Below are 144,179 nucleotides of genomic sequence, written 5' to 3' on the forward strand. Positions count from 1 at the left end.
CTAGGTTGTCCAATGAAATGTGTGGCATCACACAGTACCCACATCATCTCAGCGCCATGGGATGTAAAAAGGCTTGACCTGAGCTCCTCACAGCTGATGTGCATTACATAAGACATTCATACACCCCTCTCTCCACTCCCTAGCAGGTTCATGAGCACTCGAGTACAGCTCCAGAGCCACTCCTCTGAGCAACCTGCATGTAGCAATGAGCCAACGACTGTGAAATTACTAAGGGCAGAAGCCCATGTCACACAGGGACTCCATCAGCTCTGGAGCAACAGCAACAACTGCAAACTGATGCCATCACCAATCTGCAATGGGGAGAACAAGACAGTCCTTTTCTGCAAAGCCTGGTTGCTCAGGGCTTCCAGATTTGGGCATCTGAGCCAAGAAATCCACTGGGAAGAGCTCAGCTGCAACCTGTGTTTTTGCACAAGTGAGAGTGGAATTTGCATTGGGCATATGAGTGCTCAGTACACTGGCTGCCTGACTGCTCTTACTGTTTGTTGTGCCCTTAAAATTGAATTTCTGGTTGCTTAAGGTCTTTCTAAAATCCGCCCTTTACTGCTCAGATAATATCTTTCATTACCAAGTAAAGGCTGAGATCACCCCACAGAGCCTCCTGAATGTGAGCGGAAAGGGACTGGGGTGCTACCCCCGTGTGCCAGCACACTGCAGGGATGGGGAGCCCCTGTGAGCTGAGAGGCAGCCTCCCCCTCTGAAGAGACAGAAGCGCTTGGGCATCTTTGCTGTGCTGCTGAATGGAAGGGTGTAAAGGAGTCCTTGTGCTGAAATCCCTGTGCTCAGTGATCGCCGCTTGCTGGAGGCTCCAGCCTGATCCCAAGCAAAGGGATTCATCTCAGTGCATTACTGCTCCAGCTGTACATGAGCACAGTAACATAGTGACCCTGTACCTCTGCACTCGATAATAAACTCTTTGGGGAAGGACAGAACCCCCTTCCTGGCTGGTTTTGCCTGGCACCTAATGTTTTGGGACCTGTCTTTACTGGGGCTTCCTGGGGTCAGTGTGAAACAATTGGCTTATGCAGAGTTTCTGCTTCTCCACAAGAAGTGACGGCTCTGTGATCTCTCTGTCCATCTCTGCCTCCTGTCCTACACCGGCCTGGAGGGGTCTGGTTGGGGTTTGTTTGGGTGGATTTCCCTTCTGGGCATGGGATTACCACACAGTGCTGCTCACACTAAGGCGTAAACCCTGAGCAGTGGTACCTTCCATCACTCTTTGGGCTGCTACTCTTTACAGTCCCGGTTTGAGTCGACTTCAGCAGCAAGACTGTGCTACCAGCAACTACTGAGCACTCAGACTCCTCTGGAGATAGGGGTAAAACACCTGCTTCAAATATTTTATTTAGAAAATAAACATTTTAAAGGGTATGTAAATTATGTTATGTATTTAATACGCTAACATGAATTTAATAAGATTTCTAATCTTTTGTGTTCTAATGTTATCACAGACTGAGAGCAGAAGAGGAGCTCTTGAGGCAGCCAGTTTGGACATTCCAATCTCTTATCTTCCTCAAATTCTTTCACCATGCAACAAAAGGCCAACAGCTTTCTACTCCTTCCTCTAACTACCCAAACTTAAACAGCTGTGCCCAAAGCCCGTTATCTGGCAAGCAGATAAGACACTGCCAGGCTAATAAACCTCACAAGCAGTTCAGGCTGCAGACTTCAGTTCTGGGCTGTGAACCTCTCCTGATGTTTACAGCTCGGCCAGATCCCTGGTCCCTGACATGCTGCCAGCAGCTACAACCACAAGTGCAGTTACACCACAGAGACGTGAAGTTATCAATACCAGTGGGTGTCACAGCAGAGGACAAAAAGCACTCTGGCAAGGTACCAGAGAACAGGGTAACTGGAAGCCAGGAGGAGCATGGTGGGGTCACCTGGTCCCGCTGTGCCTCCCCAAAGCAAAGTCAGCAGCTGCAGCTCACCCTGCAGTGAGCTCCAAAGCTCCTTTCATCTATTCCTTTCTCTCTAATTGCTTATACCCTAAAGCAGCCGAACGTACCTCCCAGGCTGGGGATCTGTAGTGGCTGCTGCAGGCAGAGAGGGCAGAAATGCCTAATTAACGTTTTGTTTCCTGAAAGACATGGCTTTTGCTCACAAAGTTGTGGCAGATTTGGTTAGGTCTTTAGCTAAAAAATAAAAGAATGAAAGTCAAGTTTTAAACTGAATTGGGATTGAATTTCATTTCAAAGTTGGCACACTTTAGAGACTGCATAGAAGGACAAAGGTTAATGAAAGATTATAGTAGATTAAATTTATATGTAGCTTTGGGTTTACTGTAAAACTGATTTTTCCTTCTAAAGTCAGCTGCAGGCTATAACTCTCACCCAGCCTCCTGTTCAATGCAGACACCAGGATTTCAGCCAGCTCCTGGTATATTCAATCCAACGCCTGCACACAGCAGTAGCTGCACCCCACTGACATCACCTCCCACCTGTATCCAAAAATTAACAAGTGATGGTGAGTTGGTCTGCACCTCAGCCAACACCCTTCCCATTCAAACCAAACACCCTCTTCCTCCTCCAAACTTGCCTACTTCAATCTCTAAATTTTAGGTTCACTTACTCTCCACTAGCACAGAAAAGGCTCTTTTCCCATGACTACCAACCTGCTCTGTGTGCGAATGATTGGAGACCACAGCCAAGTTTTCCAGGAGCTTCACCTACAGCACATAAACCAGACCCCCACCCCTTCACCATAAGGCCAACTATCCACACTCAAGCCATTTTGTGACATTTTTTTCAACACTGTAATTTATGAGAATTATTGGTAAAGATGAGACCTCAGAAAAAAGAGACTTCCAACTAATGGCAGAGTTGCATCTCAGGCAGGAAGAGATATCCTCCTGACTCCCTACCCAGTATTTCTGCTTCTGGACCCCAAAAAGGTCTTGACAACTGATATTCATGCTTTCATCTTCCTTGAAAATGCACAGGTATAGAAAACCTACAGTACATTTTCCTCAGCTTCAGCAAATTCATAAGATTCCTGAGGTTATTAAAACACATCCTACTTCTGGGTTTTGCAAGTGCACCTACCACCATGTGCCAAGGCTATTTTCTTGGGATTCACATGCAACATTACCTAAGACAAATACTAAGAGATTCCTATTACGTTTGAGATTTATTCCTTCCTGTTTGTCTGAGATTTCTCTGTGGGCAGCTTGAGATTTAATTTAGGTAATGGTGCACCTGTTCTGAAAGACTTGCTTATTTGTTGATCAGCATTACTGATACTCGTTTTTATTATTCAGTAAAAAATTGGCAGCAGGACAAGAAGCATTTTTGTAATATGTTTTTACAGTTTCTAACACAAAACAGCCTTAGTCCACCTCTGGGCACCTTAGATGCAGTGATACAAGTGACACCTGAGCACAAAGGGGGTTTTTTTTGCGTAACCCAAGACAGAATATTGATGCTATCTACTCTTATCTTCCCCACGGGGCTCGCTGCTAACATCATTTTAATATGAAGAAAGCTTTGGCAGGAGAGGGATGTAATTTGTCTTTGGGGTGTCTTTGTTCCAATTAAATGAATACTCTCTAAAGCAAATTATGCTGTAGGTATTATTAAATTTACTTCTGCATTTCCTAACATTTGGGCTGTTCTGTGGGACCATACAGCCTTAGCATACATACAGCTTTTATAGGCACACAACCACATTTCTGTGATGGGCTTCTGCATTACCTCCCTTGATTTACGTCCCTGCCCCTGACCTGGTTCCTGCATAGGAAACTGAGAGGGGGCTGGGAGCCTCAGTGGGCAACAGAAGCCACTAAACACAGATGGATCCAGGTCTGCAACTGCACGTGCATCCCAAAGCCCCACCACATCCCAGCTTTTGTGAGCCGTCAGGTTCCCCCTGCGCCTTCCCCCTGCTCCCGCAGATGCTGATTGCAGCACTCTCGGGGCTGGGGGGGGTGGTGAATCCGGCTGCAGTGCCTGTCTTTAAAGTACGACTGAGAGCATCTGCCTGCGAGAGCCCGAGTGAAGCGAGACCTCTGCCCGCAGTCCAGAACGCCGCCCGACTCTGAAAGCGAAGGCAGTGCCTTCGGGGGCAGCCTCACCTCACCCCCCGGCCCTGCCTGGCTGGGCAGGATGCTAATTTTGGCTCTTCTGGACCCAGCCATGCATTAGTCATCAGGTCATTTATCTTATTATGAATTTCATCTGAATCCTGATAATACTCCAAATCCAGAAAAAGATCAGATGGCAACAAAAGGGAAGGGTACCTGAGGCAGGAGTGTTTCCTGGTTGAATTTGGGTAAAGGTATCTCACACAGAGACATTGAATCGTTTCAAGAAAAAACTGCTGCTGGTAATTATTTTACAGTTGTAGGGGTACAACTGCCTCTACAAATGACTGTCAGCAATCAATTTACAAAATTATTCTTCAGTGATCCCCTGATTTCATCTCCCATCATGGGCCAGAAGCCTTTTTCTAATGGGATGGTTGGCAAGAGATCTCATCCCCTTGTTCTTGAGAGGCAGATCACGCAGCCTCGAACGCTGAGTTCTAGCTATGAATTATTGGAACACTGTGACCCGAGTCGTGATGCACTCGCTTCCTGATTAATGGTCTTCAGACACCTTAAAAAATAAACGGGGGGGAGGGGGAGGTAACACCAAGTATCATGGGGGGAGGGGGCATTTATTATAATCATTTCTGCCCTTGACTGCTAATTCCAGTGAAAGGATCCATCCCCAGCTGCTCAGAGAGACCGAAGAGGTAGGAGGGACACAAAGGAGTCAGCGCAGCTGAGTAATGAGGCTTTGTGCTGTTTCCCTTCCACACCACTTCAATTTAATAAAATCCCAGAGGCTGTGAGCCACAGAGCACTTTGCCCAGGGGAAGCATAAATGTGGGGTGTTAATGTATGGGCTGAAAGAGGCAGAATTTGGAGGGGGAATCCGAAGGGGAAGGGGGCAGGACGCCCGTGAACAGAGAAATCACAAAAGCAGCAGGGAAGAGGAGAGGCAGGCACAGCTTGGAGCAGGAGGAGGAGGGAGGAGAATGAGGGTGACTGGATGCCTTTGCCACCCAGGGCCAAGGGGGAGGGAAGGATGATTAGGCGGGATCCTGCCTGTAGAGGAGATGACAGGGACATGGTGACGATTCCCACCAAAGAGGGGACGAAGAGACACATATCTAATTTTCCCCACCCTGAAATTCAAGCCATGGGTCAAGTCAACGCCACTGGTCATGGGGTAAAAGATGCTGATTATTTTGGGGACTGAGTGGTTGAAGGAAAGTAAGCTTGGTGCAAGGTGGGACAGGGCTGCGATGGGGCTGAGTGTCATGTTGAAGAGTAGCAGAGAAGCCTGGAGGCAGGGAAGGCAGGTCTGACCCAGCCCTCCTGCACTACAGACAGCTGTGGGAGCAATGAACTAACCAGAGACCCACAGCTCTTGGTGTTCTCCACCTACACAGCCCAGACGCACTCTCTGAAAATACAAGTGGTTCAGGGCAGGAGCAACATCAGTCGAGCAGCACATCCTCACAGAGGCAGCCTCTACCTGTGCCTGGCTGGGAAGGTTTCTTAGACACAATTCGATGGCACAGGTCTCAATGCTTCATTTTATTCCAAAAACATATTTTCTTGCCTGTTTGGGGAATCAGCTCCCAAATGATACACAATGAAAGAAACCTGAACTATGTCTGTTCAGATCTCACAGTCGCTGGGCACTGGCTGAGGGAAGGTGGGCTGCCGGCCGGGGATGGCAAAAGGAGCACAGTCCTACCTTGTGCTGCTGCTGCTCCTGAGAGCCAGGCGTGGGGGAGGGACCTAGTTCGGTAAAGGACCAGCTGACATGTGCTCCCCAGCACAAAGACAACCACGGAAGAGCAAACAAAATCTCCCGTATCTCTGCACAATTCTGCTCCAATTCCTAACTCTCCTAGGCTACAAGAATAACTGTTCTGGAGGTAAGTTACAGATAAGAACGGGCATATATGTTTCATGGGCTTTACCACAGGTTTACCCTAAACTGCCTGTAAAAGGGACCACGTGATACACCCTAAGGCTTATTTTAATCAAAGACAACAGCAGCAAAGACTATTTCCCCCCGCTGCCCAAGGAAAATTATTACTGTCCTGTTAAGCCTTAAACTGCATTTTCACTTCCATCCATAACGCAGGTGCACAGCAAGTAAAGGAGAAACAAAGGGAGTACATGTCCCATGAAGAGGAGAAACTACTCTGCTAGGTCTCACCTGAGCATCACTATCACCGCAGCCTCTTTAGCGGCACCGCCACTTAAGGGTGCTGAGCGAAAGCTTTCCATCCCTCGGGACTCTTCTCGGGAGACCTCTTCTCTCTGCAAACGCCCAGCACAGCTCCACAAATCAGCCTGCACGGACGTGCCGACAGGCAAAGGGGCGGGTGACGCCATCCCGCAGCAGCCCAGCTCGGCCGCTTCCCGCAGACCCGGCCCAGCACATAACGAGGTGGGGTGGGAGGAGCCGGGAGCTGAAATGAAGCCTGAGCTGCAATGGGAAGAGCAGGAGAAGAGGCGGTGCCCGCCCTTGGCTTTCTCTGGCCACGCCGTCGCTGTGCTTGTAAACACAGAATGCACACACACGAAGAGCAACGGGTCGGGATTTAGGCTTCCAAGTCCAAGACTATGATTTACCTGTGCCCGCCTCATCCCTAACCTGCTCCGGGCTTGCAAACAAACCCTCTTGCCCGAGGCTCCAAAGCCCGCAGAGCAACAGGCATAACGGCTGCGCACACCTCCTCTCATCACCCCAAATTCCACACAGCACCCACAGCAACTTCCCTCGGGGGACACTGAAGGGACCTCATTGCACACATGCACCAATTTCAATTTTGTATTAATACTGGGCTGTGCCAGATGCTTTTAGTCTCTGGCAGGAGAAGCAAGAGATTCAAACCACATCTCCACACAACACTCTGGAGCAGTCACCAGCTGCACCAGCAGTAAGGTTGCTTTGCTTACAGCACTTTCACTGTTCCTTACAAGCCTGTCCTCCATTTTTCATCTTTGTCTCTAGTTAAATAGAGGTGAGGCACAAAAATTCCCATTACAAAAGAGCAAAGAGAATTCCTAGCCCTTCCAAGGACTTCTGCTGCTCCAGACTGTCTGTAGGACAGGTGCTCTCCTGTGGAAATCAAACCCCTCCTAGGAGTAACGTAAGGCAATGTTATTTATCAGCTACAAATTACAAGAAGCCTGTATTTCAATGAGTCCTCTCCTCCATCTTCTTGCTCTCTCTCTTTCTTACCCTCTCACCCATTTTTCAACAGAAGGACTAACAAGGAATAATTTGAGAATGATGTACGATTGCTTTTATTTGCCAAATCTTTTTATACTCAGATAGTCAATCTGTTGCTTCCAGTAATAGCAGGGCAGGGAGTATCTGTTCTCCCGCTCTCCACAAAGGACAACAAAGAAGGAATTAGCCATTGATTCAGATACATCGTGGTGTGTGCTACGTGTGAGCCGGCTGCCTCACAGCCAGATGCTGCAAAACTACTTAGCATCGCTCCAGACTCCAGACTGCGCTTTAACGATGACATATCGGGAAAGCCTGCAGCAAGTTAAAGAGACAAGAACCATGCTCAGCAGCAGACACAACATTTCTTCACTCCACTCGCTGGATGTGACGATATGCCAGGTGCCACCCGCAGTGACGGTACCCGCTGGATGGACAATTAATGAGGTTCAGATTTGGCTTTCCCTGGAGTCAGCAGCACGGCTCTCGTTTAAACCAAGAGTCAAGTGTGAATTCCAGCTGACAAAATTTTAAGAAGCCTCAGGAATTCTTGACTCCTTATGATGCACTCACAACATGATGCCCTGTTGGAAACCCTGTAGTTTGTTGGCCCTTGAAACTGAAGTTTGCGATGACTGGGTGGGCTCTGAAACAGGACACATCTGCTTCACTGTACCCTAGGTTTACTGAACTCCTCCTCTAACTGTCTACACAGCATGTTAGACATTATGACACAGAAATATCTTCCTGTTCCACTGGAGAGCTTTGGGATTGCTACTCAGAGATAAAACAGGCGGCCCAGCCTGTGCCCTTCACACCTGCTCGATAAGCGGCCGCCTTGTGCTCTGCCCCAGCCTGGGCTCGCTCACCGTGACCCCGTCTTGGTCCCGCTGCAGGGGAACTGTGCGGGCACTACTTACAAGTGGGGAAGGCATGATAAGTCAAAGGCCTGCGTGCTGGGAAGCCAGATACTAGCTGCATGAAGGATGGGATACAGTATGGCAGTGGTAAGACTTTACAGAAGCACAATAAATGCGCTGCCAGCACTGCTCAGCACATACAGACCTGCAAATGAAGTTGAGAGGACACTGCTGGCTCAGAGAGCTGACCAGGCTCCACCTCCCCTAGCCTAGAAGTACACAGAACCCAAAAATATGAACGAACTAAAGCTGTCTGGATCCTATTTGGTTGTTCAGCTCTGATGACTCATCTTCCCTGTGCTCTCCTCCATCTAATGACAAGGAAACAAACACAGGCAGAACAATATTAAACTTGGCATCATTTCGGCAAAGTTGCCTTCAGGATTTTGTCACTAGGTACTACTTGCACTTCTTGTGTTGCCTGCACCCCAAGTAAGAGTTAAAGGCAATTTATAAGCAAATAGTCTGTTCTTCTGTTGAGTCACCAATAATTTCTACTCCAGGACCAGGATGGACATCCTACTTTGTGCGCCTGGCACCTCTACTGTCTGTGTCTCTGTGTCTTTTCCTCTTTAACCCAGAGGATTTAGAGGGTTTGCAGCCACTGCGTCACATCCCCGCTCCTGGGTATCTGTCTCAGCATGCAGCATCTCCAGGGGCTGTCCCAGGGCTCCCCCCCTGAGCCTGCTGCTCTGTTGCATGTGGAGCATCTTGGGTTGCAGCTCAAGGAGGATGCACTGCATTTAAGGAGAGAGCCTAGGGGAGCCACCCTGACCGGCTCCTTGCCTTAAGCCCCATCCAACAGCAACTGTCTTTAAAAGTTAATTCGGTAAAATTTTAGGCTGCCCCAGGATTTGAGTAGAAATCATCAGTGCCTCCTGCCCTTGTGCACTCATCCTGGCATCCCACACAGCATTTCACTTCTGAAGGAACAGGGTGAAACACGACTATTAAATGGCAAATATAAAACAGGGGAAACGTAAATGTTTTAAGCACGTTTTTGTCTGACAACACTGCAATCGCTCTCAAATGTGATTTTTTTGGGAGACAGACTACATTTCTTGCCCTGGTTTGCAAACGTCTATGCTTGCAAGCTTGTCTGCCTTCTCCACCTCCTTAGACTGCCCTATAAAGGTATCACCTCTCTTTACAAACTTCTGGGACCCCACAAGCAGCAAGAAGTCCCTCCCGGGTAACTCCTGGAAGAGGTTTTCGTCCTTCCTCACCCGTTGCCTCAGCTTTTGCAGCAGCCGGCGGTGCTGGCGGAGGAGGGATGAGCACCAGTCCTCCTCTGCGCTGCCCACCCACACCGGGGTGCCGACACTGCGCCGCCGATTGCCCTTTTGGTGCCGATACCGACCTAAGTCCCCCGACCCCGCAGTGCCCGTGCCGGAAGCGCCGCGTCCTGCCCCGGCCCTCGGGAAGATGCAGGCGGCCGTACCAGCTCCAGAGGTGGGCTGCCGGGGGGCTGGCACCGGCGAGACGGCGTGGGCGGGGGGGCAGGTCGGGAGCCCGGCCATGAGCCCCCGCCGCCGCCTGCGCTTCCCCCCGCCAGGGCCGGGCGGCGCTGCCGGGCGGGCGCTGCCCGCCGTCGAGGCGGCAGCGAGACACCGCCCACGCCGGGGGTGGCCCCGCGTGGGTCCGGGACGCGCGGGCGGCGCCCGCAGCAGACAGACGGCGGCAGGGACGGAGCGCGGCGCATCAGCAGCGCCCAGCCGGGCTGAGCCGGGCCGGGATGCGGGCAACGCGGGCCGCCAGGGCGAGCCGGCTCCGCATCCCGCGCTGACGCCCCCGGGTGCCCCCGCCGCCCGCTCCCGCCTCCAGGGCTCGGCGGGGAGCCGGCGGCTCCCGGGGGCCGTGCACCTCATGGCCGGATCCGCGCAACCACCGACGGCGGCGGGGATCGATGTCCCCGACGGCGGGTCGCTGGCGGGGGACGGCGAAGCTTTCGGGGACCGCTCCCTCAGCCAGGGCTTGAGCGTGTTGGTGGGGCTGGCGCTCTGTGTGACCATGCTGGGGCTGGGCTGCGCCGTGGAGCTGGGGCAGCTCGGCCAGCAGCTGCGGCGGCCCGTGGGGCTGCTGCTGGCGCTGCTGGGGCAGTTCGTGGCCATGCCGCTGCTGGCCTTCCTCCTCGCCCTCATCTTCGCCCTGGACGAGGTGGCGGCCGTGGCCGTGCTGCTGTGCGGCTGCTGCCCCGGGGGCAATCTCTCCAACCTCATGTCGGTGCTCGTCGACGGGGACATGAACCTCAGGTAGGCGCCCCGCTCCCTCCTCGCCATCAGCCGGCCAGGGAGCTGCGGCGGACCCGGGACGTGGGGAGGGTTTGCTGGGCACCTACAGGAGGTGGGGCCGGGAGGGACGGGCACGGCACGGCACGGCAGGAAACCCCCTGCGCTGCGCCGCTGCCTCTCCCGGGGCGGGTGGGTCTTGCACGGGCCCGAGACGCGTCTTCTGTCCCTCTCCCTAAGAAGCCTAAAAAGCCCACTCGCGCCCCGGTCGGGCGGGGAGGGGGGCTCTTGCCATAAGACGCACCTCGGCCGGCTGCAGAGCCCTTTCCCGCGGGGCTCGCGGCTTCCCGAGGCAGCCCCCCGGCCGGCCGGGCGGTGACCCGGTGTCTCTCTGGTTCCCCCGGCGCAGCATTATCATGACGGCCTCCTCCACGCTGCTGGCCCTCTTCCTGATGCCCCTCTGCCTCTGGATCTACAGCCGCCACTGGATCAACACGGCCCTGGTGCAGCTGCTGCCTCTAGGGGCGGTGAGCCTGACCCTGGGCAGCACCCTGCTGCCCATCGGCCTGGGGGTGCTCATCCGATACCGGCACCCCCGCGCCGCCGACCTGCTGGTTAAGGTAGGCACGGCACCGGGGACGGAGGCTGTGCGAGCTGCGGGGGATGCCCGGGAACGGCGCGGGGGCCGGGGCTGGACGGACGGGGGGAGGGAGGATGTCTGCCAGTGGTAACCATCACCTGCCTAGCCAATGGTAGCTTCACAAAGGCATATTCCGATACTGAGGTATGTAAGGAATACCTATAGGAATATACCTATAGGAATACCTATAGGAATGGACCGACTTCCAGTCCTGACATAAAACATGGGGATAAACGTCAAGACTTCCAGTCTTCCAGTCTAGACACAAAATGGAAAGCACGGGAAGGGCAGCCCCCCCACCTCCCCAGCACACGGCTGCCAGTGCAGTGCTGCACCCTGGGGAGGCAGCCCGGGCCCTGGGGCAGAGCCTCTCTTCCTGCTCCCACGGCACCCAGGGGTTGCTTGGCAAAACCAGCCCACATGCACGACAACACTTCCTTAAAAGATACAAACAAATTAGCTTAATTATGAAAGGAAAAGCGAGGCACAAGCCCTGGCTCTCTAGTTTCCCACCAAGTCACCCCAAAGCAAAATGATAGAGAGTATCTCAGCTCCTTCCTTTCCCAAGGTATGACCGAACACCACCAAAGTCCCGAGCCAGGAGCAAACCTGGGAAAGACAACGCAGCTACAGTTTGCAGCTTAGACTGTCTGTCAAGCTCCTACCTTCTATGCTTATCCTTTTAAACTAATAACCCCTGTGTTGTCTGTTGATGTCTGTATCTGTTGCCAGATCTCCCTGTGGTCCCTCTTGGTGACTCTGGTGATCCTGTTCATCCTGACTGGGACCATGCTGGGCCCAGATCTGATGGCACACATTCCTGCATCTGTCTACGCTATTGCAGTGCTGATGCCTCTGGCAGGGTATGCCTTGGGATACGGCTTAGCTACAGTCTTTAAGATGCCCCCACACTGCAGGAGAACAGTGTCGTTGGAAACAGGGTGCCAAAACGTCCAGCTCTGCACCGCCATCCTGAAACTCACCTTCCCCCCGGAGCTCATTGGGAGCATGTACATGTTTCCCTTGCTTTATGCGCTTTTTCAGTCAGCAGAAGCAGGACTCTTTGTGCTGGTATACAAGGTGTATGGGAGAGACGGCTACAAACAAGACACGCTCGGTGAAGAGGAAGACACGGATATTTCCTACAAGAAACTGAAGGAAGAGGAGGTGGGCGATACCTCATATGGTACAGTGACCGCAGGGGAGCACAACTCGGTTCAGATGGAGCCGACGCAGACAGCGCTTTAGGAGGTGACACCTGGGGTTGTGTGATGTGTGTTGTGCTTGCAGCCAGGCCGGGGCTGTGCTCACCGCTGTGCAAGCAGAGCTGCCCAGCCTCCATCATCTCTCCAGCCGCTCCCATTGTGCAAGGTGATGTGTGTTTGTTACTGTGACAGTTGTATTTCCTCAAAGATACATATGAAAAAGATTTTAAAAACAAAGTGACGCAGACCAGTGACTGTACATCTCGGCGCAAGGAGGCTCCTGCCCGCCAGGCGCAGCAGGAATGGCTGCTGGGAAGGAGACCAGCGTTTGCAGAGGCCAAGCCAAAGCGGCGCGGTGCCAGCAGCTGAGCGGGGCAACCACCTTGCGCGCGCGTTACCTCCATGCCTCCCACCCGCTGTAAAAGCATCGTGCTCGTTGTTCTCACCGCAAATACATGGCAAAGCTCAACCAAACCCGTGTTCCCCGCTGGTTACTCCCGTGGGGGGCAAATAAGGGTCGCGCTGTCTGTTTCACTGGGGAAGCCGTGCCAGGGGAGGGAGGGCGGGGGGGAGCGCTGGGGGATGCCCCGCCCGAGGCCTCGACCCGGCGGGGATGGGAACGGGCCTCCACAGCCGGCCCGTCGGGGGCGGGGGCAGCTCGGCGCCGGTCCCGCCCCGGGGGTATTTAAGGCGGTCCCTCCGCACTTATCCCGGGTCCGGTGTGATGGCGGAAGAGGCGATGGAGAGCTACCTGTATACCGCTTACCACCCCTACTCCTACCGCTACCCGCCGCCCAAGGGCAAGGGGGGAACAGCGGGTGGCTGGCGGCCGCGGGGCAGTGGCTACTTCTCGGGCTACGGGGAGGCAGCCGCCGCCGAGTACTTCGACAACTACCAACGTGCCCAGCTGAAGGCCATCCTCTCTCAGGTCAACCCCAACCTCACGCCGCGGCTCCGCAAGGCCAACACCAAGGAGGTGGGCATCCAGGTGAACCCGCGGCAGGACGCCTCGGTGCAGTGCTCGCTCGGGCCCCGCACGCTGCTGCGCCGCCGCCCCGGCACCCCCGCCGGGTCGCGGCCCCGCGAGGCGGAGCGGGAGCCGGAGCCGGAGCAGGAGCAGGGCAGCCCCGCCACCACCAGCACCCGCGCCGTGCGCTTCCCCCGCACTATCGCCGTCTACTCGCCCATGGCGTCCCGCAGACTCACCGCTTTCCTGGAGCAGCCGGAGCTGGAGCAGCGGCCGCAACAGCAGCAGCAGGAGGAGGCGGCGGCGGTCGTCGAAGAGGAGCCGGCCGCGCTGCGAGAGCAGCGGGAAGCGGAGGCGGCCGCTGTGCGGGAGAGCTGGGAGAAGCCCTCCGAGAGCGAGGCCGAGCCGCTGGGGCAGCGAGCGGCCGAGCCGCTGGAGCAGCGTCTGCCCGCCACTCCCGAGCCGCCTGCGGCGGGGCCGGAGCCGGAGGAGAGCCGGGAGGAGGGGGCGGTGGCGACGGCAGCAACAACGGCGCAGGTAGAGCCTCCGGCCGCCCCGCAGAAGCAGGAGACAGCGGCGGGCAAGACCCGCCTGCGCTTCCAGGTGAGAGGCGGCCGCGGGGGAGCGTGGACGGGCTGGCCCGGGAGGCGCCTGGCCCGTCGAGTAACGGTTGTCCCCGGCAGTTCCTGGAGCAGAAGTACGGCTACTACCACTGCAAGGACTGCAACATCCGCTGGGAGAGTGCCTACGTCTGGTGCGTCCAGGGCACCAACAAGGTAGGCTCGGCTCGGTTCGGCTCTCCCCGGTCCCCCCGCCCGCCGCCACCCCCGCTGACCTCCTGCCCGCCCCGCAGGTGTATTTCCGGCAGTTCTGCCGGACCTGCCAGAAGTCCTACAACCCGTACCGCGTGGAGGACATCACCTGCCAGGTAAGGCACCCCGGGCGCCCCGCACCGCCCCGCCCGGCCCCGCGCCGGCCCCGCGCCGCGCCCGCCGACAGCCGCCTTCTCCCGCAGAGCTGCAAGCAGACCAGGTGCACCTGCCCCGTGAAGATGCGCCACGTGGATCCCAAGAGGCCCCACCGCCAGGACCTCTGTGGGAGGTGCAAGGGGAAGCGCCTCTCCTGCGATAGCACGTTCAGCTTCAAGTACATCATCTGAGAGGGATGGGGGTGGTTTTTTGGTGTTCTTTTGTTCGGGGTTGTTCTGGAAGCTGCGAGTAGAGCAGGCTTTTATGTTTGGTGGCGGTTGTTTGAAGGTACCGAGGGCGGCGCAGCTAGGAAAGCGTGCCAATAAAAGTATTGCAAAGCACACTCACGTGTGGCTTTGTGCTCAGCTCCCAGGGCAGCTTGCACAGGGGAAGAGCCTACGAATAATGGTTTGTAAGCTTGTGATGGGCTTGACTCAGGATGAGGCATCTCAGGTGGGAAAGAATGTTTGTTGCTATCACGCACCTAAGGTCAGCATCAAGTTGACATCTGCAGTAGGTAGTAAAGCATCATTCGTTAAGAGAACACTTAATACTCACTTACTGCACACACCTCTATATGGGAAGCCTTCTGCACCTGCTGATCACTACAAAATGATTGAGGAAAGTTATGTAAAAACTAGGTGACTTCTACTGGTACAGTTAGTCTGCATTTAGCTGAGCTGGTGTTCTTGTAGACTGCTGGGGAAGGGAGTGACTGATGTTACAGTCTCTTGCTAAAGGAGTTGCCCATCTTTGCTTCAACAAGGTTATCCAGAGAAGTGACGCCTCAAAGGCTTGGAGTATGACACTGCATCTGCCTGGCTTTCTCTTGTACCTGCAGGTGATGCATGAAGAGCCGGTGGCTTCCATGTGGGAGGGTTTGAGTTACAGTGTAGCTGTCTGGTGTCAGGGAGGGGTCAAACTCCTGTACCCTTCCAAGACTGGGTTTGCAACTACATGTTGTACTTCTGGTGCTTGGTAGTAATGAAATAATGAGCATGGTTACTCTCAGGGGATGCTCTCTGAGGCTTATTGGTGCTGGTGGTGGTAATGGCCTCTGTAGGAAGGCTCCCTTAGAACCAGCTTGTAACACTTTCCTGGGGCTACAGCATCATGATCTGAGCAGGTCCACAAGCTAGTGAGACCTATGCACTACTAGTCTACCTTGTAGCCAAGGAATTGGGTAACCTTGGAGAAAATCATTCTCTACGAATACTAAAACTTAATTTTGAAACTGCACATAACTCTACAGGTGTTACAGGCTGGGTAGGAGAGGAGGTGGGGTAGCCCTGTATGTTAGAGAATGTTTTGACTGCCTAGAGCTGGAGTATGGTGATGAAAGGGTTGAGTGTCTCTGGGTAAAGATCAGAGGAAAACGAAACCAGGGAGATACAGTGATGGGAGTCTGCTATAGACCACCTGGCCAGGATGAGGAAGCTGATGAGTTGGTTTTTAAACAACTGTGAGAAGTCTCACAATCACCAGCCCTCGTCCTTATTGGGGACTTCAATGTACCGGATGTCTCCTGGAGGTACAATACAGCAGGGAGGAAGCAGTCTAGCAGATTCCTGGAGTGTTTGGAAGACAACTTCCTGACCCAGCTGGTGAGTGAACCCACCAGGGAAGGTGCCCTGCTGGACTTGCTGTTTGTAAACAGAGAAGGCCTAGTGGGGGATGTAAAGGTTGGAGGGCACCTGGGCCTTAGTGGTCATGAGCTGATAGAATTCTTAGTACTGGGAGAAGTAAGAAAGGGAGACGCCAGAACAAGCACCTTAGACTTCTATAGGGCCAACTTTGGTCTGTTTAGGAAGCTGCTCAATAAGATTCCATGGGAGGCAGCCCTTGAGGACAGATGAGCCCAAGAGGGTTGGTTGCTCCTCAAGAAGGAAATCTTGGCAGCATAAGAACAGGCTGTCCCAGTCTGTTGGAAGAGGAGTCGGTGAGGAAGGAAGCCAGCTTGGCTGAGTAGGGACATCCAGGAAGATCTTTGGGAAAAGAGGGAAAATACGACCTTTGGAAGAAGGGGCAGGTGTCTTGGGCTGACTATAGGAATTCAGTGAGATCATGTAGGCAGAAAGTCAGAAGGGCTAAAGCTGAACTGGAACTCAGACTGGCCAGTTCTGTAAAAGATAAAAAGTCCTTCTATAGGTACGTTAACAGTAAGTAAGATCAAGGAGAATCTCCAGCCTTTATTGGATGCTGAGGGAACATAAGGGACAAGGAATAAGGACAAGGCTGAGGTCCTTAATTCCTTCTTTACCTCAGTCTATAGTAGTAAAGATGGTTATTCCCTGAGTATTCATCCTCAGGATCTGGCTGACAGAGAGGGGAGGAATAGCAAAATTCCCATGGTTAAGGAGGAAATGATTAGTGGTCTACTTGGCCAGTTAGACCCTAACAAGTCAATGGGGACTGATGGGTTTCACCTGAGGGTGCTGAGAGAGTTGGCAGATGTGCTGGCCAAACCCCTTTCCATCATCTACCAGAAATCCTGGCAGACTGGGGAAGTTCCACTCGACTGGAGGCTGGCAGATGTTACCCCCATATATAACAAGGGTTGGAAGGAGGATCCGGGGAACTACAGGCCTGTCAGTCTGACCTCAGTCCTGGGGAAGATCATGGAGAGAGTCATCTTGGGAGCTGTCATGCAGCACATGTGTGATGGCCAGGGGATCAGGCTGAGCCAACATGGGTTTACAAAAGGTAGATCCTGTCAAACTAACCTGATCACCTTCTATGACAAGGTGACCCGCTTAATGGACAAGGGGAAGGCTGTGGATGTGTCTACCTGGACTTCAGGAAAGCCTTTGATATGGTTTCTCACAGCATTCTGACTGAGAAACTGGCTGCCACTGGCCTTGATAGGTGGACCCTCAGCTGGGTTAAAACCTGGCTGGATGGCTGGGCCCAAAGGGTGGTGGTGAATGGAACCAAATCCAGCTGGAGGCCGGTCATGAGTGGCATCCCCCAGGGCTCAGTCTTGGGTCCAGTCTTGTTCAACATCTTCATCAATGACCTTGATGAAGGGATTGGATGCTCCCTCAGTAAGTTTGCAGATGGCACTAAGCTGGGAGGAAGTGTTGATCTGCCTGAGGGTAGGGAGGCTCTTCAGAGGGATCTGAACAGACTGGACCCATGGGCTGAGACCAATGGGATGAAGTTTAACAAGGCCAAGTGCAGAGTGCTGCACATGGGACACAACAACCCCATGCAGCGTTACTGGCTTGGGGGAGACTGGCTGGGGAGCTGTCTGGCAGAGAGGGACCTGGGGGTGTTGGTTGACTGCAGGCTGAATATGAGTCAGCAGTGTGCCAGGGCAGCCAAGAAGGCCAGTGGCATCCTGTCTTGTATCAAAAACTGTGGCCAGTAGGTCCAGAGAGGTAATTGTGCCCCTGTACTCTGCATTGGTGAGGCCACACCTTGAGTAATGTGTCCAGTTCTGGGCTTCTCACCACAAGAAGGAGATTGAGGTCCTTGAGCAAGTCCAGAGAAGGGCAACCAGGCTGGTGAAGGGGCTGGAGGGCAAATCATACGAGGAACGGCTGAGGGAGCTGGGGATGTTTAGCCTGGAGAAGAGGAGGCTGAGAGACCTTATCACCTACAACTACCTGAAGGGAGGTTGTAGAGAGGTGGGCAATGGTCTCTTCAGCCAGGTGACAGGTGATAGGACAAGGGGAAATTGCATGAAGCTGTGCCAGGGCAGGTTTAGATTGGATATTAGAAAAAAATTTTTACTGAAAGAGTTGTCAGGGAGGGGGTTGAGTCACCTTCCCTGGATGTGTTAAAAAAAAGGATAGGTGAGATAATCAGGGATATGGTTTAGCATAGGATGGGAATAGTTGGGCTTGATGATCTTCAAAGCTCTCTTCCAACCTTGTGATTCTGAGATAACAGTTCTGCAAAAGGCTTTGCACTGAGGCAGCTTCTGTTTGGAAACACTGATAAACCTTGACTATAACAAACTTGCCTACACCTGTATCCAGTTTACCTGAGACCACTCTAAAGGGGATCAACTTCTGTGCTAAGTGATCTTGCATTTCTGACTGGAAGCCAGGGCATGGCAGGGTAGGCAAGCTGTCTCTTGTATCAACAAATGGCTGCTGAGAGGGGTGGTGAGTGCCAGTTCTGTAAGTTTAACTCCCCTTGCTGTAGAATCCTGCTTTAACATGTCCCTTGAACCAGCTGCAGTAACTAAGGCTTAATGCCATGGTACAGGTTTATTGCCAAGTCATTGTAGTTACTTGTGCTCTGCTCATTCTTGGAGCAGTGAGGCATTCTGGGAACAAGGAGACCCACCACCCCCACAATGGGGTAGTTTTACTTTGTGCTTCCATCTGAAGTGTTTTATCCCCTGTGTCACAGTGACAGGACATAGCCCTGGTCTCACCATCTTGCTTTCACAGGAAGTTAAATGTGAAAGTGTAACTGCAGCTGGGCAGTGGATGAGTGTGTCTTGCACTCACCTGTCCTTCCAGCAAGAAGCAGTGGTGTGTCTCCAGCCTGAGGCCCTCAGTGCAGACATCTACTCATAATCTACCTCAGCTTGTGGCTGTCAACATGCCCTTTTTATTTCTGAGCACATTTTCCTCTAAGGGTGTTCTTCAGTTATGTGTTCCTGTTTGCCTTCCCTGTTCTAACAGCTGCAGCCTATTCCCAGTGGATGTGGTGTGGGAGACTCCCTGTGACAAGTACGTGCACCTCATAGTAAGTGTCAGCACCTAAGCTCTGTGCTGTGTCAGTGTGAAGTCACACAGGCTGCTGTGAGTTGCTGCTTCCTGTTTATACAAGATGTCCTTGCAAGCATTGCTTTGAGGAGTACTCGCTGTGAATGTGGTGACTCAGGCATTTATCATCAGTAAAAGTCCTGAGTGACACTCAGGACCACTCTGAGGTGTCAGCCTGCTAACTCTAGCCAAAGCAGCAGTTGGTTCTGTTGGACAAAGTGTAGGAGAAGCCCAGCCCCTCAGAGCTTTAACAGCTCCTGGCCCAAACGAGCAGCTGATGAAGGCTCCAAACAGCAGGTAGCACCAAAGAGCTGTCCCTGCTTCCATCAGCTGCTGCAAGGTTTTGAGGTGTGGAGCGCAGTGGGCAGCAGTATTAAAGCTTTGCTTCATCCTGCAGCACTCCTCAGTTCTGCAGTAACTCTACGTGTCATTCCCCTTACGTAAAGATATTCAACAGTTACTTTCACTGCTTGATGCTGAAGTACAGCTCTGTAGCCTTCCCCCCTTACTGCTCTGACATGTCCTTCACAGTGTACACAGTGCATCACAGGCATTGGGTCCTAGACTCTGTGGAAGGAAGGAAGGAAAGCTACTCATGACCTCTGTCATTGACTTCAGGGATTATGCAAAGCAGAAAGGAACACAGTCCTCATATGGCCACTTCTTCAAAGAGGTCTTGAACTTGCCCTGTTCAGCTCTTTTGTGAAGAGATTTACATGAGTTAGCTGGGTCAGTGCTGTATTTGCTGCATCTTGCAGAAGGGGGCTGATGCTGTGCTGGTTTCTAGACAGCTTCAGTGTAGCTTCAGATTTGGCACAGACCTGGCACCAGGTAACGCAGGGTGATGGTTTACACAGGAGTTGAGAATGGTATTACTTTGAGTAATTTCGGAAAAGCTTCTCAAAGACAGGCAGCTGGTGTGACTCTGCTCCACAGGGCAGGTTCCACTAGCCATCATAAAGGGAGTAAGAGATATAACAAGGAATTACGTTTATAAATCAGTGTTGGAGTTGCATGAGAGCCTTTACCAGCTTCAGAATAAGGAAAATGCTGACAGGTCACTAAAAGGAAAAAAAACCCCATGATTTTAGGGCACCCAGGGCTCTGTTGTCAGTGTTTGGTCTGGTTAGCCAAATTACTTAAACATGAGCTTGTAAAAATACACAAAGTGACAGATACAATGGCTTTTATTTTTACAAAAAAAGCTGGTAAAAGATGATGTAAATAAAAGTGTAATGCGCCACTAAATAAAACTACTTATCCCCGGTAAATACTTATTAAATAATTAAGAATACCATCTACAGTACCACAAAACCATCAAAATAATTCAATTTTATCAGGGACAGAGAAAAAAAATACAGTGAATATGGATGTGCCTTGACCAGTTACAGAGCTTGTTAGGATAACAGAACTACTGTCAGCAGTCCAACAGCGTGCACAGTGCCTTCAGTTAATGCATTTGAGCGTAATTACATTTCTAGTGGGGTCCAGTTTCCCCAAAAAGGCAGAGCTAAGAATTTCAATTCTACATTCTAAACTCTGGAATTAGAGCCCATTAAAAAAAAAATAAATCACAGTGGGTAAGAGATGTGTATAAAAATACTGGGTGTTCCTTTCAAATCACAGGAATCATGGGACTACATTCTTTTTTTCTTCTTTCTTCTTTTTTTTGGGTCTTTTTTTTTTTCCTTTTTTTTTTTTTTTACAAAATGCTATTGGTTTCAACAGAATCCAGTTTGTTTTATGCTACAGACTTTGACACTGAACTATGAGCATATTGCCTGTTTGCATGTTTTGGTAGTCAGTCTCTTTTTCTGTATATTCCCAAATCCTTAGGCTTGAGTCATGAAGATGCATGTAATGTGCATTCAACCTCTCTGAACCCTGCAGGCTACTCAGACTGCAAGTAATGTATGTGACTACCGACAGGAAGAACCCCCCCCACCCCTTCCCCTCATAGCTTTATACACCTACTGCCTTAACAGTGCATTGCACAGATTTACAAGAAAAATACTGGTTTTGCACTATACAGTTTCTAGAATATATACAGAATAAAATAAGTTAACTTCTAATGAGAATTGCTGATGGGCAGCATATATCTTTAATATACATTTTAAAGTCTCTGCAGGCAGCTACTTTTTGGTTAGTTGTTGTCAATATTTGTAACATAAGCACTGATCAGAGAACTGAGCAGCATTCCAATAAAGTTAACAGATATATTATTTCTTTTAGAAACACTGGGAAATCCCAGTTTAAAATATTATTAAATGTCCTAACATTTACACACTATGAGGATTAGATCTAATAAAATAAAATTTCTTCAAAAATAATCTTGCAGCTCTTTGAAGCATGCTCTGAGACCTTATTTCACAATCATCCATACTTTCAAAAAACAAGTGTCACATAGCCAGGCATCCGAACTCACACACGTCATCTCCTCGTTACAGACAACAAAAGCAAGTAAAACATTGAGAAGTCAACGCTCTTTGCAGTCGTAAGTCATTCTACTTCTGTTTGACCACACATTCTTCATGACATTGCAAAGTGTCTCATTAGGTATTAGTCAATGGTTATATCTACTACTGCTGGAAAGCCAGGAAGCCTTGCAGGTCTTCAGCCAAAATAAACCAGCCGTGATTTTAGCCTCATCCCACCTGCGATATCGGTTCAACCTTTAGAGGCTGTTACTGCAAACACTATTTATAGTTCTTTACAACAGAAAATAGTGCATGTGTATGCATTACGTTTAAGCCCTTTTCCTTTCATGTGGGTTTTATACATGTATTTAATAAAAAAATATTACTGCCACACAGGTACTGTGTAGAAAGAGAAGTCAAGTAAGATGTTGGCTTCAATTTTCAGATTTTTACTTCTGATGAAACAATTCCTTGCTGTAATGAAACTGGTGGTTGTCAGGATTGCTGCAGGTTGGTTTGTGGGGTTTTTTTCCTTTTTTTTGTCTGTTTTTTTTTAATGAAAGGTGCTCAATAATAGTCTGAAGTGTCTTCATCATTAGTTCTTTTCTAAATGACAGCTGTTCAGAATCCAGTGCTCACGAGATTTATTCCTGGTTTGATTTTCCCCAGCAGCTGATAGGATTGCACCATGCGTAGAGACTCTCGAATTTCTAGATTAAGTTCCATCAGCTTTGAGCTGGCCTCAGACATGTCTTGGTTGGAGCCCACCACTGCGAAGCTACCAGTCTGACCAAGCGTCTGGTGACGGAAATAGATGTGCAGCAACGTCTGAACTGGGTCATCTTCAGAACTGCCAAAGATGTCGTGGGGCCAAATAGATCTGTAAATAAACAATTTGAATTTAAACATTTTAAAAAATAATCTAAATGTTTAAATATTCTTGTTCTTTAAACAGACATTTGAACAGAAGATATAGGAGAACACAAGAGAGATGTTTCTTCCATAGAGTCCTGGTAGTTAACAGCACTTTTTCCCAGAAATAAATTCTAAGGAACAACTACTGCTAGAAGAGCCTTTTTTTTTTTTTTTTGGTAGTTGCAAAATCAGTCTAAGCAACCTGTAATGAAGCAAGAGTTCTTGCCCACTTCAATAAGGACATCTGGCAGGAGCTGAGAAATACCTGGAATAGTGCCTATCCCCATCTTTAAATTAAAAAGGCCCATTACCAAACTTGAGTCTGAAATCACAATCCTTAGGCACTTGCCTGAAAGCCTTGACCTGTGCTACAGCTGCCACGAACTCCTTGTTCCTCAGGGTCTCAATGAGAGAGTGGATCGCTGTCTCTGTGCTGGCTTGGGAAGCCTCTGCGATCTCCGTTTCTTCGATGCCACTGTCAGATGCGGCCTCAGCCTCTTTCAGACAGCTCTCCAAAAGGGCCAGTTCTTCAGACATGTTTATGACCTAAAACAAACATGAGAAGCAGAAAAAGTACAGTCAAAGATTTGCTGCAGCTGCTTAAATACACAGTTAATTTAATGGCCCAAGGGTGTGTGTGTCAGGGCTTTCCCCAATCAGGTTTCCACCTTAGTTCTTTTAAAATTTGTTTCCAAAAATGCATTTCTTTTCTCCCCACATCACTTCATAACAATTACAGTGACAAAAAGAACTAAACACTTTGGAAAGATACAGCAGCATTTGTGTTATTACAAGGGACAACTTAAAACCAAAGCAAAAGTCTGGAAGACAACTAACCCAGCGGCGTATCTAATAACTACCTTTGGCTTTAGCTCCAGTGTATGAGTAAAAGACAAGGAATTGCTCAGAACATGATTCTACATCAGACTAACTTAGGCAAGAAGCAGGACTGGTGTGATGCTGAGCTTCCACAACATTCCCCTGACAGAAATGAACTCGTTTACTTGCAGCCTCTACAAAACTCTGGAGATCTAAGTGAGGAACATCCATCTTTTTTTCCTAAGCTACTCAAACCCCAGAGACTTTCTCTCCGCTTTTTCATACAATATCAAGCAAGACCAGGCATATTTTTTTCCCTGCTACCTCTATTTATTACACTACAGACCCAGGGACGAACTTTCAGATGACATTACTAATAACATAATGCATTCAGATTAAATCAATTAACATCACTGATGTGCACAGCTGAAGGATACATTTTACTTCTGAAGTTAGTACAGCTAAAAATCAGGGATAAGCTGTCTAGGACAGCACTTAGGGTATGGACTAAGGCTGCAGAGTAATTGAATGGTGGCTGAAGTGACACAGCTATATAAATCAGATGGTGTTTGCGATAGGAACCACTGGGGTGACAGAAAGGGGCCTCATCACAGAGGTCTGTTGATTGGAGTTGGTGTGCCTTGATTGTAGCTTGATTACAATACACCAGGAGCGCTACTGAAATATTTAAAGTCCTCATCACCAGACTCCCTGCATTCCTGTCTGTTTAAAAGCTTTCAAGCTGTACAAAAAATCAACAGAGATAATTGAACAGCTCAGAAAATTCTTACGAGGTCTACTTCTCACTTTTATTAATTGGCTATAAAACAGCTGGTACCCTCCTTCAGTTTCTAAAAAGATGTCCCACTGATGACAGTGCTGCTGAAATGTATTTTAAATGGCTTGGCTTTAAAATGTCAACAATTAACAGCTGAATGGCATGGTCTGCATTACCTCTGCTTCTTTTTTGATTGTTTTTACTTGGCTGATGAGTTTGCAATAGGCTTGGAACAGAAGGAGCAACTGGAAATGCAACTTGTAAAGCCTCCGACACAACTCCAGCTCCTACAGAAATAAATGACGTTATTATATTCAGGAAGCACAAAACATTTACTGCCCAATACAAGAACTGATAAATGACAACTTCTTCAGTACAGAATGTGCAAAATTAAATGTAGCTATTTGGTTACTGAAAAAAACGCCAGAAAGATTTAGATTTAGAAGCTAAGGTAGCAGGAAGCTGATGAAAAGCAGATGAAAGCTTCACTCTCAGAGTTACAGGCAGCCTCTCTCCTGTCAGTTTAAAGTTTACTTTTCCACAAAAAGTTACATTTCCAAGAGGAGGGGTGGGGCGGGATGTAAAGTTACTCAAAAGACATTTTGAAATGTCCTGTTCCAAGACAGAGTTTCATAGATAATTTACTGTTGATATTTTACCTTTTAAAATTCAAGATCTAATATCGAAAAGAAGCAGTTGTGGTTGGTACCTTGGAATCTTTCATCACCATTAATATAAACATGTAAGTGCAGTATATATCCTGGCCCTTAGCTTACAACTGCCTGATGGAGTAAGAGGAGAATTATTCCATTCTTGGAGGCAAGAGTAATTTTTCCTTAATAAAAGGTAGCTCTAACTCTGTTTTAGCAAATACCACATGATACATTCTTAAGGAAATGAAAGAGCAGCATTAGCTGATGCACTGTCTTGCTTCCATTTTTATGGGTCTGAAACACAAGTCAAAGTGCAGACAGTGTTAATACTGCTTTACATACAGACATAAAAGCTATAGCTAATGGAATAATCTATAATGCTCTACTAACTACAGGATCATATTATCTACAAAGGACCAACAGTTTGATGGGTTAGATGATGCGAAATTGAAGCACACAGCATTTTTGTAATAGTCTATGACAAGACATCACTATGTCATAAATGGACAAGACAGATGGAGACCAGTTTAGCAACTGGCATGGTTAAGCATTTGATAAATCAAGAACCATCACTTACTGCTAGAATTTCCATTTGCTAAGCAAGAAGATGAGCAGGTCACAAAAATACAAAGAAAGAAAAAAAGATAAAGAATTAGTGTAGGAAATAATTTTAATTAGGGTAAAAAGATGTCCCAGATAAAATGGAGGAAGAAATACAAGTAACATGCTTCAAATATATCCTGAATGGAGAAAATTAACAGACTGAATTAGAAGTGAAGTTACTTGTTGCCAGAACTAAATGAGAACATTTGCTTTGTAACACAACATGAATAACATACTTCACCTATAGCCCTGCCTAGTCTTTACACATTCTGTATGTAGTCTTACAGGTATGCAAATTTAAGGGAATCAAAGACACGTAGGGCTCAACATCTGTGCCACACTTTTTACTTGTTCTGTACCACTGCAGTCTAAGCAATAATAATGCCTTTTAAAATTTGAGATGTAATGTTTAGATTCTGAATCAGTTTAGAAAATTCTTGGTTGTGCTAAGCTAAGTTGTCAATTGGGTTTTACAAGCTACTTCAGAAAAACATTTGGGAAAGAGGGACAGGGAGAGAAATTGTCATAGAACATGTGAGACGGGACTGGGACAGTTTGCTTTCTGAAGTGCTAAGCTGTGCTGATGGCATTTCAGCAAGTAACATGGAGATGCAACCCACGTCAGATTCCAATAGGGAGAAGGAGTTGAGCTTTACTAATCACATAGTAATACACAATGTGTATAAGGTACACACTATGTGCTTAAAGGACTATAAACATTGCATATTTTTGTCCTGTACTCTGTGCCATTGTATACATAGCACCATTACTACATAAGCACAAACGTCTGATGCACAGAATGCTGCAGAGATGAGATGCTGAACAGCCAAAGTCATCAAGAATTCTATGACTCACTTTAATGAAGCACAAAGAATCCGACTGTGAGGAATGGCAGGGTCAATTACTTAATATTTTTACAGTTCCAGTGTTCTTTAAGCTAAGTCTCATTATTACTGTGAGCCATGAAGAACCCCTCTCCCCAAAATCACACCTTGATAGCTATTCTAAAATGTCAAGAGAGGTTTTCCTTTAACAACGGCTTTGTGCTGCTCCAGTGTCTTTCACACACTTGGCTCACTTGAGAAATAATCTTGATTTTTCTACCTGCCAGCCCTGTCCTAACAGTCTAGCCAGAGCCCAGATGCATTCTTCCAGGCTCGCGTGTAAGTACCAATAGCAACAATCCAGTAATTAGATTTACCTGCAGGTCTGCTGGCAACGCACGAGCCAGAACAGAATCCATCTCACTATTCCTTAGCTGTATTGACTACAGTGCTAAAAATTAGCAGGAAAATCTTATTTGTGTTAGTGAATGAAAAATATCTGTTGAGTGAAGCAGCTCTGTTTTCTTGAGCAAGGCAACACTAAATATATATTCAGCATTAACCGGTTGACTGGAAAGATTTATCAGCCTCCCATTCCATTTATGCAAGGACTTCTGAAACAATGATCTTGCACTTGATAACTCCTCAGTCTCCTGCCAAGCCACTATAAGCTTCTGTGAATAAATTTAGAGCTTCTATAAATTGTATATATTTACGAAGCAGGGTAACAGGACTCTGATTTCTTGACGGATACTATACTTTAAAAGATCTTAACTGAACCTCAAGTGCAAGGAGCACATACAGAAACCACTGCCAGCAGGTCTTGCAGGACAGGACTGAAATACAAAATGTAAACAGGTCCCCACAAATAATGAATGTGAATGGCCACACAGCATCTGAGGAGGAGTTATTTTCAAACCCTGCAGATACCAGGAAGGACATGAGAAAAATGCCTCACCTGGAATTCCCTCTGTTTCTTAGTTTCCCTGGCTATGTTTACCTTTGGGATAAACGTAGTTACATTCAAAGTGTTACATGTTAGCACAGTTTCTTGGTGTAAGTGCTGCTTTTTTATTTATAGAACATCAACTGTATTGTAATAGTAAATGTTGTTGCATATTTCTAACCACACACCAGTCAGTATGCCGTGATGTGAACCGAGTGTAAAAAACTCTAAACGTGGTGTTTGTAGGCAAGGCAAACCCCTTGCAAACACCAGCATATTATTTTGCTGCATGACCTATACTCATCCAGAGGAAAGTCTTTTTTTAAAATGTGCAACTTGGATGCAATATAGAAATCAACAGGATATTATCACACATTTTGCTACTCTAACAGTGCAGGTGCATCTGTATAAAAGAAGAAATAGTCCATGCACTTTATCAGCTTGGATTTGGGTTTTTTTGTGAAAACGTCATTGTGAACAGTTAAGTTCATCTGCTATCTGCAACTCTTTCTTACATCTTTCACTGTTATTATTACAGGACTCTAGACAGCAGACTTCTTTGTACCCAGCTTTTGGATTTACTTGTTTCTCTACAGCGTCCATATTACAAAGCTACTGATCTTTTTTTAAAGTGTCTTCTACTCACTATAGCAATTAGTAATATTAAACATGGATGACTGCCATGCAAATGCATACAAAGTAGGCTACTTCACCTACTGTTGTTAGTTATTTTGACAGAAGTGTTTCATGAGATTTTTGCCATGCTGCTACTTTACTCCCTGTTCCTTCCCACCCAAGTAATAGCTCCAGAAAGGTCACGTGTATTTTATATAGTACTAATTATATTAAATTCAGTACAAGTTTTTGGCCAGACAGTTTATCTGAGCATATAAGCAGAATGCTAATCTTTTTTTCTTCTAGAAACAGCTGCAGAAAAGCAGACTTGATGGAACACAGATGGTATCTAGTCTGCTTATCTACTCAGTGTTATTAAGTCTAGAACCCAAGAAGGGTTGCCAACTTTTATTAAAAAGAGCCCTTTTTATTACACCACTGCTTTGTAAGAATCTGAGTTTCCAAAAGATGGTATGATAACTGAAATGAAAAGCTTTTCATACATTTTTTAATCTCCCTGCAAATATTGGAATTTTTGTGCAATAGATATAAAGATGGTTTTCAGTCTCATATCCAGAGACTCACAGCTGACATACACCTACCTGGGCATCTGTGTTGGTGCCATGAATACCATCATCGGTACCGAATGTCCTTTTGCAGTCTTCTAGCCACTGCAAAATAAACAAGATTAAATATCTTCTGAAACAGAACAAACTGAAGACTGTGCTAAAACCGCCTAAGACACTTCATCAAGTCTTGCAAAACAGCAGATTACAGAAGAAACTGATAGAAAATCTATTGTTTACCAATGTGGTTTGCACTAATGATTTCCTGCCAATAGGTATCACTTTGCAGTTTTTATTGTGTCCCCAGTAAATTTACTGTAGCCTTCATTCCCCCAGATGGGGACAGCATGCTTTAGTATAAATACTCATCTGTGACTGCACTTGGATACTGTTACAGTGACAAGACGTTTCATTATATGAGAACATACTTTCTCTTTACTTGCAGCACACTGTTTACACCAACATGATATCTCAGCCTTTAGAACACAGAACTATTCTCCCATTACACAATGCAAACATGCAGATTCCCCTCTATTTCACCAACACTGAGCTGTATTTAACCCCAGTTCCTATAACAGACAACAGGTTTATTAATTTCAGTGGGTAAGATCCTCTTCAAGCTTTAACCAGCCACGCAAATTTTGAAGTGCTAATATGAAGCCTTCACAGAATCAAACATGCTCCTACTGGGCAATATGACCATCTCTGACACAGTGCCCAGCCCATTGCTCAGTGCAAGCAACTGCAAGCATGAGGTAATTCAGGTATTACTGAAAGGGGAATGCGTCATGTTGAGATAAAGTGCAGATTATCTTCTGAAATTAAGAACAGGCTCTATATGTCCACAGAAGAATAATTTAGCATACTGTGTGCTTGGTATCTTGAGTCTCACAGGAAATCTTAGTGACCTTTTTCTAACCTTTGTCTGATGGAAGAAAAAGAAAAATGTGATTTCCCATCTGCTCAATTTAATAAAGGTTACTTAGTGAATTAACTAGGCCTGTGTGCTTATCAAGAGGAGAAATGGAATTCTCTAAACACCGCAGTGTCAGTTCCAATTAGTGACATGGATACCAATGTACACAGCAAATCTCATTTTTCTTTTTATCTGACAGCATCCATCGGTAACGATGGAATCGGTTTGCACTGGAACAAAGAGCATCAGCAACTGGGAAGCTAGTATTTATTTTCACACACATGCCCTTTTAAGATCTTTTTTTTAATCTCAAATCCCATCTGAATAAAGGCTATGCCCAGAATGTTATGATATACACATAACATTGTATTTTCTCTTACATTTATCTGATTCAGCATCTTTGCCCCAATATGAAGTTAAAGCAGACTCCTTGTAACAAAATAGAACAGTAGCTTCAAAATGGTGACAAAAGTAATTTGCAAAAGATTTTTAAAGAATTTCTGTTCAGCATGGTGGAAAGACCTAAGCATTCTCTTTAGTAATAGCAGTAGATTGTGTGATAAAATAACCTTCTTCATATGTTTGCTTTACATCAGTTTCCCTCATATATCTCCTATGAAGACAGAGGGTGAAGAGCATTACTGAAAGCGTAATATAGGCAAATATGTGCTTGGTCTTGGTCACACTGTGAAAAAAGTGAGGCTCTGCAATAAGCTCATTATGTATTGTGCTTTAATATGCTCAGATTGAATAGGCTACACAATTGCCTGCAGTAACAGAAATTCAGATTAAGAAATGCTTTTTAAAAATGTTTTAGAAAAAAAATTATCCAAGTTAATTAGTCACTTCTAAATTACCATGTTCAAGAAATACGTAAATAACGCACTCAATTAGCTAAATGACATGCTATCAAGAGTCAGAAATGATTGGTCAAAGCTATGTATTTCTTCTTCCTCAGCACTGCTTCTGCCTATTTATAAATGATTAAACAAAAATAAAACCCTAGCAAAATGTTTCAGAACGATTAATCTGGTGAACTTTCCCCTGCACCAGTCACTCTCAAATCCTGTGGCAGAAAACAGGCTGACCAGAGAAACATGTTACTGGGTGCATTTGACAGCTGCACTACAGAAAAACACTATGATAAGATGACAGAGGCCATCTCACTGATACCCCTGTTCCTTTATCAAGTAAAATAAAATGCACACAAGCTCTTAATACCCAGTAGGGATTTATGCTGATGTGTGGTAGTGCAAAATTAGCTAAAAAGACACCGAGTGAGTTCCCGGTCTGAAAGGGATGCAGTTTTAACTCATCGTACTTTGACAAATCAACCAAACAATGCCACTCATCATTGCTGTGATAAACTGTAAGCTAAAGGAGGGGTTTATACCAGGAGAATTCCTTGATGTTTGGATAGTCACCACTGCAAGCAGACACCACAGACACACACAAGTTCTTCTCTACCCTGTCTCTAATTTTCCTGTCTGGCCCTTTGGCAAATAAGTCAGCCTCTCTGTTGCTCTCTAAAATGAGGAATGAAATACCTTATTTTCTCATACAAGTGATGACAGCATTGCACATCAGAAGTTGTCAGATACTACATATTACATTAAGTAAGCTAAACTTAGCCATTAGATAAGCACTTTGTTTCTCATTAACCCTAAATGGCAAAATGTAGCTCATTATATTAGACCTCATGAGTTCTTTTACAAATAAATTGTTACTACCACAGAGCAGGGCAAAAAAATGATGCAATTCTTTAGCAGAAATGCTGGCCTGGATCCTAGAAAACAGTTTATCTACATTAACACTACTGTGTGGCATCCTTCAGCATTGGCTTTGAGAAAACCATGTTTCTTTTGAGATCCTTTTCACAAAAAAGTGGGTAACTGTTCAGCAGGTGAGCTGTCAGCAATCTTTGCAAGGCAGAGGATGTAATTTCCTAATAAACTCAGCACGATCAACAAACATGGAGCCACTTGTGCTGCAAAATACAGCTCTGACAAGATGTCATGGCTTGAATTCTCATCCTGTTTCACATCACTCAAACCTGCCTATACAGCCATTGTGGCCTCATGGGCTGTCAGGATCAGTAGCAAGTTCCTTCAAACACGTGTCTAATTTTCCTAGGAATGGTTTTCTCTCTACAACAAAAGTCCCATATATTCTCTCTCTCCCTGTACCTACAAAACTAATTGCATATCCATGTTTTCTTTTGGCTCTTGAAATAGAAATGGTACCTGTTCCAGTGTTCTGAAGTCAGGATCTTCCTTCCTGAACTTCACACAAAGGTTCACAAAACCAAATACACAGACCCTCACTACAGAAATTTTCAACTTATCAACTTTGTGCTGCTTTGCAAAAAAAATGTAACCACTAACACATACACTGTACTACTCTAAACAACTGACATAAACATCAGCCTCAATGGAATCCAGCTGCAGGATAAGACACCTAAATTTATATGCCTATGTACAATAGCTGTTTACGCTCCCATTACAAGTTGGTGGAGATCCAGTCAACAAGAAGTCGTCTAAAGACCTATTCAGCTGAGCAACAAGTCAGTATCTATAGTAGGATAAAATGCATTGCTTCCTTGATTTTTTTTTTAGTTTACTTGATCCTTGAATACTCTGGGTGTTAAGGCACTTGAGTATTGTCAAAAGAGGATTTTTATATGAGGAATGTGCTTTTCCCAGGGCTAATACATTTGCTCAATGTGTCCTGGTTTTGGTCAGGATGGAGTTAACTTCTTTTGTAGCAGCGGATGGAATGCTGTGTTTGGGAGTTAAAATGAAAGCAGTGCTGATAACACCCTGATGTTTTCAGTTGCTGTCAGACAGTCAAGGACTTTCTCAGTTCTTCATATTTCTCTATTCATGAGAAAGGAGGGGACGAAGCCAGGACAGGTGACCCAAACTGGCCAAAGAGAGTATTCCATGCCAATTACGTCCTGCTCAGTGTAAAGGGGGCTGATGGGAGGAGGAGGGGGCGGCTCCGGGACGCGCGGTTTTTGGGGGACGGTCGGGTTCCGGGACAGCTCTGGGTGGCACGGCCTGAGTTGTGGGTTAGGTGAGAAACTGTATTGTGTATCAACAGCTTCATATATTTTTGCTCTTAAGTCCTGTTAGCGTTGTTACATTTTATCTTTCTGCTATTTTAGTAAACTATCCTTATCCCAACCCACGGGCTTTTGGTTTCTTGGTTTTGGGGTTGTTATTTGCCCCTTCCTCTTACCTTCCATTGCCTCCCTCTCCCCCCCCCCCCCCCCCCTTTCCCCTGTTCTTTTCCTTTAAAGAGCAGGCAGCTGTGTGGATCTCAGCTCTCAGCCAGGGTAAAACAACAACACAATGTTAAGCATTCACATGAATTGCACGTAAGAAAAACCTTGGGTTCAGATTAGTAGTAAGAAAAAAACAGGATTTTCTTTCAGATTTTACTTTTAGATCCCTGTGTTGAGAGATAAGGCCTACAACAGTTTCAGGCTAAGTAGGTTTTAATATTTTTTGTTTTGAAATATACCAGACTCACCTGTTCTGCTGCCTCTCTTTTGACATTGTAGGTATCCAGGTGTTCTTGGAGCTCTAGGACACTGAACTTCAATGTTTCTAGCAGGCCACAAGACATTAGCTGGAAGACAAAAGCAATCACCTCTCTGTAGTCATGTACTGTCTGACTACAATCCATATACTCTAATATCTAAATTATACAATAAGAAATTCTAAGTCACCTTTGGAAAGACAATTAAATGAGAACTAGTTGGTTACAGATCATTTGTGACACCTTTGAGTTAGCAAACTAGCACATGTGGCTGTATCCCTGTTAAATCAGTGAACAATAGCTCTGATTCTTAAATAAGGGCAATATCTGGTTATCTTCCAAGAGAAAGATTTCAAAGGGATTTTTACGTCTTTCAAAAAGAAAGAGAGTATTTAATATACACACAGCTGGTATAAATAGAAAAGCTTGCAGCAGGACAAAAAGGTACTGCTGGATTGCTCCTGTAGAAACCTAAGGAGTGTCGAAGCGAGGGTTGCTTGCCCTTCTCAATACAGGAACTATACCACTAGCAAAAGCTTCAGTCTGTGGGAACCAGAACTGTCAAAGCAGGAACTGTTGGATATTTGAAGAATTTTATACCATTGACAACTTTCAACATAGTTTCAAAATCTCTTTTTCCCTCAGGGGCTGCTACCTCCACTTTGCTCCACACCATTTCTCCCTGCAGCTTTATTTCCATTTAGGTTTTTGTTATTAAGCCTTGTCACTTTCTGTAATAATTATGCCTCTAACATGATGCTTCCTCCCTCAAGCTGGTCACCCTTTGCAGACACCAAGAGCTCTGTACTCTTCTCCAATCCCTGTTCCCTGGTACCTCTTGTTCATCTTGAAAGCAAAAGCTCAAAGCTGTGATAACAAAACTGTTACATGGAGAATTGCAGCATCCTGTATTACTGAAGCAGGGGCAGGAATGAGGCTTATATGCTTTTCCAAGTGCCTCAAGAATATTACTCTACCACCACATTAAGACACTGCTCCTCCCAACCCCTGTGCCCACATCAACCAAGCAGCAAGTTGTGGCTCGGTGTCACCGTGGTGCTCTGCATGCAATAGCACCGAAGTGCAAAGACGTCAGTTGGCATCGTGCATCAGCAGCAGCCCATCAGCCATTCCCAAACGGCTTGTGAACCCAAGCTTTGTTGTAGGGGGCATCCTTCTGCTGAGAGCTGCTTTCTGAATGAATCAAATGTTGTAGGGGGCATCCTTCTGCTGAGAGCTGCTTTCTGAATCAATCAAAGGCCAAATCTGAGTCAAAAGGGGACCAAAACTGCTCCCAGAATTCAGGATGTGGGTGGGTATACTGGGGATATGTACATTAGCTCAGTGATGTCTCATTTATTCTTATTTATGCTGGAATACCTTCTATTTTTTACTGCTGCTGAACACTGAGCTGACTTCTCAGCATTAATATTTATTGTAACTCAAGATTTCAATTGAATAACAACAAACAATTCAAAGCCTTCATGGCATATTTGTAGATAATATGTTTCTCTCATGCATCAATGAATATGTATGTAAGCAATACAATTAAAAATGGCAAAATGCCGCTAAATAAGTTCTCGTCCTTATTCTTCTCCTTGCAAAGAATATAGAATATACATATGAACAAGCAGGGAAGTTAAAGAATAGCAAGGGAATTTAAGTACTAGTACCAGAATCAAGTAGTTCCTGTATTGTTCATTGTTACAGCTGGAGTTTATTTTTGGAGAAAAAACACTTCTCACTTGTGTTTTCAAATGTTTATGATACATAGTGGCCCCCTAACATTTAAATTCCTTTCCTATTTTCAATTATTATTAAAGCTTGTTTTTTTAAATCGCCAAATTATTGCGATGTTTCAATTAGTGAAATTAGAGAGCAACCTTTTAAAAGGCAAAAGTACAATTAACACATTTTATTCAAACTTCTGAAAATCTTCCCAGAGATTGCTATTTTCAAATGTTAAAACATCCCTTTGTGTGCTACACAGAAAACGTTGAAGCAGACAGGTATTTCAGTGTGTGAGTTTATGAGATTTTTACCGTTTCTGCATCCACAAAGACCGTTGGACATTCTGAACACATCATCATCACTTCCAGAGAACTTCTAAATTTTGTTCCAATCCGCTGCAAACTTTCTCCAAGGAAGCTGACCGAATCATTGGTTATAGAGACAAACTTTCTTTGAATTGTCTGGAAATCAAATCAGAAAAAACATTTATTTTACACTGTATTTTATTACCCCTCCTCTGGCTTTCCAGATTAAGAATTTCAGGGCAAAATTTCCATCATGACAGCATATAATTTGGACATTAAACTACAAATCAATACGTAATTGCTCTGAATATTTACATAAAACTAACTCCAGAAAATGCAATCAGTTAATAAATACAAACCAACTTGTACCTATAAAGACAATTACTCCTTTCACATCTAGGCCCTTAGCATCAGCATTTGTCTTACACAGTATAGAGAGCAGATCATTTTGTTTTCAAGTGTATTGTAGAAAATGATACACAGGGTTTGACGAGTCAGAATATGACCTGTGTGGCACCACCTGTGTCCAAAACTGCCACCCCCTCAGGGTTTCAACCTTCTTCAAAAATCAGTCTTATGTATATCATGTTTGATTATGTAGACTGTTGGCTTGGTCAAATACAACACTGTGAGGTCCTATGTATTAGTTCATAAGCCTAGGTAGTTACATGTAGACTAAAACTATACAAAGATGATATTTACAGCTGCAAAGTTAAACACAGCATTGGAGCCAGAAAACAAACTGGAAGGGTCCAGTCAAACAAAGCCTCCAGGGTTTCATTTAATAATTTTAGCCTTCCTTTGTTCCCAGTAGCAACTCCTTAGGAACACTTCTCTGCCCAGGCTCGAGCCCTGGACTGCTATTGCCTCGTCTCCCAGAGTATCCACCTGTCCAGCTGACTGCAAGCTATCCCATCAAGACTCAAAGTTTCATTTTCCTTCCTGGATCCCTCTTTAATGAACACAAGAGAATATAAACTCCTGTTTCACTACTTTCAGGAAATTACTGAATGTCTGAAAAGCAACTGCAGCTTTGGTATAATACACAGAAACTAAACCTCTGATGTCTAGAGGAAGCAAAAAACCAAAAATCTAAAACCAGTGACAAGAATTTCACAGCACTGGGGCGAAGTACCTGGTTCAACTAAAAATGAAAAATGGGAAGAGAGGCACAATTTATTTCATGGATAAAGTAGAGTATCAATTCTTCACTTGGAAGTTACTTCATGTTATTAACCCTAAGCCTGCCCATATATCTGGGATAAAATGTGTGCTAGCACAGTAAAACAAAGTGAGGCTTTTACTGAGAAATTAATTGTGATATACCAAACATCAGGAAAAATTAATATTGTACATATTAGAAAGGGTTGGAGTCATAAGGCAGTTTGTAGTACTGAATCTGCTCTTAGCTCGCTTGGCACATTGCCTGTAAATAAAATGGATTAATAGTGCTTCTCCTATTCGATACAGAGTTGCAAAAAATTACATACATCCAAGTGGTATCACCTTGAAAATGTGAAAATAGAATCCCCTACTTATAGGAAGGAAGGAGCCAGAAGAATGAAGTCATATGCATTTTGTGTTAGATGCCAGATCTATGAGGTAAATACAGTTAAGAAGAGTGACATTTAAAACTTCCAGTTTTAGTGGATCTCCTGGTGTTTCAATCCTCTGCAGAAAAAACCCACTTCCCTCACAAGACATATACAAGATAAAATTCATTAATGTTTTTCAAGCTGTGATCTCTTAATAATGAACCCCAAGAAAACCCAGGAGGAAGGCATTAATTCTGTAATCAGCAGAGAACTGTGTTCTTTAGATTATTTTTTCCCCCTTCCTGAGAATCGCTCCTAGACAACAAATACAGCAGCTATCCCATGGAAAAACAGTGTATGACCATATGACCTTCTTTTAGCAACATGGGGGGTTTATTGTCTGCTTTTCATCTGCTTTCTAGAGGTGTCTTACCACCACAGTCTTGTGGCTTTTGCGGTTACAGAGGGGAAGAAGTTTTGAAAGGAGAAGGAAAGGATTTCAGACAAGCAACACCACACTGACAATTCACTGACCTGAAACAACCTTGAGAAGACGTGAAATGTATAGACGGCACAAGACCCGTCTGTATCTGACAGCATTTGATTGACGTGGCAGCGCCAGGCTTGCTCCTCATCATCGTATGCCACTGGCTGGAAAGCTGCCAATATGGCAGAAAGAAATGGTGAAGGAGGTGGGGAAGTTTGTACTTCTGGGAAACCATCCTGTTCTTCTTCATCTTGACTGTGAGTAGCAAACAACAGAAATTAACTCCTCAGTATGTGTTTCAGGGGAAAAAACCAAACCAAACCAAAACAAATCAACTTTCCTTTTGGTAAGAAGAAAAAGATAAGAATTTGGAATTTAGAATAGTGTTTCATAAAGTAATCAATCAACTAAGGTAACTGTCCACCAAGAAAAAGAGTAAGGAAACAAAACCTTTTGCTTCTGAAATATAAAACCTGCTTATTCTCTCAAATATCCCCAAAGTTTATAAAAACACATTATTTCTACACATATCTATAGACAGAAGGGCTATCTGTAGGTTATATGTAGCTATATACAGCTTTATATATATATATATATACACACTACTGAAAAACATTCAAATTTTTATTAACTTAAATGTATGATCCACCAGTATCTATAGCAAATTTTAGCTTTCCTTAAGAGAAACACAAGAGCTCATTTAGCAGCATAATACTATTCTGTAACTCTTTTAAGTCACATCCTAAGTGAATGGAGATATATTGGAACACTTTCTGTTTTATGGGCAATCAATTTAACAGGCCTTTGTTCAAAGAGCATTCCTCAGTCATACTTTCCATTAGGCGCCAAAGAGCCAATAAAAATATCAAACTATAAATTACTTGGTGCTCCTACTTAACAATCATTAACTTAATTGTTAAAATTTTCTCTATTACAAGGAGTTATAAATTTTGCCAGTTCTTGTATAATTTTACTGAGGCAGCAAAAATGCGTTTGGGAGTTGTCCAAGCACAGACAGTTTATTAAAATAATGTTTTAAACACCATTTTTCTCTAACAACCACCTCATTCACAGCTGCATCTTTTCCTGCATGACTGTTTTCCCTGTACCAGAAACAATGCTGAGCAAAGTACTGAGTTTATTTGCCACAGCAGGCAAAACCAACCAGCCATTATTTCAGATATGCAAACCATCTTTCTAGATACTTGTATTCTGAGGTTCACAGAAAACCTCACATCATAAGAAAGGCAACTTTCTTTGATTCATGCACTGTTAACATGCAATTTCTGTTACTTAGAATCAATATTAATCTTACCTAGACAAACCAGAGAAGTCAGCTTCTTCTTCTTCACATCTCTCATCAAGCTCTTTCAAAGCAAGAGTGACATCCTCTTCACAGATAGATTCAGAATAGCTCTCAGGAGCTGCTGCTTCTGCCAGTTCTGGGGTCTCTTCCAACTCAAGAGATTCGTGACAGACCAGACAGTCCTGTTGTTCTTGCAGTAGATACAACCCTGTGTCTTCACTAGCAGTGCTAACCTGTTCATCCCTCACTGCTGAACTGCCTTCCTGTGAATCAAACATACTTTTATTACTTTTACTGCCAGGACTTAAGTATTATTATCAGTTTTTACTATGGTAAAGTAACAGAATTTAAAAAATTGCTTACAAAGAACCATTTCTACTTCAATCATTCAGCTTTTAGGATTGTTCACATAATTTTACTTGAGCAAAGACAGGCTGTCTATGCGTACTCTTTATAAATTCCAATTAACATTAATATCCTAGAATACAACTTATTATAACATATACAATTACTTAAATCTGTTGATACTCCTAGAAAAAAATATCTGTAAGTAGCCTCAAATATATTTCAATCACAAACACACACAATCAAGACTTCCATATTTTAGTTTTCTACATCCAAAATGACTGCCTCATGCTTGCCTTTGGGGTCTGGAACCAACACAGAACCTTTCTTCTCCTTTCTGCTCTCCATTATAACAAATTTCTAAAGCACAACTGAGCAACAGTGAACACTGAAACAAACAATGAAAAGGAACGTTCCTCTATTTTTATTATTTTGCTATTACTATTAATGTGGGGAGCTTCAAGGGTTTTACCCTCAATCTCTAAATACAGGCTTTCGATCACTGGCAATTACAAAGATCTAGCGATTAAAAGCTCAGGTATATGAGAATGATCCTTTCTCCCTTCCTTCTTCCTCCATTAGCATTATTATACTCATTAACATTGCTACACTGAACAGTGAAATTCAGATTTAGTTAATTTACAATGAATCCATTTGAAACCTTTTACTGGATTTTTCTGTGGCATAAAAATACAGTTTCTTGTACTTGCTATTTCCTAAAGGCACAAGTTATCACACGTTTTCATTCTTAGTGTGATGGTCTTCCTCTACTGACACGTCCAACACTGGTCAACGAACCTTTGGACAGCCTTAAGTATACACATCACTTAAAACCACAGATTGGTTTAGGCTGGAAGGCACCTCAAAGCCCATCTAGTCCCAAACCCCTGACATGGGCAGGGGCACCCCCACTAGCCCAGGCTGCCCAAAGCCCCATTCAACTTGGCCTTGAACACTGACAGGGAGGGGGCAGCCACAGCTTCTCTGGGCACCCTGTGCCAGGGTCTCACCACCCTCATAGTAAAGGATTTCTTCCTGGTATCTAATCTTCCTAGTTCTTCCTAATATAGCTTCCATCAGTCTAAATAGATCCTCTGACAGATAACTAACTGCATAGATATTATATAACTATGCCATTTTCTTTCACAGTGATCCTAACCTTTACCTCACTTTGACTATGGCACCCCTCAATGTGACCTGGCTGTCATTTGACAGGTAGCGACCTCACTTTTAATGCCTCTTTTGTGAAAGTTAAATCTGGACTTATTGCACAGAACATCCATTGTGCCACACTGAGCAGCTATGGCACACGGGAACGTGAGGCACACGATACCATGGCAAAATGACTTGGATTGGAGTAGTGATCCAATTCTATTATAGAGGTTAAGGTATGATACAGAACTGTGATCATGTCTGGTGATGTACATGAGGGATACGCTTTTAGAAAATACTGAAGTGCTACTTATTAGTTAAAAAAATGCTAAGTTAATCTTCATAGTGCCATGACTCCTGATTTCTAGTTTTCTGTGTAATGCTGATCTTGCCTTTATTATCAATGTGAATGTTCAAGTATGTTAAAAATGCAATTTCGTAGTGGAAAAGTCCACAGAACTTAAGGAAAATTATTTCTAGTACACCCTTCCCTCCTAACTCCTCAGTGCAAGTGAGGAAAACAGAGAATCATCTTAGAAACTTTCATATAATTAAGCTTGAAAAACTCATTGTACAAAATTTAAAATATTATTGTAAGCTAGACTGTAAATTCTCAACTGGAATGTGGAATGTCCTTTTTGCAGAGGACAACGCTACTATTTGGAACCAAGCAATTACATTTCAGTTCGGTATTCATGTAACTCTTCAACATCCCTACAAGAGAAACAAGGAACCCCTGCACCTAACACATTTCTTTTTAAATAATGGCTTCAGGGTTTAGGCATTTATTAAATGCCTATGTTGACAGAGTTATAAGGATAGAAAACACAACTGCACTAGTTGTGCAGTGTAAGAATTCAGAACAAAATGAGATTTACTGGCTTCACAAATTTTTCAAAGTGAGTAGATATTGTGCATATTTTCAAGCTCACTCTGTTAAGAGGCATAAAGCCAGCTCTCCCTTTTAGCAACCAAATCCAACTAGATAGCTGACTCCTGTAGAGAGGTAGCTGGAGTGTCTGAGTTGTGCCTGAAGAAAACTTCTAAGTTTGATTGAATCCCGTACTTTAACAAGCACAAAGTAAACCTGGAACACACCACCATGTTTAGCAAGTGCATTCATAGTCTTTTGTTTTGTCGTCTTCTTCATATATAGCAATTTTTTCCCAGATGCTGCTTAGGCATGAAATTATTTTACAGCCTGGTTAAAGTGTTTTCAAAGTTTTTGATGACATTGGTGCTTTTTCTGTATGATGCTTTCACCTGGATTACCAGAAGTATAGTGATTTTATAAAGGGAGCTGCAAAAGAGCAATGAATCCAAGTATAACAGCGGTGTCAGAAAGAACTACAAGAACAGAGGAGCTACAGCTGACAATGTACTCAAAGCAAAAACCAGAGAAGACTGAAGTTATATCGTGGTGGAATTCATTCTGTCACATTCCATCTTAGATACAGCTTCTCCCTTTTCAAATCTTAACATAAAACATCTAGCCTATGTGGAAAAAAATCATCCAGATTAGGTTCTTTCTGACCCAAAATTCTATTGGAATAGAAGTGCATGTTGTAGACACAGATTAAACACTAACAGAGCAACTGGACAATCTATAAAATCTACAAAAGTTGAGACTTTTGGTATCAACTGCAACGTAACCAAACACATTTTTAAAAAAGCATAAAAACCATATAGATAAACACACAGGAAAAATGTAAAAAACGTGGGAAAACAACTGGGTTATAAAAGTCACACTTCTGGTAGGTGAGGATTTTATCACAGGAAATCAGTCACTGACACTTTCCCTTTTGTCTTTTGTTCTTACAGTTATCTTCATTAAATGCTAGCTAGGTGAGTGGTTTGCCTGTTAATAAGAAGGAATTTCTAGGTAGCAAGCAGGCAGACTAGAGCCTTTGTTCAGAAACCCCAGTCACCTGAACCAGTCACAGCTGACTCTTTTAACCCAGCTGATTGAAGACTTATTCTTAAGTGCAAACCATGCACTGGTCATTCAAATACACAGAGGAACATCTTAATGCCCTGGAAAACTCAATAATTAACTGCATATTCAGTTGAAGTAATGCTTATTCAAATAAAAATGTCAGTAGCATCAATAATTTTAAAGGAAGAGGTAAAAATTCAATCTAACCCAAACCACTTCAAGAAAAAAACAACAACATTACTGAGGTTACAGCTGCAACTGCTCAATATTGTAAGAATTGTAGCAGCTGATATGTAAAATAAAAATGAGGTTTTATTATTTTTATTTAAAGTATTTTAAAAACCAAGAAACTAAATACTCACAGATTTGCAGGCGGCCATTATCTTGAAATCTGTCTCAGTCCACACAGGCCTTTCCAAAAAAGTACACCACTAGCATCTGTGGTCCTTTTTTAAGGGATTATTGAATGGAACCAACTGCTAACACAGCTGGCCTGAGGTTTTATTCCCATATAGCACCAATCACATTAACCCAAAGAAAGCAAAAAAAAAAGGGGGGGGGGGAGGGCGGGGGGAAGAGTATTCGAAAGAAAATGTTGCTCAAGAAGGATTTCAACCACATCAAGTAAAAGCATCTTGAATATCAGCCTATTTTCATTCTGCACCATGAAATGATCATTATCAGCCCTTCAAGAATATTTTTAACCTGTGGTAAGTTCCCTCAGTCCATCCCAAGTAGTCTTCATACCGAGGGAACATAGGAACATTCCAACAGGTTACAAATATTAAAAGCAAATCAAATAATCATTGTAACAGATGAAAAATTCAGTTGAAAAGAAAGCCAAAGTTGCTACTGAACACTAGAAGGAGCCCAAATCAGCCATGCACCAGCCCACATTTCTCCCCACCTCAGGCAGCTGGTTGCTAGAGTTATCTAGAGGAGAAGCCTCCAAACTTGGGGTCTCAGTTCTGATTTGAAGCACCTCTTCTGTTCCCACACTGCTAGTGGAATCTTGAGACTGAAGTGATAACCCAGCATGATCTGATATTGTTTCATCTATGGCAGAATCACTGTTTAACTAAGATGGAAAGAGAAAGAAACATGAAATTCTTCATAGTTTATCGAACATAGAAACTGCAAGGAAAAAAACACATTAACTGTGAAATAGGCTGTTGCAGTATGGGTAGCTATTTGAAGTTATTTACATATTATTTACACTAAGACCATTACAAGCATCACATGTATTACCATAACATTTCACTATGGAGAGAAATTTGAAATAATCCTTGGAATCACAAAAACTATTTCCTTCCTTTTTCTTAAAGGTCTTTGGCACTGGTGAAACACTAAACCAAAATACCAAGAGCAGAGCTCTTTGTTATGGGCAACTTTAATACAAACTTTGCCTAAAGCCTGAAAAGTGGTATACTACCTGCTGCTCCCTGTCCAGTAACTTTTTTTCCTAATTTCATCTATGTACTGTAGAGGCACTTCTGAGTGCCCAGCATTCTTGATTTCCCTCAGTTACATGTACAGATGCTTCAAAATCCACAATTAAACGAGCAATTTCAATGGTTAAACAGAACTGAGGCTCCCATGGGATCACTTACTGCTCTTATTCTTATTTGGTATTTTGGGGGGGGTGTTGTAGGTAGGAATCAGGACGGACACACACTTTATATCACATGCAATTTTTGCAGTTATTTTGAAACAAATATATTAAGTATAACGACACCCCAAAAAAAGAATGTTGCACCAGAGCTGTAAACCTGCTATGAACCACAAGTGGGTACGTAACTCTTCCCCTTCATTGATGCTGTTATGAAAAAGAAGCTGAGCTGCATTAATTTAGTTCTTCAGTTCACTTAGTTTGAATTTGTGAGCTATTAAAAGTGCAAGTGAAAGCTTAAGGTCTCAGATTCCTTTCACAGAAAAATAACTTACCATCTGCGAACGAGACAGTATCTGACTTGCAGTCAGGGCCGCTTCTTCCTCTGAAGACTCATCGGTATCTTCCTGGTTGGTCAAGTTCAAGCTGGGTGTGCTACCAGAGTACTGACATTCTTGAAGAGACGGTGTGTCTCCTTTGTCAATACTGTCCAGCGAGCGCCTACGAACGCCCCAGTTGAAGTTGTCCATGCTTTCACCCTGTAATAAAACAAGTTTGCACACATATGTATGTATGAATTCCAACACGAGAAAATTAATACACAAATGCAACACAGAAAAAACAAGTACTAAATGTGTTATGAACAGAGTTTCAATCAGCCCTTTAATTTTATTAAAATTTTAAATACCTTGTTAAATTATATTTGTAGATAAATTAAAATACATGGCAAATGAGGTAGAAGTTTTTTGAATATCATCTTGGAAAGTAACTCGATACATAATCTAGAACTCTATCACTACCAATTTCATGTATCTGACTAGAAAGTACAAACACATCACAGACAACAACAGATGAACAAGCCAGGGCACCAGGCTGCAACTTACCTGCAGCTCCTGGTTAGCAAAAAGGAAAACACATAGAATTAGAAAGAACGAGGACAAACACTTAAAGATACTCTAGAACCAGGGAAAAATGTTTTATTACATAAGATTTGCCAACAGTAAAAGACTGATTCAAGCTCTGGAAAAAAGCTTTAGTCAAAAAGCTGGTATTTAAAATAATTTCTCTTTCTAATGGGAGATTGATTAAAAAAAATAAACAAACTGACGACAAAACACTAAAACCAGCATGCTCATGGTACATTTTATCTAGCGTGACATGTAAAGCAACTGTTTCAACATACAGGAGATGAAATTCTTTAACTAACACACATGAATCTAAACTGACCACATCCAACTGACAAAGTACCATCAACATTGATTGTATACAAGTTGTAAAATCCCCAGTATCTTCATGAACTTTCCCCAGCTACTTTGTGCGAGTTTTATGTAATGCACCTTCAACAGCAATAGCTGCATCCTTTCTGTTTGCACATTTTAAAGCTGGGATGCTTGGATTTCAAAGATCCAACAAGTCAAATCCATATATTCAAAACACTAATAGTTTAATTCACTAGTACAATTATGATCTTTGCTTTTTCTCAAGCACTTTGTCAACCTCCAACAATACATCTAAATAAGAGGGAAAACCCAACCAGTTCACTTCTCCAGTCTACAGACAGTTCTGAAATACCACATCTAGCCCCAAAGGTGCAAGTATGGGTTCCAAAACCACTCTAAACAGAGTGACTATCTCTGACAGTGACTTTAAAGATCATCACGGTGCATTAAATAAGCAAAGCAAACATTTTGCAATCTCTCAGCGATTTGTTTTGCTCCAAGAAAGGTGAAAAGTTATGGCAAAGCAAAAGAACCCCACCTACAATGAAGTAGCACTACTGTAGGCTGAAGCACTTAAGTTTAATCTGAGTATTACTCAAGATTTTAACGTAGAAGCCCCAGCTCATACTGTTGACGTTTATTTATTAGCAATGAAAAGCATTCTATATTTTTGGTGCAAAACTAGATAGCTCTTATGTAAAGTGCATTATTATATGTAATGCCATAAATATTTGTAGAATCTGTGCTCTGCCTTTTTTTTTTTTAAGTATAACACTACATGTGCAAACAGGCAAGTAATGAGAAAGAAACTTGTCTTCATTACAGTCTGCTTTAGAATAATACAGAAAATTAAGTTGAAGATTAACTTGGTTTGGCAAAGTTTTCAGCTTTTGGCATCCTACCTGCAAAGCCCCATCTGGTGTTAAAATAACATTTAATACTGCAGCCCTAATTCTGAACTGTTTCACTACTTGCATTCAATATAAGAAACTGTATCTGTGTAGAGTATGATCACATATATGCAATAGTCCATTGTGAGCCTGTACTTCTCCTAGAAGATGCAAAGATTGGCTGAAGTGAAGTAATACACAGGAAGATAAAACTAAAGTACTGGCAGAAAACAAAGCAAGATTTCATAAAAAGGCCTAGATTAACCATGAGGACAATCTTAGTGTTTCAACAGATATTCTTCTTAGTAGCTTGTTGACTCATGACCTGCAAGGGTCTCCATTACTAAGTCAATATTTTGTATAAACTGTACCAAAAGGCCTGAAAGAAAATAGAAATACTCATTTTTCTTTCATCTCCCTTCTCTTTTTGACAGGAGGAGAAGTAGAGGGAATATAAGAACAGCAACAACCCAGATAAAATGTAGAAGTCAATGCAAACAACTGCAGTGACCAAGGCAACTGTATATAATGAGTTAGTATAGCATACAGCTTGTAACGTTGAAAGTCGTATTTCATGTTTTCAAAATGCAGAAACATCAGGAACAAAGATTATGCTGTTTTCTTAAGGTTGTTCCATAATCAAATTTTTACTGAATGATACCCAGGTGTTCATCCTGTCACTGGCTTACACTGTCATATCACTTCACTTTCAGATTAAGTTATTTACCTCCTCCCCACTCAAATCCAAACTCTGCCCCAAAAACCACCCAACAGTTTGCAACAAGATAACACTGCAAAGTTTGTGATACAAGTTTCTTTATCGTGCAAGTTAAGTTCAATCATGTCATAAATTCTTCCCAACTGGATTAGTTAAAAGAGTTGCCAATTTCTTAGAATTGCACCAACAGAACCTAATTTTTAAGACGTTCTCAAATGGAAATACACAGAAGAAATCCCAAGGTCTCACCTCTGCATCTTCCAATTCAACATCTAAAAAGTCAAAGTCTTTAAAAACTCCAAATTGTTGTTCACTGGTATTGTCTTCTACAGCCACTTCCTCCTCTTGAATCACTTCTTCTGTTGTTGAAATAAGACTAGTTTGTTGATCTCCAACTTCCAAGTCTTCATTAGAAGAAAATACAACCTGTAGATATGGACAAAACCAGAAATAAAACCTTTCAAGTTCCATAACTCCAGAAATCATTTTCCCACTTCCTGTAATTTAATGGCATTAGTGGCAGTTAGTGTAGCTCTATGATGGTAATTCTAGGGCAAGCACAGATCCTAATTTGTTTCAAGACTACCTGAGTTATAAACTACATCTTTAAACGAGTGACATTCTCTTTTTAATGTTAGCTAAGAGTTGCAAAGGTACAAACAAAGGGATGTATATATCCCAAAACCTTCATTTTCTTAACCACAATATTAGTCAAACTTAACAAAAATAAATAAATCCATCATAATCATCATTCACGTGATACAGGCCGTGTCATTTTCATGGAAGGGGTGTATACCTATAAAAGGCATCCAACACTGGCTTCTGGAGATGATGATCTTCACAAATTACAATTTGCTGTTTATTTCCATTTTAATTTAAAAAATCTTCAGTTTCAGCTTTCAGACATCTAATTTTATTTATTTTAAACCTCTTCCACCAGATTAAAGATCCACCTCACATCAATATTTTTCCCCAGTTAAGAACTTTGATGTCACAGTAAAAAATGATATTCTAGGTGACAGCCAAAGAAGGTTACTCACTTTATGTTAAAATTTCTTAATGTTGTCACCATCATTGGGCTCAGTATGCCAGTGGAGGTCTTTTCTGTGCTGCACAACAAAACACTACCACTGGCCTACTTAATAGTTAAGATCATTGTTCCTACTGATACCCATGTTATTTTAAAGGCATGTGATTCACTGCTCATTTTCAATGGATTCAATGGTAGTTTCAATAAAGCATCAACATCCTTGCAGTTCTCGGCCACTGCTACCTCTACTCTCTATAGTGCATCTTATTCATAATGGACTAGACAAGAGATTTACTCAGAAGGGGGACAACCTAGTTCACCCTCATCTAGCTGAGACAATGCAAATTCATAGTGTGGCCTCAGACATAAAACACACTATTCTGGAATGGCAGTGTAGTCCTGCTCCTTCTGTAAAGAATGAAAAAAACATTGAGGAAAAAGTACTAAGGATTAATCTGATCAACAGAGCTCCTTAGTAGTCAACTAATTTCATTTGGAGAGGGAAGATGTGAGTCCCAGTCCAAAAGCTTTAAAAAAATTCTCATTTTGATAACCAGGTAAGATAAAAGTTAATAATTAATCCAAGTAATTTATCTTTGTTTTAAAACGTCTAGACCTCACCCCATAAGACTGACCTAAATTCACTGAGATGGCAACATTAGTTTTGGCTGAACGTAAAGACTGTTTTGAAACCTGTCTAGTAAAGAATGGTGCCCACTGGACTTCTTGAAGAATAAAAGTAATTCATTACTTATGATTCCATCTCTTTTTAATTCTGCAGTTGGATTTGTGAATTGCTGAAACAAAATCAGTTTGTCAAAAACTCCTCTTTGTAGCTTCACCAATACCTGAAAATGCCATAGCATTCTCACTGCTAAAATCTAAAACCCAAACCAAACCATCATCACCACTTACTGAAGGATTCTTGGGAAGACCGGATTCTGGACCACAGAGAGAGAGCACGTTCATTAACTTCTCCCTAGTTCTTCTCTGAAAAACACACCAAAGAAAATCACATAGCAAGGCATCTGATGAAGGCCCAGGAAAAAATGTAAAGCATCTGCATTTTTAACCAGTCATCTTGCATGCTGACATCCTCTAAAAAGAATCTTACTGCTTTTTCTTTTCACCGGTATTAGCTTTTAGTTTATGTCACACCCATTTACCGGTTTGCTGAGACACGATATAGTCTTCAAGTTACACTTAAATTTACTTTTTTTTTAATACACATTCATAAACACCATCAATCACATATGTATAATGTGTCTGAGACACAACATACCTGAGACAGCTGTGGTCTCTTCCAGCTGACAGGAACTAATGCATTTGAATTGGAGCCTGATGAAGTTGAAGACGTGCTCCGGGTGACAGCAATGACTTTTGGCTTCCCATTTCTGCCCGCTGCGCTGTGTTGATCACCATACTTATTCCCAATTATTGGTGTCTATCAAAGACAACAAATACTTGCTTCAAATTCAAATCCATACTAGTCAAGGCTATGCATTTGATTTCAGAATTCAGTATTGCATATCATGTAGGAGGTTTTGTCTCTTTGTTTCTAAGCATTCTATGAAGCCCATTCCTAATCCACTGAGCACTCTGGCAAACACAAGGCTGAGTATTTCCACCCTACGCAGCAGGCTGCCATTCTGCCCACTTGTGGGGTTTGTTTTAATTATGCTGACAAACCAGTTACACTTTTTAAACACACTTTAAAAACAACTGTGTTCTAAGTTTTAAAAGGGCAAAACTTCTCTACAGAATCACAGAGAGACATGAACAAATTGTTTTCACAGACCAGCAACTGCACTAACACATTCTGAAAATCAGAGATCAAATTCAGCCCTCTGACAGCAAATGCTGCTCCAATGAACTCTGTGGGAATTCATGTTGAGTCTCAAGTACCTGCATTAACAGAAACTTCCAGAAAGGAATTCACTTGCCAATTTAAATAATGCTCCTAAGAAACCTATATTTCCAATCATATAAGGTCAACTTCGACCAGGAGCCCTTATTTCTGATTACTTCTGAAGTTCCTACATTTTTCACATCCCTACATTAAACTGCAGTCATTTGGCTATGCACCTCCTTTTCAGACACAGAATGATCATCAGCTGCATTAATATATTATTTTCAGTTCTGTCAAACTCTAACTGGGCATACTGGTGTTGTTTTGAACCACAGGAGGTTTTACTCCAGTTGCATCCATCTCACGCTGAGGTTGCTATATTCTGTATCCTACTCCTCTAAAATTTCCCCCCCTTCCAAATACAGGGTTTTAATCCTCTCAGCCCTTGAATGCACAGCCCTTCATTTGAAGAAAGCCTGGAATGTTCAGCTGCAAGCAACAGCCAGGTGCATTACCCTGCTCTCTGACACAATTTAAATACCCTTGAGAATAATCCTATTGACTTTCAGTAATTAACTCTCCAGACATTCAAAAGGGGGAAAAGGCAAAAACACAGCATAACCCCCCCAGAATTTATCTTTCAGTGTGACTCTAATTACATGCATGTAAAATTTTAAGATCTGCCATTCTTAAAAATTGTATTTATTTAAAAACATATGAATGTAGAAGGCCAACAGAACACAAATCTGAGTTTGCAAGAGAGCCATTATTATGCATTTGTAATTTAAATATAATAATTACCTCCGATATATCAAAATGAAAATCTAAGGTCTTCCCAGGCAGTTCCTTGGAGACATTATTAAAAATTTTTGCAAAAGAGATTTCAGGAGAACCTACGTCACCTCCATAAGACTTTGGAATATCATTAGGTACAACAAGGCTTGCTGATCGAGACACCACCAGCTTCAAAATATTAAGGGCTTCCTTCCAATAAGGACTCTATAAAGAGAACATACACAGACCACAAAACAATCACTTCAAACAAGACAGCCTCTGTTAACGTACAGTAGGACTTCAATCTGATTCATTGCAAGATTCCCAAACCCAAAGCTCTAGTGTTCTACACGTGGCTGCAAAGAGTTAGCACAGGTGGATAGCTTCGGACCTTGAAGTGCCAGGAAGGCAGCAGCAAGGTACCAGGTCATCCCATGGTGGGTGGCCAGGTTCAGCCAAGGCAGGTTCACTAGCTCCAGGTCACAACGCCAGCAGCACCAGACTCTCACCACTGTATCTGTCCTTCATGCTCCGTAAGATAAAAATGGATAGCATTTAAAAGCAAAACAGCTTCCACCTCCTGGCATCTTTAATTATATGGTCAGATGTAACTTAATTTGAAACAGACAAAAATATTCTGTGCTTTATATTTCCTAATGGAATTCAAGGATCTTTAAAAAAGAAAGAAAAAAAAAAGGAGCAGCAAAAGCACTCACAAGACTTTCATATAGTATCAAACCAAGGATGTGCTTAAAAAAGCCAGGGCAAAAGTTTGAGAAGATTGCAGGCAGAGCCTGGGTTAAGTATGCACTCCTTAAAAGCATGATTTAGGAAATATAAATGATTCAGCACTTTCATCTACAGAGTTTGTGGAGTGAATCCTCCCATGGTCCCGCTTGTGGTGTAAGATTTACACTCCTGAAAATGTTCAGATTCTATCTGAAACTTACATCTTCCAGTTTTTGAAATTAGCAGCATATCTGGTTTTTTAATTAGGTCTTTTTTTTTTTTCATTAAAAATAAACCACACTTTCAAGGCTGTAAGGAGCGTATTCTTGTTTGTAGGTAATGAGTCTTCAACAGTCTCCTGAGTTTCTGAGCATTGTAAACATTAAAAAGTAGTCTCAAGCTTGAACCAACCCCTATCAGCTTAAATATATGCACTGTGATTACAAAGGACTAAGAAAATCCCCCCAAACCAGCTTAGTAGCATCACATCTAAGTAAGACATGTTAATTTCTGATCTTTTGTCATTTATAGTAACATGTTTTATCGTATCAAAAATACATGGGCTTCTCTGAGACATTTTGTCTCTAGTACCTTTATTCTGATAGCTACCATCTTCTAATTAAGATCACATTCCACGGCAGCGTGGGCTTGCACAGAGAGCTCAGATAAAGGTTAGAGGCGAAGCAAGCAGCTGTCAGGCCATGAAAACCAGAGTTATGCTAATCATTTCATTTTGCCTAATGCACTCTGACAGGAGCACAATATCTAAAGTACATATCCATCAATAACAAAACATCCAGGGAATGCTACTTTTCCTGGTTAATTATGATTAAAGCATTTGACTGAAATACATTTGGCAATAATGGAATTCAAGAAAAAAAGAAAAGGGGGGAGGCCAGAGAGGAGAAAAGGGGAAGGTTGTGCACTGAGATGGTTTTATGCTCTGGGCATTTTTATGAATCTTTCAGCAAGATGCTAGACCTTCCTTGGTGAAAGAGATTTTCAGTAAGTGGTGTTCCAAGTACAAAATATCAGATCACCTAGGGCAAAACACTGCTGTTCATCTTTTGGGGACTTTCTTTAAGAAAAAAATGCACCCAAATTTGTTAAGGTGCAGCTTCATGTTCCTCACAGATACATTAATGAAAGATTTAAATATGCATTTAACTGTAAAACTTGGTTTTGAAAACATACACTTAAATAAAACACTTGTACAGTATTTAGCAGTAAACATCTCCTTATATTTTAATAGTTGAAGGATCACCACCTCTAACTATGTATGTTGAGTTGCCTGTATTTGTAAATAGATGCTAATTCACCCAGGCAACTTGTTCCTCAAGATGTAAATCAAATTGGACAAATACATAAACCTATGGTAAATTAAGTGCACAAGACAAAAAATAAACTACTACAGAATCTGACTTAAAAAAACTGGTTTTATATATGAAATAAATTAATCCCCACCCCCCACCCCAATTCAGGTGTAATTTCACTATGACTTTGATAATAAGCAGAAAGGCTTTTATAGTTTTTCAGAGTACCTACCTGGACATATTTACCAATAACTTTTATGATTTCCAAATTAAACTGTTTCACTGGTGCTGTAGATAGGTCAATATGACTCAGAAGACTGTAAATGATCTGCAGTAAGGACTGCTGCATACTGGATAACCCTTTCTCTAACAGCTAAAAGAAAGAAAAAAGTTTTTTAAAATACAGAATTTGTTTAGGGTCTTTAATGGTAGCAAAACAAACACTGAAATCCAGCTAACTTCCATACCTACTTGTTTTCCCCATCAAGAAATGAGTGTACCACTTCATGTTTTTTCAAACTGTTTTGTGCAATAGCACAATTAATCTGTCCTAATTCCTTCCCCTTAATTTTAACATGTTTGTTAGCACCAATCTAAAGCACCTAGTAATAAAACACTTCTCACCAAAGAGAAGTGTTCATGCAAATTCAATTAAAGCAGTACAAAAAAATAACTATATCTATGCCTTACAACAGGCTGGGAAGCAGAATCTCAAAACCAAAGTAAGTACACATCAACTCATTCATGAGAATGGACAAATATTTTAAAAAAGTGTCTTCACCAGTTTGTAAGTGACACACTTCAAGAGCAAATGGTACAAGATTGTCACACAAAGTACTCTGAATTTTTAATTTGACCTTTGATGATATACTATGCAATACATACAACTGAACATTGAAATTATTTTTTTTTACATTTTGATAAGGACATCCTTAGATGTGTACTCAGCTAAAAAAAAGTGTGATAAGTATATTTTGCTAAAGCCAGGACAGCCACACACATTTTATTCATGTAGTACAGAATATAAGTAACTGCTACAAAACACTGTCATAAAAAAAAAAAGATCTTTCAATAGAAGGATTTATCATTTCAAGGTATATTTAAACTGCTGCACTCCAAAAGGGCACTCCAAAGGACTCCCTTTTCTATATCCAAGCACATATTAATACTATTCTCCCATTACAGAGGATGTGCTTTTTTTCCTCTGATATTCAGAACGGTGAAAAATAAGGAATTGGCAATAAGTAAGTGTAATGTTGATCACAGACTGCCAACACAGGGTACACTTTCATTAGAGAATTTACCTCTGCAAGGTAAGTTACGAGGTTAAACGTGGCGTCGGAGAAAGAGTCATGCAGGTATCTGCACACCACGTTAATCCAGTTCGAACAGTCTCTGGAGTAACTGCGTGTGCTGTATAAACTCATCATGTGAGCCAGATTGGCGAGAGTTGGCGATTTCTCCTCCGCACAAACCTGAAAAGCAAAAAGCATTTTAAAATAATATATTAGGAATTATTTTTAACCTAAGCATTCACATGTCATTCCACACTTTCCCCACTCAATTTTCTAATGACTGAAATCAAACTAATCCCATGAATACCTACAGTTTCTGTTAAATTTTGGTGCTGTGGCATTCATGTTCCAAGTTCTACTATTTGTACCAAGTTTTCCTCAACTACTGTCCCTAGCTACTAGTGCAAATATTTAAGGGACAGGACTAATTTTTGGATTTATCATCAGGCATGTACTCCTTCCTCTGAGATGGCCTGCACACAATTAAGTGATATGCACATCGCAGTTTGGGAAGGCAGAGGGCCATGACAGCACCTCCTATGACAGCTGCCTGGTGACTGTTGGTGTGTACCATGTACTGCTTTAACAGTCACTACAGTTCAGAAATATTCCAAGGTTAATCACTGTGTACAAGTAATAGAAAGAACATACTACCTTTTCTTGTCTACCCACTAGTCCGAAAGGTAAGGATCACTTCCTTCTCACAAGTAAATAAGGAAGTGTGCTTAAAAACTGATTAAGCTTACATTTAAAATTACAAACTGAAAGATCAGATAAGTAAGAAAAAGTTATTGATATAATTAATAAGGAAATTTGTTCTGTACACCAAAATTTTAAATGTAAAGAAAACTCAGTATTTTGATAATGAGATCCAACTATATAAATGAGGACTGGATCACATCTTTAAAATACAACCTTTTATAATTATTTCTACATTACTATTAGAATCACCTAAAAGACTTAAATAAGGGAGCAGAAAAAACACAGAAACAATGCTGGTATAAACACCTGGATACTTTTCCAAGCATCATTTTACATACCTTTGCTATCCTGTCAGCTGTTTCTTTACAAAACTGAGTTGGGTTATCAAAATGTTGGATCAGATGAGGAAGTAGGCACAAGATGTTTAGGGGGAATCCTAAACACATACACAAACACAGTTATATGAGCCCTAAAGATTTTTACTATGATTTCATTTAATGTGGAGTTATCTGGTATTCAAGAACGCTTAGAGCATGATACAGACACATTCACACAGACGTATAAATTACATACACACATACATGTACCCAAGAGTGTATGTAGAATGTATATAAATGTGTCTGTATACAAAGTACAAGTATGTGTAAGAGGAAAATAAAATCATCAGACCAATTTAGCAAAGCTACCATGAAACTGGATAGCTTTAGGCTGTAATTACATTGTTTCTAAAAATGTATGACTGTTTGAAATAGTACTAATTGAGCTAGTTAGCACAGGACTGTGAAAAACAATACGCGTGCTCTTAAAAGTCACTTGTAAACATGTATAAAATGAGCTGTCAATACACAAAGTTTGCATGCAGTATCACAGTCTTTAATGTGCACCCACAGTCCAGCACTGCAATACTGACAACTGCTAAAAGCATTTATCTGAAGGGATTTATGTAAAGGCAAATGCCTATCCATTGCTGATTTTGATTACATTTAATTTGATGAAAAAATGTATTTCCGTTACATATACATTTACTAAAAATACCTGCTAACTGAGAAGGATCCACCAAAGCATGCCTGGAAATTGTGATGAGTTTACTAAGGAGATGAACTGTCATTTCTTGTGTAGATGCTGAAGTAAAGCCTTTTAGGAAAAGCTGCTGAAGGCCTGGAAAGTTATTCCATTTCAGTTTATCCTGCACCTTTTCAATCTTTTCCCGACTCTCTGATTTATCCAGAGGCAAGTGAATAAGAAGCTTGTTGAGTAGTTTCAGAGCCAAAAGGTATTCATATTCATAATCTGACTCTAACAATGAAGCTGCAATCCAAAATATGGTGGCCATCAAGTTGACAGGGTCAGTAGTAGGCTGCACATCATACATCCCCCCCTCTCTCAGGGAGGAAAGGCTTCTAGTCCTTGCCAAACTTCCACCATGATTTATCCTTCCATCCATTATATCCAGTGTGTTGCTTCGCCGACGGTCGCCTCTCCGCTCACTGATTAAATTCAGTCTCAAAGAATTACTCCTTGTATTGCTGTAGTATCCCATACAACTTCCACTAGTAATGGGACTTATGCTTAGATTTATCTGTCCAGTGCTTTTCCTGTTAGCTGCATACTTGTTTCCCATTACAGAATCATGGTATGAGGTTCTAAAACAAAAATCAGTATTATATTATTATCCCATGCAAAATACTTTAATAACATATGGTTTCAAAAGAGGGAAGAGAGGAAAAAGATTTGACTACATACACATATATATACAGACAGAAAATCTGCATTATTACCAGAAGACTATTTTAATATATGAAAATACAGAATTTATATGTAATTATTAAAATATCCTATGTCTAGCATACGGACAAGACTGTAGCATCCAGTTATCTCTGCTCCAAATCTATTTGTTATAATCCCAGAACAGCAAAATAACTATATAAATATTCAGTAAAATCAAGAAAATTAGCCCATAGTATATAAAAGACTATCTGGAAATGAAGATCTAGTGTTACAACTTACTTACAGATGTTATAAGAGTAGAGAAATGAACTAAGAAAAAATTATTTTCCTATGAGGAAAAAATCCAACCCTCAAAAAATTTCACTATTAATCAAGGTCAGCAGGACCTTATTAAAAATAGGTTCAAATGTACCCCATACATTTATTTTTTATAATTATCAGAAGAACTTATAAAAATTTCAGAAAATCTACATTCTTAAGAGTTTTGCTTGAGGCAGAAAGATAAAAAATTGCAATCGATTTTGCTACTAGCATAATACAACTATTCTGCAAAGACTGCATGAAATGATGTCATTACATTTGTACTTTTAATCATTTAAATGTATAAAAACGTGTAATGCAGCTTGACTAATAAAAGAACTTACTGAGAAAGGACAGAAAGCAGATCATAATGCTTCATGGTCTCAGCCAATGTATCAATAGCGGACTCTAAGGTCAGAAGCAGTTCTATGACAAAACCCTGGGGAAAGCCACATGTCATTATAACATACACAATATGCACAAGGAAGATCACAGAAAATAAACTGAGTGGTGATATAAAAAATACAAAATCAGTATCTGTAAATTCTTCTTTTACACTTTGATCAGAACACAAGACTGATGACATGGCTCAAATTAGCAGTATAGATTCAAGATGGGTAAAAACATCAAATACTCACAAAATTCATTCTGGTTTGCATTACGTTTAAGGACGGACTTAAGGACAGAGTCATTTAGACTCTCGGTTTACAATATTAAAAGATTAGATCCACTTCTCCAGATACACAATGGTGCTAAGTTGGATGGTTGTTAACACTTAAGGTGAAGTTCTTAATGCAAGAAAACCTAAATTATTGTTATATGGCTGATCTCAGGATTCAGTAGCCATGAAATAGAAGATGTTTGCAGGGAATAAAAGTATCAAACTCTCCAAAAGTTCCTACTGCTGTAGAAGAGACTGTGCACAGGTCAACTTTTAATCAATTAGGTGAAAGTTAACCTAATTAAAATTCAAATTTTAACTGAATTTTAATAGAAAATTCAGATTAAAACTGTTCTGATATTTAGAATATCTTTATTTTAAAATAAAAAGCAACTGAATCAAAAATGCTTTTAAATTTCACCTGACTAAAATAAGGCTAAGTATAACATTTAGGCAAAGTTAGTTTTCCAATAAAGTGGAGGGAAAATGTGAATACCTGAGCTTCTTCTCCTGCATCACCAACAGTTTCTACTAGTCTGGAGAGAACGTCAGAAAGTGTAGATGCAGTAAGAGGCTGCTTCAGAGCCCTGAAAATCTGAAAGGACCTCCCAGCATAATGTCGAGAGGAGCATGAAAGCGCCGTTTGCAAAGCAACTTCACTGAGACGGTGTTCCAACTGAAACCCTCCTATAAAAGCAAATACATGCTTAAGCAACACAATGCTTTACATAAAAACATAAACACTTGTATTTCTTAAAGAGTAAATGACTTAAGTGATTCCTAACTTTACAACACTACCACCTTCTCCATTCTTCTCAAGCGGTATTCCTCTCAAAAATCTTTGTGGACACTTACTACTCAAATCCTAAATCAATTAATATTTTATCTCATTCTTGAAAGATTATATTTAAATCTGTTGCAATAGAAACATACCTGAACTAGAACAGTGCAATGCACAAGAGAAATCCGTTCTATAGAAGCAGTAAGCAATCACCTAGTGTGATTTTACAGATTATCTGCAAACTTAGAGGCACTCACAAAAATTCATTTAGTTTGAAGACTTTAACACTGTAACATGCATTGTTTTCTAACATACCTGAGCTAGACTGTTTAAATATAGATACCACATGCTTTAAAAACACAGTTAACTGTTCAGCACTCTTTATATTAGGATTCTTGGCCGAAACATCTTCGTGATTCCAAAGTGGCCCTCTTTTCCTAAAAATATAGAGTAAACAGAATATAAAACATAGCCTTTGTCATTAATATTATCCAAACATTATTTTACCCTTAACGATAATTGCAAAAGCAACTACCACCTGCCACATTAAAGAAACCATTTGGAAGCGCAGGCACAAACTGGAAAGAAGTCTGTCAGCTGGCTAATATTGTACAAAACACATTCAGGCATTTAAGACAAGGTGAAAAGCAAAATATCAGATGCAACATACACAAGAGTGGAAGATATGTTCTCTGTTAGATAATATTTAGTCATCTAAAAAAACAGTACAACTAACACCATTATACGCTTAACCTCCTTTCTTCCCATTTGTACACCCCACTTTTCAAAATTTAGGCTGACTGAAAGCGGATTTTTTTCTGTTGGCATAATTTATCAAAAGCTTTGAGGAATGAGTGTGATTTCAGATTTATCCAGTCCTGAAAGCGTTATACAAACTATCATACCAACTGCACAAGCACTGCTTGTTTTACAGATGCTCTTTGCTGCTAATTCCTGTTTCCTGAATAGCCAGCTTTCTACACTAAGGCAGTCCATAACCTCCACACAGCTCTTGCAGCTCCCTAATTATCTTCATGTGTTCCAGCCCTAATCCTTTAGTATGGTAATCCTTCAGATGGAGGAACTCTATTATAAACTGTGTGGCAAGTAAAGATAACAGACCTCTGCAGAACATGTCAAAAGACTTTAAACACTTAGGGCATGAAAGGGAGGGCAAAATTCCCCCTGGAAAGTGGTTTGTAGGCTGATCACATAAAAACACTTCAGGATTAAACTCTTAATCTCTTATTGGTGATAGAAGACAAAATTGAACAACATCATGCTAAACAATAAGAGGTTGGCCATATTTCCACAAAAATATGCCTTGACAAAAATGAAAACTGAAATCTTACCTTGAGGTAATGAACTCTATGAGAGTTTTCACTTTTTCATCCTGCTCTACTGAAATGTCAACCTCATTGAGGATTGTGGTGTGCAGATGAGAAATGGCAGCACTTGTATTTCCTAAACTGATGCTAGAAGAGGTAGAACTTGAACTAAGCCCTGAGTCTGTCATTGGGGAGGGCTGGTAATCAGGTATAAAATCATGGACACCTGCTGAAATAAACCCAAGATGATTATGTGCTCTTAAGTTGACAGTTAACATTAGACATATATAAAAAGAAAAAAATAGCCCCCTTTTGATCAACATTATAGCAAACATAATGAGAATAATTTAATGGATACAATAATCTCAGTGAAATCAGAAAGTCTGATATATAAGTAAAGTCTTTGCATGATGGGGCACTTAATGAGGAAGTGCTAGGTCCTTCTTTAAAACCCCTGCGCTATGTTTGATTTTGTATTGGTAGTACAACAGCTCATTTTAATAAACTGAGAGAAATGATATAAACACCTTCCTAATCATGTGCAGATAATTATTTTTTGTTAACACTGACAGCACTTTTAGTCAGTGAACACTGTGTATTAACCAATGAATCAATCTAAGCAGATATCCTCATGCCTGCACGAGTTTCTCTGAAGATAGTTTAATCTTACTGCTGCAAGATTTTCTCTCTGTGTAAAGCATCATGTGGCAATATGTCTCACTCTACACCTGTAACTATCTATGAGGTGCTGGGAAGTGCAAAATTGCAAGGAAAAGAGAGCTATGAATCTTTTGACTCTAACCACTGTACATAAGCTTGAGACACGCTGACATCCACCATAAATTTTCTCTTTACAGAGGGTTTGATCTGGTTCAAATAAAATTTAGCTTGTCTAACCTTGCGCTAGGCGTGTGCACCTGTAATCACTTTAATTCCCAGCTGGAAATGTTTGATGCTGATCTTATTCTAGTTTCTACCAGACATTTCTGGTTTAATAGCAGCAAAATACTGCCTTACATTTAGACAATTTAATTCCAAACTGCAAAGACTTGTAATGGTTGGTATGTCACCATATAGATGCACTAGTAAAGTTCTGCTATTAGATTTACATAAAATAATTCCTCCACTACACTCTATTTGTATTTCCTCACTGCTATGAATATCACATTCACAAAGCTGGTGAGTATTTTTAGTTAGAGACAAAGCCACTTCTGGTGTAAACAGAACAGATTGTGTAGCAGTATGCTGCCACCTACTGAAATAATATGAAACATAATAATTTCCTGTATAATTACAATATATAGTATTAAAATGAACATTAAAAGGTAAGATCCCCAAAGTGTACTCTGATAGCCTACTGAACAGTGCAATTACAACTGACAGAAGTCAGAAATGCAGAGATGCTATAATCACGTGGGAGATGTATCTTCTTGGGTTTTATTTTCAAGTGCATCATAAAAACTTCTGTATCACATGTCCAAAACTTAGAGCTTCCTCTCCTGTTTCCAATATTAATCAATCATTCAACTGTGCACCCAACTCTCATGACCGGGCACAAAGGGCTAATGTGAATTACCTTCATTTTGACTTAATTAAAATCTGAAGAAATTAATTTTAATGAGCTAGACAGAGCTGAACCAAAATGCACTTTAATGCCAGGGGCTCAGGGAAATATAACATGTAACAGAATTTTTAATAACAACATTTCATGTCATTTTAACAAGCAACACGTACTAAAGCATACCTGTGAAAGTATAATCTAAATGGGTAGTTTGCTTGACAGTGAGCACCCTGGACTCATTGAACTCTCTATTTCTGAGTAGAACAGAAGCAACAGACTGGACATTACTGCCGGACCCCATCACTATCAGCAGATGCAAAAGCAGCCGTTTACAATGCTCATAGACTTCAGGGTGACCGTGGTCAAAACCTAATACAGAGAGAAAATGGAAAAGCTTTTTTAAATTCAAAGGGCACATGTCCCGGTTTCAGCTGACAGAGAGTTCATTTTTCTTTCTAGTAGCTGGTGTAGTGTTGGGGTTAAACCATGACTGTACACTCAGATTTTTAAAAAATTGCAGTACTCAAACTGGTGTGTTATACTTTACCAAATAATAGATACATAATCCACTAAAGTGATGTTCTTTCAGTGTTTCAATACAAGGAAGCATAGAGTTAGCAAACATTAATATATCCTCGTTTCTCACAAAGCAGTAACAATTTAATCTGTGCTCTGTATAAAAATCACTATACAGAGAAACATAAATACCTTTTACTTCTATTATTTTGCTTACTATTTTATTTTTTTTTCTCTTCTACAAGGAGAAAGAAGTGACTTCAAGAAAAAGTGCCTTCAAATCACTCCAACCCCTCTATTATATTCATATCAGTCAAGATGAAAGAATGTTTTAAAATACTGTAAACATTTAAAAATTCAATGCAAACATTCATTTCTATATGGAAAACAACAGCTACATAAATAGACACAGTTCCTAAGTTACCATGCATAACTCTGTAATAATTTAGATACCTATAAAAATTGCATGGAGCAAAAGATGCAAGTATCCTCCCCATTCCACCTTGACACTGTGGTCAACTATCAAGTCGGTCAAAAGAATCACTGCTATGTTGCATCTGAAAACAAAAAAAGCAATTTGTTAGAAGAATGTAACAGGAACTTTATGAAGAGCTGCAGAGAGCTTCACATGCAGAGAGCTTCAGAATTCTTTCTTAAGTCTATAAACATCCACAAACTTGTATTATTAGGGAAAATATAAATGCTCAAAATGAAGATAGAAAAAACTTAGTCCTCCAAATCAAAAGGCTGAAAAATCTTCAACTGCTAGACTTGTGAGTAAAACCACAGAAAACAAATCTATGTTTACATATTTACATCTACTGCCTTTTAATTGAGAATTTTGAATTTTTGTATTTGTACAACAGAAAACATAGTGAATTGCCATCAGCATCATTAAAACAGATACCTGTGAAGAGACATGCCCGGAGGAGAAGTCTCAGGCAAATAATCCACCAATGGTGACCAGCAACCTCCAGTAGGTGGAAAAGGCAGAGGCTCTCCTTGATTGTGCTCCATCACCTTCAACCGCCAGTTTGAATACAGGGGCATTGAATCACCTAACACAATAGATAATTACAGCAGGAAAAAAAAGTTTCTGTATTACCTTCCAAAGTAATATTTTTAAATGATCCTACAGAAGCCACACAACTAACAAAAGACTTTGTTGAACAGGTTCATAAAAGCGATGGATGCACACAGGGAACCCGGATGCACATAAGGGGAAAAGCAATCCAATATCATTTCCTTGAATTTCAAAATTTATGTCCAATAGGGAGTTAAGGCTGGTCCCAAGATCGTACTGAACTCATTTCAGAGTTGCATTTCATTACAGGCTAAGGAAGTATCTCTCAAAAGCACCTCTTTATAGGTGTCACTTGGAAAAATCCACCAGTTATATGTCCCAGATAATGCCAGCCTGATATATGGGGTAACTCAGAACTTGCAACTTTTACAGCAGCATAACCCAACCCCACTGCCTGAGAAAAATCACTGTTCAGAAAATCAGTAAATTTGTTGAGAAAACACAGAGAGACATCTAGGTTTTGGTTAAGCGAGATTCAAAAGTGGAAGAAACACATCAGCTATTTGGTATGAGAGTGTAACATGTTACATACATCCAAAATATTTTTCTCTTTTTAAATTGAGTGTCTTGGACTCCAGAACAACTAGTTAAGGTTAGAAACAAACACAGAGGCTGCCTCAACAGTACAGTTTTTCTGTAATTGTATCAGTTGTCCTTTTGGAAGCAGAGCTACAGAAATTTCAGAAATTCACACATGTATCAGCTCACTATCACCTTCCTGACTGGAAGTGTCAAACTCCTTACTGATGGAACATGTGAATTAGTGTGTTTCAGGATACTCACTCAGTGTTGCTATTACAAACAACAAACAAAAATTATAATTACCACAACTGTGATACTGGACATCACCCATCCAGGCAGCCATAAACACACCAGCTAACCAGAAGCTACACCAACCTGTTACTGATCCTGACCCAAGTTTTAGTAGATCTGCATCAGCATGCCCAGCCTTTGCAACCAGCTCTGTAGAGGAGATGATGTTCTGCTTTCTCAAAAGAGGCACTACGAACCACATATTCACACTAACCTTTAGGTCACAGAATCAGGCATTAAGGGGTGCACAGAGACACTAATGGACTCTGCTGCTTCAGTACAGCATGGGACACATCAGGTTCCATACTGATGTGCAATGCCCAAAACACAGAAATTTACATCCTGTTATTCAGTAGCACAAAATGTAAGGAGAAGGCAGTACTGTGCCATGTGCTGTACTATACCCAAACAACTTATCCAGTGCCAATAAAAAACGAAGTGAAAGCAAAAGCGCACTGCAATGATCTAAGATCAGACCAAGATTTATCTCATAGGCCCATGTAGGGTTAAAGTACAAAGTTTTAATCACTAACAGGTTCTTAGCTGACACAAAGAGTTTCAGTCACATGAGTACTCTGACAAAGCACGCAGAACCCACTAATGTAACACATCATTCGATATCTGACCGCTGACCTCAGTTAATAAGCCTCTGTTAAAGAAAAGCCTTCAAAAGTATATGGACTTCAGGAGAGATTTCTGCCTCTTTCCTTACTTCTGCATCTCAGCAAAAAACCAGACCATATATCACAAAAAATACATCAAAACATTTTCAAAACAAGTTTAAGAATTAGAGGTAGAAAGCAAGATCCTTTTTCCCTGTTACATTTTCCTTTGCTGTGCATTTTCAGAAAGTTTTGTACCCTTTATTTAAAACTGGACAAGGACTGCTATCATTTAAAAGCACAATTATTTCTAATTTTCTGGGGTTTTTTAGACTTCCTTTCAGTTAGTTTTTTCCTTATTTATCTCATCTTCCTTCTGATAATCTCTCCCTTTTTCTTATACCTACCTGTTTGTCTTTGGTGTTGGTACTGGCAAAGAAAATAGAGTAAAAATGCTTCATTTGGGAAGACGGTCACAACTCATTCCAGAGAACAAGGGTAGGAAAGGAAGTGTTATCATCTTCCTTGCACATCCTAAAGTAATCAAATGTATCTAGAATTCAATAGCAGCACTAATGCCAAGGAATGCAAAAACCCAACATTTTCTCAATAGGTTTGTGCAAAACCCCACTGTTAATGCTTGTTTCCTCACATTCCAACGACCAGTGAGTATTAACTTGTGAAACTCTTGTTTTCAATTCAGAGAAATATTTTTAAATAAAAATATTACTTTTTTCCTCTTCATATGATCCTCCAGAGCTGCTGCTGTAGCGAGATTCTAGTCTGTGGTGCTGGCGGTTTAAGTTGCTGTTCAACCCGCTGTAGATGTCTAGATGTGCGTAACTGTGGGAACAAATAAAGCAGCACTAGTAACTGACATCCTGTGACAAAAGTTAATCAGGGTCTCTCAGTAAAACTGCACTTCAACAAAACATAGGTGTTATGCAAAAATATTTCTTCCTACAAGGACAATCAGTGCAATGCCAAAGTGTCTCAGCTAAGAGCTGTATCATTGCTAGATAAAGGATTCCAGGAGATAAGCTGCTATAAATTATATTTGTTAGATGAGTTTCATTAGTATTTAAGTACATTAAAATATTTGTTACCATTATACATAAATATGTAACTCTCGTTCCCTAACTGATCTTGCATAGACACGTGTGTGTACATACACACAACTTCACAATCCCACCTGGCTAATCTGATAAACTATAAAGAAGTCAGAGTAATGAGAATGCTAAAAAAGCACAACTTCCAAGCTGTTTCTACATAAGTTTCTAAAATTTTCTCCTCCTGCCAATTTCCAAGATGTAAATGGTATATCTTATCAAAAAGTATATACCTTGGGGACATTTTAGACAACACTACAGTGTATGCCAGAACTTGCAAAGACTTTCAAAATTGCCTTCATTACTTTATAAGTTAATCAACTGCAGACCCCATAGCAGCCAAATACTACACTCTGCCTTGTTAGGCTGAATTCTGAATGACGCTTCAGATGCCCGAGTCTTCTGTGATGCATTTCCTCTTCCTCCCAATTTAGGTATCAAGGTTGTCTCTGTCAATGTATTTATTAATCTAACTATACTGACATAGTTATCCTAGGAAAGAAAAAAAAAAGTGTCCATCTGGGAAATTACATTGGAAACAGAATTACTAAGGCTTTCAAACAAGTCCTCACAAACTGGTTTGTGACTTTACCACACGGTAGCTACTTTACAGTACTGGCACATATGCCTTTTATTCTATGCATGCTTCTTCTCGTACTAACAACAGAATCCCTACTCCCTGTTCACTTTAAGTCTAGCTATCTCATACTTAACACAGAATAACACCATGCCCACAGCCAGTTACTGCTGAGCTCCACACCCCAAGTCCACATCAGCTGTTTGCTCTCCATCACACTGGTACCACTGCCTGGCAAATTTCCTCAAAAGACAGTTCTTGAGAAGCTCAAAAATTAGGGATGAAGGCATCTATTTTGAAGCTAGCTGGAAGGGATCTTACCACAAATACTAGGCATCCAAATATAATTGAGAGGATAAACTAGCTTGCAACACATGGACACAGTTGGATTTCTAGTGTGATAGGAAACCAATTTGTGAATTGTCTCCAAGATGGAACTAAAAACATTTGCCCTCGATGGATCTACAATCTGCCTGCAGTATAATGTCTCTTACATATACAATCCAGTGCAACAGCAGATAATGTACACATGAATAACAATAAAGCTATAGCAATACAAAGCCTGACCAGCATCACTCCCTTCCTTTATTCATATTCCTCTACAGCTTTTTGAGTTTAACTTACAACTGAGGCTGGAACTGTTAATCACAAATGGTATTCCAGTTCTGCTGCTTCAAACTTCTAAGATTTACAGTCACAGGTACTTCCTGCAGTGTAGACATACCTGGCACCATTGAGATGCAACTATTTATAGTACCTACCAGGAGGTATATAATTCAGAGTTAAAGACTATAATTCAACTAATAACTGTTCTTTGGGGAGATACTTACTTCTCTTCAATACTGTCTTTTATATGTTTACTGTCAGGGTTGCCATCTGTGGGAGCGACCATTGTATTGCTACTCGAAGTGGTACCTGTGAATCATGGACAGAGAAGAAGATTGGTCAATGAAAGAAAAGCAGTCCTTAGCACAACATGATGACCTGTATTTACTTGTCTGTGCCAAGAGCCTAACCAGGCTTATACCACAGCAACAGGCACAGACACACACAGAGCCAAAAAAATTGTCGTCTGGACTAAAAGCCTCTGAGCTGCTACCATAATTTTACTAACTGGAAAAAAACTCCAAAAGAATCCATTCCAGGAATCTCTGAGCATTTAATGTAAAGCAGAAAGGCTTGTTTTTTGAAGCAGGATCTAGAGCCCTATTTCTTTCTTTCTTTCTCTTTCCTGTATGAGGCATTTCCATGCCTCATAATAATGTCTGAAATGTAGCTGGGCTTTGGTATGCAGTTAATTCAAAACACAGATTAGGGTTTGAAACCTAGCAGCTTGCAGTGAAGCTGGTACCAATTTTACCAATTTAAGTCCTTGCTTTGATACTCTCCCATCCATGTGTTCTGTGGCACCCTTTGACAGCTACATCACGAAAACCAGACAGCTTTTTCCCAGATTTCTCAGCCTGCTCTTGCATTGAAGCATGAGGCAGATACTTTTTGTATTTTCTGTGATGGGTTTTTTGATGTTTGATCTACTAATTATTTCTAAATAAATTCCGCTCTAAATTCACCTTAATCCTCTTGAGTAAGTTCCTATGGATGCAGCATCTGTTTATAACTGAACTAAAAATATATAAATTTTCCCAACTCTTTGAATTCAATGACATGAAAGTGATACAGTGAGGGTGAACAGTACAAGATCTGAACACAGAGTCTAACACATATTAATACAAGCCTCTTCCTTGTGAGCCTATCAGATGCTCTTTAATAAGAACTCTGGGTACACCAAAACCTGCAGATCTCATAAAAAAAGTTTGTATCTTATTTTTAGAAACACAACATTGTGCTTCTACTGTATATTTACAGATAAACTCCAATATTGTAACTGACTGATAATAGCATATTTATCATTAACAATAATAAAAGTTTAGATTAATAAATTCTCACCTGAAGTGACAGAGGGGATTTTGTAACTGGAAGTAATGCGATAATATGGTGGATTATCCATATGGGTGACTCCTGAACTGACAGGATCTGTAAGCTGAAGTTCACTCACCAGCTCTTCTAGTAATTGCATTGTTTTATCTCTACCCAAATAAACAATAACTTTCTTTACCTGCCATAAAAAAAAAAAAAAAAGATATATGTATATGAAGTAATATGTGCATAATAAAATTCTTACTGCAGTGACTTGACTGGGGGGGAGGAGGAAAACAAGACACCTGAATACCACAACTTGTTACAATCTGTATCTACCTGCTCTACTAAGATTCCTGAAACTTCCTCTCCTTCTAAAATCAAACATAATTGCTTCCACAGTTGTCAACAGCAGCACCACAAACACTCCATGAGTAAGAAAGTAAGTCTTCTGAGTTTAATGACAGTTATTAAAGAAGCACAAGATTTCTTTACAACGGTTTTAGCAGCATCAGAGATCAACATTGGAACAAATGTATTCTGATATAATTTCATTTTCACACTTCACAGACATATCCTACATTATTTCTTTTCCAGCAAGTATCATATTTTTCCTCATGCTATTCTGCAGTGCTCTCACATAAGCTTTCACAAAAAATTAATGTGATTTTGTGGGGACTTGCAGTGGGTTGTTGTTTTATTTTCATACTGGGTTATGTGAAAATCATCACACTGTCTCTATCTGGTGTGACAGGTACTTTATTTTACTGTATTATCTGTCTGCTTTCTAGCACTATCCTAAATTATAGCATGGGAAAATCCATTTAATTCCCCAAATGATAGATGCCTTTTATACTCTGATAAGAATAAACACTGAACTACAGCAGTATTTTATTAACCATACAGTAATTAAGTATTCTCCACTACATCTTACTTCAGCAAAATAACCCTGGTCACTGCTAACTCTGCAGATGGTTGCTAGTCAGGGATTAGAAATTAGTATGTTCATATTTTTTCTCCTAATGTTCTCTTGAGCCATTACTGCTCATTGATTTATTTCCTTCCTTTTGAGAGAACTCAATGAATGGTAAGTAAGTGATTCAGGGCGTCTGACTCATGGAATGACTTTGTCACCTGTTTGAAACTGTACAGAAACTATTCAGACTGTAACATTAGGCTAGACTTCCCAATTTGCAATGGAAATCATTACCAACCATTGAAGAATTACTGCTATCCTTAGTAAGAACTTATTAATATTACAGGTCCTGATACTTAAAACAGATTCATCTTTCTTCCTTTGTGTCACATGCAGGTTTTTTTAACTATAAGCAAAAGCTGTAAGAGTTTTCTAATGAAAATATCGCTTATGGAACTATTTTGATTCTTTCTAATGAACAGAGACCCATAGTAATAGTAGATTTGCATTTTGTGATGGAAAAGAGTTGTTCAGTGTATACGCCTAATACAAATTATCTAAATTTAGCAATCAGACTCTTAAGTTTTCTTTTTATGACAAAGGAAGAAAAACATTCTAAGAGAGATGTAGACATTGTAACTACGTCTTTTCCACTTTTTATGATGAACTCACTAAATAAGGTCTATGGCCCACCTGATACTGAAAATCTGGACACAGATGTCCAAAGTAACTTAGACATAAGAACTAAATTTGATTTGTTCATGGAATTTAGTGGCCATAAAATATGGAGTGACACTATTATGCAGTTGGAGATTTTAAAACTAGAAATATACCTCACACTTTTTGTTCAGTCATCTCTGCTGCTGGACATACAGCTAATTTTTTAAATACTGATAGCAATAAGGAGAGACATATCACATACTCACATAAGGCAAAAGGCTGGGTTCACTGTTCACTCCACAGATGCTGATCAAGAAGTGCAAAATTATTTTCAGATTCTTTGGCCAGCTGTCTGCCAAAGTAGTCCAGACATTTTCTATCTCTGACCAAGCCACTTCATCACCATACTAGAAAACAAAATAAATATCTCTCCTGAAAACTCAAATGCAATGATTTCTACTGGAAAGTGAGCTGTATTGACCAAATGGGACAGGCTTTAGAAAAAGACATAAAACCTGTAAGAAACTATTGCCTTTTTGACATTCCAGAATTAATCTTGTAGTTATATTCAATTTTATGAACACATCCTGGAAATAACTGTTTTCATTTATATCTATAAATACATTAAGATATCTCTAAATACAATTGTACATATTATACATTATATAGTACATAATTTTCTACATTATATAAATATAAAAATATTTATATGTTCATTTATTTCTATATGTTTACCTATATGTAAATTAAAAAGCTATCTAAAGAAAAGTTAACTGAATTTAGTGGACACCCACTCTCACAGTTGCTGACAATCATGAATAAAATTCCATGGACCACAGGCTGCCAAGAGTTTTTAATCTGCAGCTTAAAATTTAGGATTCAAAGATACCAAGAATTGGCAGAGGCACTGCATGTGACTGATACTTTTTCTCTGTTGGAAGGAGGAGGGACTATCAGCCTCTGGCAACAAGATCTGTTCCAAAATGTCACTTTGAGATCACAGGTATATTGTCATCTTTGTATTATCTATCCAGCAAAGCATTTATATTGCACAACAAGAGTTATATACTGTTACTATAAATAACAATTACTGTAACATTTGTATCACATATTACTGGTAATACCTTAAAATCATATGGTATAATTTAGGTTCACAAAAGTAACTCAAGAAATATAGAACGTAACTCTTGGAAGTTGGTCACACAGTATCTCTGAACAGTATTTTCTCACACCCTAACCACAAGAAGACAAAGCACTTAAATAATCAGTTTTACCTTTGCAGTCATATACAGCAGATTGTTCAGCACCATAGCTGTAGCCTGTGGCGACCCCCAGCCTTCTCCTCGTAGCCATCGTCTACTGTTCACCATTATTTCCCTGTCCTTCAAAGAATCATCTTCATCTTCATCTTGCCGACGAATGGTTGGCAAAGGTTTCAAGTCTACCAACTCAATGTTGTTCATCCATGGCAGCAGATAGTGCAGCATCACCTGTCTCCCAGCTGGGTGAGCCGTCTGGATTCTCTGACTTACTTCTGTCATTCAAAATTAAGTCCAAACATGAATGGCAAATCAATACTGAGAATTCTTTTGGTAATAACAACAACCAGCATGAGCCAGGAGACCCTACTTATACAACATAATGTTGATACAGTCATAATTTTTCTTGTTAAGCTGACTAGAGCCATTTCATAATGATCAAGTCCACAGTCTGACAAACAGCACATACACATATTCCTCTAATTGCAGGAGGGCACTGAAAACCTAGAGCATGTAAAAACATACCTACTTTGGCAAAAAAAAAGCACTTAATTTTTTTTTTCCCTCCTATTGGTCCTGGAAGGTTTATTAAAATGAGATGAGAAGATACTCATCTGAAATTGTTTTAAAATGCTCTGGAGTAATATTTTTGAGCAATCTACAGTAAGAAAGCAAGCAAGACAAGAATAATTCCTAACATGATTTTTCATCGCTACTAGTCAGAAAAACTATGTTTGATTAATACTGTTTCCTCTTGAATATATTTCAAATACAAGTGAACAAAAATTGTCACTCAGTAAATTTTGTTTTCTCCATTCGTTATGATATCTTGCTGCCCTAATTCTAGTGAATTACACGTAAATTAAGTATTAAAAGTAAGAATTACACATTTTGTACAATGCTTTTGAACAGATGAAGTTTTCTGTTTTGTCTTAAAGCCATACCTGAGAAGATAGCAAGGGTTAGTTCAGGGTATGTTCTTGCTAATTCTTCTGACAGCTGGTAATACGACACAGAATACAGATGCGGTAAAGGTGAAGGCTGACCCAAAACCCCATCCGTCCGCTGAACTTCCAGTTTGTGAGCATAACGGAACATCTTTGGTTCCAAGATCTGCAACAGTAATGTTCAGAATCTGAAGCTAAGTACAGAGCTACAGTGGAAATCTTCAGATAAAGTCACCTTTTAAATTCACATCTCTACTCTTAATGTTTTCTACCTATGCAGAACTCCATACATCTATGGTATTCACTGACACTGTCATAATGTCACAGAAGACTAGCTAAGCCTCCCTCTCCACTTGATTAGTTTCCAAGCAATGAATTTCAGAAATATGCTTTCACAAAACACTGCATGGAATATGTATAACAAAATGTGAAATACCACTGGGCACTTGTATTTCCAAACAGGACCAATTTCTGCTCATCTATGAGACATGGATAGGAGCAATGCAATTTGTGACATGGCAGAGATACAGCAGGAAGCTAAAGCAGTTTGATACTTTACAAGTCAGTTTTGTCTGATTGTAAGCAGTGGTGTTCACTTGAGAAGAATATGGCGCTGAAATGGAGTGCTCTGTGAGTGCTGATATATCAGCAGGGGTGTGTGACTTCATTAGGGACTTTACTGTTGAATTTACCTGACAATGGAAACCTTTGGAAGAAACCTCCAAGACTTGTGGTCTGAGCCATGTGCAGCACAGATCTATTTATTTATTTTTCAACACTAATGCTGCCTGTAGGATTAAGCCTACCCCTGAACAACCTTGGAAAGGAAGATACAAAAGTAAATCAAACAGCTAACAAGATTTTCACTACCATCTCTCCACACAGAAGGGATGAAAAAATGTTTGGTATTAAATGCAAAAATCGGAAAACTGGCTGCTGCCCCAGCAGAGGAAAGGGACAGGAAACAATACACCTCTCTCTATGGTGCTTTTGAACAAACTGAGCTATATACTGCTCTGTTTCAGAGCCAAGCCAAAAGAATCTTGATTTAGGTTTTGCCTCTTGAAAAAGCAGGTATTATGAAAATACAAGTCTGCAGTGCTTAATTCATGAAAACTGACACCATTCTACTGAAGTTTATTTGTGCCAGGTAAGGATCTGGCCTAACTATGTACTAAGAGAAAAAAAAAAAATCAACATATACACTTTATTTCATTACTGAAGAGACAATCAAATAACACCAGGATTTTTTTTTTAATGCACAGGGACACTTTCTATTTTAAAATTATTTTTAAACAAATAATGAAAATTAGCTTACAAACCTGTAATAGTTGCATAGCAACTTCGTAGATAGCCCTAGAAGAATCAGCTGCTTTAAATAGTATCAGATTCAGGAGGGTCACTGTGTCACACTGGTAATCCCTAGAGAAAAATGACAAGGTGCAAAATAAGTAGAAGTTTAATTTAAAGGGGATATAAGATAACATAATGTTTTGAAAAGTTTCTCTAGCAACACATACACACAAACGGGGTGATCTTTTCTCTTTGGGGGAGGGGAAAAAAACCAGCTCTATATGAAAGCACGCTTGGAAAATGAAAGTTTGAAGTTTTCAAAACCACTGTTGTACCTGTTCTGGAACACGTTGGCTATGGCTTTAAAACAGCCAGCTGCTACCCGCTTGGAACCTGTGTAACACCGGTCTACGGCCCAGTACATGAGGTTACTCTGGTCAGGGTTGAGTTCCAAGAGCAGCATGACTGCCTCACAGCCCAGCTGGTGAACCTGTGTCCCAGAAAAGAACCAATATATACTTATAAATACATAAAGAGGAAACAACTTGCAAAATTGGCATAAAGCGTTTCATTAAAAAAGGTGAACAAAACAAAAAAACCCCACTCAAAACCAGGCCTGCAATACACAGAATTTGTTCCATCTAAAACCAATGAGACCAGAGGTAAAAATAACAACAGGTAATGCTATCAAACTGTTTAATGTTCAACTTGCACATAGCGTCATAAATTGTTGAAGCAAATAACTAGGTAACTAGTGACATTTTTTCCCCTCAGTTCCAAGGCTACCTTGAGCTACTCACTTTTTTCATTTGCCTTACTACAAGCTGAACACTGACCTGAAAGCATCAGATACAGAAAAGCACTTACACATGCAGAAATTCCAAAGGGATATGAGAGATAGAGCTATGTGAAGACTTGCATGTTCTCTTCAATCAAAGTAGCCCAGTGGAGCTGTGTTTTTATGTAGTGATCGTATTAGTGCAGTGGAGAGTCTACCTTTTAAATCTAAAGCTTGCCTTGCTGTATAGACATAAAGTTCTGTCTTTTTAACTCCACAGGACCCTCAAATGGACTCTACACCCTCATGGAGTTCATGTTCAAAATCTCATCTCCTTTAAATTTTTAAAAGGCCTACTTGTAACCATAAGCAATACACAATGTTTCACTCCTTGTCCTTTCCTCTTCCATTCTGTTTTGTCTGCTCCTTGACCATGTTTAGGGACTGCCTTCCTCAACAGGGTGAATACACATATTAGAGAGAGTGCAAAGATATGACCAACTGCAACAGTTTTGAGTTTAAGCCACTCTAAAGCATTTAGGCCAATCTGACCAGAAAACTCATTAAAGCCTATGTTGAAAGGGCTGATAGTTGCAAACCAACATTGACACTGCCTGTATTACCTTTTTATCTTGTGAATCCAAAATATTATCCAGCCATTTGTATAAATAGCCATCAGATGAGAGCCCGACGTTATCTGCCACAGGGCCACAACACAGTACAGCAGACATTGCCTTTAGAAAGCAATTGAAAAACACATTTTAATAATGCAGATACAGGAGGTCCATTAAAATATCAGAAAACTAACTTCTACTCGGTTAAGAAAAGAAACCAAGGCTAATAAAAAAAAAAAGTTTAACATCTTACTCAAGATGTCATCAAATCACAATTTTCTCAACTCTCAAATACAAGGAACTGTCAATGCTGAAATGCTGACATATGTAAAAGTCAGTAGGTCAGCCTGATTATTAACATATTTTTAGACAGAAGCCCTTCTCCTTAGGCAACTAAGGGAAGTGAAGTCCTGAAAAGTGAACATTTAGTAGTCATTTCAAGAAATTCCCATAGTAAGTGCAACACTTTACAATACAGAAAAAGCTGAACTGCCATGATTACTCATATAGGTAGAAGAGAAAAAGAACTACATCATGAATGGCATCAAGGATGTGAAAACCACATCGAAAACCCCCAGATGTTAATGTTTTTTAAATTTACATTAGAAAAGTCCACAATGAAAATTAAAGTTCAGAAAGTATAAATACCTTTAATGCACAGTATTGGTGTCTGTTTATTCGCATGTTCCTATCGCTGTATCTGTCCAGGGGAGTGAACATGATACTGAAAGGACCTGCCCAGTGACTGAATAACATAAACAGACTGTGGCGTAGACTCTGCTGTGGAAAGACACTTCTTCTCTGGTGCACTGTAAGAGAAGCTCAGTTAGACACACTCCTCATTCTTTAAAATGAAGCACATAAAACAGAAACAGACCCAAACAATGAACATTAAAGGAAAAAAATCAAAATACAGACACATTATTTCAAGATCCTAAAAGCTAGATGAAGGTTTACTGTTGTCCTCTTTAATGCCACCAGCATACAAGATATTTATTAGTCTAGAAAATGCAAATGCACTGCCAACAACAAGACTTTTGCTAAGTAAGAAAATTACCAACAACGTTTCCAAGGGTACCAAAAAGCCTTCTTAAAAAGTAATGCTGTTAAATTTATATTAATAATTGAAGGCATAAATTATTTTAATGAAAATATTCTGAAACTTCAGAGAAAAAGTGGATATTCTGTTTGATTAGTTTTTGTTTAGATGGTTTTGTTCTGATTTTTACATACCTGGAACATTTTGAATGATATTTGCCACTAAGGCACTAAAATGGCATCGGATATCTTTCAATGTGTCGGAATCCTTTTCATTTTCCGCTTCTAAGAGTTGTCTCGTGAGATCAACATACTCAAGCAAAGTGTTGTTGAGGGAATGTGTTTCATTATCAAGGCCACCACTTGCACTTAAAAACAAAATTTAATAAAATCAAATAGTATGATAAATACATACAACAATTTTTGAAAGCAATCCTTATTTTTTTTTCCCTTTAAAAAAACCCTGTAACATCATCACTGCAAATACTTAATTCAAAGTCATTTCTTTACCCAGCTTCTATTTTAGTGTTAAATAATAATCTCCTGGGAAAGTAAATTAATAATCAAGACTCACTATCATAAGTCACTCATCCTTGCACAGAACTAGGTTAATACTGGGGACAAATGTTAAAAATAGTAATAAAAAAACCCCATGCAATTTGTAAACCAGAAAAAATAATTACTCCTCCTCGACTATACACATACATGTATGTTATATATGTATATTATATACTGATTTTTGGGAGTCAGTCAAGATATTCAGTACTTCATGACGCTCTACTGACTATTAGAAGATTAAAGTAATTTAATAATTTCATATATCCATTTCCTGTCTTCACTGTTTTAGTAACCGACTAGACATCAGTATGAAACTTAATAAGGACTTAAGATGGCACGTGATTCAAACCTGATCTCCTTCAAAGAACAACTGTTAGAAAGGCGATTCCCTTGCTCCACCATTTTTCCACACTTGTAGTCAAGGCATCTGAAAAGCATGCCTTGCACACAAAAGATGAGGAGCCTTATGGTAGCCCTGAATTGGCAGCTAACTTCCATCGGTTTGGACACCATGATCTCTCGAGGTCCCTTCCAACCCCTATGATTCCATGATCACAGTCAGAATGGCCTCAGAGAGAAAAGCTGACAAAGTTTCAGTGTGCAGACTGTCGTTAGAAGCTATTTTACATATGCTAATTAAACACCTGTGAGTACCTTTAAAGATAAGAAGGGAAGGTGTCTGGACTCTGAAAAATCAGCATTACAAAAACAGGAAAGGCTTTTCTGCAATGATTCTGTTGCAACATTCTGAAATATACTGTAATAGCCTGCTTAAAGACTGAGAATTTCACACTGATTATACTGCTACCATTGACAGATATGTTTAAGTATTATTGTCTAGCAGAATGGGAGCAGCTAACCTAGCCATCTCCCAGCCTACTCGCTCGATTTCACCTGCACAGAAAAAAAATAAATTGTAGGAGACATGTTAAACATATGTCAGAATTTTAAGTCTTCTTTCAAAGTGTAGCTTACACAAGTAGGGTAAGCTAAAGGAAAAAAACAAACCCAGTTAACACTCTGCCTCCCTCAGAAAGGAAATGGTCCAATAATAAAGAAAAGTCACCATCTTGGCATAGGACACACCTACTAGCACCATGGCTGCAGGTAAGGAAGAATTCCAGACCGATAGCTGTAACATGACTTTTTCTGATTTGCATAACGGGTGCAATGCTTTGAGCACACACCAGTGAAAAGGAACATGACACACTGCCTGTTCAAAGCAATGTCCTGGGGAACAGTTGTATTTCAAATAAAACAGAGACCATGGTGACAAAAAGCATAGGGGAGGGAGAGATTAGAAAGCCAGCAAAATTCCAAGTTTTATAAAGCCATGTCTATTTATTTAGTGTTTCACTAAAACCCACTAACAATTCTGCATGCTTACTATACCAGGTCATAATAAAACCTAGCAACATAATTCAGAAGCATAAACAATACCATGTCATAGTGCTGCCCCTACCTGTGACTAATGACACCAGCATCTGCCAACAGTTCAAATATTCGTACTAGTTGTACTCGTAAAATATCTCGACGCCTGCGCCGTTTCATGTTCTGTCCAACACAGGAAACACAAAATTAAATGAAGCAGAGGAAAAACTAAATATAAAACCAGCATGGCATGCAAAAGCATTCTTACATCTGTACTACGACTACCATCAATTATCAGGGGTGCCAACCTTTTAGGATGAGTTACCAAAATTGCTCGCAATTTCAACAGACCAGACAGTGAACAAAATCTTTCCATGGTGAAACTCTGAGATATACTAGGTTTGCTATTATGTTTATCATCAAAATATCATCAGTATCCTGTCACAAAGTGCAACTGTTTATAAGTTGAACTGAAGTGTAAATGCCAATCTTTCTATATATTTGCATGCAATGCCGACTAAACACAGTACAGGCCAGTAACGTTCTGAAACAGGTGTGATTTTTTCCTACTGTCTGTACTTAATTACAAATCTATTACTAATGAAAGTATGACAGTTACCACAAAAAATGCTGAGTAATCACCTCTGAATTTATGTTTATAGAAATTATTATTTCTGTGAATACCTATTGAGGCTTCTAAAGCCTGCTGTAAAACATGCTCTCCATCAGAAAATTTTAGTCATAGGTGTCAGTCAGGTGAGCTTGCACAGCCTTTTTCATTTAAAAAAAATCCAAAGCGGCAGACCTTAGAACTCAACTCTGTATCTTAGGTTCTACTAATTGTGGGTATGTTACCAATGATACAAAGAACTGAAAACTGTGTAAAACTATCCTTAGGTAAAAGGAATTAAGAGAATGTGGAAAAGGTGACTAACTTTTTTGTCACTTGAAATAATGTGTGTCTTTAACACAGGAATAATGCAGAGCTCAAAACAAACACAGAGCTTTTCTCATGCAAACACCTCACAATTCTTAGAAAGGAGAGCTACTACTTTTTTTGTCTGGTATACTGATAATTTTTAGATGCAGAAATTAGAAGACCATAAGTAACATTACCATTACTTGTGAGAAGATAGTTAAAACTGTGTACTGAATATAGTGGAAAATATCTAATTACCTCTGGCCTTCTTTCAAGTGCTTCCTTAATTATAGGATGTAATTCTTCTATTAGTTCCCTGAATTAAAATACAAGAATTAAGATGATAAACACAACCATTAAATTCACATCTCAACAGAAACATGTTCCACAGCAACTGGTGTTACAATATAACACCCTCAAATTTTTCTTCTGTACCTGTAGATTTTCTGAAATAAATCAACATTTAAAAGAAATGTTTCCTAGAAAGATATTTTCCTTATTTAAAGGCATTTACCAAGTATTATGAGGTATTTCTGCCAAAGATACTTTTAATTTATTTTCATATTCAGGGTTTGAAAAAGCCTTGTGGTGCAAACAGGTACTATTAGGACAAAAAAAAAGTTGGCAGCTTATCACACAATGCTCCTTCAGTTGTCATGATGCATTTAGCTTTTAATAGGAATGGTTTCTCGAAGGCCAGTAATGACTAGTCTCTATGAAAAACAGAAATCAGCATGATTTGATGATGTGGTTACATTCCCAATTTGTTCTGAAGCTCCACAGTCTTTATTACTACTCAATTCCTTTTGCCAAATCAAGACTCTTACGACTTCCAAGAGCAGCCAAGAAAAGGGGAAGATCAATAGTATGGATCTATGCAGACAAAGTATTAAGGTAAAAACATATTTGGTTTACCTGAATATTTGTTAACATAGTAACACCCTCCACTTTAGATTTGTTGGAGTGTGACACATGATTTAAACTGTTCAGGAGATCTTCAGGGTCATGAGACGAAATCATGCTTTACTCTCATTAGGAGAGTGAAGTCAGATACAATATGCAATTAGAAGATAATCAAAAGAGTAGAACAGAATGCTGTAATTGAGGACTTGGTAGTATGGTTGCAAATACATTTTTGGTTTCTCTTGTGGCATAATATGGGACACACAAGGTTGGAGAGAAGCATCATCTCACTGAAAACCAGGAGTGTTACTGATCACTGTTTCTTCTGCAGAAGCAGAGCTGGTTGCTACAGCATGGTACAACTTCATAACTATCTAATAAGAAGCTGGCTGCTGTCAGAGAACATCTGATGATCACGGGCCTTCCCAGAAAGTTTGCTTCTCCTCCTATGTTCTCCCTCTTCACCTGTCCTCCATAAAGAGAGAGCTTTCAGCTGAGGACAGCGGCATCGAGATGCACATTAAAACTCATGGCGTCCTGGCATAGAGCCAGCATTGTGCTTCCTGGCATTTTCACTTCAGTGGATGTGTACTACACACTGCAAGTACAGTACATGAGGATCTGAAGGAAAGTAAATTTCAATTCTGGCAGGAATGCTATGATGGCTAGATAGACCACTTTGAATTCAACATTTATATAAAGACTTGTCATACTAGAGTAACCAGAAGTTTTGGATTATGAGCTGAGTCCAAATATGTTGAACATGATGTATAAAATTAATTTGACACAAGTGATTGGGCACAGATTTAATGCTGCTACAGTAGGTCACAGCTACCAGCACCCAAACTAATCCATGCAGACTTGTCATCGGTATATGTGAGAAAGGTTATAAGTTACAGGCACTTGCTCGTGGGGGGAAAAATGTGGCACAAGGGAAGGGACACACCATGAATTTCAGAAGCTTCAGCATTAGTGAGGAAACAGTTGTCACCGCTAATTTTTTTTTAATTTGATCCAAAAGTCTCTTTTTATAACACAGTTATCACCAATCTCCAACATACAGCTCACAGCCTGTCCTTTCATGCCTTTAACATGAGTAAAAGGTTCATTGTTTCAACTAACTTCTTTCTCCTTATGTAGACATGTACTCTACATGTCTCTCTAATAAAGCTTAAAAGGGGTTGAAATAATTTTATCATACCACTGAAAGCTACAAAAGACAATGGTATCCAGTTTTCACAGCTGTTTTAAAACTATTAAAAGAAAAAAGCAAACCTCTAAACATTTTTTCCCTGAGCTTCAACTCCCCAGCTCTGCAATCAAATAGCATAAAAACAGATAAAACACCAGTTACCTAAAAGCTCCTGGGTTGGTCCTGCCAAGTCCCAGCACAAGGGATTCTGTAATTTCCATGCTCTCAGAGCGCATCATTGGAACTATGAGCTTAAAGAGGGAGGAAGGGGATGGAATGCCAATGATCTAAAAAGAGAACCAGAAGAAAACAGAATCAAGTAGTTACCAATCAATCAGGTGGTGCTGACATTAAAACATCAGCAAGTCAAAATGAAATTTTTGATCTTTGACAAGGAAAAAGACTTTCTGAAATAGTAAAGCAGTATTAACTACTTCTCCATTCCTTCTATAATGGAATTTTAATTGTCAAATGACAATGAATGGCTCAGCACAATAAGCAGATGCTTTGCACCTTTAGTATTTGCCCTCCTTAGAGAGACGAAGCAGACTTCTGGTGTCCAACTCCTTAGACTCCAAAAGCTTTCAGTCTACAGTTTCTCAGATTTAGGGAAAGGATCTTGGTAACAACAAACAAGTGGAACAGGCTCTTCCTGCCAAAAAGCTGCTGCATAGTCCATGAGTTACCTACACCTCTACTGTACCTTCTACATGCCAGAAAGGATACATCAAAAAGCAGGAAAGGAACAGCAAAACACCCCCAAAACTAAACAAACAAAACCCCACAACCAAACTGCAGGTGATAGGAAGCAAGGCAGACAGAAATCTGTGGTTAAGAAAAGCGTAACAAGATACATCATGCCTGAATAGATCACTGCTTCAGCCACTGAAGTGAGAGGCTATTTGCTCAGAATTGCAGAAGTCTACTGACAGCAAAAACCCCTTGGTGCTGCTACAGAAGATTTTGTGATTGGATTAATATTTCCATGACATGATTAGATTCCATGTTAAAAAAACATAAGCAGTAAAGCCTCCACAGCTCATACTGGGAGAAGCAAACAGAAACGCTATCCTAACAAATGAAATAAAAATGTATCTAAAAACATGTTTTAGTATAAATTACATTAGTTTCAAAGAACTGTGATAGTTACTATAAGCCTCAGGTATTTCTACTTCCAATAACAAGTAGAGTTATTTCCAGTAAGGATTAGAACCACCTACTCTTGAATCAACGCTATAACCACTGTCAGGAGTAGACGCCAGCGTCTCAGGAGGGGAACATCTCACAGAGCCTGTGGAGGTGGAGGAGTTTGAAGAAGATGCTGCACTGCAGCAAAGAATCAGGTAGTTTCTCCAGAGTCCAATATAGGAGTCACTGCTTGTAGTAGTATTCACTTTCTTTGCATTGACAGGGCTGCTATTAAAAGAAAACAAAACATCTCAGGATAGTAAATAAAGCTTACCAGGTTTCCCTTTGTTTTCCTACTAAATTTATTTTACCAGTTATGTATATGCCATTGCTTCCAAAACTGTTAACACAGTAAACTCTGAATGAATTATTCAGAATAGACCTGTACATCAATAATGTATGCTTTTATAGTCAAATCTGTTGAACTATCATGTGGACAGAGCCACGAATTAATCTTTACAGCAGGAGACTTTTTTTTTCCAGGTGGAACTGCTTTGATTTTCTGTTACATAAAGCCAAAATAAACCCACAGAAAATATTAACAGTGCATATGTCACTTCACTGAAATACAATTACATTGCAATGATGATAAATCTTGAAAGAATATCAATATAACATAGTGTATTTACTTTAGGAATTAACTTACTTTATATCCACTTGCGGAGACAGCAGTTGGAGTCTGGTATAAGCAAACGTCCAAGCATAGCTTACAGCTGTTGGGCAATGTTTTGGAAGATTTTCCTGCTTCATAAAACTTGAGAGGCTTATAATCCATGGGTCTTGTCCTTGAGTCACATGTGCAAATATCCATATATGTGATGGACTGACCACATCAAACTGGTGGCTGATTGGAGAAGAATTCCAATCAGCCAGAGTTTGCAAATCTATTGAACTGGGACAGTACAGTAAAGTAGTCTGTGCATAAAAAAAAAGAGAACAAGGCAATATTTAATATCCATGTATATTAAATATCTCTCTTCATTGCTAAATATCTAGTAAAGTATCAGTGCAAAAACCTCATTTGGAATACACAGAACATGTAATTTATGTGTTGGGGTTTTTTTGTTTTTTACAGAAGGTCCTAATGTAAACATTTATCTAAAGGTGCTGCTTGGGAAGGAACAGGATATCAGGAAATAGTAAATTCTAGAAAAAGGCCCTTTTATACTCATGGTGACTTAGATCTTTCAAAAGATTCCAGACTCTGAAAGCTTTGTTACTGAATTCCAACTTGTTTCCTAACCTTAAAACCAGAAGGGCTTTTCCTTGATAACTAAAAGTTGATGATAAACATATAAATATGGAATTCAGTTGTTACTGACTGATAGTTCCTTACAGCTTTCATTAGGGATAAAGGACACACCAACCGTTAGACACTGTGTTGCTGCAGAAAAAGGGCAGTGATCTTTACTTCAAAGAAATTGCAATCTATGAGCATGATGAGAAAAAAGAGATACAGCTATAGCTGTCTGTGTGTGTATGGTGGTAAAAATGACACACTAGTGATCAGAGAGCTTATAATGGCAGTGTCAGCCTCACAACATCCTCCAAGTTTTTCTGAAGTGCTTTTTTTGTCTGTTTTGGTTTCTTTGCTTTAAGGTGATAATTGCTGATAAACTTAGCAGGAACATACTGATAACATCATTTAAAATATATCTAATTTATTTGGGATAGTTTTGCAGAATCATATCATCTTGCATCCAATTTAACATAAACCCTCCTACCTGGTCAGCCCCGGTGAGATGTATGAAACTCTCCAGGATAGTAGCACTTAGCCTGTCCATTACATCTATAGCCAGCTCATCATCACTCTACAAAACATAAACCCCCAAAGCATAAAAAGCTTGAAGAAAGTTAACTGAAAATCAGTTTAATTAAGTAGTCACAAGAACAGGCTCTTACCTTAGAAATTTCTAAAAGTGTGAACAAAGCCCTTATTTCTCTGAGAACACTGACGGCTAATCTCCTGGTGGCAGGCCTTGTGCTGCAAAGGATGACCAAAGCAAAGCCTTCCACCACGTGAAACACACTGGAATAAAGGGTCCTCTCCAGAGGAAGGGAATGGGCAGCCCCATTGGATACACCACGCTAAGAAAAAGATTGCAGAAGTTAAGTTAAAAAAAAGTAAACACAACCAAGCTACAGTTCCATTACTGGCAATGGTAGCATTAATCATCAGGTGTTTGGATCTTGTTTGTCTGTTAGTCACATTTTGCATTATAAGAATGGTGAAGTAGCAGTTATTTCTCTGAATTCAGTCCAAATAAATATCACAAGAAAGCCTTTCTTATTTCATTTTCTCATGAGAATGATGCAGGGAAGGCAAAATTAAAAATAAATACTTAAGACTGTTACATATAGGACTGTATAAAATTCTTTGAACCCTTTGTATTTGTTTAAAAAAGGTGCTTTCTTTCTAGTGCTACTGTTTAACCACTCCTACTTAATATATTTCCAGTTACACATCGTGACTGTAGATGTAAGCAAAAATGTCGCAATGAATTAGTGTTTAGGGAATACTTAATAATATTAAGCTCTTTTTTTTTGGCAAAAACGCCAATTTAAAACAATAGGTCCAACAATCTTCAAGCACTGCAAGAAAGTAAGCAGAATTTTTATTACTTAACAAAAGTAATAAAGGCCACTAATAAAATCCCATGCAGATTCAAACCACATTCTAACGTTAAAGGACATTATTTAGAAATACCTGAGATTCTTGGTTTTTATTGTGCATTTGGGCTGCTTGTTTCCACTGATTTATGAGCTGCACTAACATTTTTACTGCATTGTCAAGAAGTGTTGGGTGGACGTCGGTCACTTCACGCACAATAAAATACACAAATCCTGAAAGAACATCTTCCCGCCAGTCTGGAAAATCAAGCATCAATGCTTGGAGAGTATTGAAAGCCAAGGCACGGAGTTCTTCATCCATGTGAATTGTCAGCCTGTTTGGAAAAAAACAGTGGTATCATAACTTAAACTGGCATACTCCTAACCAGCCTTTATAAATCCAAGTTTAACCCTTCCTTCTTTACTGTACAGTGTAGAACGCTTCCAACAGGGATGCACCTTCTGCACCGACTGCATCTGAAACTGGCTACTTGCAACATAACGCGAGACCTCAGAAAACTTCTCAAGAGGAGTGGTCATGCCTTTCATACAGGCAGGCACATCTTTGCATCCATCTGAGCAATCACCTCAGGCTCTGTAGGCAGGCACCCTGTGAAGCATGCAGGTTATTTTTGCCGAATTAAAATTGAAAAGAACCAATTATTTTTGCAGATAAAATGGCTGTACTTTGGATATGAGAAAAAAATCCCCCCAAAACCCCTTTGTATATATACACTTAACAATACGTCTCCACCTGCTAGGGTAGAAGAAATTGATCCAGGACTGTATAAATGCTTAGTATTTAATGCCTTATGGGGGGTTTTGACATTGAAGAAAAAGTGTTAGAAAAATTTTATTTTCTCACGATTACTAACTGTGTATAAACATAATTCAACACCTTACAAGCAAATGAATTTATAATTTCAAAGCTAAAAAGCTATTCTGTATTTCTGTACCAAGGCCACTATTCTATTAAAAATAAAAAATTAAAAAGAGGAAGACTTATCACTTCAGTACCATGTAAAGACTGTCTGCGTGTACCACAGCCACAGACCCTCCCTGAATGCTCAGGTTAGCCACCTGCAAACACCTGGCTGCCCAGTTGTCTCAGCTACTTATCAGTACTGATAAGGCACATTCAATTTGAACTGAAATAAGAGAGGGAAGCATATGGGTAGTGTTGGATCAAAAAGGAAACAGGATTAGTTTCCTGTAAGTCTGTGTATCACATTTTGGTAATGACAAACAAGAACGCCTTCTAATGATTTACAGTATTAGTAATAGGAAAGAAAAACACAGAAAGCAAGAAAGAAGGGGGGTGGTGGTGTGAAAAAAATATGATAGTAGCAATAAAAACATAGGACAAGTTTAAAAAAAACCCAAAGCAACAGAAATAAATCCCTATTTCTCCAAAAATTTTCTCTAAAAATAAGTGCAGATCTTAGGATAAATTTACCATAGCCTACCTTACTGGGTATTCTGGCCAGTAACACCTGACCAACTGCAGAAGACAGGCATGATTAGCGTGCAGAAGGAAGCAGAGATTCTCTATGCAGTGTTCTCACTCTACACAGTGCACTGTAACTCTTCTACATACAGAGTTTAAAAGAGAACATTCATTGAGAGCAGAACTTCATCTCCCTTACCTTGCAAGCAGTTCAATGAGGTCAGTCCTGCTCATGCCATCTGGAATCAGTCTTGGGATAGCAGCAATACAAGTTCTGAACAAATCTATCTTAGGTTTTCTCTCACCCCTACAAAAAACAGTTTATAACCAACAAAACAAGAAGAAAATCCACTTCAGTACACCACAAATAGTTTCAATTTTTAGAGGCGGTAACTATATTTTTTAGCATTAATGAATGAAATGAGAATTTATTTAATAGTCACGAAAAAAGCCAAGAATTGTACTGCATTAATGATGGCATCTGCAACACCACAGCATGAAAGCAGCATGACATAACAGTGAAGATACTGTCATTCAGTACATACGTAATCATGTCTTCAGGTTCCTTATTGGACATCTGCACACTAGTCATGCACATGGGCCTTCCAACTTCTTTGTCCAGATGCCTAAGAATGCTGTCTAGGGCTTTTCTGACTTGAGGGTAGTACACAGACATTCCTGAGAAGCCAAAGAGTTCCTGTTACCTCTTTCATTGTTCTCATTTAATTTTCATTTTATTAAAATTTTTGCCACTTATTCAGCTTAAGACAAACTACTTCTTGTACAAAAGATGTCATGAAACACATACGTTAAGAAATTTAAGAAAGGCACATTAACTGAGTAGTAGGAGGTATTATGTGAGAGTAGGGGTTTCTTTCAGAAAGAACATAAGAAAGAAACCGCTAATTGCTTTTCTGTTTTCTCACTTCTGAGCATTTTACTTCTAGTTTAAATTTTACATATTGAAACAGTCCTTTAGAGACAACTACCTTATCCACAAAAGATCAACAGAGCACAGGGGCAAAACCTGTCTTAATCCAGCTGTAGGACGACTGGGACATTCTAGAGTAACAGCAAGAGAATAGAAAATGCAATGCTATCCACCAATTGCACTCAGGCTTTTTTGTGCTAATTTGGCAGTGCAAAACACTTTCTTAAAAGTCACAGATTTGGTCTCAGGCACCAGAAGGTCAGTATTTTCTAGCAGCCCACTCTAAAGAATCAAAGCAATTTTGTTAAAGCAGACTATCATTAGATTCTTACTAAGGAAATAAATACAGAAATGAAGTTATACACATGTACTGCCAAAGAAGAACTGAGAATGTATACACATGTACTGGAAAGCCAAATTACAAAGCGTAAAACATACCTATAACTTTTGCTTCTTCATCTGTCAGCGTTTTGTTAAGAAAAATTTTCTTCACGCGCAGAGTATTTCCTGAGGGAAGAACAACTCCTGTTGTTGGCATTGGTGGTTCACCATCTTTCTGCTGCAAGCTATCTGCTATGACAAGGAAGACTCTGAGGCCGATATTCATCCTCTTTGATAGCAGAAAGGAAAGAAAAAGGGAACAAGAAAACAGAAGGAATTACAACATCAAAGTAATATTGGTGAGGGAAACACAAATCACAGTTTTCCTCCCCTTTAAACAGTCAGCAGTACAGTTCCAGAAGGACAGGCATTATTTCAATGTTACCTATGAGGGTAATGAAAGCAACAAGAATAGAAGTTTAAGCCTTCAGTGCCTCCCCCCTACTGTGATTCCAGGTAACTGACTTGACACAGGCTAATATACCAACTATTTTATAGTACAGAGCACTGGAGGACTTAATGTGAATTTCAAGAGCAACACACTGAAGGCAGACATCGCTTAAATGTCTCATCTGTTAGTTTTCAACCAGGAGGGCTAGGTACAGCTTCTCTGAAAAAAGGCTTCACAGTTAAACTGTAACAAAGATTCACGCACATTGAAATTACTGTTGGAATGAGTCTCAACTGTAGCACAGCTGCTGACTTACTCACCAGAAACAGAACAGCAACTGGGGATGACTACAATCACTTCTGCTTTCCCAGAACACCCCTTCAGGTATTTCATCACAGCTCAGTAACAGTTAACCAGTTTCCCAAAAAAGAATCCCCTGATGCCCTATTCTCACTGCACACAAGTGATGAGCTTCTCTTACCTCTGGATTAATAGTGAAGGTTTTAGGTGATTTTCCAACGCTAAGAAGATCAAATATTATTTCTTTCATTGCAAAATCCAAACGTTCCTATAAAGGAAAACAGATTCATATGATCGCCTCTTTTCTGTTAATACACATAGCTCATTTCTTGGCTTCACAGAGGTGCTGGGTATCATGTCTTAAAACAAAATTTAAAAAAATATTCATTTTGTTCCTATTTATTCTTATGACTTAATTTTCTTTTTATAACATAGTACAATTCAACATAGCTCATCCCCTGACATCATTGAACTGTTCCTCCTGAAAAAATTCCCAGCGAATTCTGCTCAGATTTCTACAAGTGAGCTGAACTGTTCTGGGCAACTGAGGAGCCTTAGGTAACAAATACGATAAACAGCGAAGGGTTGCATGTCCTGCCTCATCCCTGTATGACCAGAAGAAAATAAGTTGGGAAGCTGAAGCATGGATAAGCCATCTGTAAGACAGGAAAGCATGTCTCTAATCTATAAGGTTATAGATGAATGAGAGTTTATCGTGTGAGATCGTATCTTGCATGTTGTTACTGGCACAACAGAAGCACCTAAAATAATATAAATCACCACACAATATTGCATGCATTCCATGTTCTTTTTGTCTACAGAGTCCAGTCTCCAGGCTAAATATAAGTGAATGTTCGAATGCCTTGTCCCTTGTAAAAATATTATAGTAGAATATATTAATTATAGTAGAGCGTGCATGTGTGTGTCTATACACACACACACACACTGGTAGTAATACAAATGTGCCTATCAATGTAAAATAATTTTGCCACTAGAAGGAAGAGAGTGAGTAATTTTATTTGGTATACATATTTAGGGAAATCCTAATCAAGATTAAGGCCATTAATTCAATGCAAATCATTCAATAGCTAATCTTAAATTTGTATTTCTTCCAAATAATGTTTGTTCCACTATTACAGCTCTACCTAGACATATACTTACCTGAGCAATGAACTGAATAATCTTCACAAATATATTCAGAGGTGTGTCTCGTGGGACCACACTACGCGATCCTTTTGGGAAAAGTGCTGAAACAATGCTCATGAGACGGCTACAAGGATTTAGAAATAAAAAGAAATTTTAAAAAACACTTAAACCCCACGTTTTTTAATGGCATAATGCTACAGTTCAAATCTGGAAGAGTGTGGTGAGGTTACCACTAAGTAATACAGAAGGATTTGGAAGGTAGGACCACCTACAAACAGGTGGAGCCCTCCACTGTCACAGGCAGCCGCATCATGGGTTCATTTAGAAATGAACCCTCTTTTACACTAGTAAAAAAAGTCAGGAGGAGGGTCAAATTCTGATTGAGTATTCCAAAATCTCGTAATCCTGATTTATAAAGAAAACATTTTCATTTCCAGCCCATAGTTAGTGATGTCACTTCAGACACTATTTGTTATGGTACCATTAGTGCCTTTTAACCTTATTAAATCTGCTTCTTATCTCTCTGCCCTCTTCTATCCCGGCAAAGGCAATCAGAGACTCTTCCTTCTCCTCCTCCAAGTAATTGAATTCTTACTGTCTTCTCTATTTAGATGCAGTCTTTATTCCCCTGTTTACCCAACTGCATCATCCCTGAGCTGGTTGTAAGATGTCTTCTGAGACCACTGGGCGGGGACACACACACAACATGACACCACCAATGAACAGTTTAAACTCCTTTGCATTATGAACTTACCTTTGAGTTACAGTGTTGCTTTCACATTTTATTCTAATAACATAAACCCACAATAACCTATACAAAGATTCCAGTGCAACTCGGGACATTTTGGGATCTTTATTCTGTAAAACAAATAAAAAACACAGTTACTGTTGCCCCTCAGACACTCAGAAAACTCTATTACTACTCTTTAGACTTTTGAGAATATTTTCAATTTTTTTAAACAATAAAAACTCATGTGTTTAATACTGACAACAAATATCAATGTGTTTTCAGAAAACAACTCTGTATTGCATATTTCCAATGCTGTCTGAATATTTAACTAGTAATTCTAGATTATTTTACACATCCCTCACTCTCAGAGCAGATGAGTAACTTAAAAGCAGATATTCCTCTTGAGATGAATGCCAACGTCTATTGCTTCCAAGAACTCTTCCTGGAAAACCACTGGTAACAAACACCTACTACAGAGCAAATTAACTTTCAGTTTGTCCGAAGTATGGGAGCAGCTGCTTTGGATCAGGCACACAGTCTACATCCAGCATTCAGTTTATGGCAGCAGACAGCAGCAGGTGCAGAAGAAGAGAGTGCAAAACAGAGCAGGCAGACAAAGATGCTTCTCTGGGTGTGCATTCCAGGCTTCACCCCAGCTTTGCAGTTTCCTGTGGGCTCTGTTAGTGTTTACTCACTTCCAATGGATTTTATTAAGCTTTTTCTTGAATCAATACAAACTGTTGTGGCATAACTCAGTTTGAATTATGCATTGAATGAAAAACAAATAATTATTTTTAAGGCTACTAAGAGTTTAGTTTTGCTCCTCCTAGCTCTTCCACTGTGTAAAACAGCAAGTAATTAACATTACTCATAGTAACTCCAGCACTCCCTTTTACAACTAGTTTTTGGTGTATTTATCATCTTGAAGTCTCCAGCAAGACTCCTGGAATTGACCGTAAGTATAAGCTTATGAACTGAATACATTATTCCCAGTTATCATCTTTTTAGGCATTCTCTTAGCTAAAAACAAATTAAACAAAAAACCCAAACAAAAGCAGCAAGAAAAAACCCCAAAAGAACCCTCAAAATACAAACTCTGTGTGTTACATGATCCTGCTCAAGCAGAGAAGTTGCACTAGATAATCTCCAGAGATCCCTTTCAATCCCTAAAATCTGTGAATTTGTCAATCTCCGTGAAGTTTCAGGACCTATCTGTATGATGGCTTGACCCTAACCCATTGCACATTTTGTCGCCTCTACCACAAGCCAGTGAGCAAACATAGCAGAGTACTCTGTCCTCCCAGGACAAGCAGGCTGCAGTTTCACAAAGGGTGTAAGTGGATTTAAGACCATACTGTGTGAAATGAGAGGGTCTCATCCTTAATTCCCTCATCTGCAGTCTCACTGCCCTCTCTGCACTGACTCTAGCAGTAAGAAAGTTCAATTCACACAAGTAAATTAATCCAAACGATTTCATGGCTGTGGCTGGGCAACAGACCACACAAAGAAGAGTAATTTGGATGGCTTTAACACCAGTGGGTTGGGACTATTTGTTTGGGCAGCTTTAAGAAAGGCTAAAAGCCTATCGCAAAACTCACAGAGGCAAAGCTGGGACTTCACAGACAAATAACATATGCAACTGCCTCGGAATATTAGAGGGAATAGCTGAGCCCAGCCCATGTCAGTGATAATGCTGCTCCACCCTTCCCTTCACATACAGATGCAGGTGTTCCTGCCATCGCCTCTGAATCAGCACATCTGCAACTTGGCAGCATGTAGATTTCAGAAGGTGATCTGGACAAAATCTAACTAGCAAACAGTTAGGCATGTCCCTGGTTAGCACTCAGACATATAACTGTCCCACTGGCCAGTTCATTTACCAGCAGTGCTACTGTGAGGAAGAAGAGAACACTCAACTGTAAAAAAGGGTAAAACTCGTTGATTTTAATCAACTTTAACCGCAACCCACCCTTCCCTGATATTATTACTTATAATATTTAACCTGCAGGAAAACAGTTCTTGATGTTCAAAGTAGGCTGCTGAATTCAGTGGTACACGTATTATCCAAGTCTATCTGAAATGCACTGTCTAGAACTAAGTAATGCTCCAGTTTCCTAATCTCTGATAATCCAAAGGGGAACTTAATGTGCAGGTCCAGAAGAAAACCCAAAATTTACTATTTGCTTTAAATCATCTTGTCAAAAAATGGTATAGGGTAGCACCTATTTTGTAACGTGTCAACACGTTCCATGTGTTACGAGGTTTACCACCCAATACAGCTACTTCTGATTAGTTAACTTAAAATTCACTTTGTTAAAAACCGAATCATGAGGAGGCATTTGCTTCTTTTAAAAGGTTAAAAAATGAATACAGCAGTACTCCTAATTTCTTAAGCACTGAAGATTTTCATTATATCTTCCTGTCACTAGGAAAATTAACAAAAATGCTAGAAGAAAATGGCTTCTTGGGTCGCATCAGTGGCACACTTCTTGGATACTCTGCGTTAATATGTCTGTATTTCCTTTTGTCCTTGCAATTAGAATACTTGTCTGTACAATTTACCAACCAACCTGGCTGAATTTCAGGCACTTCAGCCAATGCCTATCAGATTTTAAAGCACAGTGTGGGGTCTTTTTTTCCAAGCAGAGTTCTGATTAAAAAACTAAAACTTTTAACATTAATTCAATCAGTGGACTACGGAATATGTGATCAAGAGCTGTATCACTGTTACAAAACCAAAAAGAAGGGCAAATCTATAGTGGTCTTACATGACACATTAAGATGAGTCAACAAAATGTATCTCAATGAAAGCAAGAAAAAAAAGCATTTTTTCCATGTTAGTCAAATGTAGTCACTTACTGAAGAAAGTACTTTTAAACACTGATGTTAAAACTTTTCTTCTGTTCTGAACTAAAACAATTTCTACTTTTTAAAACCTGCAAAACCAACAGTGTAAAAGTCTTTCAAGTTAGTGTACTGCAAGTCATTATAGTAAATCAGCTTCACATCTTTTAATTGTGAAAATGCTTTCAAGTTTGCTCACATGCAAGACACTCTTTTAAATGAATTAACAGAAAAAAACCAAATCATGTATCTGAATAGGCAGTTTACTTCAGTGGAAACATGGACAGCTCTTCAGGGAAACTAGCTGTGATACTGATACTCGATCTCACCCATCCACATTATCACCCTCAAGGAAAAACCGATGCTAGACAATTTTCTAATCTTTCTCCTTTGCTTCCTAGCCAGCAAAATAGATCTTTGAAACTAGCTATTCTTAGTCCTCTTAACATTACTAACAGGAGTTCTACAAAGAAAGCACAAAATACAACAATTAACATAAAAACCAAAACAAAGTATTTACATGAGACAAAGCAACAATTCACTGAGTTATAGCAACATATTAACTCACCTGCAGTGTTTCTATTTGTTTTCTGATACTGTTGTTAGATGGCATCTAAATAAAGCAATGTGAGACAGCAAAACATAACAAACATGAGAATGGGAGGCACATGCATGTTAGATGAAAAAAAAGCACAAAACCAACAGATAGCTGTCTAGTAAGGACTCTATTCAGTAGAAATACAGGTTTTGCTACAGCGGCAGAAAACGTTTCTCCAGCTTTCAAGGTTCTGTGGTAAGAGATACTAAGGTTAAACTGTGAAAAAAATTTATTCTTTTCCACCCAACATTAGTGCAGAATGATAGACACTCTTCTCTCCCATTTCTGCAGCTTTTTTACATGTTCCTTCCTCTCCCCAGAAGAGGTGGTAAGGATACCACGACACTGGCTTCATCCAAGAATCTATCAGCTTTCTGACAAACCTGCTAAAGTCAGTCTATCTAAATACTACTCAAAAAAGTAAGCAGAATGTTTTATGATACTGACCCGGTGTCACTGTCTGCTTAACAAATTCAGTATTCTGCCTACACTAGAGGGTGTAAAGACACGTGCTGCTGGGCTCAGTGCTGAAACAGCATCCCAACCACTTTGTGGGACAAGACCAGTGATACATATGCCCAGAGACACCCTTGGTACACTCCAGGTCTAAACTGACTCCTACTGCTCATTTATCTGCTCCTAGCATCGATCTAGACCCAGAGCTACTTAATTCTTCCTTGTAACAGTGACAGCAGGAAAGAAAAAAAGATATAAACCCCCAAACCTAGGCCTCCTCCTTTCAGCAAAGCTAGGATAAGCCTGCTTTGAGTATAACTAACAGTGTGCGCTGAGCCCAGTGCAGAGAGATCACAAGGGCAATAAATACTGCAGTATTGCAGAGCACTCTCAGGAGCATTATCAAGTACAACGTGGCACCCACACACTGCAGGGTAAAGCAGGGTATGAATATGCCATACATCACATCCTAAGATGCAACTGCCAAGACATGAGCTTTCACACCATGGCAAATGGGAAACTGCATATTCCTGCCACTGAAGTGTGAACTCACAGTGGTTATTGCTAGGTAAGGGTCTGCACGGGGCCGTCACTGGGGAATAAATGGAGCACCTGAACCCACGACTTACATTACCTCTCAGTGCTTTGCACCTGTACTTGTCACAGAATATCCCTGTGACAGGGTCTGAGTGTTGTTACCTCAATTGTTAATTTGTTAATTTTAATTAACGTAGTAGGGGGTGGAAAATCCTCTTCAGTATTCCCCACCACTCTCAAAACTACTTGATTAAATAACAAAGACACAGGAGACAATGGATGTTGAATCCTTGCATTTTACATATTTAAGTAACTGCAAAAAACAACCCCAAAACTTCAATCATTAGGAAATCAGGAAACAAAATCATGAAGGGGAAATCTAAAAGACTAAACTGCTGTGAAATTCAGATTTCTAAATTAATGAGATTACTTATTATAGACTGCATGCATTTAATTAGCTTCAAGAAAAAAACCCCGCATTAATTCATAAGACACATGAGGACACTGGGGGTGTACTTTTCAAGAATAAACTCAACAAAGTTTCTGAACAAGCTAGGCACCCAAAAACCCAATAGTATATGGTGGGCCAAGTTAAACCAAGCCATAAAACACCCTACAGGACTCACTGATGGCACAGCATCATAACACTGCAAATTCTGAGTTGCAGAAATTCCTGTCAAATTTCTGCTGAATAGAGCCTTACAGTAAATGTGTTAAGTTGTTAGTGGTTAACAAAACTAAGTAAAATATAAAATGCATGCTCAGCAACTACTAGTTAAACTCACTGGCATTTATGGTTTTAATACATCCATTATCAGCAATGGATGTTATGCCAGAAAAACGCAACTCCTAGAGTCCAAGATTTATTTTTTTAAAAGCTTTAAAAACAAGAGCAAAAGCAGCCTCTGTAAGCAAAATAAACATCAAAACAAAAATCAAGGCAAATATTGCAAAAGAACTGCAAATGTTAGATGAAAAATATACAAAAACCCAACAAGCAACAGAAAGGTGTGAAAGATGTCGTGAAAACAAAATGATCCTTAAAAAACAATCCAAGCAGCTAAATTTGTTTCCTCCTGACTTCATGATGGTTTACATATTTTTACTAAAAAACTTCAGAATTGTCACTTGTACCTAACCAGAATGAATATAGTGAAGGCAGATCAAAGAATTCATTAGAATTATCAAAATCAATATAAAAATCATGAACTACATTAATCAAAATAGGAAAGAACATGTACAACAAGTAATGCTACAAGAAAGTCACTAAAACAAATCCCCAATTTCTAAGTATTTTGATCTCTTTATTAATCAATTCACGTTTACAATGCTATCAACTGAAGCTAAGAGTTAAAGGGACACTGTAATTTTTATCTGAAAAATAGATATCAGAGGCTGTAGATATAACCTTTTCTGGCCCCCCAATTCATTTTCTATTCCTTTAACAAGCAAACATGAGAGACAACTTTTGAAGTTACTATACATACTACTCAGAGGAGTAGATAAGCCATTTATTTTCTCACATATAATTTGCATGTGAAGAATTAGAGTTTGTACTCTCCCTGGCATCAACAGCATTTATTAGATGGTACTTCTCCTCCTGCAGATTTTATGCAATAAAACCGATGGTCCCTCCAAGAAGGCCACATCTATTTCCTGCATTACAGTGCATCGCAAAAACTTACTACTAAGTTTAATGCTAATGGGGACTTTAGACATTTAATTAAAAAGAGATAAATAAATAAAAATCACAGTGTCCTTTTAAATAGCCAAATATCCATTGTTTATTTAGCATCAGGATGCCGATAACATATTGGAATAAATACTATTGATTTGTGATAGTTCCTGAGTTGGAAAGGAGTCTTACCTTTAGATGTGACAAACAGTTCTGCAGGAAAACGTGCCAGTTATTTAAAAAAAACTGTTTCTGACTGACACACAACAGGCAGGTGATCAATGGGTACAAAGCCTATGAGTAGGGGGGAAAAAGAATTGATCAAATTGCTCTTTGCAGACCTCCCAAGGTACACTGAGAATGAGACACAGTCTCACAAGTTCTTGTCTCTTGCTCTCACAGTTTTAACGTTGCACAGCAGCCTCTCCCCCACACCAGGGCAAGTGTGCCAGGTATGGTGCACTGGGTACAACCCATGTGCCAAAACAGCTCGTGGTATAAGATCAGGGCAGAAGGACCATGGTAAAGCTTATCCCTTAGCAAGGCCTGATCTCAAACAACTGCGAGCAGATCTCACCCATCCTACAATATTCACTCTCTTCCTGCAACCACACGATTCAATTCATAGAGTCCTATATGATAGGAGAGGGAACTGCCTCCAAGAGGAATATCCAAGAAAAACATCATTGACTCAGTAAAAAAAATGAGGCAGGTTTTAGGCTGTTAGAAATATTACTTCTCCTCAAGGTCTACTTTTAGTAAGGAACAAAGCACAATTTAATAACCTCTGTAAATAAGCAGGCTGATGTGACTTTGCTTTAGTAACGCAAGATTTGTTTAAACACCACATACTTTAACAGAATACACAATGGTGACTGATGCCAAATCTGACTGTGGATTATATTGCTATGAAGCAAAATTAAAGAATGAGCATGAATAGGTAATCCTGATGTAACAAACTTTCTGACTTCATAAACCAAAGACATTGTGACTACATAAGGAGTTTAAGCATGTACAATGATATATGCTTTATATGCTCAGAATACTAGAAATTAAAGCTCATCCCCAACATGAAAGTGAAGATAGATAATTTTAAATTCACTTGCATTTAATGATTATGCCAATTACAATGCAAAATTTAGCTCCACATTTCCAGCAAAGTGAAGTGAAACAATTTGAAACAGGTCTGCCATGTTCGTCAAGAATTACCAACTACTGCCATTAATAAGAGATTTATATCCTTGCTAAGATGCAGTCAGGCAGGGGAAACCCACAGGTATTTATATATATATATAAAAAAAGAGATAATTAAAACTATTGGGGAAAAACAGAAAAACGAAGTGTATGAGGAGAGAACAGGCAGAGCAGGCTGTTATTTTGCTCAAAAAGTCTTGTCTGGCACTTTGACCTTTCAATTAAACACAATTTAAATAGACAGTCTCCCTGAACCTAAGCTCTTTTTAGAAGAGACGTCAGGTTAAAGAACTCTAATGCCCACTAAAATAACAAAACCAATCATTGGTTTCAAGACAATCTCTCAAGCGAGACCAGAGTATGTATCTTGCACAAAGAAACAAATCTAAATTACAGCAAGTGTACATACGTGGTGTGAATTTAATTGTACTTGAACTAAGGGGTTAAGATTTTAATTGATTCAGTAGCTAGCTTTCCTCATATAATGCACTAGCTGAAAAGTTTAAGATAAGCAAAATGGAGAAGTTGAAATATTTCTTTAAAATACCAGTGAATGCTTCTTTCTTGAACTCAATTCAAAGGTAGTCTGATAAAGCATCTCCACAAAATTTTTCAAACACGGCACATTCACTTCATTTTTAACAGCCTATTAAAAAATACAGACATAAATGGGTTTAAAATTTTATACAGACGGAAATTCAAGTATACATTAAGACGCCCATGAATTCAACAACATTCAAAAGTTAAATTTCACATTAGGTATGTATCTGAGTATATTTATTGAAAACATAAACAGAAGAAATCATGTCATACACTACAACCATACACTAAAAACAACCCCAAAACAAACCCCAAACCCATTAAAACCCCCACTATTTAAAGAATGTGGCCTGTATTCCACACTTAAAGAAGAAAAAGTATTTTGCCACCAAGTAACAAATAAAAACTGAAATTCTTTGAAGTACAATTTCATATATTTAAAGGAATAACGCCCATAACTTTTCCACTGTTCCCCTCTAACACTCCCCTGGTTTTTTTATGTCCCTCAGTTCTGAAAATTGGAAATGCAGGAAATGCTACACAGGATAACCAGCCAACCTACCACATTAGTGGTCTTCAGAATTAATGGAACAGATAAATGGGGCCCTACACCTTTTCTACCTACCCTGTCCTTGCCTACGGAACAACCTTCTTTCCACAAACCAGGCAGCTACCTCCCTCATCTAAACCCCTGCAAGTCTCTCAGGCTTCTCTCTGGTTACCTGTGATGATCCATTTAAACATTATTCTCAACCTACTGTTTAATAAAGTGTTTTTGATTTATTTATTGAACTGGCAGGATGTGCTGTTGGAAGCAGGGGTTGGCTTTTCTGGAAGAGATCCTCTACACTCACGTCCCTATAAAGTGATTTTTTATTAAGTTTTTTATTATTCAGTGTTAATAAAAGATTAAGAACACTCTGAAAACATTCATGAAAAAAATGGTGTATAATATCTCTGTAATGTGTACGAATCCAGAATTAAAGAACTGAGAAAATGATTCTGCTTTAAATCACTTCCTACATACCCCAGAATTATTTATGTTTTGCTATTCTTTAGCTGTAGGTTGATCAGTACCCTGCTAGCTCCACAGGATATATTAGTCAGTTGTTGCCAGCACCACACTTGCTTTGGAATATAACCTCAGGCTTACACATCAGCCTTCACTTCCCCGCTGTAAAACAGGCTGTCACCCGTCATCCCTGCAGGGTCCAAATCAGGTCAAAATTTTAAAAATGCCGGAATGACTAAGCAAGAGAATGACATTAATGAAGTCAAAATGCCAAAACCCCAATAGCTTCCTCACTTAAGCAATTTTCTGTATCCAAGATACAGAAAAAACTCGATTCAGTTCCTTCACCTGCTTCAGAAAGATTCACACTCGCATCTCCCATGCGAATGACTAACCCTCTCAACTGCATCGCAGGCGGGGACAGGGTGCTCTGCTTCTATTTAAGAAGCTCCATTTGCACAGAATGATTGGAGACCCAATGAGTCAGAAGGCAAGATAAAGCCTCCCTCACTAACGGTTTAAAGGGCTGATTCAGGCTATGCCTGTAGGAAGCAATCCATAGAAAAAGGCACACACTCTGCACAGCCGGTGTGTGTGCCTCCCTAGTTACCACTGGATAGTCCCAGTTCCCAAACTGTTTCTGCCACCTTACTGTATGTGCAGTTTCCACTATATTTAAATTGTGATTTTGCAAACTAATATTTGTCTTCACCTAAATGCTGAGTACTTTCCCTACTCCAAGCACTGATTAATTATCGAGTTCAAAATGAGAAATTCATTCCCTTTCAAACAGGACAAGTGATTCTTCTCTAGGAGTGTACAATTATGCCCATGTAAGGTCAAGACTTTGGTTAATAAACAGGTACTAACACCACCTCTCTGTGATACGTCTTAGAAGAAAGACTGTCTCCTTTCTAACCGTTAAACAAGTGAGGGGAGAGAATAATTTCCCTGTGGTAAGACAAACTATTTGAATGAAGTTGCAGAGTTCAGAGATTTATCTTTCTTTTCCTACGAGCTTCCTTAGATGGGATCCCCAGCCAACATGCCAGTCTTTGTAGATCCAGTTCTACAAAATGGGATCTGTATGTCTCAGTTCTCGCTATATAGCAAGATACGCCCCTATAATCAGGTGTCACATGGAGCCATGACCTGCTGCTTTTGGGACAGTGTGCTGAACACACCGTGGCCCAGCATTTCCTAATACAACCATCACTTTAGACAACAATCACAACAATTATCCATCTTACTACAGGGAAACTGAACTTGTGGGAAATGGTCAACTTGAGATATACTGAGCTGCCCTAACTTCTGTTAGACCTGTTGATAAGAAGGTTTATGCAATGGAGAGCAACTGAGCTAACACACAAATCACACCGACACATTTCCCTTTCAAAGATTAGGTAGCTCCTTGTAATTTATTTAAGTCTTTTTGAATCTGTAAAAACATAATAGTATGAGGATTAATGGAAGCAATTTTAAGAATAAGAGCCTAATTGAAGGGCAGGGAGCAGGGAAGAAAGGATAAAAATACTTACAGCAGCCACAGGGATGAGAATTTCCACAAACAAACCAGCAAGTGCATGTTTTATATCTTTATCTTTTACTTCCAGGAAGTATTGAGCACATTCCTTCGTAAGTAAAGGAATTTTTAGGGAAAAGAAGAAGACAAATGTCACTATGCAATAAAAACCACTAGCAGTATCACGCTAATTGCCAGTTTGAATATAAAACATGCCATGTGTTTAATTTAGTCGTGTATTCCTCAACAATATCAACTTTACAAAACATTAGAAACTTTAAAATCTGTTTCTCCAGCAATTCATAAGAAATTGAAAGAACATTTGTAATACCAGACAGCTATTTACTTTCTACTCAGAAAATAGAGTATTCAGAATATAAAAGAACACACATATGCACTTCTTAATTATTCTGAAGTTTTTAAAAAATTAAATCTTATCTCTATTGAAATCACTAGAAAAGTATTTTTATACACTCATTTTCATTTTCCAGATGACTTTGATGCCCAGTTAATTTCGCAGAGAAATAAATAATCCATACATATGTGTGTGTACTCCACTGCACCAAACTGACCACTCTGGATACAATCTAAAGCCCCTACATGAATGTTAGTTTTTTCAAGACTGAGATCAATGTCAAAGGCTGTTAAATAGTTCTAATAAAATTTATGACCAGGTTGCAATAATTTCACTTACTGTGGAATAGACAAATTATTCACTAAGATAATTTTCCATCCACAAAAAGAGATTTTAAGTCTCTCTGAAAATTAACTGATGAGGTTTTTTAAACAAAAATGTTTCTTGACAACCAAGCTGTTAAAAAAGATACGTCAAGTAACATTTTTTCTTTAACCCACTGCTTCCATAAAGAAAGAAAATTATTTTGATTGCTGCCCATTTTCATTTTATCTTGGATAAATTCATGTACTACAGGTTTGCCACGTTGCTGAGACAATTGAGAATGGTTTCTCATTATGCTAGGTATTCACGAACTGAAGAGAAACAAATGATTCATGCCTCTGAGAACTTAGGAACTAAATAGAAAAGGATGAAGGACGAGACACAGAAGTAGAGTGAGCGACTGATTACAGCCAGAATCATTGTAGCTTCATGACTTAAACAATCAAAATTACACTCATTTTAGTTTTCTGTAATACTCATTTACCTGCATGAACTGAAATGATGCTTCAAAATCCTCCACGGGATACATCTTTACTCGAAAGAACTTCATTCCCATAATCAAACTGATGATACTCTGTACTACATGGGGACTCTGTTCTTTTTGTCGCAGCTCCTTTAACTCAGTGACAAACTTCTTCCTAACAGCTTGAAACCTGAACAAGAGATGTAGATGGCAGTTATTTCCATTCTTACTTACTTTTTATATGATGTCTGTAATTTTGAAGCAATTTCTTTAGTTTGTCAATGATAACATTACCTATAGTAAGAAATAGAAGCAAGACGAATTCTGATACTTAAAATCTAGGCAGAGTAGCTATGACAATCAGCGCATTAGAATACACTTGTTAACAACTTTTGACTGATAAGGGTGCCTTGCCCTGCACCTACAAGTCCACAGCAAAGCAACTGAGTATTGCACTAAAGATTATTTCTTAATTTGTTTAATTTTTTTGTGCTGGAACATGAGACAGACACACCAGACTATACCTGACTTCATGTGACAATTAAGGAATTAGTTACGTGGGTCATAAATTAATGCTGCTATATCAAATAGTGTCTAAAGACTAGAGTCACTTTTCCACAAACACAAGAAGAATCAGAGACAGAACTTACTTTGACTGAGCAAGAACCCCTGTCACTTCTGCATACAAGTCTGCAATAATATGCACATTCCCAGTGTTGGTTCCTGAATACCTAAAGAGGGAGAGAGAAGAAAAACCCAGGTATTAAATACAGCTTTATTCTTCTGAACCCCAAGCATGTTCTCAATTACAAATAAAAAGCCTGTTCCACAGCAATGCAGATTATTACCATAAAAATCAGTGAAAGTCGAGCGTAAAACGCATGGGTGACATTTAAAGTGATGCAGTTTCACTGAGCAGACCTAAGAGACATATTCTGCATACTAAGTTTGCTATAGTTATCTGAATTCCAACTTTTCTTACTCTGTCTGGCTAGGCAAACTATTCTGTATATTCTAAGCAATTTTACTGAATACAGCTGTGTTCTTTCAAGAGGTATTTTCAGTTTAAAGATCAGTGTTTGCTTGCAGTACTGTCACCCACAAGCTAAGTGGGAGCCAAAGGAGAAACAACCACAACAATTAAGTACAGGCTGGTAACACACAGCAAATATTTTAAAGTACACAAGTGAAACTTACCCTTCCTTATGTTTAAAGTGCTTAAAAGCCAAGTTTAGAACTTCATGTACTAAAGGATCTGGCACTGGATGAACAGGTATCTGAAATGCAGATATCATTTATACGTATGTAGCTACGCATGTACATACACACTCATGTCTGTATGAAGTAAATCAACAGTAGTGTGAGGTGCCCTGTAGAAATCTCCCCCACCACCGTCAAACGACACACCCTCTGTGGGCATAGTATATCAAGCTAATTTTGCGATGTTTACACAACCTGCACTGACATTCTATGAAGAGAATAGCTCATACTGGCTTCTAAGGATTAAATTCTTAATAAAAGAAACAACATATTATTTAAATCAATGTAAATTCCACAAAATTGTCACCAAAATTTATCAGACTATGTTAACCATACATCTTTTGTGCTACTTTATCAGATTTAAATCTCAAAAAGCAATTCATCTCAATATAAAGCAAGACAATGACAAGGAAAATAAGAATGCAGAAGAAATATTCATCTCCATTTCAGACTTTTGCAGATGGAAGCATCCAAAACATACAAAAAATTTTCCTAGCAATAAGTAACAATTTGATGAGAAACCAAAACCAAGCATTATTTAGAATGCCCTTTTAACTGAGGTTTTCTTTGACATCACCACTTTTCTCAGGTTTGAAAGAAAACATGTGCTTAAAATCAAATGTACTCTTTTAAAAAGTTACTATATATAATAGTGAAGCCATAACGCCTCCGAAATTTCAAAGCAATTTAGGTAGGGGCTAGGATGACCCTACTAAATATTACTGCTTAAGTGTGATTAATATTTCACTAAACTATATTAGAATAAAAGACAACTGTCTTCTCTACAGAAAATTAAGTGCTTATTGCATGAGAATCTCATACTGTTCTGCATCAAGGGAGCTATTTGTCCACCAACTTCCAGTTACTGGAACTGGCTATTCACACGCATATTCATACAATGAGTAATACGTAGTCATTCGAGCAAAAGATACTTGTTTCTACATAGGTCCTGTCTATCACCCTCTCTCTGGTTGCTCTGTGCATATTACAGCAAGGACTGGATCATACCCTTTGCACCCTCTAAACCCAGTTTATTGATAAAAGGCATCCCTTCTGCACTTTTTTAGTGCCTAACTGCAGTTTCACATTACAGGCAGAACATACAATGCCTCCTTTAGGTAACTTTTAATACTAAATCAACCGAAGGATTCTCCTAACTACTGTTACATTTTGTGGCCCACTCCAAGTTTTCATCAGAGGAAATCATCCTTAGCAGTAAAATTCCTATCTTGTCTGGAGTACATGTATGAGAAGCTCACTGAGCAGTTACAGGAGTCACCACGGACTCTTCCAGACCAAAACTCTGGCACCTCTCCTGACATCTGAATCACTGGCAACGTGTACTTTACTCAACAGCAAAATTAGTACCAGTTCAAAATACAGAAGCTGCAGATAAAATACAGAAGGCTGCAGAATAACCCTGCAATCCTGAACAATCTACTTGATTTGCCCTTTTTTTTAGCACTGATGGAAAATTTAGGCAGGGAGAGAACAGGAACCACTAACACACTTGATGGTTTCAATACTGCTCTCAGCACCCCTGCGCATGCAGTACAGGAGCATCACTTGGGATAACTGGTCAGCGTCTCAGAGAAGGATAGGCAGCTCTCTTGTTTTACCACTTTCCTTTTCCCCTGTATCATAAACATGCCATACACACCACATAAACATACATCTCCTGCAAAGTATTTGTAAACTAAGCCATACTCCTTTCTTTTCTTTGTACAGAAAGCCATTTTTCATCTATCTATACATAAAAGACACAAACTACTTGTATATTTGAAACACAAAATTTGATCAAGTCTGCTTCAATGTTTCAAACTCTTTCTTACAATAATCTTTTTCTCCTCCCAAAAAATGCAAAAAAGAAATGCAGCTACTTGAAGCCAAACTCTACTCTCTTGGCCATATACCAATGCAAACGTTGTTTTAACAGAAATTGTGTGTGTCATTGTCTAGCACTACATCATAAGGTAATGCAAAATTTCATAACTTTTTTTTTTTTGAAGTGGCATTTTAATCCTGTCATTGAATGACTGCCCATTGTATTTGAAAAATGTTTAAGCAGACAAAAGGTACTGAACATAAACAAAATGTTATTTTTTAGTTTTGCTTTTTGCAGTACGTCAGCAGCTTTGACCTAGTGGATCCAAGATATGCTAACTGAGATAATACAAGCATGTAAAGGAAAAAACAGAAGAAGCCAAAGGCTTTTTGCAGCTCGGAGCATAATTACAGCCTTGCATATGCTCATCATACATATAAAAATTTAAAGGAGATTATCAAAACTGACATGAAAACGGAAAGATTGAAAGAAGTTTGTCAAAGCAAAAGAGCTTACCTGCTTTAGAACCTCTATTAAAACTAAACAAAAAATGAAATCTACAGCTAAGTCCCTCCTTTCAAGTAGATAATCTCTTTCACGCTGCTGGTCATCCCTAAAATAAGAAATCAAAAACAGGAATATCACACACAAGATGGAACACAAACACTGTGGAAATGGGAATACAGGTCTTTCATACAATCACTGCAGATGTACAGAAAATGGATGACTAGAAAGGCACTGAGGTTTGATGCAGCAGTGACATCTTTCCCCTTCCTGAAAGGATCTGCCAACAACCAAAACAATTTCAAAAGGGGACAAACTGGCTTGGAATTATCAGCATCCACCTTCCTTCTGTACATTGATCCCAAAAATCTTTAAGTCACTTCAGGCATGCCATCTACACAAGTTAAATGCACTACCTCAAAGAAGCCCATACTCTTTCTATGTAGATTCAGGTCATGACAGATCCAAACATGAAGTACTTTAAAATTACAAAGCATGACTTTTTCTTACAAGACAGCATGCAAAAATCACGCAAACTTTTGCAAGGAAAACTCTTACCCCTTTGATTTTGTGCTGGACCGAGGTCTGTATTCATAAGATTCATCTTCTGTTCCATTTTGACGCCTGTACCAGTCAAACAAGGTGCGTAATAAGGAGGGGAGACAGTGCTCTGCTACTGAGCTCATAGAGCTTATCAACTGAAAAAAGTGGGAAAAATAGTTTAGCATGATAAAGCAATCCAAAAATCCTAGAATTACAATCATTCTTTCAAATGGCTTGCTGGGTTTTTTTAATGTGGAAACACACGTATTGCATAATTTTACAAAGTGGGAATTTTATGTATCATTTTCATCTAGGACAATTACAGTAAGCATGACACACTGAGTCAATTATTATGATAAATTTAAACTTTAGGTTTATACAGACAGCACATTAAAAAATCATTGAGAATGCAGCACAGATTTTAGGATGACCCTGAATGTTGCCATTATGCATGTCTGAAGCATATGTACCTACCTTTACTTTACATGATGGGTAAGAGGTAACCCTCCTAAATTGAGCAAGTATGTAATCTTCAAAAGCATGTTTCTTTTGGTTATTATAGAAACAGAAATTAAAGCCTTTCTATTTTAACGTATTTGACTGGTCTATATCTCAAGCTCAATTTACCTTAAGCGTAATTATCTACTACTCTCTCTTCAGAAAACCCATATGATCTGTATCCTCATCTGTGAAACAGTGGCAATAGAAACCGTTATAGAAGGAAGACTTTAAGAAGCCATGAAAACTTACATTCTCAAGGCTTCCTTTAACAGAACTCAACAGCACTGAAGCTTTGAGAAGAACAACTGGAGAAATACAGCATAAAGCATGTAGAAACTCCCTGTCACGAGGCAGTAGGGAGCAAGCCCATCCCCAAAGCACTGATGGGAAAAGGAGTTACCACCCTGCTCACTAACGTCATGTATTAATTACATTTTGCATCTTTCAACTAAGACATTTCACTGGAAGCCATCCTCATGCCATAACTATCTATTATTCACCATTCCTGAAAACCAAGATAACATCAATACCATCATTTCTTTGTCCTCATTTGAAGCCTCTTGGTTTTTCAGGTTTGGAGAAAGAGTGGGGGCGGGTTAACCATATGGAAGACTCAGGAGGATCTCATTCTGATTCTGTGAGTTCATAAAATTTGAAATCCCAGTATACAACACAAACTACATATATTCTAAATTTGAACAGGAACTAGGATTCAGTAAGGATTTTTTACTAGAATAATCAGGTTACACTTTCTTATTATTACTGTCCTCCACCAGGACACTCACTAAAAAGGGATTCAGTGGAAAAGCTAGGCATGCCTGCTGCACATTGAGCTAATTGCAGAAGAAGATGAAGGCAGTTACTGCAGGCAACAAAACCATACAAAGCCTTTTTAACACAGAAAAGAGAAGCTAGAAATACTTTTTGAGGCTTGCTATAGTGTCATCTCAGAACAAACACTAAATATTGAGAATACCTTAATTCTTCTACTAATATACATTGAACTCTTTATGACTTGCTTTGCAAAGCAAGCATGTTGTAAGCCTTCCTCATGCACTGATACCCATACAAAACAGATAAATGCAGTCACACACACACACAACCAGCTTTGAGAGGTGCACAGTAAAAAGCAGCTCAACTTTTCCACAGTGAAGTTACACTGTGATGTCAAATGAAGCAGTGCACAATGAAATGATTAAGATATTGCTCAAGAAGAATTCAAGAGAATTTTCTTGGTGGAGCTCTGACAGAATTCCTTGGAAAAAAAGAAATTGTGAAAACCTGTGAAGATGGAGGAGACAAAAGAACTACGATGAAGTTGTAGACATCTGTGTGTTTCTATTAAAGTTGCTATCCTTCAGTATGATGGAGCATAAAGAAAAAAGAACTCAAAAGACTCATTTGTACTGATAAAGCTTAGAAAAATCTTCACTGAGATTTCACGTGGAAGAAATGCCTCTTGCTTGTATCAGCTTGAAGCACTCAAACATATCTACTGACATCACTTCAGCTATGAGCATGTTAACAATTTAAAGCACTAATATATTTGAAGGGGAAAAAAAGATTCAGAAAACAGAAGGAACAAACCTTCTTCATGAGCTTCTAACCTACCTTCTGAAAGGTATTAGACTCAGCATAAAATCATGAATGTAAATAGCAATCCTTAGAATGAAAGATAAAACAAAATTGTATGAAGAAGTGATCTATCATAGAATCATGGAATGGTTTAAAGATCATCAAGTTCCAACCCCCTGCCATAGGCAGGGACACCTCTCACTAGACTAGGCTGTTCAAGGCACCAACCACAGTAATTCAAAATGTGTTTTGCCTTCAGAATTTACTGACAATTCCCATAACCCAAAATAAAAACTTAGCACTAGAGAAATACATTAATTTTTCTTTCTCTGAAAATAAGGGTATACCCAATACATATCCACGTATCAGGAGACGAACAGATTAGGCCAATGTTTAAGTTGCCCTGTGCTATCAATGTAAAAGACCCCACAAAGGACTACTTCTCCCTGCCCCACTTCTGAACTGATAGGTTTTATTAGCAGAAGAAAAAGAAGAAAGTTGCATTTTAGGCTTTACTAAACCTTTTCCTTAACTTTTTCTGCAAGTTTACACAGTATATTAATACTGCTGCCATTCATAAACCTTCTACCAATTAGGCAATTTACGTCATCTTCCACAAAAACAAGCTGCATCACATGCATTAAAAAATATCTGTCATTGGTAAAGTGCTAAATCCAGAAACTACTGGCATTAGAAAGCATTTTCCTCTTAAAATGAAAAATCAGTTGTGCATTGTAATTATTTCTTTCCTGCCAAGTTTTGCATCCTAACATTTTAGTGAAAATGTGTTAGAATTGTCATGAAGATGAAAGCTGCTAAGGAGAACAAGCTATACACTTAATTCTTTTTATTTAAAATAATTATCATAATGCCTGGATACAAAATTCAAGATCACCTTATATAAAAATTCTAAGAAAACCTTTTTATTTTAGCATGAAATTATGCCCAGGTTGAAAGCAGCAGTACAAACAGAGCCCAAATACCAGCTATGGCCAAAATCCTGACCCTTTAAGTTGTGCTTAATCACGACCAAGCCTGAGCCCCTGCGACACATCTGCTTTCAGCAGTGAGATGGCCAAGATATGCTTCTGCATGATCATAAAGTTTTGGTGCCTTAGGACAAGAGTAGGAAATTGCCAAGTATCATTTCTACAACAAACAAAAGAAGAAAAATACAAGCTATTTCAGATTCAAGCTGTACAAGCAAAAAATATTTTAAGGAGTGCAATAGATCCTCTATAAAAAAAAAAAATTCCTCTCCAGAAGCTTCTTGATGTGCTGGGAATGATAAAGGGAAAGCACTGGTACAAAAATGCTAAAAAATTTATCAGTTAGGATGTGTAGACATACATCTCTTTTTGTTCCAATTAAATCCTCACTGACAAATACAAGGTTTATACTATTTGAAAAGTTAAAACTATTAATTTTGCATACTCGAATCTAATAGCAGACCTCTTGGTCTGGGTATGTTGGGTTTGCATGGCAATGATTTCAATGTTGGGGGGCTACAGGGGTGGCTTCTGTGAGAAGCCACCAGCTTTCCCTAGGTCTGACAAAGACAATGCCAACTGGCTTCAAGATGAACCTACTGCTGGCCATGGCCAAGCCCATCCCTGAGAGTGGCAGTGCCTCTGAGACAACATAGTTAAGAAGGGGGAAAACACACCAACAGAAAGGGCAGCCAGAGGGAGGAGCAAGAAGATGTCAGAGGAACAAACCTGCTGACACCAAGGTCTTTCACACATTGAAACTACCTTATGCCTTTGGCCACAGAATCCAAAAGGCCTCAGTAAAAGCCATGTTACAGAAATTCACAGTGTTTGCTTATAAAAGCAGAACCCCCAACACTGAACCAGTGACAATGGCTGAGGGGACACAAAGCCTGTTCACAGGAATAGAAAATTAGGTCTTTTCACCCTCCACCATATTTCAGCACCTTCCCTCCAGCAGCTTTCACTGCCACCTTCAAATAATTAATCTATTCTTGCAGTTTCTTACTATCATATTCTACAATGCAAAACAAAGTCTAGATAATATTCAAGATTTAAATCTCCTGACACTGACTCAGACGAGGATGTTCCAAGTCATTACAACAGTGGAATCACTATTGTGCAAAACCAGAGGCCACTTTAATCAAAACTGCCTTCAATTAAGTATCCCCTACCTGATCAAACTGAAGATCTTCACCTCTTTGAAGAGATCTGGACAAGAGCTTTTCCTGTAAAAAATAAAATGAAAAGAAACATGATTTTCACAATGTAACTGACTTGTCAAAAATAGATTCGTTCTTTCTCAGTTAAATTACAGACCAAAGAAATAACTTTTAATGGGAATATTTGCATTATTTTTCAGCTAGGACCATTTCCAAAGAAGTGAAGTGTGCATCTAAGGTTAGTTTTTAGCTTAGAAGTAATAATGTTAAAGACTGTCAAATACCTATCAAATTGTAACATGTTCCTGCAAAACGATTTGGTCATAATTAAAGAATTACAAAAACAAAATACTCATGAACTGTAATAGCACTGTAAGAGCAATTCTTACTAGTCACTGGTGAGAGTACCAAATTATACAGTTAGAAGAAATACAATGTCTATAGGTATCTGGAAACTCAGAAAAGGGGAATATACACACAAAAATAAAACCGAAAAACCCCTACACCTACATCCTATGTGCTGGATCTGAGGGTCAATGACTTACAGCAAGCCAAGTGCCACAGTAACAGCTTCAAGGGCATACAGCAAAGCAGTAAGATTTATAAAGACGTGATGAGCATTTTTTGCTATTTAAATCACAGAATCACAGAATTGTAGGGGTTGGAAGGGACCTCAAGAGATCTTTGAGTCCAATTCCCAATTTTACACTTCAAACTATTTTTTTACTTTATCATAAATTAGTTGGGGGGGGGGCAGAAATAGAAAAAGCATTCCAGGTAAGGAGTTAACACCTCCCATTAGCTTGCAGTAAGCAAACACAGAGCTTTCACTAAGCAAGTTAAGTAGCGAACTGGAAGAGCCATTAACTTGCCTGGTGTGGGATGTAAAGGGAGATAGATGTTGGAAGTACCAACAGTCAGGACTGCTCTCAGCAAAGAGAGTGCTCAGCAGTTTAATAAGAGACAACACCCACCCTATCAGGCTGCTGACAGAAAATGCAGAAGTCGCTGCTGTCTGGCACTCACCACGTGCAAGGCTGCCACAGACAGGCTGAGTGTTAAGCAGGTGTAAACAGGGATTGCACGTACCCAGTCCAAGATTCTAACTGGCAGCTTATTTTCTGCTTGCCTTAATTGTAACACTGAAAGCACAAAACATTTTCTGGCATTTTCTGATGTGAGCGCAGCTGGATTTGGTGTGACACAACTACTACAACCTCTGGAAACTTGAATCCAACATTGCTCAGGCAAAAAGCATTTGCCTATTCTGAAAGTATAACTTGAAATAATCCAGGTACCAGTTCACAAACTGGACCATTTTCACCTTCTACAATCCAAAGAAACCCACTTAATTGTCTAGGAAAACCACTCATTTATGGAGACTTCCAGCTTGCCTAAATATAAAAATACTTTTAAAAATTGGGTGTTTTCAGGACAATGCATTCAATACTCCAAAAGTATTCCATTTGTTCATCAGCTGACATATTAGCCAATGTTCCTTCACAGTGTAATGTAAAGCAAGGGGGGGATAGGTTCCAGATACTGGCAAATAAACACTTTGCTGAATTTGACAAATTCATACATTTTTAAGTGTGGAGCCTGCTCAAAATCCGGTTATGAAAATTGACATTTTGCAGCAGATACTAAAAGCTCTAGAGAGCACTTGCAAATCAAAATTCCCTTTCAACTAGTATTCCTCCCTCCCCATTTTTATCAGGAAACATCTACTGTAGGTGAATTTGTGTTATCTGTACCACACATTTAGATACACTGCACAAATAATGGCAACCCTATCTACAAAGCAGAAACATTTGAAAAGTTCCACCCTATATAAACATTGTGTATTGCTGCATATGCTGCAGGAAAATAACCAGAAAAATATTTCCCCAAAAACTGGAGAAGTTACTTTTCTTGCAAGAAAATGGTGAAAATCAGGTTCCCTAAGTCTCCTTATGATCCAGTGCCCTGAGATGTCACGTTTCCACTACGGTGCTGAAAACTTTTATACAGGTGAACAAACACTCGGTTCATTATACCCACTGCATGTGTCTAAAACCAGAAACAGCTAAAGAAAAGAAAACTAGCAAATCAAAGGGATCTGAAATAATCTTTAAGTCTTAAGATGAAATTGAAATCCATGTCAATAAATGGCAAACTATTTTTAAGATCATTCTGAAAGTTTAACTTCCCCCCCCACATTGTATGCTGATTGAGACACTTCTGTACATCAAATGCTGATGTAACTTTTAAGATTTTTAGTATCAGAAAGAATGAAGACCACACAACTTTGTCATCTTCTCTATTATTTTCCTTAGCGTTAAAAATCTTCACTGCTAAAAGGTAAATATCACCTTAGTTAATGTAACACTGACCAAACAAATGTGACATGACCAAATACTTTCTAACCCAGTCACAGGTTTAACAAGGCCTTTGAATTATCTGTACAGCTCTATAATTCATTGTCTTCCAATGTCTTGCTTCATCTCTGCTTTGTCATGGCCCCAGCCATCTCACATGACTTTGAAAAAAATGTCATTAAAAAAACCAGCATAAAGTAAAGGTCTGGAAACTTTCACTGAATTAATTATTTAAGATTTATTTTCCTGGCTTCATGAGGTTCAGAGGCATAGAAATAAGAGGTCTACATTTATCTTTTACAAGCAAAATGAAGAAAAAAACAAAAAACAAAACCCTGAACAAAAAGCCAAACCACCCCAGTACTGAATTAACCAGCGAGCAGTTTGCATCCATTGCGTAAAGCAGAAATGTCAACATATGGCAGGCAGCAGCAATCAGGATGTAGACAGACGTGCGTGTGTTGTGCAAACAACAGCACCTGTGGAAAAAGGTACCACCCGTTGGCCCTTCTCCAGCGTTCACCAGCACCGACCTCGGGTGATTGGCACACCTCAGCAGGGCGCTCGGGTGAACACCATGAAACCACTTGATTCTGTCCTCCAAGCTGCAAGAAATCAGCCAAGTGATGTCATCTCACCTCCCTTAGCCTGGGCGTTGGACGGCACCTGCATCATTGTCCCAGCATCAGACCAGCATATGAGAAAAAAGGCAGTATGCTCAATTTTACAAATTCCAAATGGGCTTAAGAAAGCACCTGGGCAAGGTTTGAAAAAGCACACAGTGCTAGTCTGAGCAACATTTAGTTTCTCCCATGATGGGATGAAATAAGCCTGTTGCCAACACCAGCACAACATTCGTGCTGGTTTTGACTTAGATGTGAGATCCAACTAAAGTTTCATCAGTCTGCAACTTGCCTAGTTAACAGCTTGGTAACTTGGTGGTACCATATTAAACTATCTCTGCTCAAATTCTAACCATCTACGTTGGCACACAGCCTGGCAATACACAAGGTAACTGAATTGATCACTGATCATTTTCACTGCTACAGTTTGTTTGACAATTGAGGAGGGCCCATATTATGCCTCAGAGTCATCCTCACTCAAATGAGGCAAAGTATTGTAAGCTATGCTAAATTGTGCCTGAGCTCTTTTCCTTTAAAACTATGTAGTACTACAAAAGACTTAGAAGAACTGATATTTTTAAAAGGAGGGGAGGTGAAAAACAGTGTCTTAATTTAATTTACTCACTAAAAGGATTATCTTCCTTCCTGTGGATACACATTTATTTTAAGCATTTGCTGATAAGCTCTTTCCATAACTTGGGAAATTCTGCAGCATTAAAGTTTTTCAAGCAGAGAACTCCCAATTAAATCAGTCAAAGAAAACTACTTGTTTACTTCCTGAGAAACCATTTCGTTACTTTTAAAAACCACAAGTCAGTTGCTCCTAGATGAAACTCATACAACTGGCCAAAACAGTACCATCCCTTCACTCCCACGTGCCAGCTTGATCCAAAGCTTGTTGGGTTTTTAAAATGTATTTAGCAATTAATTTTTAATTTGCTTTTCATCCTTCGGTGACATGTTCATCTTCAAGTTTTAGAAAGTGTCTAGCTCCCAACTTTAATTGGTCTGGGTCCAAATTCTCTCCAAACGCTTCATCCAACAGCCTAGCTTCATCTAGCACATTAAAGATTTATCTGACCCTATATATATTCTCCACAAACTTTATTATTTGTAGCTAAGTCATCCCACAAAATCAAATCACTGTAAAATGATAAAAGGCTTTCCTTTCTTCCTGTAAAGCCTTTTCTCCAATCCCAATCAGTGCCGTTCCTGTGCCCCTTCAGCCTTTTGTCTCCTCTTTAAATGTCATGCACCAGAACTGAATATTCACTATTTATATCAAATACTACACACAAAAATAAAACCACTTTAGTGCTTCCTTTCACTCAGGCACTTAGGGACTCTCTGTGCTACACAGGCTCAGGTGGTTTTACTTTCCCGAAGCTTCCAGCACATCTCTTAAATTTCTGGGTTTCTATACAGCCCTTCCTTCCCACCAGCAAGGAATGTTGGCTGTATGTGCAAATTCACATTTGACTGCATTCAAATAATTTGTTTAAAGAAATACAACTTAGCAAATGAACCCAGACAGAACTGTTCAAAAGACTTCCCCAAATGACTACTGGGCAAGTATTTATTTCATATTATCCCCAAAGCCTGGTGTATACACAGCAGAATAACAATTTCAGAATCTTTTAAGAGATCCTGACTAATGTAGATTTCATGCAAACACCACAAAACCTTACCAAACAGAAGACCTGGACTGCATAATTCCATTTGTTTCACAGGCTTTCTAATTTTTAACTTCTTGTTTTAAAATCTGTTAATCATAGAAATAGTTTAACAGGTAACAGTGTGGCAGGGAAAGTATTTATTCAATCTGCTCTATGGACAAGCTTTGCATCACAAGTGGAGCTGGCTCCTTTTCCACACGCAGCATCACCATCCCCACAGCTCTCCTATCACCTCCTAACCACATACCCTTCACTGGTGGGATGTCTCTTTTCCTACTAATGTTCTTGTGCTTTCTTACCAACTCTTCTGGGTGTCCATAAGGAAGCAGAAGTGGGCTTGCACAGTACACACACACACACACACACATATATATACAATGTACACCTAAGGAGGTATGCATAAGGGTTTCCTTTTCCTCAGCCCTCTATCTACCAAGGGTTCGAGTTGAACATGATCCACTCAGATCAAAATATGTTTAGCCCCCTTTTTGTGTTCTGGACTACTGCTTCTAACATTTTTCCTAAAGTTTCAAAACTGGGGTCCAATGAGCTTTTTTCTGTAACAGGGTCATTCACAGCAATAAAAACATTTTTTGCAAGCAGTAGTTACAAAAAGAGGCCTTTTAATTTAGTTGACTTTCTAGTTATTTCAGATTATTTATCTTTTGCTTACAACTAAAATAACTTTAAAATATCAACACTCAAATTCATTGCATACCAAATCTATTTTATATCATTGACCTATTTTGTCCAAGAGGTGGTAATGTAGAGATTACGGCCCCCCACATATATGTAAGGAACTAATAAACTTTAAATTGCATTCAAACAAAATAATTGCATCTATTTAGAAATAACAATTAAATGAGTATTCCTGGCTGAACAACATGGAAAACATCCTCTAGTGCTGCAGCTCTAATGCAAGCATGTCTGTCAATTCTGAAACCAGTAAACCTGTCCTGTACCTGCAGATTAGAAGGAGAAATGGAGACACAATCTTTTGAGCTCGTGCCCCTCCAACCCCAAGGTCAGGCCTACTTTCTCTGAAAGGTGACCAATAAAAGAACTAGCAAATTCTTGTAATGAAGGTGTGAGTCTGTCTCATTTCTTATAAAATTTGAGAGGTATGTAGGAAACAAGTAAGGGCATTATGGGATGGATAAACTTATTTTTTTCTAGCCATTTAATGCTATCTGGAGGAAATGAGACACTCAGAACAATGGTTTACTTGATAGCATGCCCGTAACAAAGCCTAATCTTAACATCATGCCTTGGGCATGCAGAATCATGATTTCCTGTCACTACAGAAATTTTAATTTTTTGTTTAAATTGCAACTATATCCAGTAAACTTGATTTTGTAACAGAATGGCCTTTTTTAAGCTATACAGTAAGCACTTCATGAATCTCCACCAAAATTAAGTATTAGGTGGTTGTGAAGACTATATGCATCATTAGAAGAAAAATTCTGAGAAAAACTGCACTACAAAATATCTTCAATACAAATTTATGATGAGAATTAAATGAGGAAGAAAAGCACAGGGACAAGAACGTTGAGGAACTGAACAAAGCCAGGAACATCAGAAGCTGCATTACCACATGGAAGACATTATTGCTGCATTAAGTTATACCTGTAAAAATAATATTATTTTAGAGAAAGACCTGATCAGACCACAGCTGTAATGCACTGGGGATGTCCTTTACAGGTCATACGTTGAGATTAGGGGGTGCATCTTCATTTCCTACTGAACATAGGATGGTGAATCACTTGTGTGAAAATCCCCAAAGCCCACACCTTAAAGGGATATTAATACTAACTCACAGCATAAGCAAGCAAAAAACAAACAGCCAAACAAACAAAAAGCAAACAAATGAAAAACTCACACAACTAAGTAATATTTACAAGTTGGAAAAAACATCCATCTGTATCTATATCCTGTGGTCGAGATCACCAACAGAACTCTGCATTTTGCCTGAAGTGGCTACTATATTGTTCCAGGTGTGGGTGTCATTACTTAGGAAAACAAACCAAATGCATCTTTTTTTGAAAGTACATTGTCCAAGTATCATTTCAAAGAAACATCAATAGGAAAACCTTTTTCAGTGTTAATGAAGGAACATTTTCTGTTGTCACTGTTGCTTTTGTACCTTTACAGAACTCATGAATACTAAGAGATCTTGTTTCCAGTAACCACTGCACAACAGCTTTAGCAGAAGTCAATAAAACATAATCCAGGTAGCAATCCTGTTTGCAGAAGCATATTTATTCTTGAAGTAATCCCTCTGAAAAGTCAACAATACCTGGTTTGGCTTTTTCCCAGTAACCATGCATATGATAAGGCAGACTATCTTAGAAAAAAAATCAAGACCATTTCAATGGATACAGTGGGGGGAAAAAAAAAAAGGACTCACCAATGGTTCAGCCATTACAACTTCAATTTTCTTTTCAGCTTGAACAGCAAATTCAGCAAAGAGGCTTTTGATGACATACTCGCCAGGCTTAACATCTGGATCAATAGTAAGGTTAGACATGATGATGCCCCTCTTTTCCCAGGTGGAAACAAGGCTTGGAGCAACTCTGCGTTTATTTACTCTGCTGGGTGGTGTGGAGGCTACAGAAAAAAAAAGAAAAATAAAGAACAATAAAGTAAAGCTTCTAAACACAGTGCTTGTCATTTCTTTACATGCTGCTTTTCTCCACTCACAAATCTGAAAGACTTGTTCCTTATTAGAAATACTGTTTAAGTGAACAATATAAATACCATTGGGTATGTTAGCCTCTCTTTGTAAGGATGAGCACTTTCACTCTTACACTGCAACTGTCATATACTAAGTTTACATGCATTTATCCACCTTCATTATTTTTTCTCCCTGAGCACTCAAAGACATTTCTTTACCACCACAGTTGTCACCCAATGTGAACTGCAGATGCAGTTGGCCAATTTTGATGAACTTCCATGGTTTTTGTGTTTCCAACTTGTACACATGCAATTCCTAGTAACTAAATACCATCCACAATTTTTACTCAAACAGTTTTTCACTGTTCAACTCATTCATGAAAATGCCAGTTGCCATGGACACCAACCCTTTGCTACATCACTTCGCATCTTCCTGTGTTTGAATCTCAGCCATTCATATTTTTTTTTATCACTTCAGAAAGTTACATTTTACATAACTCAGACTTCCTCACGCTGCATAGAAAGTATTCATTTATCAAATGCATTATGAGGTGAACAAAAATTCAGCATGAGTGAAAAGAGAAGCCTCTTATCAAACAGGCAGGTTACCTTGCATAAGGTTGGGAGCACTAAATATAACCTGTTTTTTCCCTTTTTTTAACAAACTCCCTGTTTAGCTGGAGTAATGCTTATTTTTTCCTGCACGTAAATTGCAGTATGTCGCCTTCGAGGCTAGAAAGACTTGCCAAGGTCACAGAGCTGAGTTCCCAGCAACCAGGGGCAACACCAGAATGACATGCATGCACACTGCATGCCATAAAGCATTGCTGAACATCCTCTAACACTTTGATCTAGCACTTTGATCTCGGTAACAGAGGTCCTAAAAAGACACAGAAGAGCGTGTGCCACAGAACGCAGGGAGATCAAAGACACTGCCATGTTCTAGATCCCTATGGTGGGGAAGTACACAAGGATGTTAGAAAACAGACCAAAGTACATGCTGCAAAGAAAAGCAACAACCCAAAATATCTGACTTGGAAAAAAAGTCTTTCTTATCCCATATCTGATGATTGGCTTGTCCCTTGGTACAGAAGTATAAACGTGTCAGGTACTTTTTAAAAAGCATTTTGGTTACTGAGAATGTCTACTTTTTCCAGCATCCTTGTCACTCCTGAGCCCCAGTACTTCCAAAGGCAGCCCAGGCAATGAGAGAGAGGCATTATGTATCAAGAACAGGTACACAGAGGTTTGATGGGAGAAGACGTGAAAAGGAGCATGTCCTTAGTAGGCAACAAACTGAAATACCAAGAATGAGATGAACAAAACTGGAGAATGCCTCAACATGCATGTTTTGAAGAACTTTCCTTTCATGATCATTTGCAGATGAAGAAAGTAAAACATCAAGTACCTAAGGACCCTTAACAGACACCACACATTTCTAAGCAAGGAGGTGCTTCTATCCTCAATAGGAGTTTCTAAGGAAGCTGAAGCTTTGTTCAACTCAAATTGCACTCATATATTGAAGCTAGCAGGCTGGAAAGAAATGAGAAGTTTAAATCTCCTTTTTAACATCATGAGCTATGTCTGGTCAGGAGAAATGTATTGAAGCAGCTGCTTTGACTCCTTCTGGATTTACCTGCTAGAGTATGCCACAATCCCCTCATTATCAGGGCTGGGGTCTGAAGGGAACATGCCACAGCTGGTCCAATCCACGCTCCTGAGCAACAAGAAGCTGGTACTCAACCAGCTCTTTCTCTCCACAAGGAAACTGGGAAGGAATAACATGCTCCTTTAACCCAGAACTACATTTAGATTTGCTTTATGTACACAAGTTTTAACAGTGTGTTCAAACAGCACATTTCTTTCTCCAGTTTTCAAAAGATTACTTTAGAAAGCCCCTGCCATTTAAGGATCAGGAAAACATTGAGAGTTGATCATCTTCAAAGTACTTTCTTTACTTTGCATTAGTAAGCTAATCCTTAGTAAGACACCATCTTACTACATTAACTTTCAAAGCTACAAAACAGCTTCTCTCACTAAGGATGTAACCCTAAGGCTTTTTAGGCTGATCTTAACTCAGGCATACTGCAGGCAAATCCACCCCCCCAGGGTCATGCAACATCGAAAAATCAATTCAGAACAAGTAAACTGGACAAAAACCTAACTCTAGCAATGAAAAGAAGAAACTGGACTATACAAGTAGACAAGCTTCTAGAAAGAAGTGTTGCAGAAATTTCAGTGCAAGGTAGAGGCACAACCACAAAGCCAGGGGAATATGGTACCAGGACAGCCTTACATCATCAGTATGCAATGCCATGGACCCCCCTCCTCGGCTACAGTTTTACAGAGCCCTAAGTTGCAGTGCTGTCAAAGGATGCACTTCCTCCCAGCCAGCTACCTCCTTCCCTGGACCATCCCCCTCCTGTGCAAGCAAACACAAGTGTGCAGCTGTGTAATGAACTGAACCGGAAAAGCAGCACATGTATTAATTTCTCCCCCCACACACCCCCCCAGCTTAATTTTGACACAACCAGCTGTCCAATTTGCTCACCACATGACCACACATATGCTTGCACCAGCACAAAGAGGAGTTGATGCAGGGACAGCACTTGCCTTTTTACTCTTCCAGCAACAAAGCAGGGTTAAGGCTATCCTGCAGTTATGTGTGTTACTAATCTCTGTATTCACACGCACAAACTCTTCAGCTCGTAATAAACCTCAAAAAAAAAGGGCTGGGGGGAAATGTCAAACTGAAGCAATTATAAATGCTGCCATGAAAGGATTACAAATATCTTAGTTTTGCTGAAATGCCAGTGCATTGAAAAGGCAGAATAAATGACGAGGATTTACTTTCATCTATGAACTTGCTGAGGACTCTAATTCACGACAGCATTAATGGTTCACATCAACGACTCTTGCCTTGTATGGGACAATGCCTGTGGTTTTATCTGCTAAGTAAAACCAGTAAGTTAGTTAAACAGAGGGGGGAAAAAGGGAGGGAGCTTGACTGTGTTTAATAAGAAGATATATATAGTAGTTCCTTAAAGAAAAGCCAAAATCTATCATCAGACTTCTTAACTAGGACAAACAACATCATTAGTTGGTATAATTATGTTCAGTAGGATTTATCCACTCATGAACTTGGCAATCAATAACACTGTAAGGGTCTATGTGGATTTTAAATAACATGTTCAATTGAGACTTTTTCTCAGTACAGGACAGGGTTAAATAATTTCTACTGCTGCTCTTTGACACCAAAGCATAAGCCACTCTCTGCTGTTAGCTGCCAGAGAGAACTTAAGTTTCAAGCATTGTTTTGAAGCTTCCAAACACGGACCGTTCTACAGAACTTCAGATGGAATCTGGAACCAGAAAACCCCATACCACAACAGTTCAAAACCAGAAAACCTACTTTCACAAATGGCTTGAAAACACTGAATGTTATTCACTGGAAACAATATCCTGTTTGTTTGCTCTGGTGCGAGCGAGCCCTACGTGGGAAATCTGGGAGCAAGTGGCTCGGAAACCTCTGTTAAACAGTATTGTTTGGTTGCTAGGGCCACATCAAATTGTTTGGATAGTTTCAAGGAACAGTAAAACAATACAAAGGATAATTAGACAGACAACATACTCTGAGGTCAAAAGGCATTGCGCCTTGCTGTATGCTGAATTAGAAACAAAGTTGTTTCATGTTAAACAACACAAGTGTCCAAAACTAGGAAAGGTTACCTAATACCCAAGTTAGTACTAAAAAATGCTATTTTTACCATCCTGCTGCTCTCTGTAGAGCCCAATCACATCAAGCATTTGAAGATGTAAATAGCGTCCTGTTTACCAACAAGATTAATCAAGATTCAAGTCTAAAAAGCAGGTACCCAAAAGTTAACAAACACCCCCAGCCTGAGTCTGTGAGGGCATTTCACTTCTAAACCTCTTCATACCATCTCTGCTTTTTTATACTTTTTTGGTACTGCTGTATAATGAGCCACATGCTGACCCTTCACAGGTGCCTTAATTGATACTTTTTAAGCTTTTCATGTCTTTTCCTTTAACTGAAATTTGTTCTCTTAGATGCTTCTATTTCTCAGGGGAGTTGGAATGGTCAGACTGAAGTGTAACTTCTGCCAGTGGTGGCTCCTCTTTCGAGATGCATAAAATAGTTCTAAACGTATTTTCAGGTATTTTAAAGAAGACATCAAACTATAAGACAAGGATACTCCCACTTCCAAGAGGGCCTCCATAGTTTTCAGCAAGCAGATCATTTTATTGGTTGCTACTTTTAAGATGTTTCGAAGGTAAAATAATTTCACACAGCTTACATTTAATGATTAAGCTTTTCAGAATTATTTTTACAGAACAAGTAATATCACAGGTACTTTAAGTTTCCTGTGATACTTGTTGCAGAAGAGGGTTTTGCACATCCAACCGACAACATGAAAATTCTGAAAGACTGAAATACTATCTGTGGTTACTTAAAGGAATTTTTAATTAAGCTCCTTGTCTCCCCCTCTGATAAACATCTAGAACATTTCATCCTACCTCACCAAATTTATATTAATATACACAGAAACAGGTCTGTAACAACTGTTAAGAGTGCTTCATAGCAACAAATCTTCAGTTATCTTACCAAAGGAATCATCGTTTTTTCCTAATAAGGATGCCAGTGCTCAAAAGAGATGGGAACCTATCATCTAGTAGCATCCCAACATCCAATGAGCAGAGACAGAAAGTTAAACAGCAGTCTGTTTTCTAAAGCACATAACTTCAATAATGTTATCATTATTTTGAAATTTTACACATTCTTGTAGACCATCAGGTTTCTATTGTTACCCTAGTGTTCTTACTCATATTCATGAAAAAAATCTCATTCCATGAATATACCTCATGATTTGAATGAGAAAAATAGTGAACATCTTTATGAAGACAACGAAGTTGAACATACAGTGCTCTAGTAACAGTTGCACATTCCAAATCTTAGCCTCTGGTCTACAGACAAATACAAAGGAAGAGCCATTCTTCACTTAAATCTCTTGGATTTCCTTCAGAGCAGTGATGGAAGGATGCAGCTGCTATTCATTTATCCAGCCTGTTTACCTGGGTTGCCAGGGCACATGATAGCACAGTAAACCAGCTGGGTCTACTCAACTTTTTCTGTCCAAACTCTGTACCGCTAGTGATAGTGCATGGAGTCTGTCTGTAAATTGGATTTATGATGACCTTACTAGCTCTAGATGTACCAAATCCCAGCTGTTCTCATGCACAGCCAGTGCTGCCACACACACAGCTCCGGAGGGTTCCTTGATTCACCAGTGTCACTCAAGTGCTGGAGTCAGTTCAGGCCAGTTATGGCAACAGAGGCTGGGGACCCATCAGGAACTGGAAATGGTCTGCAGAAGAGTGTGGAGGTGTGAATGCTGCCCTGGTACAGGGAAAATGGCATTGAGGTAGCTACAGTAACCCACTGGGCTCAGGCTGGCTCTCCGCAGAGATGGCAGACACTGCTGCACTACGCTGCACTTTTCCAGATTTTCCATTTATTTCATTTACAGTTATTTACCAGCCAAGTATTAATCACCTGAAACTCTGCTAATAGATTACAACAAAACAGAAGAAATTGTAAGCTTGCAAAATACAAATATATACTAATTTTAACCACTTCCAGTTATAAATAAATGCTATTCCCATTTTTCCAGGGATGTATACTGTTCCCAGTAACGTGCTTCAGTAGACTAAGTTTCTGCTAGATGCCATTTCTGAGGCCCTTCCTAGGATGCATTTTTTTAAAAGTACCTAATACAAATATTATTCCTGATACCGGTATGAAAACCTTGAAGTGAAAGGAGTGGCAGAGCAGCCTCCTGACACCACAGTCACGCCACTTTACAAGATAACCTAAGTAACATGAAAAAAAATCCACGCTTTTTGCCAGTGAAATTATGTATTTACTATGGGCCACTAACCACACAGATTTTCATAGATTGTGTTACATAGATATTCCTTTGTTTTACAGAATATACACTGCTGACCAGTAACTCCCCAAACCACGCTGTGGTTGAAACTGGAATCAGTCCAAATACATTAGAATACTCATGACCAAGAAAAAAAAATAATAATCTGCTCTTTCTTCCATATTTCTCAAACCTTATACTGGCGAACAAGCATCCTATTATTTTCAAAACATATTACATGACTAATTCACCCAGTGACATGAGGTATGGCATTCTGTTTTCTTTCTCTGTGTTGGCAGTATACAGTGAATTCATGTTTAAAAAATGTTTAACGAAGATCACGGCTCCACATACCCAATAACACTACAGGAACAGGCAAAGAAGAACCATTATCTCATTAACAGGCCATATGGGCTAAGAGCCTAGATTGCAAATTCTTATTCACCTCCTCCTTCCCTGACTTGATGTGAGTTTGACAAAAAAAATAATTAAATAACCAGCATTAGAAGGTGGTACTTCCATCACACACTTATGAAGTATCACAGGTTAAAAAGGTGAAAGCATTACCTATTTGTGAAGTAGAAACAGGCTCAGAACCAGCTTAGTTGAGCAGTACAGTTCAATGGAATGTTTGTAAAGCCAAGGCTGGAATGGACCTTAAAGATCATCAAGTTTCAGCCCCTCTGCCGTGGGCAGGGACACCCTCCACTATGCCAGGCTGCTCAAGGCTCAATTCAACCTGGCCTTGAACACCTCCAGGGAGGGGGCAGTCAGCACTTCCCTGGGCAACCTGCTCCAGTGTCTCACTACCCTCATAGTGAAGAACTTCTTCCTAATATCCTACCTAAATCTACCCCTTCCAATTTAAGACCATTCCCCTTTGTCCTGTCACTCCGTGCCCTTCTAAAAAGTCCCTCCCCAGCTTTCCTGTAGCCCCTTCAGGTACTGGAAGGCCACTGTAAGATCTCCACAGAGCCTTCTCCTATCCAGGCTGAACAACTGCAACTCTCTCAGCCTGTCTCCATAGGAGAGATGCTCCAGCCCTCTAATTATCTTTGTGGTCCTCCTCCAGGCCCGTTACAACAGTTCCATGTCCTGCTTATGTTGGGGACTCCAAAACTGGACACAGTACTCAAGGTGGGATCTCACAAGAGGGGAGTAGAGCAGCAGAATCACCTCCCTGGACCTGCTGGCCACGCTCCTTTTGATGCAGCCCAGGATACAGTTGGCCTTCTGGGCTGCAAGCACACATTGTCAGCTCATGTCAAGCTTCTCATCCACCACATTTTACTTCTGCAGTACAAACACTTCCCTTTTGACAATGTACTTAAAAATGCTGAGATATGTCTATATGACATTTTAGCCAAGCTCTGGAATAGACAGAGATTTTAAAAAAACCCAAAACAACAAAACAAAACCACAAACATAAATGACTGTTGCATCAATACACAGAAGTTCATTTCTAAACCAATTAAGCTACTGCTAGAATGTGAAGGATGCCCTGGGAGGGAATATGGAAAGTTTTTCACGTGTGTGGTGGGAACTTATACTATGACAGCTGAGCTTTCATGTGGACTCAGAGAAACCACCACAGAACAAAATCATCATGGAAATCTTCTGAAGCTTTATCATACAGATTGTTCTATTCTCCACAAATATGAACATCCTTTCATAATGCTTTTGTGAAGTTGCCTCAACCAGGAAAGCAGAAACCCATTTGTCTAGTTAGAGATATTCACACAAAACTTGTTTTCTGCTTTCAAATCCTCCAAAAACCAAGCAAGAAATGTCATCTTCACTTCCCCCAAAATGCAGACTCCTCTGCTAGTAAATGCTCATAAAAACATTATTTCAAGCCAACAGAGACACACAGCAGAAATTCTAAGGCATTAAATCTTAATTTGGCAATATCCAGCTTTCTAGACATCTAGGCCAGATTGCAGTCCTTAGCAGATATGGTCTTGCTGGTATTGATGATCCTCACATTTTAAGCTCTGCCTTACAATTACTTGGTTGTGTCCTTCCTAAGATTCAGTAGTCTTCTTCCCCACTGCTGTTAAAATCCCTGACAAGTTCATTCATACATGGCAATTTTTGGATTTTCATTCGGCATAACAAAAAATTTAAAATAGTTTTTTTTCTAAATTACTAAGATGTAAGAGAAATCTTGCATATTTACATTTTTTAAAAGAAATCCTTCATAACGTAACAGGTAGGACATAGATGGGAATATTGGCTGAACTTGATGTGAAGACATGCATCAAGTACCACTCATTATGTGGATCACATTACAGAGCCTGCCATTGTAGGCTATTCCTGCAGATTATTATCAGACAGGAAAAAAAATAAGGAATTAAAAAATAATTTTGATAGCACAAGATGCAAAAAGACCAAACCATACACATTGGAAAACCATGTGATAAAGCACAAAAATTGGAGGGGGAAGAGGAAATCGGTTTGAACTCAATTGTTTTAAGTCCTGCCCAGCCATGCTTGATTACAGCATGCCGTCAGGAAATCCTGACCATTAAAGTGTCAGGCCATTAAAAATGGAGTTTATGTAATTCCTTTTCTAGAACAACTGCCAGAACAGAAAACCTCTTCAGGTAAACCATTTTAATTAAAATCTGTATTTCAAAATTCAAAGAAACCTTCCCTTAGAAGACATCAAAATTTACTTCATAGCACACTTCCAGACTGCTAATACATTTAACGTGCTTTCCTTCACTGTCAGAAAGCTACTCTTGTGCAAGGGCATCCGAAAAGAATGTGAAGAGTAAGTGTCTCTGATCTGTCCATAACCTAGACCACAATCCATCACATTCCAACACATAAGGAATAATGGCCAGGATGTAAAGGTTCAGGGCTAGCAGTCAAATTTCCAATGGTAATTTTCAGAGATGTTTCTACTGTCCTGAGGTTTTATACAACTGTAGCTGTCAAGTATAATTAAAGCTGGATGTAAAATAAAGCACGTTAGACAATACAGGAATTTCTGCTGGAAAATAGTTCTGGAACCAAGCTGCAAACTTCTCAAAGAAAAAATACCACCTGAAGCACATACCTGTTACCTACAGTCTTTCTTTCCCAGCTGACTTATTGTGATGACTTAACACAACCCTACTATCAAAATACTTTGCACAAAACCCACAAAGTACCAGTCCTGTGTTGCCCAGTAACAGAGGTATGTATCTTTCTACCTTGTTTTCCTTCAAAACACTGAACTAAAATAACTGAGCATAACTGCCAAGTTTTACCCATTTACAAATTTTGTATTCCCTGAAAAGAGTAACCACATAAGCACAAAGCCCCTAAATTTGCTTTTCTACTACCTATACCTCTACGTTAGGCTTCCACAGCATTGTAAGTCAGTAATGATGCAAACATAGAAGATAGAAGCAATGATATTCCAGTGTGATTACACTGAAGAAAAAAAAAAGGGGGGGATACTTAGACTAATAATTTTAAATAGTAATGTCTGGTGCTTTTTAATTTTTTTTAAATTTAAAGTTATTACTGCAACAGGCGTAAAGGCAACAAGTTCCCTTTAAATACAGAAAGCAAGGATAGAAGAGTGCAGCTTTGGCTTGTTCTGTTAGCTCTCATGATCCACTTGCCCCTAGGAAAATGTAAACCAAGCCATCAAGCCTGAGCTAGTAGTGTTCCCTGGCTTTCAAGGGGACCTGTATGCTCAGGCTCATCACCATACCAGACGTGGTTATCATGCTTTTAGAAGTACTGCACATTCACATGAAAGCTGAGGCCATAACTCATGAAAGCACCACACATCTTCCCTTCAGTGGTAAGTCCTGGAGTCAGAAGAACAACTGGAAGGAGCTCAGTTCAGATGTCTAGCTATCTGACATCAATTCAGATGATTTATGCCAACCATTCTTTCTCTTAATGTGAGCAGTTGACACCATCCTACAGCTCACTACTGGACTCCCATCCACGCTGCAGCACTTACCCACACTTCACCAGTAAGGACCCATAAATAAGGTATCCATGAGCCTAGCAGGTACATATAATCCTATCACCTGTATCAATGTTTTCCAGTATTTTGTCATTGGTAATAGGGAAATACATTTTTTCCTTCTTGGGCTATCAAATTGAAGGCTGCACCAGGCTGGAAATGCACTGATGCTCTGAATCCTACATTAAACATAGGCTAACAAAACTACCTCAACGCTTGGCTAAGTGATGTTAAACCAAAAAGCATAGTAAAACCAAAAGGCAGGAGGAGATACACCAGCCAGGCCTGGGGAGTAGAAAGAGAAGGAAAGAGAACCTTATTTGCTAGTGTTTATTCTAGATTTCCATATACACTGTGTTACTAGTTAAGGAACCACACATTTCCATGGCAATAATGAGAATGAACTTACTGTGAATAAAGATTTCATTTTTATGGTAAGCTAATGACATGAAGAGAAAGGACAAACTAAACCCTAAATCTAGAGCTTCAAGAAGCAGTACCTAAAAAAATAACAAGGATATAGCATCAAAGGAATACAAATACACTGATATACGAGCTGCACAAACAACTGAATTCTAATACTTGAGACTGCATACATATCATCCATGATGAAGTTTTGCTTCCTTTCAATACATTAAGAGATACACAGGCACCACACACAAAATGCATCAAGTAACAAGGACAAAGTGATGACAGGCATGCTTTTGTTAGCCAATAAACAGAAAAAGATACCTAAATACCTTCTCTCATCTTTCCTAATCCACAGCTTTCTGGAAAAACAAAATTCCACATCCTCAATTTGAAAAATTAAGGACATAAAAAACTCTATTGATGCATGGAACTGAAAGAAAAAGCAGTGACAAAATGCTCAACAAATTTACAGTTGTTTTATTTCCAAAAAGACAGTGTCAGAAGCCAGCAGCTTTTGCAAAGCATTTTCTTGCTGAGCACAACCCAAGGTAGTTTGTTTAACTCCCCCCTTCCCACTGCCTGCTTATTCTTTCCTTGTGAGAAGAGGGCAATTCCAGCTCCCCACAGAAAGAGGAAAAGACTTTTCCTCATTATCCTCATTATGCTCATTATCCTCAATTATCCTCATTAATGTCAAACTGATACCTTTCCTGAATAAACACAAAAAGTAATGAATGCTGGCAGCTTTGCTGCAAAAAGCTATTTTGGAAAAGGACTCTGGAGCATCAGTTATAAAATAGCCTATAACTTCAAATTATGCATAATTTTTAAAAGCCTCAAACTTAGTTTAAGGAAATCTATAAAGAAACCAAAATTAATGTGTTCTATAGGAGCTTACTGATATTTAAAATTAAAATAATTTCTATTATTTAAAGCCTGAGCATTAACCCAGACTGAGTCTGTTTACAGAGCATTTTCACATCTTTGTAAGTCCTTGCCTAGTAAAGCACTCAGAAATATTCTAATAGTTATTCTGATAACGAAGACTGGTTTGAAAATTAAAGTGTTAGATATACACACAAGGAATAAAAAACAAATACATTTGAGCACTGGAATATGGTCAAGCATACACAAATCAGGGTTAGAGTAAGTCTCATGCATTAAGCATCAATTTCAGGCAAGAAAAACCATTCTAACAACTGTCTGACATTCCTATTCTGTCGGTTTTGCATAGTTATCCTCCACACCAAGATAAGAGCTGAAAAGGGAAATAAACCTCTGAAGACTAACTCAATCTGTCACATTTAACACAAGCCAAGGAGGAGTTAAAAAAAAAAATCTTATTTTCAAAAGTGTACTTATTACACTAAGATTTCTGAGGAGTCAAATCAACAAAAAAAGCAGCATTTGCACACACAGGTAACTATCTAAATCTAATTTTTTTTTAAAAAAAGTAAATAATCTGAACCTATTTCCTAAAGAAAGCTTTCTGCCCTGCACCGAGGGAATCTTCACTTCTGAAAATTCAACTCTGATGGGTTTCAGTTCCTAGTACAACTAAAAGAAAGAGTTAGCACACAGGAGAGCAAACTAGAACATCAATTTCCTTCTGAAGCACACATTATCTTACAGCACTGCTGTAAACTCTGGTTTTAAATTGGGCATAGATTGCTGTGTTTTTCTTTTCACCAAATATACTTTCTGAATCAAGTCCTTTCATTCACCAAACTCTGTAGAAAAAGCAAAGTCAGCTGCTGACTTGATGATGGTCTGGGATGTCTGTTTTCATTTTTTCTTGGGGAAAAGAAGATGGACAAGAAAATTATCAATAATCCAAAAGATTCAGGATTGTTCACAAGGTCACTTATCCAAATTTGGTTTGCTTCTGTGGCTAGTGTGGGAATGGTATTTTGAGGCTCCTCAGCACTTTTTAAGTCTTTAACAGCATAATGTAACACTGGGCTCACATCAAGCCCTAGTTAACAGTATTTTTTTAGAAGTAAGCGTGAGACACTTGTACTTCTATAACCAGATATTCTGAAGAAATTTACCTATGCTAAAAGCAAATAAAACTAAACTAAATTAGCAGGTTCTGAAATTGAACAACTCCTTCCTTAGAAAAACAGCTGACAGGCTTCTGGCCTTTAAATCTTCAGACAGAGCAAATGAACAGAACAAACCTGGTGAAAAAAAATCTCACGTAGCATGTAAACACAGCCAGCACTCGAACTGGACCTCTGTGAGGAGACAATACTCAGTGCCATGCAGTGCTATTCTTAGCCACCATAAACACACTGAGCTTTCAGAGTTAACAGCTTTGTCAGTTCCAGGGGAGGAGGCAAGTCATATCTGAAATAAAAATAGGTTATCATATGCTTGTCCATGGAACTCCAAAATACATGGCTAAAAGGGTCATTTGAAAGATGTGAGCTGTGTGTATTGGAATTCAAATGAACAAGAAAAGGCTTTCTTCTCCCACCTTCCTCAACTTCCATTTTAAGTTCTTCTTCGATTAGAATTTACTTCAGAAAGCAGTTTGCTTCCTCCACAATAAGAACCTTTACATGGTTTCAATACATTCTTATGAACTCTAAAATGCACTGCAGAGAACTGCATCTGAGAGATTAAGACTGGTACGAATGGGAAAGGTCTGGCTGTGGAGGCACCAGGGGATGGGGGCTGAGCAGGTCATGGAGACCTCCTACACATCTAGCTGCAGTTTCACAACACAGCCAGATCTGGAGACAAAGAACCACAGTGACTCATAACAACTGACAGAGGTGGGGCAAGATGGACCTGGTCACTCTCAGCTCCAAAATCTAAAATGTGTCACCAACCCAAGAAGAACCTGGGACATGAGGATAACGTGGCACCTGGCATCCTTAGCTCCCATACCATGGATTCCAGATCTTACAGCTAGACACAAGCACTGTGGTGACTTTTTGCTGGACAGACACCTTGAACACCCCTATCCTGGTGCCTGGCTCCCAGATGGATCGCGTGGACACACACTCTGGGGCTTGGTAGACCATGGGAGCAAGTGAAAACTCTTTCTCCTTACTTTAAATATCTCCTTTTCCTATCACAAGGTCTCACATGTGTTCTGTGGTTTATACAATGTTGCAACAGTACTTCCTACACTGCTTTGCAATGAAAATTAAATAGTAGGATTCCTATTTTTGTAGGAATGCATAGAAAATATCCACAGTCTATCAGCAGAGTAACAGAGGTGCTCGCCTACAGAATGCAGTGTGGTAAAATCTGTTCTGAAGTCTTGCATGCCGATGAACAGGAATAAAAATATGTTTATATACAAAACCATATTTTAAAAAAGAGCAGCCTGCAAGGAGGTAGGACAACACTATCACAGCTACATTCAGAAACGTGTTCATTTGAATACTACCAGGTTCTGAGGCTTGAAAAGCAACTAAGAATCTAACTGTACACACTGACACCAACTATGGGCTTGGCCATTAATGACAGGAGGCATATTTGGGTGATATTTAGATGATTACACAGTTCACCACAATAATAAAAAGAATATACTGGAAGAAAGATATGAAACTATTAAGATTCTGCTTTAAAAATTCTCCAACATCCAGCCTGCTTCAGGAACAGAGGGCAAAATTTCCTAGTAGATGGTATCACAAAAAAACAGTTGTATAATCCATAATGCTCCTTACTGCTGCTACATGAAATAAAAAAAATTGATATCACTTATGTTAGCACCCAAAATTACTAGAGGTAGACAATGTCACTGTCTCCCAAGCTGTGATATATAAATATACCAGTATCATTATTTTGCAAATTGCTTTGCACTTGCTTCATTCTTGCTCTTGTTTTACCGTGCTACCCAACTACTCCCTCCCTGCCCCAGCCACCTCAGCTTCTCTGGTCAAGATTTTGGATTTCAAGTTTCCTTGGTATATCAAAATTGCACAGGTAAAATCTGTATGTATCCTTAGAAAACACTGCCTCATTGACCATTCTACTGCAATAAAGCACAGATTAGCTTAACAACCAAACAACTGTTGAGGGGGACAGAAGCACAGAGCAGGGATGCTGTCCAGCCGTGGTGGGACTGTGCAGTGACCACAGAGCTCAGTCAGGGGTTAGGGCACCAAAGTGGGGAGCACTCTGGTCCTGACACCTGGAAGGAGACCAACACAAGCCACGAAAAGGTAACAAGCTCTGGCCACTGCTGAGTTAAATTCTCAACCAGTGACCTGGAAATTTTGAGTTTCACATCCAGAGATCATCATGAATCATTTTCCCCGATGACATGGTATGTAAGCTTGTATGGTCATGTATTAACACCACCATAAAATATCAAGCTGATTTAATCAAGCTATAAAGCCCACTTCACTTCTGAGCTGACTGTACGTTTGCTAAACCCACGGCAGAACAAAACTGTGGTTTTCTTCCTTCAGATGGAGAAGAGGAGATAGTCCAACAAGCAACACACAACCACACTGCAGCCACAACTCATGACTGGAGGGCTGGGAGGGAGCGGGGTTTAATCTCCAGAAACACATTATCAATGCCCCACTAAACCACCTGTGTTTAGCAAGCAGCACAAAATAGGAAAACAGAGGAAATTTAAGAGAAATCAATCAGTTTTTTCCTAATTGTAGATGCTGATGAAAACCTGCAACCCCTCATAAGGCTCTGCCAACTCAATGGAGTCAGAATGCAGACTGCATACAAGCAAACATCCTCAAGTTAACAAGACAGACCAATAGATTTAAAGGTTAGAACTGTCCCATCCTTCTCTCAACAAGACTTTTTAAGGTAAGACACATGCAAAGTGCATGCACATTACAGTACCACTATCCAGGCCTAGCCAAGCTTCTGAGTAGTCCTCCCAGTCAGCAGGAATCTGTGTCTGAGGCTCCTGAGAAAACCCTGTCAAGACGGCACAGCTGCTCTTCCACACCTTCACGGGTCTCTGTCACTTCTCCCAGTACCCAAATAGCTAAAGCTATCCAGTATGCGTGACTGCTTTTTGGCAGTCAGTCTTCATAGCCTTAGCTTTACATCTGAAAATATACAACAAAACCAAATAATTCTCAAAAACTTGATGCTATTTTTCACAGCATCATTAATGTATGAGCACACATAAGGAAGTACTGAAGAGATATGAAAGCTTACCAAAAAAGTGCAAGAATGTATCTAATAAACCAGCAGAGAAGCTAAAATTAAGCAAGGAATCAGAACTTCCTCACTTCAGGTCTTCAGAACAAGCAGTGCACACTATTGTTTTTATTCTGAAAACTTTTTCATTTCCAGGAAGACATCAGTTTAGCACAGAGATGCAATTTTAGTGAGGCTGAACTTCAGCTCAATACACTTTAAAAGGTTTTTATGCTCAGTGGAAGCATAATTCACATCATTCAACACATTTTAGATAGTGAAATCCTACAGGCTTGCTTCCAAAAACACAGAATCAATGTCCGCACCCTCCATAGGGACCTCTGAGGCCCTGTCTTGCCATCCCTTGCCTTTACTCAATTAAACAAGTTATCCTCTTGTTTCCTTCATCCTTTACAAGATAAGCACTCCCCTCTTCCAATTACAGCATCCCCTTCAGGGACAATGTAGACTTAAAAGAGAGGCACAAACTATAAATTAAAAATACATAAGTAAAAATTATTCCAGCAATCTTTTGAGCAGTACCACAGTGACAGATGCCAAAGCTTTAACAGGGGAACCACTTCCCTTTTGGTCACCTTTTAACATATTTATGAAACCTGTTTTTTGCTTGCATTGCTTTGCTTAACATAATTCGTTCAGATACAGTGAGACACTGTACTTTCTTTCCTGTGGAGGAATTATTATAGCTGGTAGTACCCATTCAGGTTTTTTAAAATTATTATTTAAAAGGAAGAAAAATAAAAGGGGGGGTAAAGACTCCAAAAATCATTCTCATGCATACACTTCTGCTAGACCATTTCCAGGTTTTGGATTCTTCCTTCCTCTTTTCCTATGCTGTTCATTTCAGGAGAAAGAGGTTCAAAGACAAGAACACCCCTACAAGAAGAACAATGCACAACTCCACCTTAATATCCCCCGGTCAGTCTATCACAGGTTTCTGGCCACAGTGCCTCAAACAGCTATTTGAACTTCTCAGCCAAACCTCAGTACATCTGGGTTAGCCTCCTTCTTTCTTTGCTTTGCTGTCATAAAAACGAAGTGCTGGTTGCCAGCCTGTCTTTTTTCCAGGACAAGACCTCATTTGTAGCTGAAAGAACAGTAAAAATCTGGTGATATTTGGCCCAACTGCTATGTCCTGCTGACAGCCAGCACAAACAAGATGTCAGAAAGAAAAAGGAGGCAGGTTTCCACTGAGATGTCAGACAGTTTTCCAAGCGTATCATCAGCTGCATTAGGAGCAGGCAAGTTGTTACTGAGCAGTGACCCTCGTGCACCGGCACCCTGGCAAACATCATGGTCCCTCACCTGCCCATCCCGAGTTCTGGTTCAGTGGTGTGAACAAAGGAAGCAAACAGGGATGATGAATAAAAGAAGAGAGTCAACAGTTCCTAAGGCTACTTACACTGCTTTGATAGCACTGTGGCTATAACAATTCTTGCTAACATCCATTAATTAGTTCGCATTGATTCCAAGGGTTTAAGAGATTCATACGTCTTTCTAGACCAGCATTCTGGTCTGTGGCGATTGTCTACAAGGGAAATAAAGGAAAAAGTAAAGCTGAAAACATCCCCAAATCACATGCCAGCTGTGTCTGATGGGCAGTACCAGCAGTCATTTATATTTCCCATGCTGTGCTTTCCGAAAATCTCTTTGAGAAATTAATTACTTCTAGAACCTGCACTGATTCTTGAGCAAGAAACCTACAAATATTAATATTTTAGATGAAAAATTTTATTTTAGAAGCTTGAGATGGCTGGGGTGTTTTTCAACTCTTGAGGCTATGTAAATCTGAAGAAAAACACTTTTCTGCCTTTGGATTTTCAAATTCCTGATTCTTCAGAGAAGAATGAGAAAAAGTAAAGAGTAAGGAAAACTTTCTATTTGCCTGTTTTTTTCTACAACCACTTTGCAAACATTATATGTCCGTTAGCAGTAATTCTGAACTGAGTACAACCGGTCTTAAACGTATTGCTTTCCTTGTTTGTTTTAACTATACCGACTTACAGCATCAAGTCTAAAGTTTGATTTGGAGAGTCATAAAACATGCAATTCCGTAACTGTACTGAAACATTCTCTACCCTTAGTTTTTTGACCGTTACCATATTTTAAATACTTCTTGATTGCTCTATAAAAACGACTGGATTTATCTAATCAGTTATCAAGGTAAAGTCAATGTTATGAAACACATTTATTTCGATACCTTAATTTTCCAATAATTAATATATTCATATTAAACATAATTAAAGCAAAACAATTCCATACCAAAACATCTTATTTTCTTCTGTTACTGCATATTGTACAAATCCTGTTTCAGTAGACTTCCCTGAAATTCCTCTCAGAAAGTCGTTTGTACCAGACCTACTAATGTAAAGCCTTGCTGGTGACATTGGCACATGCAACCAGGCATGTCAGAATTCAAACTGGTAATTCATATTTCGAGTTGCAGGCACAGTATCTCTTAAGTTCCGATTGCCCCTTTTGATGTAGAACAGCCTTTTCCTCTAAGTTTAAATTCACCTTTTATTTTGCACTGTACCTAAGAACTCGTAAAAGCTCCCTTGGACTACATTGTTACTCCCTGTCGGGGAATGAGGAAGAGTATTTCTTCCTATACAGGGGAAAAGCCTGTGTGTAACAGTGTGCAGATAGGATACAACATAGCAAACAGAGGTTTTGTTCCACAGAGCGTTCTGAAGTTGGCAGCCACCTTTCTAAACAATATAAATACTGTTTTGTCAGTGATCTCTTAAAAGCTATTAAATCTCTAGTGTCTGAACCTTTCCCCTTCCAATACAAAAGCACCAGAGCTAGAGGGTTTTTTTCAAAAACCAAAAGTCAGCAGAAATGGGGTATTTGATATGGGTTGTTGCAATCGGTTTATCTGGAGCTTTCCTGAAGTCCATGCAGAGCCTGCAATTTATTCTAGCAACAGTAGCTGACAGAGTGGTTTGCATTTGGGACACTTTCTCCTTTCAATAGCATTCTCTCCTGCAATTTGAAACATTACAGAATCTATTTATGGGTTTAGCAAAAAAGTATATTGTTTTAATAGAAAGAATGGTCCAAAGGAAAGCTTGTTCTAGCATATCTATGCCTGATAGAAGATAAATACTGTATATCCCAATACATAATGTACCTAACACAACACAGGCATCTTATTTAAAAAATAGTATTAAGAACATCACACATGACAATCATAAAAAAAATTGAAAAGAAATCACACAGTTCAAGGTTTTTGTGTTGATGTGCAAAGAAGTCCAAAGTATATCCTAATCTACTTATGGTTGGTAAAAACCTGGTTACACACGCTTCCCTAATGAGCATCCAAGCCTTCTTGCCCCATCTACATGAAAAGTGTCAGATGTAGACTGTAGACATGAAACAGATAAGGCAGGCAAAAAGTGTAACACGTAGTACAAATGTTCAGCAACAGTGAAAGCTGGATGAACCGGGGGGGGAATCACAGATTCAGCCATGCAGAAGAAAAATGAGCAAATATAAATTCAATACGGTGAGAGCAAGGCTCAGTGATCCAGCTGAGCTGAGACACACACGGAGAGAGCTGCCAAAAGAGGCTGTCAGCCTCTCACTGCCTCTTTTTTTCCTCACAGCCGTTCTTTGACATCAGCCCTCACGTCCACCTTCCTTGCCTTGAGATGCTTCAGTTGGGATAATTTAACAAAAAAAACCCCAACCCAAATGAAAGAAAATTCTTCTCCTTTCCACGAAAATTTCTGCTGATGTAATGACCCAAACCAGCTCCCTGAAAAGGATGAGACCAGTACCACTGCTGGCAGGTGAAAAGGTGACAAGGCTGCACTGCTGGGGGCGAAGCCAATGCTTTGGCAAGAGTGATGAGCTCAACCATCTTATGAAACTTCCCTCATCTTCATCCTGCTCACTTGACCCACATCCAATGAAGTGGGACTGAAAAAGTCTTGAGAACTTCAGAACTTTCACTTACATAAACTGGGTAGTCTTTAGCTTCAGGGTGGTATATTGGTGTGACTAGTTCGGATGATCCCCTTATAGCCTAGTTCTCTCCTTCCAGCCTACACCCATTCGTGGACCCTGTTATTTCAACCCTATCCTGAAAGAAGAAAAATAAAGCTTTCTTCTCTTTACTTAGCAGATTTTACTACACAGACTGCCACTGGCACATTTCATTTAATTGAATGTATGCCATCACACCGTGTATCAGAAAATCCACTGAGTCATGATCTTATGTGCCCCAAGATATACTGCACAAGTGCCCATTGCTGAAGGTCACCTAAATTCATAAACAGGGCCAAACATGGATGTTCTCCACAATATCCTAAAAAAAAAAATAATAAATTGACACATTCACATTCTATTGGGTGATTAACTACTGACAAAAACTTGCTTTTCCCATGACAACTGACATGCTGTGGAGAAGCCATCATAAGCATTATGTCCCTTCTACAGCAAAAGAACTCGCTGCTCCAGCAGCACAACGGTCTCTAACTATGGTTACTATCACAAAGTACACCTAAATATGTAAGAAAGTAGAATTTAGTAGCTTTTTCAAAACTTAACCTAAGTTTGAATTCATATTTAATTTTAAAATTTCACTTTTCAGTAGGTCAAAACAGTTTTGGAAGTTATAAGGAAAAATTGGTACGCTGTCTGGACACAGTGTCTATGGAGTTTCAATACACAAGATGACTACTGTCATGTCACGGTTACAATTAACAAAAAGCTTCCTACAATAAAAACCTGAGCACATTATTATTTGGGATGTCTACTGTTGGAGAAATAAAGTTAACACCCTACTTAATATTATACTTATTTAATTACTATTATAGTTTTAAAAAACACCAAGACCAGTATCTCATAGCAATATGATTTCTCTTGATTGTGAAGGAATGTCAATTTTCCCACTGGAATTAAAAAGTGCCATTAAGAGATGTCTGAAAGTTCCCTGGGGGACTGCCCTGCCACTGGTAATGGCTACTCCAAAGGACAGCTTTGGAAGAGAGGCATCCACATAACAGACCATTTTTCCCCCAGGTTTTATTTTATGTTGCAGTTTAATGGTTGCTGTGAAAACAAGCTGAAATTTATCACACAATAATGATTCCTAAAATACTAGGTGACTGTGGGTTTATCGCTTTTTAGAAGTGTAGCCCACCAGCAAGCCACAAAAGGAGGAGCAAATCTGTCCTTTTGCTGAAGCTCTGCACACCTCTACATGGACCCCTCCTCACCCCATCTCCTTCCAAAGAACAAGGCCATCAACAAAACATTTGTCCCACAACTCTTCACACAGCCCTTTATCACAGCGATGTAAGGGGATCTCACCTTTCTCATTTAAATTACAGTTTCATTGCTGTCATCATATGAAAAGTCACAAGATTAAGATGAATCCATTACATCTACTTTGTTAAATACTGCATTATCAAAGCAGAACCTCTCCCGAGATCCAGGAGTTCATTTCTGGTTGGTAAAGGAGAAAGTAATCTTCAGTCACACTAATCCTATGGGAGGGGAAGCGATTCTTCAACTCTAAGTGCTTTTTTCATTCACAGAAAGAACGATTCAGAAGTATCTGCCAGGCAGCTCCCCCGTTTTCACATGCTTGTCAGCACCTGGCAGCCGTTGCTCCAATAATTTGCTTCCTTTTAAAGCTGCTCCATTTCTTCCTGATTTTATAACACATTTTCAAACCCGACAGGGCTCGCTTTCCTGCCACCACTTTGTTCCCTGGCTCACAAGTCTATGAAACTTTGAGAATCACTGTCCCAAACCCTTACCAAAAAGAGGCCAAGGGCAACGACCTCGATGCGGCTTCGGCAGGCGCGATGTTCAGAGCAGCCCCGTTCTCTTAAGCGTTACGTATGAGTTCTTGAAATATATGTGTGACTTCCAAATCAAGCTCAGCAAAGCAATATGGAACTCTCATGAATCACCTCCAACAGAGACTTTCCAGAAGAAGGTACCCTTCTGTTTACCAGACAAGCCATAACTGCAACACAGCTACAGAAAGCCACATATTCATTATCAGAAAGATGTTTTTTCTTCTTTATTACCCACAAATAGTTATTCATTTCCGAACTGGATTGGGTTATTAATATGGTAAATATCAGAAAGAGCATTTTTTAAGAAAGTGGTAACGGGTCACACGTCTAGTGGGAAGCAGTCATTCACAGAACCACAAAATCACAAGGTTGGGAAAGACCTTTAAGATCATCAAGTCCAACCGTTCCCATCCTATGCTAAACCATATGCCTAAGTACCTGATCTACCCTTTTTTAAACACATCCAGGAGTGGTGACTCAACCCCTTCCCTGGGCAGCCTGTTCCAGGCCCTCTTTCAGCAAAAAAATTTTTCCTGACATCAAATGTGAACCTGCCCTGGCACAGGTTGTGCCATTTCCCCTTGTCCTATCTCCTGTTCCCCACTCACACACACATAGTTTTCATTAAAGCACGTCATTTCTCACAGAAAGCTATTTGCTGCAGAATTCTTTTCACTGTAAGCCATACCATGCTTGGTTTGTGAACCCGTATGTTGTTACATTCCTCAAAGTCATTCTTATGGCATTCAGACCCCCTTAACATTTAAGTTTTTTATGGACAGAACATGAGAGCTTTTGTACGTCAATCGACACAAGTATCACAAGGAATATTTTTGCTACATAATCAGAAGAATGGATAAACAGGCCACATATTCAAACTGCAATGGACTAAACAACACAATCCATAACTTCAAGCACATTAAGTTACATTACCATTACTGCGATTCCTTAACTACTATGGAGCCAGGAAGACACGCCAGTATAAAGCCTCCACTGCCTCCACAACTTCAGTAGGCAAATAATTCTTAAGTGGGAGCATCCTCGCTGCACTGTTGGATTAAAAGAACATTCCTGACTCCATTTAAAAAGAAGCAATGCCTAAAATTGTTTTCAGAGAGACAGTGTTCTGAATCTAGGCCATATGAATGTCACTTCATTGTTGTTACTGAAAGAAAAAAAGATCAACTACAATAAAACCTTAGCCAGCACTGCAACAACATTATGCCAGCTAGGCAAGCCCTTAACCAGAGCCATGGAGCTTTGCAGCCTGTAATATACTTGAACACTCTCTACAGATGGTTATTTTTATGTATATGGAAATGCATGCAAACAGACCCACTCCCCTTCTGACATCTCTTAGTAAACAAAATTCTGAAGTCATCATACAAACCATAAAAAGTATCATTTGCATATAAAAATGTCATGAAAACACAGGGAAAAACCTTTCCCAAGTAATTTCTCAGCACAAGCACGTTAACACATACTCAACAGAAATACTGTGTGACTCCTTGCCCTGCACATCACTGGACTGGAAAACGTTTTTGCAAAAAAAACCCTGGCGTGCCCACTCAGCTCAATTCACTAAGCTATCCATGCGAACCTCAGCACGCAAACCCAGAGCAGGCTGCGCACAGAGGTCTGCTCCTGGCCGGTCTGCACGGCGGAAAGCCATCAGAATGCGACTCTCTCACGCTGCCAGAGCAGGCACACAGCTCTGCCCTAACCGTGGCAATTCTCACAAATGGAGGGACAATCATGAGGGGGGAGGGAAGTGGAAGAGACCCCAGCTATCTAATCAGTGCACCCAGAGAATTAGTTTGTCGGTAGATGATCTGAGCACCACTTTCTGACAAAAGAGTCAGGAAGATCTTCCTCCCTTGTGCTTACATAACAGAGGGCACAAAGGAGAAAACGTATATCATATGCAACCTCTCCTCAAATACCCTTTTTTGGTTTTGTTGTTCTCTACCTTATTACAGCTGGCAATTGTTTAGTACAGATTCTGCTATTCGTCTCCTTACCTACACAGCAATTATTTATCCAGTTGAAGTTGGATTTATTGACACCAAATGTATCCGGTGGTTTCCTCTACTTTAGAAACAACGTGCATTAATAGCATCAACTTTAAGGATTTTTAATAATTTTCATGAGACTCCTTCAACTTCTATTATAAAACATAAGAAAACCCTTTCTGGTTATCTTTATTTCAGCAAGAACATTAATAACTAAGCAGTACTACAAGGTATGATTTGCAGCAGATACAGTTAACCTGCAAGACACGAGATAAACAAAGTAAAAACCAAAACCGGTAAGGATGCCAGTTTTGAAGTATTCATTGCTTTAATTTAGAAGTCAAAAGCCCGTAAACGTCTGAATAAGCTATTAGGACAAACTATCTGCATACTCACTTAGCAGTAATTAACACACCACACAATTAAATACCTTACTACTAATTCCTTCAGCTAAGGCAGGTGAAATGGACAATGCTGTATGGGGGTAAAAATCCTGACAGAGACGTTTGGATGAAGCATTTGGTGAGTGAAAACTGCAGCCCAGTACATCTCCAACAGCGATTAATGAATCGTAACTTCAAGCTGAAGTACCAGGCACCTCCTGCTTTTGACTATTTTTATTTTTACAGACACAAGAAACTTAAAATACATAACTGACGTACAATTACGTCATCTTTATCAGCTCCTGGCATCCTGTCATTAAGCTGCTGTGCTTACGGCAGCAGAGCCTGCTACACAGTGCAAGGCAGCTCCGGGGCCCGAGACCCTGCATTGAAGCATGTGCCAAGGGGTGATCTGAGGACAGCCTGGTTATCTTTACCCAAAGCAGCATCCTTGCCTTCGCTACTTCAGTTAAGACAAGAACTGCTTGGAGAAACTCTAGATCCACAAAGAAGAACCAAGTAAGCACTTCTGGGGGGTACAGCAAGGAGTCTGATGCACAGGACTAACTCCCCCCACAAAACACACTCTCAGAGGATGACTGCTTTGCTTCCAGAGAGCATTTGGAGCTTGGCAGAACTCAGCCATGCTGTCAGCATCTGCTGACTCTGCAGAGATGCGTGTCTACTGTCTACTCGCCGCCTCTCCCGGAGCGCAATGGGCACGGAGAACTTCACCAGACTCAAATACCCGCAGCCTAAGAAGGTTTTTACATAAACCTGCGTACGATCTTCGGCGAGGAGTAGGAAGCAGACAGCACACCCCGCTCACCTCTCAGGGCGGCTACGCCGAGTTGCGCCACAGCAACGCGGGGCTGGCAAAGCACCCGGTTTAAACGCGCGGTCTGTGCGCAGCAGCATGCGCAAATTAACGGACCAGCGGGCGCCAGCGGCATACTCACTGCTGCTGCTGCTCCAGGATTTCAGCAGAGACTTTATGTTAATTTCGAAGAAGAGGGAGTCCTGCAGGCTGAGCATGGTGCCGGGGCAGGGCGGCCGCGGCGGCAGGACCCGCGCCGGCACCCACAGCGGCGGGAGGAGCGTGCCGGCGCCCGCGCCGCTGCCGCGCGGCCTCCCGGTGACGCAGGGCCCGGGGGCGGAGGGGGGAGAAGCGGGGGGGCAGCGCCGAGCCCGGGGGGCGGGGCCGGCTCGCGCGGGACCCCTCCTCGCACGCCGCGCCCCGCCCCGCGTTTCCGCCCGCCCCTCAGGGTGCGGCGGCCGTTTAACGGCGCTCCCGCCGGTAGCCCCGCTCCGCCCGAGGGGAGGCCGCGCCGCCAGGTGACACCGACAGACCGAGCCGCCCGCCGGCACCGCGCCGAGCTTGAAACAAACTTCCGAGCGCCCTGCTACGAGCGCAGCGCGGCAAGCGGACGGCCCGGCCTTCCTGCGCCCGAAGCACGGCCACCCTCCTTCTGCCCTCCGGGAGCGGCGAAACAAAGCACAAACCCAGACTGGCTTTTAAAGGCCCTAACCCCCACCACTGACACTCCCCACGGTCTGCTTCGTTCCACGGCCTCTGGCTGTTCAGGAAGGAAAGCGTTAGGGATGAAGTGCCCCCAGTCACACAGAACCGCATAACCTTAGGAGTTGGAAGGGACCTCAAAAGGGCACCTAGTCCAAGGCCCCTGCCAGAGCAGCATCACCCAGGCTACATCACACCAGAACGCATCCAGGTGGGGACTGAATGTCTGCGCACAGTGAAAAGGTTCCTCCTTATATTCACGTGGGGCTTCCTATCTTCCAGCTTGCACCCATTGCCCCTTGTCCTGTCGCTGGCCATCACTGCCCAGGGCTGGAATCCAACACGAGCTTTAGACTGGGGTGGCTTTGCCACCATTCTTTTCAGGCTAAAGTGGATACCCCAGCACCAGCCGCTGTCCAGCTCAGACCAGGGCAAAGCAGCGCAACATCAACCTCCTGGGCTCTGCCCACGCTATCAGGTACAAGCAAAAAGTGGCAGGTCTCCATCAGCTCAAGCTGTTCCTGTTGCATGGGTCAAACACAAATCTAAGACTGTAGTAGACAAAACTAGATGTTCTTGAAAAATCTCAGAACGAGTTGAGCACACTGACAAGAAGCAGTAAGGTGGAGAAAATAATGCTTATTTCTGTCCAATATCCATGGAGATTAATAACTTTAGAAGTGAGACTAGCACAATCACTCAGTTTTCACAAATTAAAGAGTCCTCAAAATTCCCTCATGCAACAATGTTTTTTCCATAACATGATACTAATTTGCCACAAGTGTCTGGGATATACTTAATTTTTCTTCCCAGACAGAGCACAGTCCATGCATCCACAATGAGCAAGTCTTCGGGACACTGTAGGAAGCTGGCCTTCAGAAGCCTGCTTCAGGTAATGCTGCCTCTGTAGAATCTCCAATTACCTCATACTCCTTTTTCATCACTTCTTTTATGAGTACATTCAAAGTTATACTTCCAGCATTCCTTTTTCCTCTTGCTAAACGAGATATAACAGAGGTTGTATTTTGTTATTTTGTAGGATATAAAGGTCGGGTTTTGGAACCAGCTGATGAATATCACCACTAATTTGAAAGACTGTATTAATTATGGTCTGTCTCTGACTGCCTTTAACACTGGGCTACAGAGAGTTCTTCAAAGGAATCCTTGTTAACAGCATGCATTCCAAAATCATGAGCCAACTCTCCCAGCACCTCAAAAATAATGACTTTTTAAAATACACTTTGGGTTCTTTGTAGCTGCCCTTACACACACACGGCTTTTACTCTTTAAATTATTAGCACCAGAAACTTATTAAAAAACAATCAAGAAACCCCATATAGGAGGTACACTAGGAAAAAACCTACAGAAATACTAATCTCAATGTTCCACCTCCTGGAGGCCCATTAAGATGACTGTCAACAAATGGCAGAGCTGCCAGTATTTCTGTGATGTTTCAAAAGCTAGTGAATGTTAAGAAGTCTTTCCTAAAATGTGCATTTATTTATCCTATTGATGTGTTTGGCCAAGCTGGTTACGTGGCTTTCCCCTGTAACACCTGAGGTTGTGTTGCACTATTACTTATTCCTAACCTCAACTAGTGCTCACTGCTGCTAAGGTTTCCTCGCGGATACTAGCGATTACCTCTAAATGCAGTTAGTGCAATAGGAAGTATCTGCCCACTAAGAACTGCTAATATGTTAATATTTTGAGAACCATACATACCAAGAGGATAAGCATATAAATCCTTCCAAAGACTTCAGAAGTATTGAAGACTAGGAATATTTCACGTTAAGAACAGTAACGTTTTGAAAAGATAAATCCTTCAAACAGCACGTAAGATGTTTTCACAAACATGAGAAGGTAGATTCAATGGAGATCATTAAAGATTTAAGGCATATGGCAAATACTTGTACTACTACTGCACCTCTCCCCCAACCGAAAATAAACACAAGTCCATTTCACAAGAGGGATAATAGACCTGTCAGTATCTTCATATTACCACATAAGTAAGCATCAGCATCATAAGCACTGTCTTATTCTAAATTGCGCACAAGCTTTCTAATGGTTCTTCTTCTGTAGTCAAAGATGTAGAGATGACAACTACTGCAATTTTGAACTTCTGGGGATTTGTTTTACCTTTGAATTGAGTTAATGAAATAATTTACTGGATACTAGAATAAACTGAAGATTTCAGGATAAGCCACAAAGTTGAAAAAGAAAACAAAAGGTTACATTTTAATCAAAACAATAATAATTAGAAGCATGAAAGAAAACCCATGGATTACAAGCCTCTGAACCTTGCAAAGCACAGATGAGGCTAATTCACTGAGAAGAGCTCAATAAAACTCAATGTGTAGGGTTGCAAGATAGCATCGTGTATTTCTAAAACTGTGTAAGGAAATGGCATTTATGGGATGGATTCTACTCAAGTTCCTCACTTTCAGAGAGGAAAATGAAACAGACTTCTGGAAAGTACACTGTGTTTAGAATTACGAGCAACAAGTATGTCCACTGCAAGAGAGTCTAAAAATACCCATCACTTCAGAACACTTATATGAGAAGTCTTCTGTAAGATTAGTGTTTTACTACCTAGAGAGAAGATAGAAAATACTCGCATTTAACTATAAACCAATAGCTTTGGTCTGGAACTGGTTTATGTAAAGAAATCAATACAATAAGAAACTCTCAAACTGAGGATATGGGCATACTTGTATCAGTAGGCTGGACATTACAGAAATCCAAGATAAAGACATGGTTTATATACTGATTCAAATATTTGCATAACTTTTGATTCTGGACCAGTAATAAGATTTCATTGTTAAAGGGAGCAGGCTAATACAAGGTCTATGGTTTTGATAATTACGTCATGGTGAGGTATTTGTGAATGAGCACACCGGTATCAGTAAACTCTTACAAGAACAAGACAAGAATAGGACTGTAGGTGTAGTACAGCAGAAATGCTCAATCTGCAAACACAGGCTGTTTGTCCTCTACTAAAATGATTAATGTGAGTGGCCATTCCACAATGTGGTTTTTGCTCTGATATGAAAACCTTTTAGTAAAGAGGATGGCTAGAAGCAAATTGCTTGAGCTGCTTCAGTGACAGAATTCTGCAGGCTTCAGGCTGCAGAGACCTATACGAGATTCACAAGCAGCCAGCCCAGCTGCTCTGGGAAGTATCAGACCGTCCACTCATGGTACTGTTCATTCACTGCACACTTGACTCGGACAAGCAGAGTCAATTCAGCCCTTCAAGCACACATACCTTGTAGATGTAATATTCAGAACGTGCAGTATGACAGGGAAGAGCTGCCCAAGCAGTAAAAGAGATGAGATGCTATTGTGCTGTAGCACAGTTAGTTTCTTTTTCTTTATTAGCAGAATTGGGAATTTAATAAAAAAATTTCTGAAATGCTCACTAGTATCATTAGATTTATTGCAAATGCATATGCAAAGGTTGGTTGTGCAGCTTTCCTTTAAAGTGGCATCATGTGACTTCCTTCAAGCTGCTCAGAAATACCCCTAGGAACTACTCTGAACAATGTACACAAAGTAACTGCTGTTTCTATAACTGCCAGAGCTTCATCTTTGCAGGCTGAAAAGGTAGGTAGGGGGATTTTCATGACTGAAGATACTGCTGAAGAAGTTACCCAAAAAGAGCAATACTTAAATTTAAGTTTGCTTTTAAAGGTAGAAGCATTCTCTATGCCATTTATTTCTGTTTCATAGGGAACATTACAGACTTTTAGCCTCATTCTCCCCCCCCT

General features: G+C 40.1%; 3 protein-coding genes across 3 annotated transcripts; 2 read left to right on the top strand and 1 right to left on the bottom strand.

Moving 5' to 3' along the window:
• Window positions 1-10,048: 10,048 nt before the first annotated feature.
• On the top strand, window positions 10,049-12,397 carry SLC10A4 (solute carrier family 10 member 4; the record flags this gene model as incomplete). Its single annotated transcript, XM_084266609.1, has 3 exons — window positions 10,049-10,434; window positions 10,820-11,030; window positions 11,783-12,397. The coding sequence occupies 3 exons, from the start codon at window positions 10,049-10,051 to the stop codon at window positions 12,296-12,298; spliced, it is 1,113 nt and encodes a 370-aa protein (XP_084122735.1). The 3' UTR covers window positions 12,299-12,397.
• Window positions 12,398-12,970: 573 nt separating this feature from the next.
• ZAR1 (zygote arrest 1) lies at window positions 12,971-14,381 on the top strand (the record flags this gene model as incomplete). The annotated part of the gene is made up of 4 exons (XM_084266721.1): window positions 12,971-13,825; window positions 13,906-13,998; window positions 14,076-14,150; window positions 14,238-14,381. Exons 1-4 carry the CDS (start codon window positions 12,980-12,982, stop codon window positions 14,379-14,381), a joined length of 1,158 nt encoding a protein of 385 aa, XP_084122847.1. The 5' UTR covers window positions 12,971-12,979.
• Window positions 14,382-20,996: 6,615 nt separating this feature from the next.
• FRYL (FRY like transcription coactivator) lies at window positions 20,997-115,047 on the bottom strand (the record flags this gene model as incomplete). Its single annotated transcript, XM_084266690.1, has 61 exons — window positions 20,997-22,211; window positions 22,596-22,792; window positions 24,020-24,130; window positions 25,074-25,091; window positions 28,087-28,155; window positions 32,501-32,599; window positions 34,552-34,701; window positions 36,615-36,822; window positions 37,883-38,136; window positions 42,214-42,384; window positions 43,251-43,454; window positions 45,993-46,169; window positions 47,689-47,763; window positions 48,056-48,217; window positions 49,424-49,621; window positions 51,671-51,811; window positions 52,743-52,913; window positions 53,774-53,871; window positions 54,471-55,078; window positions 55,808-55,902; window positions 56,621-56,811; window positions 57,221-57,342; window positions 58,258-58,462; window positions 59,978-60,163; window positions 60,764-60,867; window positions 61,218-61,368; window positions 63,540-63,652; window positions 65,326-65,410; window positions 66,443-66,611; window positions 68,255-68,395; window positions 69,263-69,522; window positions 70,192-70,360; window positions 71,517-71,616; window positions 71,823-71,977; window positions 72,889-72,999; window positions 73,528-73,688; window positions 74,113-74,285; window positions 75,938-76,029; window positions 77,024-77,081; window positions 79,023-79,147; window positions 80,081-80,276; window positions 80,695-80,963; window positions 81,773-81,859; window positions 81,951-82,136; window positions 82,756-82,993; window positions 84,305-84,412; window positions 84,651-84,783; window positions 85,475-85,646; window positions 86,290-86,376; window positions 87,270-87,378; window positions 88,009-88,112; window positions 94,287-94,388; window positions 95,836-95,934; window positions 98,379-98,471; window positions 99,526-99,694; window positions 100,155-100,235; window positions 100,702-100,781; window positions 103,106-103,202; window positions 103,652-103,791; window positions 107,877-107,930; window positions 114,928-115,047. 61 exons carry the CDS (start codon window positions 115,045-115,047, stop codon window positions 21,953-21,955), a joined length of 9,060 nt encoding a protein of 3,019 aa, XP_084122816.1. The 3' UTR covers window positions 20,997-21,952.
• Between the last annotated feature and the right edge of the window lie 29,132 nt (window positions 115,048-144,179).

This window comes from Gallinula chloropus (assembly GCF_964237585.1).
Source record: "Gallinula chloropus genome assembly, chromosome: 7".
Taxonomy (NCBI): domain Eukaryota; kingdom Metazoa; phylum Chordata; class Aves; order Gruiformes; family Rallidae; genus Gallinula; species Gallinula chloropus.